This window comes from Melanostigma gelatinosum (genome assembly GCF_949748355.1).
Source record: "Melanostigma gelatinosum genome assembly, chromosome: 17".
Lineage (NCBI taxonomy): Eukaryota > Metazoa > Chordata > Actinopteri > Perciformes > Zoarcidae > Melanostigma > Melanostigma gelatinosum.
Window position 1 is genome coordinate 17,227,769 of NC_136650.1, and position 142,337 is coordinate 17,370,105.

The 142,337-nt window shown below is 42.3% G+C and overlaps 12 protein-coding genes and 1 pseudogene across 16 annotated transcripts in view; 6 read left to right on the plus strand and 7 right to left on the minus strand.

The window, feature by feature from the left end:
• LOC306791562 (glutathione S-transferase A-like) overlaps positions 1-627 on the minus strand; it is a 3,255-nt gene extending 2,628 nt beyond the window's left edge. Inside the window, exons 1-3 of the mRNA XM_079288349.1 lie at positions 387-627; positions 226-291; positions 1-91 (exon numbers count right to left, since the gene is read on the minus strand). The exon at positions 1-91 is cut by the window's left edge and continues 15 nt beyond it. Coding sequence (XP_079144475.1) covers positions 1-91; positions 226-291; positions 387-554 — 325 coding nt within the window. The 5' untranslated portion in view covers positions 555-627. The remainder of the gene's footprint in view (positions 92-225; positions 292-386) is intronic.
• Positions 628-3,521: 2,894 nt separating this feature from the next.
• LOC306791436 (glutathione S-transferase A-like) lies at positions 3,522-6,099 on the minus strand. The gene is made up of 6 exons (XM_079288155.1): positions 5,885-6,099; positions 5,723-5,788; positions 5,427-5,532; positions 5,092-5,210; positions 3,905-3,990; positions 3,522-3,789 (listed from the first exon to the last, which is right to left on the minus strand). The coding sequence occupies exons 1-6, from the start codon at positions 6,050-6,052 to the stop codon at positions 3,660-3,662; spliced, it is 675 nt and encodes a 224-aa protein (XP_079144281.1). The 5' UTR covers positions 6,053-6,099; the 3' UTR covers positions 3,522-3,659.
• Positions 6,100-10,152: 4,053 nt separating this feature from the next.
• LOC306791175 (glutathione S-transferase A-like) lies at positions 10,153-11,699 on the plus strand (the record flags this gene model as incomplete). The annotated part of the gene is made up of 4 exons (XM_079287813.1): positions 10,153-10,333; positions 10,430-10,495; positions 10,686-10,791; positions 11,536-11,699. The coding sequence occupies exons 1-4, from the start codon at positions 10,166-10,168 to the stop codon at positions 11,697-11,699; spliced, it is 504 nt and encodes a 167-aa protein (XP_079143939.1). The 5' UTR covers positions 10,153-10,165.
• Positions 11,700-12,993: 1,294 nt separating this feature from the next.
• LOC306791435 (glutathione S-transferase A-like) lies at positions 12,994-16,112 on the minus strand. Its single transcript, XM_079288154.1, has 6 exons — positions 15,895-16,112; positions 15,733-15,798; positions 15,437-15,542; positions 14,576-14,694; positions 13,384-13,469; positions 12,994-13,268 (listed from the first exon to the last, which is right to left on the minus strand). The coding sequence occupies exons 1-6, from the start codon at positions 16,060-16,062 to the stop codon at positions 13,139-13,141; spliced, it is 675 nt and encodes a 224-aa protein (XP_079144280.1). The 5' UTR covers positions 16,063-16,112; the 3' UTR covers positions 12,994-13,138.
• A 3,545-nt stretch (positions 16,113-19,657) lies between these two features.
• LOC306791434 (glutathione S-transferase A-like) lies at positions 19,658-22,849 on the minus strand. Its single transcript, XM_079288153.1, has 6 exons — positions 22,578-22,849; positions 21,799-21,864; positions 21,567-21,672; positions 20,963-21,081; positions 20,789-20,877; positions 19,658-20,709 (listed from the first exon to the last, which is right to left on the minus strand). Exons 1-6 carry the CDS (start codon positions 22,743-22,745, stop codon positions 20,577-20,579), a joined length of 681 nt encoding a protein of 226 aa, XP_079144279.1. The 5' UTR covers positions 22,746-22,849; the 3' UTR covers positions 19,658-20,576.
• Positions 22,850-23,080: 231 nt separating this feature from the next.
• Positions 23,081-24,235, minus strand: LOC306791176 (glutathione S-transferase A-like; the record flags this gene model as incomplete). The annotated part of the gene is made up of 4 exons (XM_079287814.1): positions 23,081-23,213; positions 23,293-23,378; positions 23,475-23,611; positions 24,202-24,235. 4 exons carry the CDS (start codon positions 24,233-24,235, stop codon positions 23,081-23,083), a joined length of 390 nt encoding a protein of 129 aa, XP_079143940.1.
• Positions 24,052-77,290, minus strand: fhod3a (formin homology 2 domain containing 3a). Of its 3 annotated transcripts, none has more exons than XM_079288033.1 (27): positions 76,969-77,290; positions 71,785-71,894; positions 69,331-69,398; positions 53,496-53,563; positions 52,009-52,114; positions 42,980-43,074; positions 42,414-42,525; positions 42,164-42,258; positions 41,547-41,690; positions 41,137-41,369; positions 38,136-38,195; positions 37,584-37,718; positions 36,829-36,879; positions 34,721-34,938; positions 32,915-33,226; positions 31,540-32,264; positions 31,151-31,291; positions 29,396-29,554; positions 29,100-29,282; positions 28,091-28,210; positions 27,701-27,862; positions 27,074-27,264; positions 26,601-26,805; positions 26,339-26,362; positions 25,777-25,984; positions 25,501-25,665; positions 24,052-25,216 (listed from the first exon to the last, which is right to left on the minus strand). In XM_079288033.1, the coding sequence occupies exons 1-27, from the start codon at positions 77,131-77,133 to the stop codon at positions 25,134-25,136; spliced, it is 4,338 nt and encodes a 1,445-aa protein (XP_079144159.1). In that variant the 5' UTR covers positions 77,134-77,290; the 3' UTR covers positions 24,052-25,133. The 3 variants fall into 3 exon arrangements, with proteins under 3 accessions (XP_079144159.1, XP_079144158.1, XP_079144160.1); XM_079288032.1 differs by having other exon boundaries at positions 32,915-33,229; XM_079288034.1 differs by lacking the exon at positions 26,339-26,362 and having other exon boundaries at positions 32,915-33,229.
• Positions 77,291-80,325: 3,035 nt separating this feature from the next.
• On the plus strand, positions 80,326-86,887 carry LOC306791177 (sodium-dependent neutral amino acid transporter B(0)AT1-like; the record flags this gene model as incomplete). The annotated part of the gene is made up of 12 exons (XM_079287815.1): positions 80,326-80,524; positions 82,612-82,752; positions 82,969-83,106; positions 83,199-83,380; positions 84,339-84,449; positions 84,528-84,640; positions 84,744-84,872; positions 84,972-85,134; positions 85,231-85,435; positions 86,136-86,295; positions 86,414-86,576; positions 86,681-86,887. The coding sequence occupies 12 exons, from the start codon at positions 80,326-80,328 to the stop codon at positions 86,885-86,887; spliced, it is 1,911 nt and encodes a 636-aa protein (XP_079143941.1).
• Positions 86,888-88,595: 1,708 nt separating this feature from the next.
• LOC306791241 (sodium-dependent neutral amino acid transporter B(0)AT1-like) lies at positions 88,596-94,133 on the plus strand (the record flags this gene model as incomplete). The annotated part of the gene is made up of 12 exons (XM_079287872.1): positions 88,596-88,794; positions 89,516-89,656; positions 90,091-90,228; positions 90,349-90,530; positions 90,645-90,755; positions 91,845-91,957; positions 92,043-92,171; positions 92,266-92,422; positions 92,530-92,734; positions 92,828-92,987; positions 93,656-93,818; positions 93,924-94,133. The coding sequence occupies 12 exons, from the start codon at positions 88,596-88,598 to the stop codon at positions 94,131-94,133; spliced, it is 1,908 nt and encodes a 635-aa protein (XP_079143998.1).
• A 5,916-nt stretch (positions 94,134-100,049) lies between these two features.
• Positions 100,050-105,586, plus strand: LOC306790948 (sodium-dependent neutral amino acid transporter B(0)AT1-like; the record flags this gene model as incomplete). The annotated part of the gene is made up of 12 exons (XM_079287505.1): positions 100,050-100,248; positions 100,967-101,107; positions 101,542-101,679; positions 101,799-101,980; positions 102,095-102,205; positions 103,298-103,410; positions 103,496-103,624; positions 103,719-103,875; positions 103,983-104,187; positions 104,281-104,440; positions 105,109-105,271; positions 105,377-105,586. 12 exons carry the CDS (start codon positions 100,050-100,052, stop codon positions 105,584-105,586), a joined length of 1,908 nt encoding a protein of 635 aa, XP_079143631.1.
• A 1,685-nt stretch (positions 105,587-107,271) lies between these two features.
• LOC306791178 lies at positions 107,272-119,910 on the plus strand (annotated as a pseudogene). Its single transcript has 22 exons — positions 107,272-107,470; positions 108,496-108,636; positions 108,751-108,888; positions 108,969-109,150; positions 110,127-110,237; positions 110,315-110,427; positions 111,223-111,351; positions 112,229-112,682; positions 112,812-112,971; positions 113,572-113,734; positions 113,982-114,124; positions 116,531-116,745; positions 117,000-117,140; positions 117,222-117,359; positions 117,457-117,638; positions 117,729-117,839; positions 117,921-118,033; positions 118,128-118,256; positions 118,448-118,900; positions 119,017-119,176; positions 119,415-119,577; positions 119,770-119,910. The product of its transcript is annotated as an uncharacterized misc_RNA (transcript).
• Positions 119,911-127,144: 7,234 nt separating this feature from the next.
• Positions 127,145-131,373, plus strand: LOC306791707 (sodium-dependent neutral amino acid transporter B(0)AT3-like; the record flags this gene model as incomplete). The annotated part of the gene is made up of 12 exons (XM_079288569.1): positions 127,145-127,286; positions 128,072-128,212; positions 128,327-128,461; positions 128,873-129,054; positions 129,164-129,274; positions 129,356-129,468; positions 129,548-129,676; positions 129,770-129,920; positions 130,139-130,343; positions 130,445-130,604; positions 130,708-130,870; positions 131,155-131,373. 12 exons carry the CDS (start codon positions 127,145-127,147, stop codon positions 131,371-131,373), a joined length of 1,851 nt encoding a protein of 616 aa, XP_079144695.1.
• A 5,233-nt stretch (positions 131,374-136,606) lies between these two features.
• arid1ab (AT-rich interactive domain 1Ab) overlaps positions 136,607-142,337 on the minus strand; it is a 45,045-nt gene continuing 39,314 nt past the window's right edge. For both annotated transcript variants that reach the window (XM_079288733.1, XM_079288732.1), the window contains 8 exons: positions 141,777-141,909; positions 141,148-141,323; positions 140,934-141,063; positions 140,652-140,771; positions 140,395-140,491; positions 139,417-140,236; positions 139,063-139,193; positions 136,607-138,954 (listed from right to left, as the gene is read on the minus strand). In XM_079288733.1, the coding sequence (XP_079144859.1) occupies positions 137,047-138,954; positions 139,063-139,193; positions 139,417-140,236; positions 140,395-140,491; positions 140,652-140,771; positions 140,934-141,063; positions 141,148-141,323; positions 141,777-141,909 (3,515 nt within the window). In that variant the 3' untranslated portion in view covers positions 136,607-137,046. The remainder of the gene's footprint in view (positions 138,955-139,062; positions 139,194-139,416; positions 140,237-140,394; positions 140,492-140,651; positions 140,772-140,933; positions 141,064-141,147; positions 141,324-141,776; positions 141,910-142,337) is intronic.

Consider the following 142,337-nt stretch of genomic DNA (forward strand, 5'->3'; position numbering starts at 1 on the left):
AAGTAAGACTCTCAAACATGCGCTGATACATCATTGCTTGTTCAGCTGGGCAGTCAGGGATCAGCTTGGTTCCCTGGGACTTGAACTGGTTCTGTTGTTTGGAGACATGAAAAGAGGAACCATGGTGAATGCTGGAGCAGGACATGCTGCTCCGGTTTCATTTCCTCTGGGGGTGCAGGGTGTCTGATGGCGGCATACAATTTTAGTAGGGGGCCAAGTTCTTACCTCCAGGTACAAGCAGGCAGCTAAGGACTCATTCAGGACATTCTTTCCACATTTGAAGGCAGGAAGCTTAAAGAAAGAGAGTGGAATGCAAATGTCAGGCAACAATGTTTAAAACGAATGTGTGCATATAAGGTAAAAAGTAATGTTTAAAGTGAACTTACCTGTCCCCTGGGATTCATGGCCATGACCTCCTTTGACTTGTGCTCCCCCTTGGAAAAGTCGAGCAGTTTCTGGTTGTAGCCCTGCAGGTTCTTCTCCTCCAGCGCGATCATGACCCTCCAGCAGGGAGGCGAGCCGGAGCCCCACAGCAGAGTCATGTCCTTGGCCATGGTTGTAGAGTGAACTGGTACACCTGAGAGTAAAAGCCCGAAGTGGAAGGTGTCAGGAGTGAAGCGATAACGTATCAAATGTCTGCTTATATAACAAGCTCCAGCCCCTTCACATCTGGATTGGTGGAAATAAGTCCCATCCCATTTTTTTCTTTTTTCCAAAGATCTGTGACTCAAGATAGTTAAGAGAGTTCACTCCCTATATAAGCAAGTTACATCCCCTTTCATCAATCTGTCTTCAAATCGAGGCAATATGATGTCATATTGAAAGCCAGCGTATTTCAGTTACTGCATTAAACTAATTCAATGTGAATTTTGCCTCCAGCTGCATTGATCCACAGGAATTAGCAAAGTCACACATGTGGAGGAGATCTTCCTCTTGCTTTGCATTTACTCTTTGACCTCAACTACGCATCCGACGCTGGAATAATGTTTTAAAAAGTGCACTGAAGGAGACTTGTAATAACTACACCTGTAACCTGTAATTGTAGTTCACAATCAGCTTATTCACTTACATTAGAACTTCACATTGAAACGTGTTCTTACTATAACATTCCAACTGACATTACTGAGATAACATATCTGTGGAAAACTATGTGAATAGTATCTTGGTTTGTTGCTTTTAGATTTAACTGTTATTGTGGGGATTTACTATTTACTATTTATAATATTTCTTGTTGCATGTTTGCAGCATCTTGAAATTTGACTTTTGAAAACTCACTGTGACTCAGCACTTTTCACTCACCCCTGCACACACCGAGAAAAAACAGCTCTGGTTGTTAAAAGTAAACAATCACTTTGCTGCTGAATGTAACCGACACCACCCATCTAATTTATCATTATTTGAGCGTGACATAACATTTTATTTACATTGTTCACATATACTTGTAGTTTATTTGTGCCTCTTTCTCCGAGTTGGTCTTTGAACTTTAGACGTTGTGGACTTGAGTAGTGGTCAGCACTGGCATGCGTTTTGATGCAGTTTGCAACGACTATTTCTTGCCAAAAAGACAACTTGGTTCATGAGAGAATGCTGCAGAAATCACATGAAAAACATGTGGTTTTGCTGAAGCCTGCTCCCTCACTGAAACACAGGTTTCAGTGTATTCTGTCTCATTATTCTACAGACTGAAAGATTTTACAATAATCGAGTTTATTCCATCAGTGATCCATGTTTTTAAAAGTTGTCGTATTTCAAGCAATCCAGTTTGTCATAATTAATGTCTTTCTGATTTCTTAGAAAATACTCTGCTGAAGTTATTCGAAATGTCCCAGTATACATCATTATGGTGTGACTGGCATGGCTATAATAGTGTGAGTTGTGACTTTCTTTGATATGCCAAACCAAAGATCTTTCATTGTATTGCAGTCCCTCAACAGATTGAGCAAAGTTTCTTCAGCATCAACACATTTCATACATTTACCAGCGTCCCTTTTGCCAGTTTTATGTAGACGTGACAGTGTGTAATATAATCTGTTTTATTTTAGTCGTAATTAACTTTGCAAGCTTGTTTTTTGTACAAGGAAGAGTTGCCTTGCGTTTTTCCATTCATCATTCCAGGAAATATCTTCCTCAGACCTCTTTTTGTGGAGGTCTGTCGTGCTGTCACCCCATCTATCTTTGAAATGGCACTGAGAAGCATTTAATAGTGTCTGATTAAAAAAAAGGGCCACAGAGAAGAACAGGATGACACATTGCAGAAGTCTTCTCGTGCTGCTTTGCAGTAGAACGGTTGAACCTCGAGTGTGCAGGATCTCAGCCCATGCTCATGTAAAACATCTAGCAGCTGCACAAGTCTGTTTCTGTATTAAAGGTGACACCCTGTGGTGGAGTCCGCACATTGGGCTGTGCAGAAGGACTGGTCTTGAGGTAGCAATAGAAATGCCTGCAGAGAAAGGCAGGTGTGTGTTTGTGTGTCTTTGACTTCACCAGTGTGAAGGATTTAGTGACATCTAGTGGTGAGGTTGCATATTTCAACCAACTGTATAGCCCTTAGCTCATCACTTCAAATAACGTAAAAACGAGAAAGGCCCTTTGTAGAGCCAGTGTTTGGATTGTTCTTCTGGGCTGCTGTAGAAAGATGGCGGTGCACTATGGTATGGTCCTTGAAGAGGTATAGCTCTCTATGTCGATATAAACGGCTCATTCTAAAGGTAACGAAAACAGAATTCTGAGTTCCAGCCAGGTGATAATTAAAAAGAGTTGTGAACATTATATTTAATTCCTGCCGATTATCTTGCACACTGGCCCTTTAAAACTGAAACTAAAGAGGAAAGTGCATGGTCACAGTTGCATCGAAACAAGACATTGAAACAGTGCGACAGCTATTTACTTTTGCTGACCTACTCAAAATTTGATTTTGTTGTTTTTCTGGCACGCTGAATCCTGCCACTACTTTCTATTTTCACTTTTAGAACACAATTTTTGATTGAGCAGCTTTAATAGAAAAGTATACGTTTAAGCATTGGGTTGTATTGAGTGAAGCTGAAACATTGCTTTGAGGTCTGACCTGTCCCCTAGAATGACGATGGTTTCATGTGCTTCGTTCCCATGGTGAGGGACTAAACAGGTCAGTTAGGCTCTGATGACAAAAGTCAGGGATCTTAACCCACACTCTGATTGGAGAAATGTTTTTGTGGTCTTGGTATGAAAACACTGAAAGGTTCATGTTCTGTTCGTGCAGTGTGTTGCCATCTTTTGGACATAAAAGGAACAACAGGAATGTTGCTAGTTCAAGGAACCGAACAGCATCAAACCAAAAAGGACAGTGAAAGCGGCGGAGGTCGGAGGTTAATTTGAGTTGAGCGGCTTCTGTTGTCAGAACTTCCTGTGAGAGACACGTTTTGAAGACTATGATCAAATATGTAGGGGTAGAAACCTGCAATTATATTCCAACACCATTGCCCCTCGTTACGCAGACCTACACTGACATGAAGTTAAATAAAAAAGCATGCAAAGCTGAAAGCCAATGTTTATTGTTTTTGTTTACAGCACAAACAGAATCTGCAGTTTAAGCCACACATTAGAGTAGTGCAATGCAAGGAGTGGTTCCATATTACACAACAGGGACAGTTCCAGCGTGTCAGCTGATGAGTGTTGGAATCTCAGACGTCTTTGAGCGTGTCTTGTCCCGGGCTCTCCAGCCAGGTAGGAGGCCAGGAGGCTTTGATGCTGGGTCTGTTCTTCAGAGTGTTATAGTACGCTGCCAGTTTAGGGTAACGCTTTTCACATAACCTAAAGAAAGGAGAAAAGTTGATGTGAACTTCCAAATGCAAATGTATTGCTGCTTTGTAATCACTGCATTTATTTTGTCAATCTTAAGCCATTTTTAGTGATTTAATCAACATACTGAAAACGGTAGAGATAAGCGACGCTTGGATAAACAACCACATCAGCCAGTGAAAAGGTCTTTCCAGCCAGGAAAGAGCCGGATCCCTAGAAGACAGATAAAAAGAGTTAGGCCACATCCATGTGCTGGTGGGCAGATTTGACACCCAAGACAGCTTTTTATACTTTCACTTTATTTTAAGGATTTATAATGAAATAAATTGCTGCCACTCCTGTGACAGGATACTAAATATGAATTGGAGCCAGCAGCATGGGGAAACAGCTCGTCTGGCTCTGTAAAAGCACAACAGGTTGAAGAAGTGGGACTTCGAGCATTAGGTGGCAGTAGGTGAACTTTCTTACCTGGAAAGAGTCGCGGTAGCAGTTTACCCATGTTTGTCTGAAGCTAAGCTAACCATCTTCTGGTGGTAACTTTATATTTACTATACAGACGTGAACTGGTGTCAGTCTTCTAATCAAACTATCAGAAAAAAAAGTGAATGAGGGCATCTCCAAAAATGCTGCTGCTTTTACAGAACAGCATTCTGTACAACAAACATGTAATTGCTGTTTTAGTTCAACACTAACTGTGTGTCGCGTTCGTTAAAATCCCTCCTCCGTACGTTTATATTTGAGGGTAAGCTTTAGTATTTACAGCCTTCTTGTGGTGCAGTTATACGAAAGCAAAAATGAAAAAGATTCAGGTGGCTTTTAATGATGCGTTTAGAATCTTGCTCAAGCTCTCAAGATAGATGAGTGTAAATCATATGTTTATGACTCGTAATGTTCCCACCTTTCATGCGGTGTTGAGGAATTTTATGGACAAATGTCATGAAGGCCTTAAGTGAGCCTACACAAAGTGATTCAAGGTATTCCTCTCATTTTTGGAAACATTGGAACAAATGTTTGAAAGACTTTTGAACTGCAATGATTATATCTGTGTCTTGGTGTCCTCATTGTATTTATTTGTTGCTGTATTTATTTACTATATGGGCTCGTGTGTGAAAATAAAGTTGAATATTTTATCATCTTCAGGTATATGCAGGATAACCACCACGTCACCCACTTTTATCTGAAATAAGGTTCAGGAAGTATCAAAAAAGCTAAAACCTTTAGAAGATATCCGCACAATTAAATCTATGCAGAGAACACTATTTTTAGCTTTCAGTCGAAAGGACCTTCATTGGAGGAGACATGGTTCAGGTGTACCTTCTGCAGGTATCCCTCCCACAGCTTGATCTCAGCAGTCAGAGCCTCTTTATTTCTCTTCACAGCACAGTCATGTCTCTCTCCCTCAGGGACCCGATGGGTGTAGTAGATCACATCCCCTGAAAATTTAAAAAAAACAGGCAGTCAGTCGTGAGGGCTGCTGTCAATGAAATCTATCCCACAAGGCCTCTAAATGACAACATCAGCTTAATCATTAAGTTCAATAGGATCAACTGCAAAAACAATTGGTATTGATATGCAGGATTTACAGCATCAACAGCTACATCTTGGTTTGCAAAAACAGTCAAATACTTTGCATGTCAGAATTAACCTACCCATCTTCTGGCTGAAAGTAAGACTCTCAAAAATGCGCTGATACATCATTGCTTGTTCAGCTGGGCAGTCAGGGATCAGCTTGGTTCCCTGGGACTTGAACTGGTTCTGTTGTTGGGAGACATGAAGAGGAACCATGGTGAATAGCTGCATGCTGCTCCGGTTTCATTTCCCCTGGAGGTGCAGGGTGTCTGATGTCAGGCATTGTTGAACAAACAATGCAAATTGAGCCGTCCTACTTATTACCCTTTGGTGGTATATGGCTGCATACAATTTTAATAAGAGGCAAAGTTCTTACCGCCAGGTACATGCAGGCAGCTAAGGACTCATTCAGGACCAAGTCTTTATGTTTGAAGGCAGGAAGCTTTAAGAAAGAGAGTGGAATGCATGTAAGAAAAAAGCAGATTGACACTATTAGAAGATTTGCATTATATCTGGGTAATGTTTAAAGTGAACTTACCTGTCCCCTGGGATTCATAGCCATGACCTCCTTTGACATGTGCTCCCCCTTGGACAAGTCGAACAGTTTCTGGTTGTAGCCCTGCAGGTTCTTCTCCTCCAGCGCGATCATGAGCCTCCAGCAGGGAGGCGAGCCGGAGCCCCACAGCAGAGTCATGTCCTTGGCCATGGTTGTAGAGTGAACTGGTACACCTGAGAGTAAAAGCCCGAAGTGGAAGACGTCAGAAGAGGTGTGAAGCTAGACTGTGAGAAATGGCTGCTTATATAACAAGCTCCAGCCCCTTCGCATCAGGATTGGTGGACTTAATTAAGTCCCATCCCATTTTGTTCGACAACCTATACGCTGGAATGTTTTAAAAAGTGCACTGAAGGAGACTTGTAATAACTACACCTGTAACCTGTAATTGTAGTTCACAATCAGCTTATTCACTTACATTAGAACTTCACATTGAAACGTGTTCTCACTATAACATTCCAACTGACATTACTGAGATAACATATCTGTGGAAAACTATGTGAATAGTATCTTGGTTTATTGCTTTTAGATTTAACTATTATTGTGGGGATTTACTATTTACTATTTATAATATTTCTTTTGCATGTTTGCAGCATCTTGAAATTTGACCGTTGAAAACTCACTGTGACTCAGCACTTTTCACTCACCGCTGGGCACCGAGAAAAAACAGCTCTGGCTGTTAAAGTGAGCAATCACTTTGCTAAGTAACAGACACCACCCATCTAATTTATCATTATTTGAGCGTGACATATCATTGTTCACATATGCTTGTAGTTTCTTTGTGCCTCTTTCTCCGAGTTGGTCTTTGAACTTTAGACGTTGAGGACTTGAGTAGCAGGGTCAGCACTGGCATGCGTTTTGATGCAGTTTGCAACGACTATTTCTGATCAAAAAGACAACTTGGTTCATGAGAGAATGCTGCAGAAATCACATGAAAAACATGTGGTTGTGCTGAAGCCTGCTCCCTCCAGCACTACCTTAACCATCTGACCAGTGTTATTTGTGTTTCGTCCGAAGAAATATACAAATGAAAATAATGATGTAAACCAATCCTTTACCAATGCACCACTCATACAGTATGAGTCCTAAATGTTGTAGAAAACTATTATTCGTTTATTCAGTTTTCTTTCCCTTCATTCTCCTTTCTTTCTCTTCTTCTTGTCATTTCTTATAATGAAGTTAACTATTCCACTGAAACCCAAATTTCAATGTATTCTGTCTCAGTATTTTGCAGAGTGAAAGATTTTACAATATAATCATATTTATTGCATCAGTGATCCATGTTTTTTCAGAGACGGCGTATTTCAAGAAATCCAGTTTTTCATAATTACTGTCTTTCTGATTTCTTTGAGAATACTCTGCTGAAGTAATTCGACGTGTCCCAGTATACATCATTATGGTGTGACTGGCATGGCTATAATAGTGTGAGTTGTGACTTTCTTTGATCTGCCAAACCAAAGATCTTTCATTGTATTGCAGTCCCTCAACAGATTGAGCAAAGTTCCTTCAGCATCAACACATTTCATACATTTACCAGCATCCCTTTTGCCAGTTTTATGTAGACGTGACAGTGTGTCATATAATCTGTTTTATTTTAGTCGTAATTAACTTTACAGCTGGTTTTTTATACAAGGAAGAGTTGCCTTGCATTTTTCCATTTGTTATTCTAGGAAAAATCTTCCTCAGACCTCTTTCTTTTGTGGTCTGCAGTGCTGTCACCATATAAAAGGGCAAGAGGAGTTGGTTTGACACCAAAAACTTTAAAAAGGGATGTTAACGAACAAGTTCGATAAGCAGGGGTAGTGCAAAGATACAAATATTTATTTACAAAAGGTTCACTGAAATACAGGGCAAAAACAAAACCCGGGAATTTCAATCAAACTAAATTAAACTGAAGTAAACGAACACCAACGAAAAGCTCGCTGCAGCCTCACAGCAAGCTGTCTAATTGCAACCTGCCACCTGCCCAGGTACGCAAGTATCGGGTGAGCTAAACCGAGCAAGCATCCGATTTCACTCAGAATAGTGAACACACCATTAACACAAGGTTTCTAAGTTGCTGGCACCACGAGTCATGGATGGACAAAATGTCATTTGGTGCAGCTCTATACCTCACGTATCCTCCTAAACCTTAACAATGCCCAGCAATCCCTGCTGAGAGGACATATTTATGCAAACCTGTTCACACTCTCCTTGATGGGCCCTTTCCACAGCAGCTTTGGCATTGCAGGGTAAACACAGGTGTAATTGATTCGATGAATTATGATCCCATTTGATTTATTATGTCACAGCTATTTCAGTGAGCCAGCATGCACAATAGGGCCCTGGCCCAACTAAATGGAACAGGGCCATAATTACTGTTATTCATTTCACCTGTATTTAGCCTGCAATGACCTGTCAAAATGGCTTCTGTGAAAAGGAACCATTGAGCTGCTGAGTAGCTCTGATCTATACCACGACACCGCAGGCAGAGCAACAAAAAAATCCTTTAATCCCATAAAACAAACCGACCAAACAAGCTTGTGTCATTTATACACCTCAACTGTTAATGTATCAACCAAACTGAAGTATTTGACTGAAATGAATATGAAATACAGTTAAGCATGGGGAACCGAGTGAAACGGGAGAAAGGGAACCTTGTCAAAATCCATTTCAGTTCGGTGATGAAGTCATTGAAGGTTTTAAAACAAACCCTTTCTGTTGTTTGACAAAATTATCACAGTTTCTCCCTATTTTAGGGCCTTCAGAGCATTTAGTCTGAATACAGGTGGTGTGTGACTTCTAGCCTGCTGACATTACACTTCATATCGTGTCATCTTCAGTCTAAAATTCTTGGAGTGTGGGCGTGAACTGTGTGTGTGCCAGAGTCAGTTCATCAGCTTAATTTCCACTGTCATGAAGAACAAAAGCTGTGTCTGCACACTTTTCCAGCATACTGGTTCACTGCACGTATACGAGTCTAACTCTGTACTTGTCCTCTCAAGAATCAGTTTGGTTTCCAAAAACGAATAACTTACAAATAAGACAGTATTTGATCAGATATGTTTACATAGTTCTTACAGTGAACATATTCCTTGAGAACTGCTGCGTGAACTTTGAAATGGCACTGAGAAGCATTTAATAGTGTCTGATTAAAAAAAGGGCCACTAAGATGTAATGGTAAAATATGCATTTGAACTTTGTGTCCTCGATGTGAACTCGAAAACGTACGTGTCATCTATTAAGGAAAATGGCTGCTGAAAAAGTAGCAAAACTACTTGCAAAGTGTCAGAACAACTTGTTCCTTACAAAGAGTAAAGAAAGTGCAAACCGAGCAGTAATCTGGTGCTTATAGTTCGGGCTGGCTCTGGCTTGCCTTGGACCGGCCCATGGACAAACTGGTACAAGCAAAAACTACAGGGGGACTTCCTACACTGAGCACCTCTCTCCTCCTCTTCTTCACCTCCGTCTGTATGCATTGATGTCCCATTAATGCTCATTACTAACTTTACTTCTTCCCCGGAGTATTTGTGCTTTCTCGCCTCACAGGATGACCGCAGTTTTATCTGGACACTGGTTCGTCAACCAGCCATGGCCCTGCTGACACCTACTACGATCTTCATGATTAACATTATTAATCCTATCACCGATACCATTAATGCACAGTACTGATTTTGTCTCTTCCCCGGAGTCCTTGTGCTTCCTCTCCTCACAGGTTTCCATGGAGCATGGTTTCATCTGGACCCTGGTCCTTCCTCCTGCCATGGCCCTGCTGACTCAAACTGTTAATATCACTTTTATTATTACTCACATTACTGTTTCATACTACCGATACCTTGAATGCACATTATTGACCTGCTTCTTCACCAGAGTCTCTGTGCTTTCTCGCCTCACAGGTTCCTGTGTATCCGGGTTTACCTGGACCAGGTGTTGCCTCCTGTCGTGGTTGTGTCATACATTGAATGTGCTGTAATTACATTGAATGTGTTGTAATTCACTATCCTGTTCTACACATGACATCATTGCACTTCTGTCCATCCTGGGAGAGGGATCCCTCCTCTATTGCTCTCCCACAGGTTTCTTCCTCTTTCCTCCCCATTAAAGGGGTTTTTTGGGGAGTTTTTCCTGTTCCGATGTGAGGGTCCCGGGACAAGAGGATGTCAAATGTGTACATACCGTACTTTTCGGACTATAAGCCGCTACTTTTTACCCCACGCTTTGAGTCCGGTGCGCTTTATATACGGATTTTTCTGTAGCATACCGTCAATACCAGTTCACTCTACAACCATGGCCAAGGACATGACTCTGCTGTGGGGCTCCGGCTCGCCTCCCTGCTGGAGGGTCATGATCGCGCTGGAGGAGAAGAACCTGCAGGGCTACAACCAGAAACTGCTCGACTTTTCCAAGGGGGAGCACAAGTCAAAGGAGGTCATGGCCATGAATCCCAGGGGACAGGTAAGTTCACTTTAAACATTACCCAGATATAATGCAAATCTTCTAATAGTGTCAATCTGCTTTTTTCTTACATGCATTCCACTCTCTTTCTTAAAGCTTCCTGCCTTCAAACATAAAGACTTGGTCCTGAATGAGTCCTACGGTGCCTGCATGTATCTGGAGGTAAGAACTTTGCCTCTTATTAAAATTTTATGCAGCCATATACCACCAAAGGGTAATAAGTAGGACGGCTCATTCTGCATTGTTTGTTCAACAATGCCTGACATCAGACACCCTGCACCTCCAGGGGAAATGAAACCGGAGCAGCATGCAGCTATTCACAATGGTTCCTTTTCATGTCTCCCAACAACAGAACCAGTTCAAGTCCCAGGGAACCAAGCTGATCCCTGACTGCCCAGCTGAACAAGCAATGATGTATCAGCGCATGTTTGAGGGTCTTACTTTCAGCCAGAAGATGGGTAGGTTAATTCTGACATGCAAAGTATTTGACTGTTTTTTACAAACTAATATGTTGACGCTGTAAATCCTGCATATTATTATTTTTGCAGTTGATCCGATTGAACTTAATGACTAAGCTGATGTTATCATTTCGAGGCCTTGTGGGACTTTCAACTACACTGCTCTTGGCAACACACTACACACCCAACTGCCTCGTTTAAAACCTCTGAGACGTCATGTCCTCAGTCAATCTCCTCAGAGGGTGCGCCCTCCTCACCTGAAACACACTAATGAGCGGTGCATTCACTTGATTACGCCATGGCACCATGCATTAAATCAATGTGGTTCGCCCCTTAAAAGAGGCAGTGAAAGGTCATTATAATCCCACAAAGATTACATGGTCAGACTCGCTCAAGTCATGAGACGGGATACTTCAGTTTTTGGGGGAGGGGTGCAAAAAAAGGGCAGAGTGCTACATTGCCAAATAATTACAATCAACTCGTGCGTAATCATAAATACAGTTCAGTGAACATCGCATTTTCTAAGGAGGCTGCTTCAAACTTTATTTGAGCTACTTCGTCAAGTTTGAAACTGATGTTTCATAAATATTTATTGAATGACTCCACCATCAAACGGCAGGAAAATGAAAACAGTTGGTCCAAGTACTATGTGGGCGTGGCTGTTGTAGCTGACTATGAGTGGATAGATTTCATTGATAGCAGCCCTCACGACTGACTGCCTGTTTTTTTGTTTTGTTTTTTCAGGGGATGTGATCTACTACACCCATCGGGTCCCTGAGGGAGAGAGACATGACGGTGCTGTGAAGAGAAATAAAGAGGCTCTGACTGCTGAGATCAAGCTGTGGGAGGGATACCTGCAGAAGGTAAACCTGAACCATGTCTCCTCCAATGAAGGTCCTTTAGACTGAAAGCTAAAAATAGTCTTCTCTGCATAGATTTAATTGTGCGGATATCTTCTACTTTGACATTTTCCTGTCATAAGCATACAACAGGTGTTTTTAGTGCTATGTAAATTGTTGAAGCATTTCTATGACTTAGTTGAGACTTGAATTAGAAAAATAAATACTTAACATAAAAGACTCACAAATAGTACTTTACCACTCTCACAATGTCATACAGACTGGTCTTGAGGTAGCAATAGAAGTGCCTGCAGAGAAAGGCAGGTGTGTGTTTTTGAGTCTTTGACTTCACCAGTGTGAAGGATTTAGTGACATCTAGTGGTGAGTTTGCATATTTCAACCAACGATACAGCCCTTAGCTCATCACTTCAAATAACGTAAAAACGAGAAAGGCCCTTTGTAGAGCCAGTGTTTGGATTGTTCTTCTGGGCTGCTGTAGAAAGATGGCGGTGCACTATGGTATGGTCCTTGAAGAGGTTTAGCTCTGTCGATATAAACGGCTCATTCTAAAGGTAACGAAAACACGTTTTTTTTGTTTCAGCTGATTACAAATGAAAACAGTTATGTTATATTTAATTTCTGCCAATAGATCATCCTACACACGGGCCATTTAAAAGCAAAAAAAGGGGAAAGTGCATGGTCACAGTTGTATCGTAACAAGGCATTGGAAGTGTTAGTTTACTTTTGCTCTGCTGACCTACTCAAAATTAGAATTTCGCTTTCGTTTTTCTGACACTGGATCCAGTCACTCCTTTTATCTTTTAGAAGAGTTTTAGATTGAGCTTTAATAGAAAAGTATACATTTAAGCATTGGGTTGTATTGAGTGAAGCTGAAACATTGCTTTGAGGTCTGACCTGTCCCCTAGAATGACGATGGTTTAATTTGCTTCGTTCCCATGGTGAGGGACTAAACAGGTCAGTCAGGCTCTGATGACAAAAGTCAGGGATCTTAACCCACACTCTGGAGAAATGTTATTGTGGTCTTTGTATGAAAACACTGAAAGGTTCATGTTCTGTTCGTGCAGTGTGTTGCCATCTTTTGGACATATAAGGAACGACAGGAAAGTTGCAAGTTCAAGGAACCAAACAGCATCAAACCAAAAATGACAGTGGAAGCGGTGGAGTTTATTTGAGTTGAGCGGCCTCTGTTGGCAGAACTTCAAACTTCCTGTGAGAGACAAGATTTGAAGACTATGCTGCTCAAATATTTTGGTGTAGAAACCTGCAATTATATTCCAATACCATTGCCCCTCGTTACGCAGACCTACACTGACTTTGAAATTAAATAAAAAGCATGCGAAGCTGAAAGCCAATGTTTATTATTTTTGTTCACAGCACAAACAGCATCTGCAGTTTAAGCCACACATTAGAGTCGTGCAATGCAAGGAGTGGTTCCATATTACACAACAGGGACAGTTCCAGTGTGTCAGCTGATGAGTGTTTGAATCTCAGACGTCTTTGAGCATGTCTTGTCCCGGGCTCTCCAGCCAGGTAGGAGGCCAGGAGGCTTTGATGCTGGGTCTGTTCTTCAGAGTGTTATAGTACGCTGCCAGTTTAGGGTAACGCTCTTCACATAACCTAAAGAAAGGAGAAAAGTTGATGTGAACTTTCAACTACAAATGTATTGCTGCTTTGTAATCACTGCATTTATTTTGTCAATCTTAAGCCATTTTTTGTGATTTAATCAACGTACTGAAACCGGAAGACATAAGCGACGCTTGGATAAACAACCACATCAGCCAGTGAAAAGGTCTTTCCAGCCAGGAAAGAGCCGGATCCCTAGAAGACAGATAAAAAGAGTTAGGCCACATCCATGTGCTGGTGGGCAGATTTGACACCCAAGACAGCTGTCTTCATTTGCCATTATACCTATTAACAATTTACATGAATGTTAGCCATACAGTAGCTAAAGTATTGGACCAATGTATGCGTGTTTAAAAACATATTAAATGCATAAATGAATACATACAATGATTCACTTTCTTGCAGAGAGTTAGAGGAGAAGATAGACACCAGTTTTATATCTATAGACTAATGTCAGCAGCCACTGAACAAAAAATAAAGTCTGGAAACAGCTTGGCGCTGTCCAAAAGGTACCACAATTTGCGAACCAGCTCCTCTAACGTTCACTGAGGCCTATCGTCTTATGCGGGCAATTTTGGAAATGTAGCTTTTTCTATTCATTTTGCATTTTTCCTCCAACATCCAATTAGCGTGTTATATCATTTTTTGTCTAATCTGTACAAAAAGCAAAGTGTAAAATGGACACGTTGTAGTAACAGTAATAACTGGTGGTTATGTGCTTCCTGGTGGGGATGGCACAAGAACTGGTATCAGTTTTCTGATCAAACTGTCAGAACAAAGGTGAATGAGGGCATCTCCAAAAACACTGCTGCTCCTACAGAACAGCATTCCGTACAACAAACATGTAATTGCTGTTTTAGTTCAACACTGTTAGTTAAAATCCCTCCTCTGTACGTTGTGCATTTTATATTTGAGGGTAAGCTTTAGTATTTACAGCCTTCTTGTGGTGCAGTTATACTAAAGCAAAAATGAAAAAGATTCAGGTGGCTTTTAATGATGCTTTTAGAATCTTGCTCAAGCTCTCAAGATAGATGAGTGTAAATTGAGTGTAACATTGGAACAAGTATTGTATTTATTACATGGACTCATGTGTCTGAAAATAAAGTTGAATATTGTATCATCTTCAGGTATATGCAGGATAACCACTGATCCACCCAGCTTGATCTTAAATAAGGTTCAGGAAGTATCAAAAAAGCTAAAACCGGTAGAAGATATCCGCACAATTAAATCTATGCAGAGAAGACTATTTTTAGCTTTCAGTCTAAAGGACCTTCATTGGAGGAGACATGGTTCAGGTTTACCTTCTGCAGGTATCCCTCCCACAGCTTGATCTCAGCAGTCAGAGCCTCTTTATTTCTCTTCACAGCAGAGTCATGTCTCTCTCCCTCAGGGACCCGATGGGTGTAGTAGATCACATCCGCTGAAAAAACAAAACAAAAAAACAGGCAGTGAGTCGTGAGGGCTGCTATCAATGAAATCTATCCACTCAGTCAGCTACAACAGCCACGCCCACATAGTACTTGGACCAACTGTTTTCATTTTCCTGCCGTTTGATGGTGGAGTCATTCAATAAATATTTATGAAACATCAGTTTCAAACTTGACGAAGTAGCTCAAATAAAGTTTGAAGCAGCCTCCTTAGAAAATGCGATGTTCACTGAACTGTATTTATGATTACGCAGGAGTTGATTGGAGTTATTTGGCAATGTAGCACTCTGCCCTTTTTTTGCACCCCTCCCCCAAAAACTGAAGTATCCTGTCTCATGACTTGAGCTAGTCTGACCATGTAATCTTTGTGGGATTATAATGACCTTTCACTGCCTCTTTTAAGGGGCGAACCACATTGATTTAATGCATGGTGCCATGGCTTAATCAAGCGAATGCACCGCTCATTAGTGTGTTTCAGGTGAGGAGGGCGCACCCTCTGAGGAGATTGACTGAGGACATGACGTCTCAGAGGTTTTAAACGAGGCAGTTGGGTGTGTAGTGTGTTGCCAAGAGCAGTGTAGTTGAAAGTCCCACAAGGCCTCGAAATGATAACATCAGCTTAGTCATTAAGTTCAATCGGATCAACTGCAAAAATAATAATATGCAGGATTTACAGCGTCAACATATTAGTTTGTAAAAAACAGTCAAATACTTTGCATGTCAGAATTAACCTACCCATCTTCTGGCTGAAAGTAAGACCCTCAAACATGCGCTGATACATCATTGCTTGTTCAGCTGGGCAGTCAGGGATCAGCTTGGTTCCCTGGGACTTGAACTGGTTCTGTTGTTGGGAGACATGAAGAGGAACCATTGTGAATAGCTGCATGCTGCTCCGGTTTCATTTCCCCTGCGGGTGCAGGGTGTCTGATGTCAGGCATTGTTGAACAAACAATGCAGAATGAGCAGTCCTACTTATTACCCTTTGGTGGTATATGGCTGCATAAAATTTGAATAAGAGGCAAAGTTCTTACCTCCAGGTACAAGCAGGCACCGTAGGACTCATTCAGGACCAAGTCTTTATGTTTGAAGGCAGGAAGCTTTAAGAAAGAGAGTGGAATGCATGTAAGAAAAAAGAAGATTGACACTATTAGAAGATTTGCATTATATCTGGGTAATGTTTAAAGTGAACTTACCTGTCCCCTGGGATTCATGGCCATGACCTCCTTTGACTTGTGCTCCCCCTTGGAAAAGTCGAGCAGTTTCTGGTTGTAGCCCTGCAGGTTCTTCTCCTCCAGCGCGATCATGACCCTCCAGCAGGGAGGCGAGCCGGAGCCCCACAGCAGAGTCATGTCCTTGGCCATGGTTGTAGAGTGAACTGGTACAGCTGAGAGTAAAAGCCCGAAGTGGAAGATGTCAGGAGTGAAGCGATAACGTATCAAATGTCTGCTTATATAACAAGCTCCAGCCCCTTCGCATCAGGATTGGTGGAAATAAGTCCCATCCCATTTTATTTTGTTTCGCCAAAGATCTGTGACTCAAGACAGTTAAGAGAGTTCACTCCCTATACAAGCAAGTTACACCCCCTTTCATCAATCTGTCTTCAAATCGAGGCAAAATGATGTCATATTGAAAGCCAGCGTATTTCAGTTACTGCATTAAACTAATTCAATGTGAATTTTGCCTCCAGCTGCATTGATCCACAGGTATTAGCAAAGTCACACATGTGGAGGAGACCTTTCTCTTGCTTTGCATTTACTCTTTGATCTCAACTACGCATCCGACGCTGGAATAATGTTTTAAAAAGTGCACTGAAGGAGACTTGTAATAACTACACCTGTAACCTGTAATTGTAGTTCATAATCAGCTTATTCACTTACATTAGAACTTCACATTGAAACGTGTTCTTACTATAACATTCCAACTGACATTACTGAGATAACATATCTGTGGAAAACTATGTGAATAGTATCTTGCTTTATTGCTTTTAGATTTAACTATTATTGTGGGGATTTACTATTTATAATATTTCTTGTTGCATGTTTGCAGCATCTTGAAATTTGACTTTTGAAAACTCACTGTGATTCAGCACTTTTCACTCACCCCTGCACACACCGAGAAAAAACAGCTCTGGCTGTTAAAAGTAAACAATCGCTTTGCTGCTGAATGTAACAGACACCACCCATCTAATTTATCATTATTTGAGTGTGACATATCATTTTATTTACATTGTTCACATATACTTCTTTGTGCCTTGTGGTGGCTGGGCGTGGTTGGGCGATGCTGCAGTTTGAGTTTGGGTTTTTTCCGATACCGGTGCTAAAACGATACTTTTAAAACGATACCGGTGCCTAAACGGTGCCTGAACCGATACTTTTTTCTTCAAATTGAACAATATTCAAGTTCGAGTTCAACTGTCTAAACTGCTTCATAGACCCGCCTCCTGTGGACCATTTCTCCATGGCCCCGGCGCTGCTGAGACATGCAGACAGGTGGAGAGGACGTGCAGGAAAAAGCATGAAGCATATATTTTGCACAGACATCATATTTTATTGTATAAACATATTAGCCTACTGGGTCCATTCCATACTTCAAAAACACAAATATTGACAATTTGTATAATTTATTATTATTTTTTGTATTTTTTGTTTCTGTGGCTCAAAGGAGGGCCTTGCCCGAGCGCCTTCTCTTGGCCAGCCGCCACTGCTGGGTAATGTTTAAAGTGAACTTACCTGTCCCCTGGGATTCATGTCCATGAATAGGAATGTGACAGCACTTTGCTGCAACATATCACGTTACCATGAAAATGACAAAAAATATGATGTATAATTGTGTGTATTTATACTTTGTACTCCCTGATTTGAAATTCTTCAGGCTCTTTCCTCTCAAGCTGAGAGGTCATTTTATATCATCTATTTACTCGTTTTTGTCAAAACAGCTTCAATGAAAAAATAAAATATTTGATGAATAAATAAATAAATATCTTCTGATTTCATGTTTATTTTTTGTTCCATCTTTAACCCTTAATGTTTCTGAGTAAATGTAATGTGACGTGAGCCGTCCTCTTTGTTTCCCTTTTTATTGTACGTCTCCATGCTTCCACTGGTTGCCCCGTGTTTAAAGGTTTTAAAACAAACCCTTTCTGTTGTTTGACAAAATGATCACAGCTTCTCCCTATTTTAGGGCCTTTGGAGCATTTAGTCTGAATACAAACCTGCTGACATTCCACTTCACATCATTTCATCTTCAGTCTAAAATTCTTGACACTCATCAGTGTCATCAGGTCGTCTTTGTGGAGCGTGAACTGTGTGTGTGCAAGAGTCAGTTCATCAGCTTCATTCTGCTTGATAACCATGACATTTTCTACTGACAAAGCCTTTTAGAAAGCAACGGTGTTCAAACTGCACCTTATAAACAGGTTCTGCTCGACATGCATGACTCACATTTAATGTGTTGGTCTGTATCTGTGCACACAGGATGTCAATGCAAAACAGAGTGGACTGCTCCTACTGGACCCCGCTGTGTGTGTGAAGAGATTGTAGAAAAATATGAAAGCATAACCATCACCAACATATAGCTTGTTTGCTTTTTCTAACTATCATAATATAAACTTTTATTTCATGATATATGTTATTTGACATATAAACTGCTTAGACACTTTATGTAACAGTCACTTGAGCCTCATATGGTGCTTCTGGTTCAAACAGGACCAAACCGGTTACTTAGACCCTTAGGGGTCTATTATTAAAGAAGTCTCTCCCAGTATCTACACTGGGGGAAAAGCGGAATCTCACAGTTCTTCTGCTCGTATACCTCCCCTAATCACATGTGACACATACAGGAGACATCTTGAACCAGAGTTAGCAACAGAATGCAACTGGTTTGGTCCTGTTAGAACCAGAAGCACTATATAAGACTTTGTTACATAAAGTGTCGCAGCAGTTTGTATGTTAAATCACTTCTATCATGAAATAAAACAGTTTATATTATGATGGTTATAAAACCTGTAAACAAGTTATATGTTGTGATGGTTATACGTTTATGCTTTCACATTTTTCTACAATCTCGATGAATTAATTAATGCTGTAAATGTTAACGGCTGTGTCGCAACAATGAAGTTCCCTTCTCCCAAATAACACGCGCAACCATTCGGTTCCAACTTACACCATTTTTTAATATCCCCGATACATGTGCTGTCTTGTAACATGGCGCCTGACTTCATTCCAAACCGTTTCCATCTCACCCACAGAAATAGTGTCTGAAACAGGACTGTCACATTAGACTAGTCACGTGGATGTGTCATTTCATTCGGCTTTGGTTAAGTTCCCCCAGCCAGTTTTATTTAGAAAATCTCAACGCTGAAACAGACTCACTCAAGTGCCTTTTCCTACAAATAAAGGCACATTAGAGCGCAGCAACAGCTATGCAATGGTGAAACAAGTTATTTTACAGCAGGTGCATGCCCACAAAGGCAAATGTATTTAAATGATGTTGACCAACAGCACAGTACAGCTGCTGTGAAGGTCTGAATGCTCTGCACTTGAAAGGCAAGGCAAGTTTATTTGTATAGCACATTTCAACAACAAGGTAATTCAAAGTGCTTCACATAAAACCATTAAAAGCATCAAAACATAAGGAAAAAGAAAAGGAGATTTAAAAACAATTAAGAACATTCATTAAAACATTAAAAAAACAGTCCAAGAAATAAAATGCAGTAGTAAAATGCAGAAATTGATTAATATATGAATTGAATGTGGTTCAATTAAAGGCAGCAGCAAACAGAAAAGTCTTCAATCTTGCTTTAAATGAGCTGAGGGTCTCAGCAGACCTGCAGCTTTCTGGGACTTTGTTCCAGATATGTGGAGCAGAAAAACTGAACGCTGCTTCTCCATGTTTAGTTCTGACTCTGGGAACAGAAAGTAGACCGGTCCCAGACGACCTGAGGGGTCGGGATGGTTCGTAAGGTAGCAGCAGATCAGAGATGGATTTTGGCCCTAAACCATTCAGTGCTTTGTAAACCAACAGCAGGATTTTAAAGTCAATTCTTTGTTGGACAGGAAGCCAGTGCAAAGACCTCAGAACTGGAGTGATGTGGTCCACCCTCCTGGTCACAACATTTAAAGATAATTTGTATTTTATGTAAATGATTTGAGATGCAAAGGCATGCCAGCACAGGGCATTTCACTTACCTTTGTGCAGAGCAAACCAGCTTCGACAGCCAGTCAAACAAAATCAGTCAGTCAGGACTCCACCTTTATTCTCTAGACTTAACACGTCCTACTCAGCAGTGACATCTTGGCTTTATTTGGCTCTCGTTTCCGTTAAGTTGTATATCCGATATAAAGCCTACAAGACATGTAGCAGTGGAGGTTATTTAGTACAAGAAATAGGTTGAAACCTACGAAACTAAATGAAAGGACGACTCAAAACGCGTTAATGCTGCTATTATAGTGACTTTTTATGCATTCATGTTAAGTATACATGCCATGTATCTCGGCAACAAAAACTGCCATGTCATTGAACGCCACAATTAGAACGTTTGCCTGCAGGCTATGCCTGGTACTCTGCAAACATCACATGCTGCAGCTGAACAAAGCCTGTGTGTACCAACTGACTGCTCGGCAAAGATTTGACAGAAACCTTTAAACGAAATATAAAAGCTGGTTTGAAAAAGAAACGCATTTCTGTTCTTGTAACATGAACACTCTGAACTTACTGGTAACCTCAACACCTACTTTCCTGTTCATTATCAGAAATAACTAAAAGAGCTGTATTCTATTTGACAAACTGGGAGTAACTATATTGAACAAAAGGAACTAAAAGAGTACAGGCAGACGTGTCTCTAGTGTGTGTGTGTGTGTGTGCGTGTGTGTGGCTCTCAGACGTCCTTGAGTGTGTCTTGTCCTTTGGGGTTCTCCAGCCAGTGAGGAGGCCAGCTGGCTTTGATGCTGGGCCGGTCCTTCAACAGAGCGTAATACTCTCCCAGTTTAGGGTAATGCTCGGCAGAAACCCTAAAGAAAAGAAGGTAGGAGACATTTCAAGACACACATCCCTCCATCTGGTTGTTTGCAACGGCCTCCTCCCACTTACCCAAACCTGAAAAGAGTGGCGACGGTTGGAAAGACAGTCACATCTGCCAGAGAGAAGGACGGCCCTGCCAGGTGAGAGCCCGAGCCCAGCTTTTAAAGAGAGGTGAAAAATAAAAGGTACGTTAGAACGTGCCAATGCATGTTTGTTTACGTGTGTGTACTGTACATACACTACCTTCTGCAGGTAACCCTCCCAGAGCTTGAGCTCAGTGGCCAGAGCTTCCTTGTTTCTCTTTAGAGCAGAGTCATGCCTCTCTTCTTCAGGGACAAACCAGTTATAGTAGATGACAGCATCTAAAAACATCAAACATCAATAATTCATTGTTTAAAGATAGCCACATTATTCTATATATTTCTTGCTGTCAATATATCCTTCAGTTTGAAAAGCAGGTCAAATATATATATATATATATATATATATATATATATATATATAGTATTATTTAATTTAAAAGGGCCAAAAGCTGGGTATTGTAGTTTATTTGATGGAGGACTATTTTTTAGCCGTGGATAAACACATTTATTACTGGATTTCCAGCACTGGATCAGTGTATCCAACTCAAAATAAACAATGTGCTCATGTTCATCGTAACAAGGAAACATGTTACACAGTATTATTGGTCTTAGCCTGTCAATGGGATTTGCTGATGAAAAGAAAAATAGAGAATATCACGAGCCGTATATACCCTTCATTTTATTCTTTACAATAACTTCCAGACGCTCTTGGCTGTATTTGTTTTAAAAAAGGGGAATTTGAGGGACTTATATTTGTTCCTTACTGAGTTTTTCGTAGAAGGAGAGACCCTCAAACATGCGTTGGTACATCAGTGCTTGTTCAGCAGGGCTGTCTGGGATCAGCTTATTTCCCTCGGACTTAAACTGACTCTGTCAGTAAGAGAGAAAAGCACACGCACGGTTGATGTCACACGTCATAATGTTGAATTTCGTGCCGATATCTGTCAACCTGCTTATTAAAGTGACATCTGTCAGTTAGTGGATGGACCCACTCACCTCCAGGTAGAAACAGGCTGCATAGGAATCATTCACGATGACGTCTCCGTGTTTGAAAGAGGGAAGCTTAAAAAACAATCAGGTTATTGTGTGAGAGACGTTTCAAGGGTTAACTACCTGCTATCACCATGCAATGCCCAACCTGTCTCAATGCTGCAGCAGCTGGGAGCCAAATATATCAAACCTGCTTTGCTGGATCACACGGGGACTGTGGGAACAAATACACTTCTGCACAACAACGTGTATTAACCAAACATGGCGATTAGCAACATGGAGATTAGCTAGGTCAATTAAGAACTATATATCCTGTCTTGTTTCCTGGTTAAATGCACGGCTCATAAAGCACGTGCTAAGACTTTTAAGTGGGCGTGCACCTGCTGCAGAAGAAAAATAAACTTCTTTTAACCTACTTTGTAGGAAAAAGGCACTTGCGCGAGTACATTTCAATGTTCAAATGAAACTGCGGCTGGATGAATTTAACCTACGATGAATTAAATGACACATCCACGTGACTGGTCTAAAGCCGACACGTCATGTTTCAGACACTGTATGCATGTGGGTGAGATGGAAAACGTTGTATTGATGAGGTTTTGAATGAAGTCAGGCGCCACGTTACAAGACAGCACAGCTATCGGGGAAAATAAAAAATGGTGGGGAAGGTGGAACTGAACATCTGTTGTTCTGCGCGTGTTATTTGGGAGAAGGGGGTTCGTTCATACAGGTGGTCTAACCTTATTTCATTATTTTACAGGTCACGTTGGATTTAAGCTACTCCATACCTGTCCCCTGGCATTCATATCTAACACTTCTTGTGACTTGTGCTCCATTTTCTCAAACGACAGCAGTTTCTGGTTGTAGCCCTGCAGGTTCTTCTCCTCCAGCGCGATCATGACCCTCCAGCAGGGAGGCGAGCCGGAGCCCCACAGCAGAGTCATGTCCTGGGCCATGGTTTTTAGATTTAGCAGCCTGTAAAGCCTGTCACTGCCGACACGACACCGTACAGTTCAGAGGAGGTGAGAATTGTGAAACAAGAAAATGGGATTTGTTGTTACTCTTCCCACCGTTTATGGGGATCTCAGGCTTTAATGGAAGCGTCTACCGCCACCTACTGGCTAGGAGGAGGTATTACAAAGTAGGTCCTTTCCAATGATTTCCCTTCAGCATAGCTATTATATTGGTCTTATTTGGACAAATTATGGATGGAAAAATTACAATAAATCAACACAGTTTGTTTCAAAATAATATTTTTTAATAATTAGTTTTGCCGTGCAAGTAACATTTATCAGAGATCCTTGAGGATGTCAAAACCCTGTGGACTGGCCAGCCAGTGTGGAGGCCAGCTGCCTTTAATGCTGGGTCTGTCCTTCAGCAGGCTGTAATATTTGGCCAGTTTGGGGTAACATCCAACAGAGAGCCTAAAGAGAAGAAACAGGTTCATGATATTCCTGAAAAACAAAGCAGTCTGGACTCATTCATCCGTCTCTGAACTCTGACGCAAAACGAAACGCATAAGCAATGTTTGGGAAGACGATCGCATCAGCCAAAGAGAAGGCCCCCACCAGGTATGAGCCTGCAGCCACCTTGATGCAGAAATCACATGAAACAAACACTGCTGTCAGCATAGTGAGTACATGTCTGTGTGTGTGTGTGTGTGTGTGTGTGTGTGTTGTTCATACCTTCTCCAGGTAATCCTCCCAGAGCTTGAGTTCAGTGGTCAGAGCCTTCCTCTTTCTGTTTACGGCAGAATCATGTCTCTCCTCCTCAGGAACAAACCATTTGCCAGCAGGGAGGGGATCCAGCCCCCCAAAGCAGACTCATCTACTTGGCCACGGACAGAAGTCAGAACGCGAAGGACCCAACGTTGAACCGCACGAGTAAATGAGCAGCAGTTCATGGCCCCTCTTCAATCCAAAGGTTGGTCAGCAGGGACGTGTTCGAGTGTGCGTTCAGGAAGCAGTGAAGAAGAATGACATGCATGCTTCTTTTTTTTTCACTCAATGGTTTGTTTTTTTATTGCAGTGTGCACAGCATTTCAAGTGAAAGTGTATGCAACCGTGGCTTCGTGTTCAGCTCACCACATTATATTTACGCAGCAATATTTGCCTGTGTTTGTTGTACTGTGAGAGGATACTTTAGATTATCCACAAACGTCATACAAAGTACAATGTGACCACAGAGTTCAAAGTAAATGCCCAAAATCCTGCTCCGCTCTCTCAGCACGGAGCAATGCCTTGAAAACGCACATGTCAGCTATATGACCACATCTTTCATTTATTGCAATTCACAGAATAGCCTCTTTTTTTCCTCTCAGACTACAATACAAGTTTCTACAGAAATTACAAAAATAATACATCACATGAACCGCACTAAACATGCACACTGTAGTACAACAATACTTCGTACCTGGCAGCTGATAAGGGCATTTACACATCTTCATGCAGAATTCTCTGCATGTCCTTCAAAATAGATCATTCCAATTTTAAAAATGTCTTTATCTTTTTCTATCTTTTTACACTTTACAAACAGTTCCTCTGAGATAAATACGTCCTTTTGTCTGTGTTTTGAATCACTTGTTCATTTCAGCATTAGAAACTATTCATGTTGTGTAAGGTGCAAGATGTCTGAGCTTTGCAAATAAATATTTTGCCAACAAAAGAGAAGTGAATTGTGATCAACAGTCTTACTCGATATAACTACACATGTGAATGTGACATTTATGAGTCATCTGCGAAGTAGGAGGTGACTGAAACCAGAGGGAGAGATGGAGAAACGGTACAATATCATCCCTTTTAAATGAAAGGCACATCGGATCACATTGACAACCTTTCACCTTCCTACGACACACAACTACACTCGTCACTTGTCAAACGTGCAGAAGCAAACATTTGCCTTTTCACAAAGGACAATTCTGAGTGAGCCTCTTTGTTTGTGGTGAAGAAAGAGAAGAAATCAAACTTGTTCTTCAGCCCATTCATCTTTACAACCGAAATTCACAGCTTAAATAAATGAATAAAAGTCACAGCTGCAGAAACTCGCAAGCCAAAAAAATATCCCTTTGGACGAATGCAACATTTCAAATATATGCTTGGGTTTTTAAAAAATGGAAAAAAATCCATTCTTTTCTTTGTCAAGTTAAATACATCAGTTCTCCTTCTTCCCTTCCACTTTTTCTTCGGGAATATATATTTCTTTGAGTTGCATTACAAAAAAAAATAGCTTTATCACTCAGACACATCAGGCAAAAAAAAAAATTAGCAGCTGGCAAAAACCTAAAGAGGGTTTGTGACCGGTGAAATACAAAGGCAGACAGAGATGGCGCTTCCATGATTGGACGATTACATTGTTGGATCCGGAGAATCGGAAAGTCCCAGAGCAAGAGCTTCCTCTGGGGTCAGGCCGTTCTTCAGAGTCCGCCTCACTGTGAGGACAGAAGATTTGATATGACATGGTAATTTTTGCCGTACTAAAAGAGATGGTGTGTCCCAGATCCACACTAAATACTCACTTATACAGTAAGTAAACTACGCTTCATAGGATATCGCTATTTGAGTTAGTAGACTACACCATAAATCAACAGGCCTACTATAACATTCTTTGTCTTGTCATGTTTCCAGTGTGAACTCACCACATAAGAAAAACAGGCTTATAATGAGTGTGTGCTAGGCTGTGGATTCGGGGCAGAGGTAAACATGGAGCTCTTACATGACTTGCGGTTGGCCCTGGACCTCCTCCTCTCTCTGGGCTGGGCTCTGGTTCCTGGACCCTGAGTGGCCGACCTCACTATACGCTCCATGATCTCGTCTGCAGAGTCGTCGCCACAGATCTGAGTGTCCTCCGCAGGTGGAGTCCTTGCCGGCATACTGCGACCTGAACAAAGCAGAACGATGAATGCGCGGACAAAGAAACTCTCTATCGTGCAGTGACTCTTGCTTTTACTTTCTCTGTGTGACCCTGTTAGGAACTTCCCGTCAGCCTCACCTCCCCGCCCGGGCCGGGATCTCGTCCGTGTGCGAAGCCCCGGCACCCCGCTGGCCTCCTTGTCACCTCCGCTGAGGCTGGTTCTCAGCACGGCTTTCATGTGCTCGTGCTCTGCAACGTCCTCAGTGTGGCCCAGACCCTGAGGATGCTCCACCTCCTGGCTGCCACTTGGGACGCTGTTACTGCTGCCGGAGCCGTTCTGACCACACTGGCAAGAAGTGACAGAGTGAAAGAGAATGAGGAAATGGCAACTTGTGTTTAAGATTATTTCGGCTATGACTCAAGCATGCCAAAACTGAAGCATCGAGGAAAACCTCCCAACCTGTAAACTAAGATTACAATGCCCACTCTACTTTATTCACTGATCCACGCAGAGGTTAACATCAATACAAATGAAAATGGAAACTTTGAGGTAAAGTGGTCCAGTCAGGGTTAGTGGTTTCATGCACACAAACGCACGCACGCACACACACCCAACCACACACACACACACATACACACACACACACACACGCACACACACATACACACACATGCAGACATTCAGCACTTATGCTGATACCTCACTCTCCTCTTCCTCATCAGACTACAGGGAAAAGAAAGAGTGAAAGTCAAAGAAAATGAAGAATAAAAGCAGCAGTAGATTTGGAAAGAGGAGAACAATGGAGTTGAAGGTCTGAGTGCATCTTTGTGTAAGCATGCTGTGTGTGTGTGTGTGTGTGTGTGTGTGTGTGTGTGTGTGTGTGTGTGTGTGTGTGTGTGTGTGTGTGTGTGTGTGTGTGTGTGTGTGTGTGTGTGTGTGTGTGTGTGAGTGTGACGCTCACGGGGGCGTTGACGTCGATGATCATCTTTCCTCGGGTCTTGTTGCGCTCGCGATGGTCGGCTCGTTTCTGTTTCTGCTGCAGCACGCGGTCTCGGGTGGTCCGGTACTCCAGCGCAAACTCGCTGAGGATTTTACTAAACCTTTGGACGCTGACGTCTCTCACGCTGTAGGCCGGATGACCGAGGAACAACAGGAATGAATGGAACCTGGGAGAAGGAGATCAGGGGAAGAAGAATGAGAAAATACAATGTTCTTGTGGGAAGTATTTTCTCCGGTGTAATGCAATTTTCAAAATTCTTACAAGACCGTGAATTTTAGGCTGTTGAAGATTTATCCCCAAAGTTTTACTAGACAGTAAAAATTTGACACTTACTCACTTCAATTACCAGTCTCTATTTCTTACTGAGTTATCAACATTTTGGTGTCATTAGACATACAATAAACCGTACAAGAGATCATTGGAAGGGGAACTACCTGTTGATGATCCTGCGGTGAACAATCTTGAGGATGATAATCCTCTCAGCACAGTCTTTGAGGAAGTCAGACATCTTCTGCTTCAGCTGGGGCTTCATCTCATGCTTGGCGATCACCTTCAGGTGGTCCCAGGAGGCTTTGCAGCGCCGCTCCATCTGACACAGGTTCTCCTGCAGCTGGTCAAAGTCCACCTGACAGGACAGATGTTGACACAAATAAGGGACTTGAAGAGGGAAGGTAGTTTAAAAAAAAAAAGTTGCATCCAAAACATGTTGGAAGTCCTCTTGGTGACTGTATTGCTTCAATCTTGTGAAGAGATCAATGTCATTCAGCTACACTGCAGAACATCTTACAGGAATTCAGTGGACTCACCACATCCTCCATCAATAACTTAATGCTCATCTATTATCCATCATTTCAAGACACTTCAACTTTTCATTTTCAGACCAATTCAGTGTGTTCAAGCATGATCAGCTGATCAATGTGTCTGTACCGTGACTGTTCCTGATTGAACAAATAACTCAAGTTGAATTCAATCATTTTGGAGACGGCAGGGGCAGGGCCAAATGTTTTACACTGTAGGTATACAATGTCTTCAAGCTTTCCGTTCGTGAGTGCGACGCGTACTTTTGCAGATCGCGTGATGGCTCCGATCTCGGAGTAGAGGTCGGTGCTCTGAGGGAAGTTCTCCACCACCACAGAGCAGGCGTGATGCAGCAGAGACTGCTTATGAACCGTGTCCTTGACCTCTGGAACCTTCTCCAAGTACGTCAACTCGAAGCCTTTCGCCTGGACACGTGGACATACAACCAAAGACCTCATGAGCAAAGAATAATTCTGGACTACAAGGTCACCAAAATGTGATGCGATTTAATTTGTTATCTAGAAAATACAGGCTGAGAAAATATACACGCCATTAAAACAACTGACTCTCTCTACAATTGCTACAAACTACCTCTACAAAAGTAGCTTGTCATTGTGCCGCGGTGTGATGAAGCTGTAATGGTCATGACTCACATTGGCGCCATTGAGAAAGTTTCCCATAGAGAGCAGTGTGGAGAGGATGTAGCGGAGGGTCTTGTTCTTCTCCAGCTGTTCCATGCCCTCTTTCAGATCCTGCAGCGGCTCTGCCACTTCCTGAGCGGGAGGAAAACACACACACACACGTGCGCAACACGTCATTAGCTGAGTCAATTAATAAGGCTCCCAAAAAAACATGTGTTTCTTTGGTCCACAGTTATAAAAGCAGAGAACAGGTGCACCTCGTCTCGCTTGTTTGCGGTCACGACGGGTGGTTGTAAAGGTTGCTGCCTCGGTCAGCCTTCGCTATAAAACGTGCGTCTGATTACACGGAGGGTTTGTTTTTGTGCAGCAGGTTTTTTTCTGGCGTGCATGTGTTTTGTGTGCCTGCACGGTATGTTGCCCTCCATTAAGCCTCCCACAACCGCACCGTCGCAACAGAGTCAAGTCGGGGGAACGCCGCTCTGTCAGGAGTCTTGCCTTTCGTGAAGATTAAAGACAACTGCATCCTGCGGAAAGCAGTAAAATTGACATCACAACAACGGACGGGTGGCGTGTATTTCGTTCTCCGGGTTTTGACTTTGAACTTCTCCTCCTGGATGCATTCTTTGCCCGAGTAAAACATCCTGTGCCAGAGGACGACGAGGTGCCACTAATAAGCGTGCATATTTTGTGATGACGTAACGATGTTGATGCTTTGCGGATGTTGTACTAAAACGGATGTTGATACTGACACGGCACAAGAGGAATCAGTCACACACACGCACGGACAAATGCACACGTGCTGTGCACATTTTCTCAAACCTTTAGAGTTGGCTTTGTCATGTGTCTGTTTCTGCTTCAATAAAACAACATTCACTCGCTCATTATGACTTTAAATGTGAGTTTGATCTGGCCTTCTCTCGTTAGCATTCTCATTAAAAGTATCTACCTTTTCTTCTTTTTAAATTCTTATAGTTTTATTCAATCACAACAGAAGGTCTGTAGATGGTCTGTTTTTACAGACCTTCTGGGTTGCCTCGTAGTCCATCTTGAAGGCCCAGAGTTGGAGTCTAGCAGAGAGCTCGCTGATGGAGGATAGCGTGAGGAGGAACTGCTCTGCTGAACCCAGCGGGACATCGGGGTTGGCCAGCTGGGCCTCCTGGATCTTCTGCTTCTCCTCCTCCGTGGGGATCATCGTCAGGATTTTCTGGGGGGGGGGGGGGGGCGAACACAGAGCGGGAGAAGGTGTCATGTACAAGACAAAGGGTTTGAGGATGTGTTTCGCTTCCTTCCTTCATCTCCATCGTCTGCATCGTTCACCTCTATGCCCTCCTTGTTAAGCGCGTACTCGTCAAAGTTGAGGATGGCCGTCTTGATTGTGCGAGGCGGAGGCAGCACCGTCAGACCGATGTTGATGGCGTTGCTCCTCTTGGAATCCAAAACAATGATCTCCTGACGCTTGCCGTCTGCTGCTGTTTTCTAGTACACAGAAATACAAAGAGCGTCACAGCTGGGTCCCCCCCTCTCTCCCTTCGCCCCTCTCTCCGGCTCTTTCCCCGGTGTGGTCTAAGTTACAGGTGAGGATTAAAGGGATCGTCACTCGGGTTACATTGACTGCAGCTGCGGGAATCATATGGTGAGCAGGAACAGGAAATAGTGTTGCAGTTCAGTCCATATGTGTGTGTTGATGTGGGTGGTTTGCACAAGTCTGCAGTCATGTTGTCACTGTATGTGAACAAATGACCTCACCAGCACTTGAGGCCATTAAAGGCTATAAATGGAAGGAAGTCGTAATATGTGTCAGCACATAAAAGTGTTAAAGAGTAGGTGCTAAGAGCTGCCGATAGGAAGTTTTATACTACAGTACAAGTCCAGCACTATTGAGTTGTAGCATCTTACACTGTATGCTGTTGTGATGTGTAAATTTTAAAGAACACCTTTTAGGGATCAAAATATTTATATCTAACTGTTGTATTTAATATTTACATTTGAGTACCTTATAGAAATACATTGACATAGTTGTTGTTGATGAGGAGGTTGATTGGATTTGAACCATTGTGTGGAATACTATTTATATTAATGTTAGGAATCTGATTAATCAGAACCTGTAAAAAACTGGCAAGAGAACAAAAAGAGCAAACTTTGAAAAATAGCAAAAATATATAATTATAGCAACCACTCAGGTGAAAACCTACGTGAAATTGATGAAAACACATACTTAACATTCTGATGGATAATGTATGAAAACCACATACCCTGAAGTAGAGAATCTGCTGAAACAATATCAGTTAAGTTTGCTCTGACCTTTGATGGCTTTCATATTCTGGTGGTCCTCGAAATCCTGGATTCTCTCATTAACTGAGAGCTTTGCTTGAGCTGTTTCGATACTACAGCTGCAGACCACCATCGCGTTGTCACATTATGTGTGCACCAGATGTCGAGCCGAAGTGAGTTACTAACCGGTTCGGCTCCAACGAGAGTTGTGGTTTTGAATCAGTGGATCAGGAGTTCAAAGTGTGAGATGCCTGGTTTCAGCCCCCTATTTTAGCAGACCATACTTTTCCTATTTAGAGGCTTTGTGATAATTACGAAGGATTCAAAACTCCCATGTTTGATCAGGATCAGAACACACGGGACCACGATTAACCCTCAAAACTTTCATGTGCTGGAAATAATGTACGCCAAACCCATGAACTTTGTAGCTGGCAGAGGCAAGGTGTTTGTAAAAATAAAGAAAGAGTCTTTCCCCTAATTAGTCACAAAATATCCGATATTTGGTGTGGCACCGTAGCAAACACCTTTGGGCACCGGTGACTCACAGAGGAAATAAAAAAGTGTGATGTCTAAGGGCCATGAAGTTCCATTTTGAAAATGCTGCACCACAGTTGCAAGATGCATCCTCTAACTTTTTGCAAAACCGCAATTACTGATCAGTCCATCATGTGTGATGTAAGATGAACATAAAAAGCTAACAGCACTTCGCTTTGACACTTCTGTGATTGATAGTTAGGAGGAAGTGAGTCGAGTCATACATTCAGTATCACACAGTGAGATTATAAGTCTTTGGTTGTTTACCTTTGTAACTGGTATTTCCTTTGATTTAGACTCAAACAGGTGTTCCAGTTTGGCCGTGTCAATTTTCACAGGTTCCAGTTTGGACCAGAATGTTTCTCCCCACCGTTTGTAGTCCTGGTACTGAGAATCTGTCGGACGCACCTGATCACAAACAAAGCAAAAATTCACTGAATTAGGTAGAGGCGTGCGTTAGACTCCCATTCCCTGTAAGAATGAGGTGAATGAGAGACTCTCAGTTACTGTGATTAAGAAAATGTTTAATGGTAAATCGAGTCTTTAAAGAAGAAGACACTCATTTATCATCTTCTTGATGAATCATGTGTACCACGAAGTAAAAAGAGTGATACTTGTACCTGACTGATGGAAGTGGTAATCGTATCTTGACTCACCTCGCTCCAGAAGAGCCTGATCGTCTTCTTCTTCTTATTGAAGAGTGGCGGCTCCGGGGGAGGAGGCACTGGAATTAGGGCGCTAAAGGAAGAGGGCTGAGGAGGCGGCATCATCCCAATCAAGGGAGGGGGTGGGGGGCAGCTGCCTAGCATGGGTGGAGGTGGAGGGAAGCGGGGGAGGAAGGGGAGGCAGGGGGGAGGGGGCGGCGGGGGCGGGTGGTCACTGCATCCTCCCATCAAAACAGCGTCCAGAATGTCTTTGTCATCTTCCTCCGTCAGGTCGGTGAAGTTGATGTCCCCGATGCGCAGCGCTCGAGGGCTGGCCAGCAGCTGGTCCCAGATCGTGTCCGATTCCTTTTTGGGTGGGGGAGGAGGGGGAGGAGGGGGCTCAGTGGCCGGGACATCCAGGTGCGGGGGAGTCGAACCGAGGTCCTTGATCAACTCTCCAAACCGCTCGGCGAACGGTCGGATGGTCCTGTGGAGGGCGGATATGTCAGCCTTGTGCTCGCTCTCCTGGTCGTCGGCCTGTTGCACATCGGCCTCCTCCTGAGTTTCTTTGTCCTCCTCCCCCTCTCCTTTCTCCTTCTCTTTCTCCTTCTCCACATCCTCTTCTTCCTCCTCCTCATCACTCGGCTTCTTGTTCTGGGAGTACAGCATGTTCAGCATGAAGAGCTTGCTGTTGAGGAGTTTGCTGCACTGCTCGTTCACCTCTGGCGCCTTAAAGCCTGAGAAGGAGGTTGATGGGGTTAAGAGGAGAGAGATATAACAAAGAGTGCACACTTAAATAGTCAACAATAGAAAAAGGTTACTTTGACCATGTCATCAGGGAAATCTGGGTTTGGCCTTGAGACCTACATTTGTTTAACTCAAGCCTGCAACACAAACTGGAAGTGTTCAATTTGAAAGAAGATGGCATTCAGGAGGCAGAAGGGCTCGACTGACGGAGGCTGTCGTGAGTTGTACTACGGTAGCATTGTTGAATTAACCAATCGATACGACTTGCTTTACACACAGGCCGAACAACACGTTTGAGACCACAAAAGACTTTTGGTCTTGACTTCGAGTTAGGTTTGCATTCACCATTGCCCACCAAAACAGATTGTGTTACATCCACGTTAAATGTTCCACAGTGCCACTTTAAACCTGACTGTAATGGTGTTAAAAAGTAAAACGTTTTGATTACGTGTTGTTTTTATCTATAACAAAAATCCAGCTTAACAGGCAATAGTGCCACATTAGTTGAGATTGAGAATCCTGATCTTAAATAATAATTAAACAATCGATGTCAATGGAGAACGACAGCTGAATGAAACCCTTAGAAGCATCTCACTGTTTAAAAAATAGACTGGAACTAGAAATGTGCAAAACTACCCACCATTGTCATTGCTCCCCCTCGCCTCTCTCTCCAAAGTGCTGCTGGCCGATGAGATGCTGGAGGCCGAGCAGTTGTCCTTCTCATTCACTTCCTCATTCTGCCGTTCTTTGTCGCTTAGGATGCCGCTGTCCTCCTCCTCCTCCGCCTCCTCTTTCTCCTTCTCCTTCTCCTTCTCCTGCTCAAACTCTTCGCCTTCCTCCTCCTTTTCTGTTGCTGCTTCCTCCTGTACTTCCTGCTCTTTCCGTTCGTCCTCCTCTTCAGCAGTGGCTTCTTCCTCCTCTGGTTCTACACTGGCACTGGAGTCATCAGCCTCTGCTGTCAAAATTAAAAACAGTCTTCCTTTATGATTTGAAATGCCCATTTACTATGTGCAGTGAAATACAGTCTGATGTGACTTGGCCGTCTTTGATTTCTGCACATGGGACGCCTCTGTACCAACACACACACACACACACACACACACACACACACACACACACACACACACACACACACACACACACACACACACACACAGACACACACTATGATAAGAAAAACAAAAACACACACCCATACCAATGTAAACAATATGGCAGGCACAGAAAGCCAGGTTGTTGTAGGACCAGGATATGGACAGGAAATGAAGAATTAAGTTCCTGTTTGTGTCAAAACACACACAAACACGTAGCTCCACAGTACAGTCCATGCAGTGATGCACGCAGGGTTAGAATAACACGACGCTGTGAGGCCTCATACACTCACCTAAGTGAGCTACAGTACCTCAGCTCATGGCCGTGCATGCGCTCGGCTCCAAAACAAGGCTGTTTTTCTTACACAAGATGTTTTGGAATTACAATTTCAAAAAAGGTCTTTCAAAAACCCATTTTACCCTTTCACCCGTATCCTCTCTCTGTGTGTTATTTTATTCCCCCCCTCCTGATGGCGTCCCCTCCTCTCCCTCAGTATTTTCCACAATCTGTGTCGCCCCTTCTTTTGCTCACGCCTGCATGCTAATTTAAATTGCAGGCTGCAAACTGAAACACTTTAAGGTTAAGAATGATTACTTCGGGGCACACTTTTGGGGCTTCAAGTGCCGACCTTCTGGTTTTAATTATAAGTATTAACCAGCAGATTAAAAGTCATATAAATGCTCTTACGTCTTCAACACACACAAACTTAAAGTCAAACCTTTTCGATGCTATTTTTGTCATGTCATGTCATTTGTCGGCAATAGCCATTCAACGAATTTACATTTCATGAAAACCTATCTCCACCGTCATCGTCAGCGGTGGGATCCATCATTCTCACGCTGGATTCAGATTGCCTGCGTGTATGTAATCCATCGTTACAGCAGTTTTATCTCATTGTTATTAGCGCCGACAGAAATCGCTCATCCAAGTGTTTCAACAAAACAATACATGGTCATTTTATGCATTTCTTTAAACTACAACTCTTCAGCAAGGCAACCAACTCTCTTTACTGTGCCCTGCTGTTGTCTGCTGCTGTTTCATAAAACTACAAACTACTACTAGCTGTTCGAAGTGTATGTTAGTTTGCGGCTGCAATTATTGTAACAGTGCCAGCAGGAGAAACAATCACAATCCTAGGAGCCGTATTATATTGAATGCTATCTTATATTCTAACACAAAACTTAAGAGGTAGCATTTGGCTACAGAATTGTAATTAAGTCCTTGAAACAAACAGAAGAGATCTAAGCATTTTTGACTTGTTAATCACTCGTATCCCCACAGAGACACCATGTTCTTAGCCACTGCGTTGACATATGACAGCTACTCCATCAAACGGTGTTCTCAGATGTCCTACCGGTCTCAGAGGGCGTGTAGGGGGTGGCGGGGGTCTCGGCTTCGAGGTCAGCCTTTGCGTCCTCCTGGGAGGCGAAGGAGGACGGGGTGCTGCTGCGCGATGACGAGGGCCAGGCCTCCGCCGGTTCAAAGGTGAGGTTGAGGTCGGGGCGAGTCCTCGATACCCGTACGTGCTCCCTCTCGTACTCCTCCGACGCCAGACGCTCTACGTTCTTATACCTGAGGGAGAAGGAGCGAGAGGGACAATCAGAGGCGGCAAAAATAGAGTTCAAGACAACGCACCTTCTGTCTTGCCTCTCTCAGCAGTGCTGTGCGGGTCTTTGCCATCTATATTGCCATACACTGAACTAGTAACCACTCAGCCTGTTTCCTTGAATTCATGACAAACGTCGAGCTTCTATGGTTGCCTTAACAACAACTCTATAAGCCCACCTCAGTCCTCTACCTCGCCCCATTTATCGTCAACAAAGCATTCAATCACTTATTCGCTGCAGTCAAGAGTTTCACCATCCTGCTCTCCTCTCCTCTCCTCTCCTCCAATATCTAGCTGAACGCTCGGCTATCACCAGCAGTCCAACTGTGCAACGACAGCAGAGAAGAATTGGAGAGATGGGGAGAAGTTAATGTTGGCTGCTGAAAGGCCAAACATCAGAAGTGAATCAGCGTAAACCTGTTCAAGATGTGCCTCGATCAGCTCTCCTCCCTTGTCTTTTTCCTCTCCCGTCCTTTCCTCTCTTTCCTCCCCCTACCAAACTTTACCACTCAACCTGCCAGCCAGAACAAAGATGTAGGGCACTGAGTCGACCCTTTCTCTCTCTCTCTCTCTCTCTCTCTCTCTCTCTCTCTCTCTCGCTCCCGCTCTCTCTTTCTCGAACCCCTCCTCTTTCCCACCATACCATGAATGTGTAGAGCTTCTGTTCAGAGTTCATTAGCATCAGGCCACTTCAGAGGTCTGAGGAAACTGGATACCAATGTGTGTGTGTGTGTGTGTGTGTGTGTGTGTGTGTGTGTGTGTGTGTGTGTGTGTGTGTGTGTGTGTGTGTGTGTGTGTATGTGATTAAGACTTAAGTAGAGCGAGTGAGTGTGTTGTGAGCTTGGACCAAAAACCATCAATATACGAACATGTCTTTACATACTTAAAAATAAAAAGAGTTGAGTTTGCGAAACACTCTAATATAACAGATCACTTCAAGAATTAATGTCCATAAATGACTCTTTAATAAGCTGTTTGTGTGTGTCTGCTGAGCTGTGCACAACCATCATGTCTCTGTATTGTCAAATATTGACCTAAAAACCTGGAGACACACGGTCATGAGTGATACCGTGAATGACGATGCAATAACGTGACTGTCATGAATTATGTTGATTTTATTTGATCATGAACCAAAGTTCCAGCTTAAAATACAACTTGTGTTCAGTGGCAATATTTGCGACATGGGGCTAACTGTAGATAACACCGTAATACATCAACCTCTCCGGGGAATGCATCAACCTCTCCGGGGAATACATCAACCTCTCCGGGGAATACATCAACCTCTCCGGGGAATACATCAACCTCTCCGGGGAATACATCAACCTCTCCGGGGAATACATCTCCCACGTGCTCACTCAGCAGCGCATCTCCCTCTCTGGCTTCCTGTCCACCTCTGTCTTGTGCTTGTTTCCTCCGTCTGTTGTTGAATCAAACTGCTCTTTTACACCGCCACCCTTTGCTTCTTTCCACTCTCACAATGTGTGTTATTATATCAATGGTGCTTTAATTTAGGTTGAAAGAGGTTTGAGCCTATACAGGAAAAGCAACAGCGCAGTACATAATATTGTGTAATTGTTTTCAGGTTAAAGAGGTTGGGGAGATAACACTTTGGCTGAATTGGCTGGAATACGGTTTCCTCACAGCGTGCAGCCAAAACAATCAGGCCCTTGGCAGAGCGCGGCAGTTAAAATACAGCTCCTTAAAAAACAGAAAACAGGCAGACGGAGCAAAGAAAATCGCTTCAGTACACCCCCAATCTTTTTAACCTGAAAACAATTACACTATTACCAAGCGTCCCAAACCACCGGCTGAAACATATTCAGCGTGTGTGATTTTGATTTAGTGCACACACTTACCTCTCCTCCCGCGCAAGCCGGGCCTCTTCCATTTTATCCACATAGCCGCGGCTGTGAGACACACACACAAACAGTACATTTTAAAACATACTTATCATAACGTCCACCAGTGTGGTTCTCTTTTGACCTGCCAGTGTGCAAATGACACGTGTGCACATCATAAACACAAGCAGTCAAGGGAGGTGTCACCCATAATTACATGTTTTTTCTCACGTTTTGTCTGGTCTTTTGAAAAATGTATCAAATAAATCCAGATATTTTCATTTATCTTTGGCACTTATTTTGCACACTCTTTACGATGTAATCAACGTTGTATACTTTGATGCAGTCATGCCTGTATTATTCTTTCCTTGATATGTGTTAATTGTATGAGAAATAGATGAAAAGATTGATACCGCTCTTATATTTGCTGAAGCCAAGAGCCTGTTTTTTTTGCATAAAGCCAGAAAACAGGGGGGAACAGCTAGCCTGGCAATGTCCAAAGGTAATAGTGTATTTGCTAACCAGCAGCTCAAAAGCTCACGAATTAACATGTCTTATTTGTTTAATTTGTACAAATACCAAAGTTTAGAAATGTCTCAGCCTCATGGGGTCTCATGAAATACTCGTTTGGGTTCATATGTCCCTTGTGAGCCCTCCATGTTTGAAGAAGTACAACACAAAATTGTTGGATGAATCCTTTAAATTCATTAGATTTTCACGTAATCTCTCATTCTCTTATCTCTCTTTCAGAAAGCAAGCCAGCGATGCCTCACCTGTGCTTGTTCCTCTCCTCTCTCTCTATCCGCTGCAGTCTCTCCTCTCTCTCCCCGCGGCGGCGCTCTCGCTCGGCCGCCAGGGATTCCTGGTGTTGTCGGTAAGAGGAGGAGACGAGACCTCCCAAAGCAGGCCTGAAGGAAAGAGCGAGAGCAGAATAAAACCTTTTGATTACACAACTGCACAGCAATGCTGTGATTCTCAAGAACCATTTGGGTTTTTTTTTCAGCACTCCACTTCACTGCGATAATAAACATTTCTTCCAAGAGCCTTGTGCGAAAGATTGCGGTCTGGGGTGACCAACTGTGGCACGCTGCCAATTTTTAAATGAATGAATTAACTGGAATATGGCTTAAGCATATTTCTCATAAATTGCACTGTAAGCACATTGCCCATCCTTATTAAAACACTCGATGTCGACTGAATTAGTGAAATGATCTCTGCATTAACCTCTTATATTACATTACTCTCACAATATTTCACCATTTCTGTGTATTTTAAAGGATGATTTCATGTATATGTGCAGGCACATGTCGGTGCTCTCCTTTCACCTGGAGCTGGTGGGCGTACTTGGGGAGCTGAGGGAGGAGTAGGACGTGAGACTTCCATTCCTGGGTGAGAGAAGGGGTGAGAAAATGGGTGACAGTGAGTGACATCTTCAGTCACCCAGTTACACGACACCAAGGCTGCTGGCGAGAAACGAATGTGACACCTTGTTACATAACAGGAAGGCTGTTGGTGCAACACGAGAGTGGCATTGATTCATAACGGCTGTGTCGTTTATTCCCTTATGTTTCTGGAAGATTCCAGGCAAGGAGTCACCATCAGTCCGCTGTGAATCGGAAAATACCTTTTGCTGAAGCATATTTATGTTAACAAGTTATTTAGCCAGGCAAATATTAAAACTGTCCAGAGGTGAAAAGGTGTAAATATGCACAATTATTGGACTGTGAGTCAGCATCTGAATATCGGATTGTCATAACTTCATATGGAAATACAGTCCAAATACAGCAAGAAAAAAATCTTACGTAGTAATACCGTGAATGGAAATGGAGTTCCACTAAATAATCATAAGAAGAGAGGATATACTGTATAGATATATAGGTACTGTACTTGAAAAGAAGGGAAGAGCTGTGACACTGGGAAACAAAGCAGTGATTGCAAACAGGTGCGAACTATCCACGCATTGACAGAGCTGAGAAAAAGAGACGTGAAGGAACAACAGGTGATAATAAGAGAGTTGACAGGCTGAAGGTGTGAAGCAGTGCAGTCAAAGAAGTGAGAAGAACTGGTGAAAAGTGGAGGTGATGGAAAAACAAACGTGGTGCAAAGAGATCCAAGCTGGTGCAAGGGTGAAAGCCAGAAAGAGAACACCGAAGACCGGCAAGGGAAGTGTTCCGTGCTTCTTGAACTCGTGGCAGACTGAGTTCTCCTGACCGGCTAACCTGGGAGACGTCGTTTTGGGCGACTCCTCGCTGGGTTTGGGCGGAGCCGGGGGTGACGGCTCCTCATCGAGGTCGTAGGAGAACAGGTGGAAGGGTGAGTGGGGCATGTAAGGCAGGCGTTCGGGGGTGGGACGGGAGCTGCCGCGTGATGGCGGGCTGACCTCCTTGGTAGCCGGTACGGTGACGATGGACCTCTTCCTGGCCAGCAGGCTGGCCAGGAAGGAGGGTTGTGCTGGGGGGCTGAGAGGGGAGGAGACTGGGGGAGAGAAGGTGGGAGTAGATGGGGAGTGGAGGGTGGGCGCTGGAGGTGGTTCAGTCCGATTCTTCTGCTCCTCCTCTTTTATATTCTCCTTTCTGGAAGTGATGGTGATGGACTGGACGGATGTTCGGTGACCTACGGTTGGAAGGTGCCTAGCCGGGCTAGGAACAAAGGAATGGATTGAGAGGAATAAATGGACGAAACTGGGCAAATGAAAGAGAAGTAGCACCATGTGGAACCCACTGGAGCCTAAAACAAGTACATAAGCCACAAGGAGATCAAACCAACCGAAAACAGAGACAACGAAAGAGCTTTGTGGCTTCATATACAGACCGCCTATGTAGACCACAGGTCATTACTTCATTTACATGTTACCACCATGCCCTAAAATACCTGAGGGTGGTCAGTTTAGACACTGTCTCAGCCCCCTCCTGCTCATCTGAATCAGACTCAGTCACTGGAGTCTCCTCTTCCTCCTCCTCCTCTATCCCAGCCTCACATTCTTCCTCTCTGTAGAGGCAGGGTGGGGAAGGATGAATGGATGGTTGGGTGGGAGGGGAGGATTGAGGGAGAGATGATGCGATTCATAAGACAAGCATGCAAATGGAAATCATCACACTTTTAAAGAAATGAACAGACGGAAGGGAACAAAAGGAGGAAGGCAGAGACGGAGGGTTCGATGAGATTGATGTGTGGAAATAATAAGAACAACTGCACAATCGAACCACAAAAAAAACATTTATGATGCTCAAAAAGAACAGACAAGGACATGGACAAGGAATTAAGTGACAGAAAAAGAAAAGGTTTAAGACAAGAGAAAACACAGAACTGAAACAGGGGAGGCTGAATGTTTCACATTACACACTCCATGTCTCCAGGAAGGTAGTTTTACATGCACAAGTAGCTGTTGACATGGAAAGGGAAAGGAATGCTGAGAGGGGAATAAGCCGTGGCTGAAGAACTGACTTGAGTTCAGTGTCACCCGACAGCATTGCCTCGTGAAACCAGACGAACCTTGTTGCAGCGAGTCAGAGTGCGCTGCCAGGTGTTGTTCCACAAGACCAGAGCCATGTGTGTGCGACGAATGGGACGGCCAATTCAAGTTTTGTTTGTGTTTCTGACTTCCACCCATGACTTCATTCAATCAACCATATGCAAGTGGATTCACACGCAACTATGGAGAATTCTATTTCCGTTTCAAGATACAAATGTGTGCTAGAATGCACACTCCTACACACACAATCTGTTTCGGGCGCGTTACAAACTGACAGGATAAAGAGACAACGTGTTGAGGACATAAAGAGGAAAGATTTACCTGAGGCTAGCAGCTACAGCCGGCTTTAATTCCCCTTTTTGTGCATACATACACAGCACTGAAATAAGCCGGTGATGGTTTAATAAAGTGTAAGCTTGTATTAGAATCACAAACGCTGGAGGCTTGTGCAGCGTTTTTTTCATCACTTTAAGTGGAGCACAAGTCTGCACCAGTATTTCCATGCAGAAAGAAAAGCCCACTCAGAGTGCTCAATTGTAACAGGAGACACACGAGTATGTTACAGCATGTAGGTGAGGAGCAGGGGTAGGAAACCATCGGCAGAAGGCCACAGAGGTCAGCAGCTGAACTTCTTTCTAAGAGACCTTTGAACTCACATGGATGGAAGGAAACCTGACAGTGCTCTGGAGCAGAAAATGTTGGTACAAGACAGTCAGTACTCAAAAGGGATAACAAAACATTTGGCACCAATCATTCTTTTCACCTGCTGAGAACCAACACCTTCATGACGCTTTTTATAATGTCCCTATAACTTGTTAATTCCGACACTCCTTCATATTTTCCCAGTCTCTCACCTCCCGCTCGTGTCCTCAGCTCTCTGTCGATTGAAAGGGTGGAAGCCGGCTCTCTGCGGGGACGGGCTGCAGGGGGAGGCCTGACCGCTTCGCCCAAGAGAGGCCCTGCGGCTCCGCCTTCTCTCCAGGCCACACTTTTTGTCACCGCCCCCAAGGCTGACTCGTCGGCGGTCCCGGCGTCCCGTTGGCGGAGGCTGGCTGTCATCGTCTCCATCTTCATGCCGTAGGGTCATCTGGAGGAAAAGTTGATTGGGTGGGAGTTGTGACGGTGGAGCAAATGTACGAAAAATACTGTATGGAGTCCTATTCACTGAATGTAAGCAGCACTTACTAGCTGAAATGTTAAACAAAACATAAATATCAGCTGATAATCTCTTCCTTGTGATCTTATGACTTTGTGTGTCTCAAACCTCATAGATGTTGAGCTGCTCAACCAAGTCCAGATCTGTGCCTTTCCGCCCCAGATGTCTTTGGGTCACTGTGTCCATGCCTTGTTCCTCCAGACCATCGACCATGTCGTAAAATGAGTCCTGATCAGGCAGTGTTGCAAGTGTCTGCAAAGAGAAAAGGAGACGGATAAGTCATCAAGGCGTAACTGAGGTTTGAAATGCTTTTAAACATTTTAAGTGGCTAAATTCCCAAATATTGCAATGTTGCATGTACAGTCATTTCATTATAGTTGGGGCAGAGAATCCCCGAAACAGCACAATTGAAGAACTGTTGGGGGAAACCCTGGGATATCTTTAACAACAAAGTTATTTAAAAAAAATGAAACAAATAACAAATTAAGGAAAGAAAAGACCAGAGGTTGCGCCACTTGTTGAGGGGATTAGAAAACTGAAGATCCCATAGATGTCATGTGTGACATCTAATGTGACAGCTTTCCCCCAAAATACGGTGTGGCCTTTTGGATGACGAGATGCCGGTCTGGTCTGTAATACCAGTGTCCATATCACAGTTATATAAGTACATAATAATAAAAAAAGTACATAAACATTCAGTATATAAACACTACAGACATGGGCACCTTATTAATGAGGGTCATGGCGTAGACCAGCAGCTCTGTGTCCACTCCGTCCTTCTCGTGCAAAATCTCCATAGTATTGGACCACAGCGTGCATCCTGGCAATCAGTCCATTGCAAATAAAAGTCACTCTCGATGCAACCACACCTCCTTATATGTCAACCTGGGCCAGAAACTAAATCGTTAAATAACACAGCATAATGAGTGAGAACAAGCTCCTCTGCAGCTGGTGGCGTGTTGACTGATTTAATACCTCTCTTGGTGTCCACAGAGGCGACGGCTCCTATCAGCAGCGGGGCGTTGGACTCGGAGTACTCAACAAACACTAACAACAGCTTCAGAGTTGTTTTCACCACCAGACGGAACTAGAGAGGAGGAATACAGATACAGAAACAACACAAACAATGGATATATTATGGTGACCATCATGTTGGAAACATATTTTTCTATTGTATTCCCATCATGATATATCTTTAAATCCTTCTTTATTAGGGGCTTCGAGACAAGACAGTTTAAATTCACATGATATAGATTTAAGCATATGGGCAACAAGGAAATTCATGTATACCTTATTTATGTTTATATGTATATCTCTCAATAATGTTGTCTCAATGATGATAGTTGAGCTTCAGCCACTGTAATCAAAACTGATACTTTAAGTGCAAACAGCACCTTCACAGTTATGAAAATACCACAAGCCCAACAAAGGACACCACAAACAAGTCAGGACACAGAATACATCGACAGCCTGCTTGAGTGTGTGTGTATGTGAGTGTGTGTTTGTGTTGTTGTTGTTGTTTTTGTGTGGATCGGCGATACCTTTGAGCCAACAAGAGTGTACAGCCACTGGATTGTCTCAGCATGCCCAATGACACCGTTCATCCCATCTACATACAGCATGATCTGCCCCAGAGCTGAGAAAGAGGGAGGAGAACGAAAAACAAAAAGTTAGAGGGAGAGGACAAATATAGAAAGATGATTCAACACTTGCTGTAAACAAACCAACCGAGCACACCAAATTGCAACTGTGTGCAGCACACAAGTCCATCTACTGTAGCTATATATAGCAGGGACTAAAAGTGCCCTCCCTTGGATCTTTATGATCTTTAAAACACAAAGAGCAGAAAATGGAAATGATTTGGAAAAGTAATTGTTTTCAAGCCTAAGTGGTATACTTTATTTTATATGAAGTAGTTCCAGCTCAACCTGTTTGAACATTAAAGGATAATAAAGTACAAATGTAATATATGTACCTTAAAATACTTGAGAACTTGTTGCTAACACTTCTGGAAAATCCACAAAAAACAACTGACTGAGAAGGAAGTCGAATGAGATGCCGGCCTACTCAGAAACCTGGAGCCTGGTTTGAAAGTTGAGGAGGACAGAAGAGACTTAACCAAAATATAAATAGAAAATGAAAGCGAAAACAATTCTGTTATATAATGCTACGACCTAGAGAATATAAAAAGTTTCTGTGAAGCAAGAGAGAGGTCAGCTCACACACATCGAGACCGAGATGGAAGAAACAAGTTTGATTTTATCCTCCTCAACCATGTATATGGACTCGAATTTGAAAGCTGAAGTTTTGTCTTCAGTTCTTGGACAAATCGTTAAACCCCAAGAACTTATGCAAGACAAAAGACAACATTTTGAGTGTTGATGACTTTCTTCTCCACAACCTCATCGGGCAACAACAGGCTTATGGGAAGCAATTTTTCATCGACGGGAAAACGTTTTTTGACTCCGTGTATGATTACGACTTCACTGATCTCTCTGACTCGGCTGAGTGCATGAGAGGGGATGAGCTTTACCAGCGCCCAAACGGTTGGTACCGCATGGCCTTAAAGGTCAAAGGTAGATATCCAGATGGAGACGCCTGGTTGGGCACAGAAGGATGGAGGAGTCACTCTGTGCCTGGAGAATGGCCTGTTTCCTACCACGGAACAAGCTTAGATGGAGTCAATGGCATCATCAGGAGCAACTACACAGCCGGAGACAGAACCATGTATGGCAGAGGAATCTACTTAACGCCAGACATGCATGTTGCTGAGAGAGAAGACTATGCCAAGACTTTCACATCGGCGACGACTGGGAAGAGTTACAAAGTGATCCTGCAAAATCGAATCAATCCTGAGAAGAGAGAGATTTGCCAACGATCTGATTACTGGCTCATTCCTGTTCCCAAAGGAGCTTCTGCTGCGGAGGAGAAACAGATAGTGGAGAGCTCCATTCGACCTTACGGCATTCTGATTCAGGAAATAAATGACGATGACGAAAGCAATAATCGTGAAAGCAGGTATGATTATAGAGGTGATGAAGATACAGGTGATGATGATACAGGTGATGATGATAGAGGTGATGATGATACAGATGATGATGATCAAGGTGATGATGATAGAGGTAATGAAGATACAGGCGATGATGATAGCATGTGCATTATCGTGTAATCGATTGTATGAACCGATTAACAAAGCTATGTCCAAAGTAGTTGAGGCTGGTTTACTCGGTAGTATTCTTCATTCGTTGTATTCCACAGTTCGAAAACTGTTGAGGTAGAACCAGAGCAAGTGTCTAATTGGCTTTCATCTTTTCATTTCTATCCATTGTAAAAACCAATTCACAAAAATGTTCTGTCCAAAATTGTTGGGATGGAAGATCAACGACGAATGTTTTTAACACTACAAAGACACTGAACTTTACTCAATTCACTTTCCTTGTTATACCTGAAAAACGTGTTCCTTAATTGTTCATTTGTTGCTCTATATTAATAAAGAGTTGTTAATTATTTTCCCTTCAGTGTTTTATTGGTGCTGGGTTGTTGGGGGATTTCCTACAGAGACTCTTGAAACTCTCTTCACCCATCCCTATGTCGGGGGCAGTGGGCTGCCAATGACAGGCGCCCGGGGAGCAGGTAGAGGTTCAGTGTCTTGCTCATGTACACTTCGGCATAGCACACTTCGCAGCGAAGGATCGAACCGCTGACCTCGCGGTTACGGGACAACCCTCGCTACCCCATGCGCCACGGTCGCCCCAAAAGAAAAAAAACACCACAGTCCTTATAATACAAATGGTTTGATACGATCTGAAGTGAAGAATTGAGAACTCTCTGTAAAGAATAATGATTCAAGACAAAGATTGAGAGGGCAAATCTTGATACCTTATGACAAGCAAAAAGCAGGAAATAGAACTGATATGGATGCAGTTTCCTTTCAAGCCTCCGTGATGTTGTTTTCCACTGTATTGGCATTGTTAGTTGTATATGTACAGTAGTTGAGGTGTGGTTTCTCTCTCACTGAATGAGCTTGGAGCCCAGTATCTATGAAAGCAGAAGTTGCAGCTTTACGCCCTCCTTGACATACAGCCAAGACTCCTGCTATGATGTTAAGCCAACCATTGAGATACAGCACTCGTATACTGTTCGTGCATGTTCCACTTCAAAGTCAGTAGAACAACATTTTTGAAATACTTTCAAAGAGGGGAATGTAAAACAGGTTTTTGTCGCAGCTGTCCTCCGTTGCTCTGTTGAACACAACTTTCTGTGAAGAGAGAGAGCTCAGCTCACACACATCGTGAACAAGAGAAGATGATACAGGCGACGATGAAGCTGTTTCGGTCGAGCCAGGGCAAGTGTCTCATTGTCTGTTGCTCGTGGGGCCTTTTAAGAGCTTTATTCCAGGGTTAGGTCTCCCCTTGTCTGCCACCATACTGTCTTAACGATGTAACATTTGAATTATCTTTTAATCCATTGTATGAAACCGATTAACAAAGCTATGTCCAAAATAGTTGGGATGGAAGATCAAAAACACGAGCACATAACATGAGGAGTATGTTTCTACATTTTATCTTTATTGCATACATAAAGGCCTGAAAACGTTTTTTTGTCAATCAGCTTCTTACTACGAATGATACGGGTCCTACATGAACACACAATTTTTGTAAAGATACAATTATGTTGTCCCTGTTTGAAGTTCTTGAAAGTGTTAGTCTCTTTATGAATAATAATTCAAGATGTTTAGTTTCCTTACTTTTACCTACATTATTTGACTACTGTGTTAGAGAAATACTCATTTCAAAGCAGTTTTTTTTCACTTCTGTTTTTTTATTGGTGCTGGGGTGTTCGGGGATTTTTACAGGAAGTCCTGCAGAATTGAAACTGAAAGTTTAACCAGCGGTTGTGCAACTCAGTCAACTGACAAAACTAAAAACCCTTCAAAACAAGTTCCTGTGAAGAGAGAGAGAGCTCAGCTCACACACATCGTGAACAAGAGAAGAAGAGACAAACTTTGTTTTCATCCTCCTCAACCATGTATATGGACTCGGTTTTGAAGGTTGAAGTTATATCTTCGCTTTTTGGACAGAATGTAACACCCTTTGACAGGAAACGATGCCAGACGACAGCAAACAGTTTGTCTGTTGTTACTCTTTGTAAATAAAGAGTTGTTAATGATTTCCCCTTAAGTTTCGTATCAGTGCTGAGGTGTTAGGGGATTTCTACAGGAACTTCTGCAGAATTGAAAGTGAAAGTTTAACCAGAGGTTGTGCAACTCTACCAACTGACAAAACTAAAAACCCCACCTCTGTTGCTCTGTTGAAAACAAGTTCCTGTGAAGACAGAGAGAGAGCTCAGCTCACACACATCGTGAAGAAGAGAAGACGAGACAAACTTTGTTTTCATCCTCCTCAACCATGTATATGGACTCAAATTTGAAGGTTGAAGTTATATCTTCGCTTTTTGGACAGACCGTAACACCCTTTGACAGGAAAAGATGCCAGACGACAGCAAACATTTTGTCTGTTGACGACTTTCATCTCCACAACCTCATCGGGCAACAACAGGCTTGTGCTGACGATTTTTTCATTAATGCAGAAAAGTTTTTTGACTCTGCGTATGACTGCGACTTCACTGATCTCTCTGACTCGGCTGAGTATATGAGAGGGGATGAGCTTTACCAGCGCCCAAAAGGTTGGTACCGCATGGCCTTAAAGGTCAAAGGTAGATATCCAGATGGAGACGCCTGGTTGGGCACAGAAGGATGGAGGAGTCACTCTGTGCCTGGAGAATGGCCTGTTTCCTACCACGGAACAAGCTTAGATGGAGTCAAAGGCATCATCAGGAGCAACTACACAGCCGGAGACAGAGCCTTGTATGGCAGAGGAATCTACTCAACGCCAGACATACATGTTGCTGAGAGAGAAGACTATGCCAAGACTTTCACATCGGAGACGACTGGGAAGAGTTACAAAGTGATCCTGCAAAATCGAATCAATCCTGAGAAGAGAGAGATTTCCCAACGATCTGATTACTGGCTCATTCCTGTTCCCAAAGGAGCTTCTGCTGCGGAGGAGAAACAGATAGTGGAGAGCTCCATTCGACCTTACGGCATTCTGATTCAGGAAATAAATGACGATGACGAAAGCAATAATCGTGAAAGCAGGTATGATTATAGAGGTGATGAAGATAGAGGTGATGAAGATACAGGTGATGGTGACACAGGTGATGGTGATAGAGGTGATGAAGATACAGGTGATGAAGACACAGGGGATGATGATAGAGCTTCTACTGCGGAGGAGAAACAGATAGTGGAGCGCTCCATTCAACCTTACGGCATCCTGATTAAGGAAATAAATGACTCCTGTGGGTCAAGCCCCACTTCCTGGTCCAAGCCAACTGCCGCCCTTGCTGAAGCACCGCAAACCGGACCACCAATACAGCATGGGTTGCCCCTTCACCTCAGCCCTCAGTTACCATCCATTTGCCCGCTCTTCCCTCCTGCAGCCCTCATTGCTGGTGACTCCGTGATTAGAGGCGTTCGCTTTTTTAACGCGGACACTTGCAGCTTTCCCGGTTCGACTGTTCCCGACATTCTGGCGAATCTCCAATCGCTCCTGCCAAAGCTCCCCTCTTCAGTAAACAGACTCATCGTGCACGTTGGAACTAATGACACGGCCAGAGAACACTCTGAACTGACAAAAAAAGACTTTAACCATCTTCTAGAGTTCCTTAAAAAATCAGGAAAGGAAGTGTTTTTATCTGGCCCCATTCCGACTCTTAACCGCGGGTCCGTTCGTTTTAGCAGGATCCGCACACTCAACATCTGGCTCCAGTCCGCTTGCAGGGCTCACAATGTTGGTTTTATTGATAACTTCAACTTGTTTTGGAATCGTCGCAGCCTCTACGCAAGAGACGGTTTACACCCGAACAAAGCTGGCGCTAAAGTACTAAAAGCCAATATTCAGTACACTGTTCACTCCTATCCACATGACTGACTGTTTACACCTGACACACGCCATCCTGGATCCCCTGTCCTCTGTCACACTTCCTCTACGTTCATTCATCAGCCGCATGATCCCAGCAGCTCCCCCTATGGGCTCAGCGATCCGCCATCTGCAGCAGCTGACTTTCCCATACAGACGGTTACATCAGTGAGGCCACCGCCCCGGTCCCTTCGTCACCACGGTGGAGTGAACTATTCAAACCTCCGTTCATTCAGCCGTGCCTTAGAAGGGCCTTAGCTAATGTCAGATCACTGACCAACAAGACTTTTTTAACTCCCACGAGATGGATGTTCTGTGTCTGACAGAAACCTGGCTTAAAGATGAACCCAGTGCCTTCTCAGAGCTTGTCCCCACTGACTGTCTTTAAGAGCAGTCTCTGTTGCCGCCAGGTTCAAATGGATCCATTCTGCAGCTTTGAGCTTCAGCTCTTTGAGTTTTCACAGTCCACCAGAAGTCCACCAGAACTTTATGCGCACTTGTCTATCGGCCTCCTGAACCCAATGGTGTGTTTTTATCCAGGAGTTTTCTGAATTATTAGCTGAAATCTTCCCACAATATGATAGTATTTAAATTTTTGGTGATTTTAATATTCATGTGTGCTGCTCCTTTAAGCCAATGGTGAACGCTTCTTTAAACCTGATTGACTCTTTTAATCTTGTGCAGCTCGTCTCTGGTCTCACTCATGAACATGCTCATGCATCGGACCTTGTTTTATCTTTTGGTATTTCTGTAAGCATCAGTGATTTGTGAAGCAACGTTCTCGGACCACAAGCCTGTCATGTTTGAAACCGTTACTGCTGACTCAGACCCCCCCCCCCCCCCCCCTGTTCGCTGCTCTTGTTTAATAAATATACAATCATTTTGTTGTGTTTTTTCACAGAGGAGATTGCTCTATTTGTGTTGGGTCCGTGCTCTTGTCACTGTTTGAAGTTCTTGAAAGTGTGTTTGTGTCTTCATGAATAATAATTCAAGATGTTTTGTTTCCTCACTTTTACTTGAATTGTTTTCCTACTGTGATAGAGAAACACTCATTTGAAAGCAGGTTTTTTTTGGTGCTTTGAGAACTACCAGCTTTGATTTGAAAATATCTGCAGACTCTGATGATTTTTTGTATTAAAACATCTGATGATTTTAACATTGCAATAACATCTTTTTCACTGAACTTTACTCAATCCAGTTTCCTTGTTACACCTGAAAACATGTTTGTTAATTGTTCATTTGTTACTCTTTGTAAATAAAGAGTTGTTAATGATTGTCCCTTAAGTTTCGTATCAGTGCTGAGGTGTTAGGGGATTTCTACAGGAACTTCTGCAGAATTGAAAGTGAAAGTTTAACCAGAGGTTGTGCAACTCTACCAACTGACAAAACTAAAAACCCCACCTCTGTTGCTCTGTTGAAAACAAGTTCCTGTGAAGACAGAGAGAGAGCTCAGCTCACACACATCGTGAAGAAGAGAAGACGAGACAAACTTTGTTTTCATCCTCCTCAACCATGTATATGAACTCAAATTTGAAGGTTGAAGTTATATCTTCGCTTTTTGGACAGACCGTAACACCCTTTGACAGGAAAAGATGCCAGACGACAGCAAACATTTTGTCCGTTGACGACTTTCATCTCCACAACCTCATCGGGCAACAACAGGCTTGTGCTGACGATTTTTTCATTAATGCAGAAAAGTTTTTTGACTCTGCGTATGACTGCGACTTCACTGATCTCTCTGACTCGGCTGAGTATATGAGAGGGGATGAGCTTTACCAGCGCCCAAAAGGTTGGTACCGCATGGCCTTAAAGGTCAAAGGTAGATATCCAGATGGAGACGCCTGGTTGGGCACAAATGGATGGAGGAGTCACTCTGTGCCTGGAGAATGGCCTGTTTCCTACCACGGAACAAGCTTAGATGGAGTCAAAGGCATCATCAGGAGCAACTACACAGCCGGAGACAGAGCCTTGTATGGCAGAGGAATCTACTCAACGCCAGACATGCATGTTGCTGAGAGAGAAGACTATGCCAAGACTTTCACATCGGAGACGACTGGGAAGAGTTACAAAGTGATCCTGCAAAATCGAATCAATCCTGAGAAGAGAGAGATTTCCCAACGATCTGATTACTGGCTCATTCCTGTTCCCAAAGGAGCTTCTGCTGCGGAGGAGAAACAGATAGTGGAGAGCTCCATTCGACCTTACGGCATTCTGATTCAGGAAATAAATGACGATGACGAAAGCAATAATCGTGAAAGCAGGTATGATTATAGAGGTGATGAAGAGAGAGGTGATGAAGATACAGGTGATGATGATAGAGGTGATGATGATACAGATGATGATGATCAAGGTGATGATGATAGAGGTAATGAAGATACAGGCGATGATGATACAGATGGTGATGATGATAGAGGTAATGAAGATACAGGCGATGATGATAGCATGTGCATTATCTTGTAATCGATTGTATGAACCGATTAACAAAGCTATGTCCAAAGTAGTGGAGATGGAAGATCAAAAACACGAGCACATGTTTCGACAGTATATCTTTGTTGCATACACTATGTTAAAGGCCTGAAAACTTTTTTTGTCAATCAGCTGCTTACTATGAATGATACGGGTCCCACATGAATTTTGTTAAACATACAATCATGTTATTTTTTTCACAGAGGAGATTGCTCTATTTGTGTTGGGTCCGTGCTCTTGTCACTGTTTTAAGTTCTTGAAAGTGTGTTTGTGTCTTCACGAATAATAATTCAAGATGTTTTGTTTCCTCACTTTTACTTGAATTGTTTTCCTACTGTGATAGAGAAACACTCATTTGAAAGCAGGTTTTATTTGGTGCTTTGAGAACTACCAGCTTTGATTCGACAATATCTGCAGACTCTGATGATTTATTGTATCAAAACATCTGATGATTTTAACATTGTAATAAAATATTTTTACACCTGAAAACATTGTTAATTGTTCATTTGTTACTCTATGTAAATAAAGAGTTGTTAATTATTTTCCCTTCCAGTTTTTTATCGGTGCTGGGGTGTTAGGGGATTTCTACAGAAACTCCTGCAGAATTGAAACTGAAAGTTGAACCAGCGGTTGTGCAACTCTGCCAAATGACAAAACTAAAAACACCACAGTCCTTATAATACAAAGGGTACGATCTGAAGTGAAGAATTGAGAACTCTCTGTGAAGAATAATGATTCAAAACACAGATTTTGAAGGCAAATCTTGATACCTTACGACAGACAAAAAGCAGAAAATAGAAATGATATGGATGCAGTTTTCCGCTGTATTTTCGATTACAGAAAGAGGCATGTAGTTTTATATGTACAGAATGAGCTTTGAGCTCAGTATTTATAAACCTTTGCAGCTTTTCTCACTTCTTGATAAATAGCCAAGTTTCCTGGTTTTGTTCACAAGCCTTAAAGCACTTATATACTACTAAACTTCAATTTACATTTTCCACTAAAGTTACAAAAGCAACGTTTGTGAAAGTCTTTCAAACAGAGAGGATTATTAAAAGAGGTTTCTGCTGTATGCAAATGAGATCTAATATCTGAATATGATCATCAGTGAGTGGGAGAAACTATACCTCTTAATATGTAGTTCTGGTAGTTCTGGTCAGCTTCTGCTCCCACCTTGATGAGACACGTCAGACCTTCAGCCATCACAAACTCATGGACCAGATCTTTGTCATCCTGAAGTTAAACAGAGGAAGCGGGCATAGAATAGGTTAATACAATAAACACTAACTGTGCAGAGAAGCACACATAATCCCTCTTACAAATCATAAGTTTACTCATGTATTCAATTCAAAATTCTCTTTTGTTACCACATGATGTCAGTAATGTGCAGGATTTGGACTTACGTTGACGGTAAATAAACTTTCAATCCCCCACATGTTCAGGCCAGCTGACACACTCTACATGTCAACAGCCACGTGTTTTGCAATTTGTTGCTTTTGCGATATCATGTCTCATAACAAAAACTAAATTAAAAGGATGATGAAAGCACTTCCAGGAAGCTGTCTGAGCAGACTCAAAGAATGCTGCCCTCAGGTTGCAATCAACTTTGTGACGCATCATTTCATTCAAGGCTCGGTTAGTGGCCCTAAGCTGCAAACCATGCCGCTTTACGTACCACTCTGGCGTTCAGCGGCGGTGTGTCACTATACTTGTCACGTGCATAGCGTCTTTTCAAAATAAACTTCCGTCTTAACAGGAAGTTAGGTTTGGGCAACAAAATCACTTAGTTACGTTTAGGAGAAGAGCATCGCGACGACTCACGAGACCTGCTTGTGACTAACGAGTCACCTGGCTAGCGACTCACATAAGTCCCGTGACTAACAACACTAATGACTCACACGACGAATGACTAACGGGACAAAATGTCAACTTGACTTTGTTTTGCACGGGACACTACAGTGGTCCCTGCTTGGTTTACGTGCGTTGCTCTGCCGCAGGTGGGTGCGTCGCATACACACACTTCGTTATTTGACGTCTTGGGAGTGAGAACAGGTTGGTTATTATTGTCTGTGTGTGTGTGTGTGTGTGTGTGTGTGTGTATTACTCATGTTGTGGGGACATCTGTCTGCATAGTCACATTGTGGGGACTTGCATTCCTTTTGGGGACACAATGCAGGTCCCCATAACGTAAATCATTATATTCTAGGGGAAGTAGCAGTGGGGTTAGGTTAAGTCTCCAGGACATGAATGGAAGTCAATGTAATGTCCTCTAATGTGATGGAGACGCGACTGTGTCTGTGTGTGTGTGTGTGTGTGTGTATGTGAGTGTGTGTGTGTGCTATAGAAAAAGCACTCGGTGTTTAAGGTGGCTGACTCCTCTCATCTTAAAATAAAGATTCACACAAAAACAAATGCAAACACCCACACACACACGCACACACACACACACACACACACACAGAGGACACACCCACAGAGGTACACACACACAAAGAGAGAAACGCCACGTTGATGGCGATCCCTGTCATCATGGAGGCGCACGGTGGCCACAATAACCAACTGTATTCTGCAACAAAAACTGACAGTCATTGCATGAGAAATCTGCGTGTGTTACCTGAAAAATTTGCTTTAGAGAGAACAGTGCCCTTCTCAAGTCACGTCCATTGGAATTGTACAGCCTTTCTGGAGAGAGAGAAAGAGACAAAGGAGTGGTTATTATTCTAAAATTCAACAGTAACAAGGCTTAGTAGAGTGACTCATTTCAAAAAGCTCACACAAAATGTGAAAACAATTCAAGAAAATGTTTCAACCTGACCATATAAGCTTTGTTTGTATCGTTAATTCACCGCTGCACCTTTCATCTCTCACCAAGCCTCGTGCGTTTTATGACTCGATCAATAAAACTTGGAAGTAAAATGAGTCTCAGCTGCGCACAAGTTGCACAATGGTTTGAATATGCAGCGCAATGCCGATAGAGTCCACGGAACCAATCGCATCCTTCGGTTCCTGACCACCTGACGCAGGCACTTCATCTCACACTTTCACCGCGTCCTCACAACACGTGCGTGGTCTCTCTCACACGCACACATACACACAAACACAAATGCACACACACGCACACACATGCACACGTTGCAGTGGTGATTAGAGCTCTATTGGAATGTTAATGAGCTGCTGGCCGGGCTTCAACGGTGAGGTATTCAGGTCACAACATGGAAAGCACTCAGAACCAACGACCATACAAGCTCTCATACTATCACACTGATATTCAGATTATTACGATTATCCTTGAACACGAATAGATCACTTCTATCATATTAAAGAGGCTTAAAATGTAAATTGTGACCCCATGAACTGTACTTTGTGTTTTCGTATTTCCTCTAAGGGCAGGCAACCGTAGGCACGTGTGCCACCATCGCTCCATGGTAGCGTAACCAATGGCACACTAGCAATAAGAGTGCAAGATTTTTTTGGAAATGTTGAAATGTCCCCTCCTCCGCATGCCAAATTACCTTTTTCACAGCCATTGGCAGCTGCGCGGCCTGTTATTTACGATGGTTTGACACTCTGCCTCTGATTGGCTAGCACCCATTGCCTTCGTAGCAGAATTTGTTAAGTTTATCGCTGATGAACAACATTGATGGAAGGTTGGTCGGGTTCAGTAAAACAATCATATTTCTGGTACTCAATGCGTTGATAATATTTGAACATGTTCTGGAGAATGTATTCTCTTAATACTATTACAATCATAATATTTCTACTATTTTGTACATAGTCACGGTTATATTTTGATGTTGATATTTGATCTGAAATGATTATTTTGTCATTTTGTATTGCTTAAAAACCACACATTCGGATTTCCATTCCCCCCCTGTTGTACAAGTACTTTTATTTGCATATTTGTATTTGCATACTACATACTAAACAGTAATTTACAACCATGTGTGCTCTGCATTAAGCTCAAAGTCTGCTCAGTTGAGTGTTCATACTGTCCATTTGTGCGTATGAACATTTGTGTGTCAGCAGGGGGTTTGGGAGTCTGCGTGTTGACGACAAATCCTTCAGTTCATCAGGAGGGGGTTGAAAGCGTACAGAGGTAAGGGCCTGCTGTCTGGAGCTCAGTGGAAACCGTCGCTAAGCTAGACAAGGCTAACCCAAGGCCAGGGTCAAAATCATTACCATTCCACACATCGACGAAGAATTACAGGCCTGTCGGTCTCTCCATCTGCATTCATGAAATACATATGTGATAGTCTACAGCAGAGATAATGAAAGCACCCATATCATCAGTGCCAAGAGGCAACTGGCAATGAGGCTCCACGTACGGGAACTAAGAAGTGACTCCAAAAACTCAAGAAAAAAGTATGGTATGAGGGGAAAGAGAGGGAAGAACATAACACAAACATGAAAGAGGTGAACTAAGAGAAAGGAATGGAAGGACAGGACAGGACAGGACAGGGGAAAGAAAAGAGAGGAAAGGAAAGTGACGACCACCGAGTACATGCCAGGGTCTGATTTGAGGAAAGAAAGCCAATTGCTTCCGGGTAATCAAGGCTGAGGAGAGAAATGAGAGCGTCGAAGACGTGGAATTCCCCTTCCAAAAATACACAAACACATGTCTTGAGTCAAATGTTGATTTTGAACCTTTTCTGAGTCAGTCCAGCTGATTGAAAACATGCCTAGTTTATGGATGCACCAATTTTTGACCAAGTTCAAGTCAGTTGATGATTAGCCACACTGGTATATGTGACCTTTCATTTGGTTTAATCCTATTTTTTCGTGAAACGGTGGAGAACACAGATAAGTGGCAGGTGCAATGACCTCATTCAATAATTCACAACAGACTCCGAACTGTGGCTCAGCCATAGCTCCTCTCTTCAAACGCTTCAGTTCCGTCTGGACTTCCACGTTCTCGTTCCTCTAGGTTTCCCTGGAAATCGAGTGGCCACTCAGTGACGCAGGGAACACTTCGCCTGGCCCTTGACGGTCAACGGTTGCTTCGGTCGCTCACGTGGAGTGTTCATCGGGCCGTGAGCGAGGCTGTCAGGGTAACCTTCTACCAGAAGGTCTGTTGTCCATCAGGAGCATGTCAGCAGCAGTGATAACGTGAGCGTGGTTGATTCGTTCTGGTGAAGCAGTTGGTGTGAAAAGGTGGGCATTATAATGAGCTCGACTTTACAGGGATCAACAACCAGCACTCTATATAAACACTGAATTAAAGCTTCAGAAAACACATGTTTTGGTTTTCTATAATTCTTTCTATGTTTTCTTACTTCTCTGCAACATACTCTTTATATCCTGAAGATGGAAACCTCTCCAAACCATTTTCTGTGCAACAATATTTTAATAAAATCGGCTAAGTGAATGGACAGGTTTATTATAAGAAGCTTCTCACTTTATACTTCCCTGGCAGACACTGACAAGCCAGTCACAAAATATGGGTCCAGAGATATCAATGTAATAGTTACATGGCTTCATATTTGTTTACTTTCACTCAAAATGAAAGCATCGCCGCTGCATGGACCCGTTAAGGACCCGCTATGTGCAGGCTAATGTTGGGGTGATCGTACATGACGGATATATATCACCCAGCTGGATACAGATGGTGTACAGTGTGCAACATGCCAGGCGACAGAGGCCGCACACCACCACACTCATTTATATGTAAGTTAGCCATCTCCACAGTCATTTAACATGCCAATGAACACTGAAATATTTTGTCTGAAATAACAGCACAACACAAACTAGGAAGATAACACGTCTTAATTAGATGCCATCCAGTGGTCTAAGAGAAAGAGGAGGAGATGGAGGAAGGAGAGGAAAATTGCAAAAGTACGGTTTTTGAAGGGAGGATTTGCCCGTCTGTCCCTGTGTCTCTTGCTGGTCGTGCTGCTTTTTTTTTCCTGGCCCGAGATTTTATTATTGTCACAATAAAAGCTGAAACACTCACTGGGATGTGTCATTGTGGCGTGTGCTTGTGTAGAATGTGTGTGTGTGTGTGTGTGTCCGCTGAGTGCAGACAGACAGATGAAGGAAAGACAGAAAGGCACATTTCATTCATAGGTTCGCTTGGAGTTTTACTGTTTTGTTTTGGAGGACTCGCAGTTCATTTGCACTGTTTCACCATGACCTCACACGCACTGCAATGTGTCAGCCTTAACGAGTCATTTAGTCCCATATTCCATCTTAAAATTTGTAATTTTCTTTTAGCAAGGGGGGGGGGGGGGGGGGGAGTCCGCCAGCAGAATGAGGTATTTCCACTTGTTTCTGATGTTTTCTCTTTTAATCTGATATGATTAAAACTACACTCTTGGTTCACATGCATTTGAACTGTGGCCTTTCTATTGACCAGGTATGCTAAACTATAGGCACATTCCCTGCTTTACAATAAGTTTGAAATTCTAAAAGACACGTTTTTGCAATCTACATTAGAAACATCATTCAAAACGAAGAGCCTGTGTGTGCTGTTTGCTAAACACTGTCACTGAACTGCCACACTCAATTAGCAATTGCCTACAACCAGAATGCACCTGTGAAAACACCTGTAATCAATTACATCGCTTAAATCAGAGCTTGGACAGCATGTATAGGATTCAGGTTTGCTCTTTGATGCGCACAACAATGGCGGCCAATTTTGAAGAGAGAGAGCTGGCTGCAATATACGAGATTTTGTTAACAGTCCAATACAATAACTATGTTCATGTCATCTTCAGTGAAAGCAATTGTGTCTTATACTGTTAAAGGAAGAGCCACTCCCAGCATGTCGGACTAAATTATAGCTTTTAAGGAAAGACATGGAGACTGGAGTCTAGTTACTGTTTGAGCTTGGTTTACATTTTCATTGGGTTTATCACACGCTAAACACCAAATAAAGGACCCAACAGACGTGAAAATATGTCACCATGTTTATTGTGATCCAATTCTCCTGTTTGTTTACGTGGGAGTGTCCTCTACAGTGAAACAGGGATTCCCCCAGTGCCGAGGCCGTGTGCTCAGTCGTACCGGAGTGGTCAGACGCCTCCTTCCTCTGCTGCCATAATGAGATTAGTGCTGTGACCCTTCAGCGTTGACTAATCCCTCAACATTTACTGCACCATCTACACATCTCCAAACAGAAAAACACACAGGCCAGCTCAGGCTACACTGGTCCTAATCCACAGCAATTACACTCAAATCTTGTTACTTTTTTTTTGCAACGCAACAAATGCTAAATCGCAGCCTCCCCACTTGACTGAAGTCTAATTCTGCTTAGTTGGCTTTAGCAAAGAGCACCATCAGTCGACTACTACTATGCTTAATATTCAGATTAAACAATGGAAGCCAGCTCAGCAGTTGTTTCTAAAAGTCGACCTGGTTACAGAAACACATTGGTGTGAAGGTGAGATTCTGCAGGCACGAAGAGAATGCAAGGACAAACCAAGAGAATCATCTGTTTGGCATCCAGCATATGAGCTTCTCAAAGTCATCTATGAGCATTACAAGTCTCTACTTGTGACTCTTGTGTTGTTTTTGGCCACAGAAGCAGTTTTTTTGCTTAGAGGCTATGGACATAGTGGAGCATTCAGCAGCTGAACGAAAAGATCTCATGCATTTCTCTCAAGAGGAGAAGATCATAAACAGAGATAGATGTAGGGCGGGACCATGTGGTCAAAATCGTCTGTCACAATAACAGTCATTTTATATCTTGATATGTAGATGTGTATATGTACACGATATAGCATATTTTCTGGTATTTTAATCAATAAATGGTCCGGATGAAATAACCCCATGATGTTGAATACTATTGTGAAAATTCAAAACTTGACAAATGAAAAGTGCTGTGTATTTTCTCATTTAATTAAGAACTTAAATGCAAAATAATCCGATTTTCTGAGAAATTTGAGTTAGTATGTGGTTGTTATCATCAATTTAGACAACGTAGTTGTGCCATCACAATATCTCAATATATGATTTCATCACAATACGATTCCATTGAGAGTTGATCATATTAGATTATCCCCCAGCCCCAAATAAAGCAACAGAGTATTAGACCTACGTTTATCAGGGAGCCAGAGACACAACTCAAAATGATGCTGCTCCGGATCTGCTGAATATGCAACGAGGCAACTGTTTGCTAACAAGTTCTCCATATAAACTCAAAAGATAACATGTCAATGTTGTGTTCACAGCTCAAACATGTATTATTGATAGTTTAAGTAAACATGTCATTGACTACATTTACATTGATAAATTAATTGGTGTCGAAAAGAAGAATAAAGTAGCCGTTGCAAAATAATCATAAAATGCAGTTCCTCTTACAGCCACTAGAGATGCAACACCCCAACAGTATCTACGCAAACCTCATCAGAGGAATTATTTCAGTGTAACACATCTTTACCGGGTCACAGGATATTTACAGATAAGCACGCACTGATGTCAACCAAGGGTAATATTGTTCAGGACGGCACAACTGTCTATGGGTCAGACGAGAGAGGGGCGCGTCACAGCTGGTGGTCTTGCATTAAAGCCCAGTCATAACCGCTGACTCGTGTTTCTGAAGGATTTCAATGCACCCCTCTAAAAAAGCCTCCACACGGCTGCCTGGGCCGATCAGTCAGTTGGCTTTCAGACGAGGTCTTCAGTGGGATCTAAAATAAAGAAGTGAGAGGAGCATGAGGTGTAATGGCACGCTGGAGAGCTTTATTTAATCCCAGGAAGTCTTTACCTCTCTGTGCTGGTCATGCTAAATATAGGTGGGTTGGGTGTCTAACATCCTGTAACATACTGGGTTCAATCTTTGTTCAGGTCATGCAGTGCACTGTGTGTGCGTATGCGTGTGTGTGTGTGTGTGTGCTGCCCTGTAGCTCCATATTCAGTCAAGGAAAAATAAAGTGAACTCGATGATACGATTCCAGTAATCGCCAATGCAGTTTCACCTCTGTCAGCAATTTCTTACAAACAACTAACTTTTGGAAACAAGGACATTTCACACAACTGGCAGATTTGTTTTTTACTTGTTTTAAGACAACGTAATGCAAAATGAAACGCTTTAATATTGAGCTTTGAACATGTCTTTGTAAGGGAGTGCATTTTGTATCAGTACCCATGTGCAAAGATACTATTGGGTGGTATTTCCTACTTATGTGCACATATGTGTGGAGTGGCGTGTCAATTAATCTGTCATTAAGAGAACAAATTCTCCATCAATCTGTCATGATCGAATATAGTTTGGACAATTATGCATGATTTCAGTCTCATGTCAAGTGAAGTGAAAAGGAGAAGTTGGCAGGCAGCAAAGGCCAGACTGCTGAGGATAACTCGGTTATTTTGTGACTGTCTATTTTTTGTCTGTTGGTCTTGGCCTGCAGTATGAGCACTGGAGGCTGCTGATGGTACAGATGACGATAGAGGCCCCATGAGCTCAGTGTGTGTGTGTGTGTGTGTGTGTGTGTGTGTGTGTGTGTGTGTGTGTGTGTGTGTGTGTGTGTGTGAGTGTGTGTGTGTGTGTGTGTGAGAGAGAGAGAGAGAGAGGAAAAGAGAGGGAGAGTGAGACCTCCAAGGTTTCACTGTAGGATTCATAAGATTTAAAGAGTAGCAACGGACCTAGACAGCGATTACACTCGGCTCAGCAATGACACACACACACACACACACACGCACACACACTCACACCCACACGAGCACGTACCCACGTCCCCAGGCAGATACAGTACAACAACACTTGGGAGGACATGAAAATAAACTTTTATATGAGTCCCATAAATCCACCCCTGTGGAAACAAATGGCTGCTATATTTTATAGTGAACACACTGACATACAGTGCATGCAACATGCCTACATACACACTTTCATATTTAGACACACATGCAGTTAAACATATCCAGACTGTAACCTTGAGCCCTGATGAAGGACATCAGCTGTAAAAGAATTTCAGGAGCAGATGTCTTCAGGAAGGAAAGTTGCCTCATAAACACATGCAAAAACATTCAAATACACGCAGGCTCGCAAGCACAGTATACAAATATAGTCAGCCATCCGATGATACCACGGTGATGACAGGCAGCTATATTCACACACAGCCTACCTTAGTTACTCTGCTGTACACACAGGGAGTGATGACTCATTATATACTTACATCAACATTTTAGGATCTACTGACATTGGCAAATATTTGCCTCCGTTCACTTCCATTGTGTGCGAAGAAAGGGGGGGGGGGGGGGACGGACAAGATTCACTTCCGGTGGCAAAGCAAATTTGCATCTTCACATCACGCGGAGTTCAACTTTGGTGAACTTTGACACACGTGGTCGCAGCCTCAACCTTAAGCAAAGACGTGTGTGGGCGTGGTTGACCACACCCGGCACTGCCCACAGTCAGCACACATATCACCTCAGAGGTGACGGTCACTCGCCTGCTGTCAAGTGTGTGTGGCCGTGTCCTGATATCCTCTCAGCACGACTGAAGCAAGCGCAGTTGTGTTTAGAACTTTAGAAAGCAGCAGATATTAAGTAGTAATTCTCCTGTATATCCTGGAGGTATCCGTTCCGAATCAATGTCCAATTTGCACCGGAAGAAACGCAGCATCTTGACATGTTTCTGCCAGAAAGCATTCTGTGCTGTAAAGATTGCTTTCTGCAAACTGTGTTGGAGGCATATCATGTTGAAGCATATCCTTATATTAAGCCCAATTGCTGTCTTGCCGAGATGAGAAGATTGACTCCCATCTGGGTATGGCAAATGTGAATCTACTGTAAGCAGCCAGTTAGCTTAGCTTAGCATAAAGACTGGAAATAGAACGAACTGGCTAGCCTGGCTCTCTCCAAAGGTCACTAAAACACACTCACTAAATAGCACCTTATAGTCTATAGACGAAACTAATAAAAGTCTATACAGACATAAGTTAATTCATGAAAATAATGTCAAACAACTTCTTTACAATTTGCATGTAACCGACAAAGTGTCAAGGGGTTGCTCTGTCTTTGCGATAATGCATTGTTATAAAGTGTGACCTGATTTTTCGCAGTGTGCAGTCGGACACAAAAGCTGATTGTGGGAAATATTGTGGTGCTCAATCCCACATACACGTGCACGTGTGAAACAAGCGCCCAGTGTTTTCCCTCGCTCTCCCCCCTCACCCTTTGTCATTCTCTCTCTCTCTCTCGCTCTCTCTCTCTCTCTCTCTCTCTCTCTCTCTTTTCTCACGCTTGCTGCTGATGTCAATGTTAATTGACTGGATTCACTAAGCATGTGCAATGGTCAGAAATATAAGATTTAAAAATGAAATGTTAGATGAGAGCATTGATACGACTCTCATCGATGACAAAGTGTGAGGCTTCAGTCAACAGCCAGTTAGCTTAGCGTAGCGCAAAAATCGTTTTTCTCAACTAGTGCATTGTTATAAAGATTCCCTGGGCATGTGCAATGACAGGAATATAAAAGGGGAGCCTGGCAAAGAAGATAGAGTGAGACAGACATAAAAGAGTGAGTGAGAAAGGCAAACACAGTAGAAGCTGACGGAGAAACCGGAGTAAGACTGACAGCAGCCCGAGCGGGTAAACAGGGAGGATATTGTAGGATATGTGCTGCTTGCTGAGTGGATTAGCTCAGTGAAATCTTGCTCTGACTCACTCCACACTTGCCTGTTGTTACACCTCCCTTGCTTGTGTGTGTGTTCTTTCCTGTGCGTGACCTTAATACAGCAGGTATGATGAGATCAGACAAAAGCTATAAGAGAGTTCTGGCATAATTACGGTTATTTACCAGAAGACAATGAACCAATTCAACGTTTTTGGGACTATATTCCGCCTGCTGGTCTTGGCTTACAGTTGACGATAGAGGGCCCATTAATGGTGTGTGCGTGTGTGTGTGTGGGCGTGTGTTTTTATGACTTGTGGGGACATAAATCTGTTTACACAGTCACATTGTGGGGACTCACCTTCCTTTTGGGGACCAAATGCAAGTCCCCATAGCGTCAATCATTCGATTTTAGGATGAAGACTTGGATTTAGGTTAAGATGAAATAAGGTACGATAACTGATATATAACTGCTGCAAGCATTTGTTTATTTCGGGTTGCAATCTTATTTATTTTATGTACTGGGGTTAGAAGCAAAATGAACTCCTTGTCAGTCCAACCAAAATATTCTCTAAATCAAACTGCCAAAGCAATATTCCCAAACTTTTCTAGTCTGGAGTCTGGAATCCCAAAATAGCAGACTTAGAACTTATGAAACTATTTGCATCACCACGGCAAAGTCTTCTCTCTTCCCTCAATCTCCTCACCTGTAAGACAGCGGACCGCAGAGCTATGACATAACTTGTGGAGCTGCTGGCCAGCTACTGCTGCTCTGTCTGGCAGGTGCATTTACTCCTTGCTTTGTTTTTCCCTTGTGTTTTCTTCCCTAAGTGATTTACCATTTCCCTGGAAATCATCCCGCTCCCCGTCTCGCTCCACACATCCCCTAAACCCATCATCTCTGAAACCCCACGGCTGGACGAGATGCCAAGCCCACCGATTCTCCAGCGTGTGTTCTGGATGTTTAGCTTGTGGTAATTGTAATGTTTTATTGCATTATGTAACAGCTTCAAAATGATTAAAACAGACCAGGCCAGAGCTTTGTGCAGGTACACTCAGCTGCATATATGAACAAGCCCAGACATAACACTCAGACGCATACAAAGCCAAAGACACATGCACATATGCAGTATATTTCTTCCAGGAAGAGCACTGAGGGTTGGAAGAGCAAACCCCAAACAGCAGTGTGTTGTGCAAGCGCACAACAGTTGGGCTGCTTGTGTTTGTCTGCCGAAATAGAGCTCAGGAAAAAAAGAAAACTGCCACATCCACAGAAAACAGAAACACTGCAACCGCACAGACAGGATCCATCACACCAAAGCAACTGATCACAATCCATGCACAGCTGCAACAAACAACTGGATTACACAGAAAAAACCATAAGAGATGTAAATCATCACATCGAAGATTTACTGCATAATATGAGCTTGACTGCTCAGCGTAAACAGTGCAACGTGCACACTTGTTATTTCTGTCTGCTTCTGGCTTACTGCAGCAGAGGACATTTAACTATCTGTGGACCGGGGTCCCCTTCACCAACGGTACAGTAAGAAAGCAAGATGGCAAGTTATTTACAGTTGGAGACAAACTGAAGAGTGCTACTGGAATAGGAATTGAGAACACAGCTGTAGGATAGATGTGTGTTACAGGATTTTCTACAGCGGCTACTGCTGTAAAGTTATCCCATCACTTCCACTGCTCTACACCTTCATCCCCAATGCCTCATCAGCCCACAGCAGAAACTAAGGCATGAGTCATTTGGGCGCAATGCTCTCAGTCGCTCCTCGGGGTCTCAGCAGCTGACGAGGGGAAAGTATTTGAGTGTTTTTCTCTTTCCTTCTTTCTCTCTGTGAAACACCGATGAAAAGTTAGCAGCGTGTCCTGTATTCTGAATGCACAACTACTGATTTCAGATGATGGTGAGATAGCGAAAACAAAAGCACGGACACATGAACACACATTTGCACGAAGATATTACGGCTGTGCACAGATAAAACAGATTGAGTGACAGGTCTAAACTTGTCAGAGAGCATGCAAACAATTCGTTGGCACAGCAGCATATCCTTGTTGACTCACACAGGTTCACACAGAAATATCATGAGGCCCAATGACTTGAGCCAAAGCCACAGGTGTTTCAAGAGAACAAAGACTCATAAACCGCATGTGAAGCTGAGCAGAGTAAATATAGATGTAGAGATCAGAGCGGGCCAGGCCGCAGGAAGAAACAGGTTGCAGAGGTTAAAAGCAACAGAAGTGGTGAGTGTTTGACTGAAACCAGTCAGGAGATGGGGAGGAGAAATGGAGACAAATAGACAATGTAGAGCAAAGCAGATGAATAGAGGATGAAGGAGAAAGGATGCCAGATTGAAGATTGAAGATTGAAGTAGTTGTTGGCTAAGGTTTGCGCGGATATTAGAGCGGAGCATGTCAGCAAAACCCAATAATATGTCTGGAGTTTTACAACTGCACAGCCAAAGATGTCCGATACACCGCTGCCCCCTCCCAGCTTACCCATTACCAAGCATTATCTCCCTGTCACACCATGCCATTACCAGGCCTGATCTCCCACAGCGGGGGGGACACCAACCAGCTGCAGTCGTCTCTTTCTGGAGCACCTCAAAGCCAGATTGCGGTCACTACTAACGCACGCACCCCCCCATCAGTAAATCAACAGTGAATAGTGACTACGGTTTTTTCACCATGGGACCACCATGTCAGTAAGCTCATATTTACAGAGATTTTGCCTGCTGCCACCAAATCCTCAAAACATCTCTTTACAGTGGATAACCACAGTCACTATCAACCTTTGATGTTGTACGGTGGCCTGTTATTACTTTTGTATCCAATCAAATCAAAGCAGGATAAAAAAAGCAAGAAAAGACAGACGGATGCAACACAATCTTTGACTCCGTTTTTGACAAGCTGCTAATTTGTTATGTAACAGCCCGAGCAGAGAAAATCAAAGCAAGTTCCTTCACCTCCACCTCCAGCACCTGCTGTTTGCATTACAGGGAGCTTTACCTGTCAGATAGCATACCCTTTGTATATTTGATCACTTAAACTGTATTTAATTACCGCTTATCCGTTCACTTCAGGGGAGGCATGGGAAATGAGGCCACAATGGGAAACAAAAGCTTTCTGCTAATGTTCTTCACAAATACAAAATGAATGACAAAGTATCACAAGAAATAATGACTCGATATCTGTGACATTTGCTGTGTGTTTCCTACATCAATCAGCCAGACCGATTTATTGAATATTAGTTTTGAGGTGGTTTAAAAACAGTGTCTATAACTGATTATTTTTGACTATGTCCTGCTACACATCTATGCTGTTATAAGTGTTTTAAAAAACGAATTTAAGGGGAATAAATGTCTCTAAATATTGGCTCTCGCTGCTCCGTATTACCGTAACATACAGGCTAATATTTAGTTAAAAGAGAGATTTTATGGACCCTAGAAATCCAGTCAAATGTCCATCAAATATGCAGATTCGGGGTCATGGTTGCTCATTTTACAAAAAACCTAGATGCATATTACATAGCCACACAATAACAATCAACAAATTCACATCCCTCATGATAAAATCATTGTTTTGACGCTATCATTTTGTGGGAATGTACTGAGCACTGATGCCTCCACGTGCCACTGATGATGCTAGCGGGGCTGTCGACCTCTATGACTTCTGTAGTCTTGTTACGTAAAACGTTTGCTCCGTGCAGTTAGTAAAGGTTGTGCGGCCTTCCTCGCATGTTTCTGTGCTGCCAACACTTTCTAAAGATAACACCTCCACCTCACCCACACCGCTGAACCACCTCTCTCTCCACCCGTCAGCTCCAACAAGTCTGCTGCGACAGAGACTGTGAAAACGAACCCCTAAATAAGGGTTTCTGATTGGCACTCTGACGAGTCTGCAGACCACGGGACAGAGAGGTGCTGAAGTAGATGGGCAAAATGAAGAGGCTCAGGCTAAGCGTTGTTCATCCTGAAGCCGAGGACACTCAGGACACCGACCCTGCATCAAAAGATAAATTCCTGTTAAATTGACGCTAATCTCCCGGTGAGGAAAATACAGCGAGCTGGATCATTAAAGTGCCACGAAGGCCTCCCCAGTGCAGACACAGCGCCTGCAGAGAAGTGCTTACACGAGCAGACAGAGTCTCTGCTTTGCTGATTATGCCAACGTGTACTCCTTCTCATATACAACAGAAACAACTCATTAACTCACACACACATTTTCACAGCCTCACTTACACGTGCACACATACACACATCACGGAGCGTCCTTAATCCCAAATTGGCAAGCGTGAATGTAATTTGATTTTTCCGTTTGCAGCGATGCCAAGAAATGGCAAGGAGAGCCGTCTTTCTGAAAGTTGTACGAATGTTTTCAACCTTGTGGCCCTGGAAGAAGATCAATGAACAACCGACAAACTCTAAGATGTCCCTAACATTTGACCTAAGTACAATCAAATCCTGATCCTTGTCAATCAAACCTGAAAGCTGATGAAGACGACAAGATTAGGAAAATCTGTAAGGAATTGATCCTTTCCTGCATTTCAGTCTCATGATAATTATCATGCATGTGCCGCAGTCAGCTATCCATCTACTCAATCCAAAGCCATGCCATGCAATCCCACCATATTGACCAACTAATGATGAGTCACAGATACTTTATTCCACCAGCAATTTGTATTCTTGATTGTGACAGACTTTTCATTGAACGGACAGTACGCTGACCACTCCTCTGGCGATTTGAAGATCAAGACCCTGAAGGATGAGAGAGTGATAAACTGGCAGATGAGTGGATAGCTGAACCGTCTCATTAAAGCCACGCCGAGAGGGGGTTGTAAATGGTCAGTAGATCTCTAAAGTGAATGGATTGCTGTGACTCGCTCACGCTATCTGTCTGTCCAATGCAGCAGAATTACAAAGTGTCACTCCAGAGTATCAACTCCAGTCGGGATCTGCTTGTTGCTCAGCATCTGTGCCATCTGCTGAATGAAATCTGGATTGTGGCCGACAGAGCGAACAAACTCTATCAACAATTTTTGGCACCGGGTAAAAATCATGAAAGTTTCACTCATGCCCTTGAAAGAGAAATGCATCTCATATGGTGAGGATGCATTCTTCTCTCTACTCAAAGAGCGCTGGTCTTTTTTCTAATCATGCCGAGAGAACTAAGATGAGCCAAGGGAGGGTGTGTGTATTATATGTGCATGTGTATATAAGTGTGAGAGAAATATTTAGCATATATATGGTGTTTCCCCTATATTCATTCTGCAGCAGCACACAGCCGCTACAACATTATAATATTATGCTGCTAATATTTTGCACGATCATTAATATCCTCTGCTCTCGTGTTTCACCGAGCGCATTGGCTTGGCCTCTCCACACACACACACACACACACATATGGAGCAGAGCAGTTAACGCACAAGCCAGTCATAATTATGTTTTAATGAAAACTCAACTCATGGCTTTTGTTCCCGGTGTTCTTCACCACTGTTTTTGGAAGAAGAAGGGAATAACTGGAGTAAAAGGCAAGTTCGGGGGTTTGTGACCCTTACATTGGGTAAATACAAACTGCTACAGCATGCTGCGAAAATATTTCTCAAAGAAGTGATGTCACAAACTAAATTGACACTTTTTTTTCCCTTGTATGTGTCATTTTCTCTCCTTAGTCCCACTCCTAGTGGCCTTTCACCTCATCAGGTTCTCAACCAATCCAGGGCAACAGAGTCTAGGATCCAGAATTAGCACCGCTATCACTGGCAGGAAGAATGTTGACCGTGCACACAAGTCATGGAGGAAAGGAGTGAGCAGAGACAAAGTGAGGGCAGATACAAAGAGAGCGAGTTGCAGACAGAGAAAGGATTGTTATCGCTCGTTATAGGACTGGTAATGAGAGAACAGACAGCAGAATCAAGACAATTCCAGAGTGAGAAAATGTAATCTTGAAGCAGCTGAAACACTAAATTATGAATTATTTTAAATGATAAGTGACCAGTTCTGTCAACTGTGCTAGATATTAAAATGGTAAAATGTACACTTAAACAGTGAGGCTGTACACAGGCACAGTGATGCTTTGAACGAATGATTTTCAACAATTTAGCATGTTAACATTTGCTAAATAGCACCAAAGACAAAACACAGCTAAGACTGATGGTACTGGCATTAGTTGTGCTGGTATTTAATCAAAATATAAGTATTGGACAAACTGGAATTTTGTCATGATAGTGGTGCGAAATGAAAAGTTCATGTATTTGTAGTACCAAGATAAAAAAAAAAGAGTTTGTGTTGCTTGATAGCTCCTGTCATTCCCTCCCTCCCTTTCAAATCTCTCATTCAGTTCTTTCTTCCTACTCTTATCGTAACATTTTCCCCTTTCGTGCTGCGATCCATTTCTTTAAGCACCCTCTAACTTTCAATGATACACGTCCTCCCTCGTCCTCTTCGCCATCACAAGCCGGGAAGAGTTAAGGGCGTCACACTGTGAAGCCTTTACCTGCCCCAGAAGGTGGGAAAAAACGGAGCGTGCACTTTATGGCCACATACGCAGGGAAAGCTTCCATTCACTTTTCTCTTTCTGAACTGTGTAAAAAAAAAAAAAACATCACACATGTTTAATGCAAATACTGACATGATCGCAATACCACGTTGAATTGGAGAAATTTCACACAGCAGTCGAACGTGCCTCTGACTGGGAGGTCTCATGTCTCGACACAAGCATGTTTCCATGTGCAAACCCCTGGACAGCCATCTCAGCGTGCATTGCAATGTGTTCTCAAGCTTGCTGATGTGTCTGACTGGGCATGTGTGTGTGTGTGTGTGTGTGTCCAGGGAGAACCTCGTGTTAAACACGTATATATATAAACATGTCACACAGCACTCACCGATGCAGGCGTGCACACGGACGGTCAGCTGGGTTCGTAGAATAACACTGTGCTTCTTCCCTCTGGACCTGAAAACGAAAGAAAGCAGAAACATCTTCATGAACGCAATGATACGTTTCTAGTTTCTGCACAATCATTTCACATTGCTTCAGTGGAGTGATCTGTCTCGTTTCACAATTGATTGGCACTTGATGCGAGAGAAGAATATACGGCAACAAATGAAGCGGCATTGGATAAGGATGTGCAATTATTTCATCCAGTCGGCAACTGCTTTAAGGAAAAAAAAAATGTTACTCGTGTTAAATGTTCTTGATTTTAAGACTATTGTGCAAGGACTTGTTATGATGGACTTTGTTTTTTTGCAATGCAGAGGCCGTTGGCATGATGGGAATTGTGCAGACAAACAGTGGCCTGCATTGGATTTGTACCCCCCCCCTATACTGATACGCATCTGAGCTTTGAGGCCGCAAAAGTGCAGCAGCAGACACAACCCCCATACACACACACCTCCGCATACCATCGTGAGCAGACACATTCATACACAGCATATTTCCAGTGGGAAAACAAAGGGAGCACACACAAACATAAGGGTAAAGGATGCTGGTGTTCGGAGGGCGACTCCAACTCTCTCTCTCTCCTAACCTCAGTTGTTATTTTCCAGTCCGTGGGAGCTTATCGCTGACTTCCATCACTGACATGCTGATAGCATCCAATCCAAGCAGGGAGAGCACTGCTCTGATAACATGCAAAACATGCAGCGAGGATAACACACACCCAAACAAAAAAACACGGCTGTGCCTCCTAATCCTTCCGTTAAACTGCGTTATCAGATTTGCTAAGAAATAGAGCAAAGAATGTTAACGTGATCTGCATGAGATGCTGATAGCTAACTGTGTGTTTTTCTTGCAATTTCAATTTGCTTGCTGGACCTGTGTGATAATGTATTGTGTGAGAATGACAGGTGAGAATAAGGCTTCATGGAAAATGATACCCATGATGCAACGATTGGATGTGAGAATGTAAAAGACTGTGAGGATAAGAAGGGATGTTTTGGATTACAAGTGCTCGTGAGCTGGGAAGATGCATTATACTGAATAGTTTGTTTATTCAAATCAACATTTCAATATAGTTTGAATAATACAAAAACATCCCTCATGGCTTGGAGGAACTCTGCTCTACATGACAATCTACAGCAGCTTGCTCCTGCTATTTCCCCTCCTTTAGCGAAAGCATCCTCTGAGCTGCCCTCGTCACCAGAGGACTTGTTTACTGTCAACCGTGGTGAGCAGTGTCCTGCCGCCGCTGGAATCACAACAATGCGTGGGAACATCAATTCTGGGTGGCAATGCCTTCACATCAATCTATTCTTTTTTTGTTGTGAATATTTTGAGATTGGAGAGATTAGCTTCAGCCGGACAAGACAGTAAATCCATGTGAATATGTGACAAACGGCTGTTAATACAGCACAGTGACATCATACCTGATGAATAGACACATGTAGACAAACCCAAAATTCACAACCACTATGGCTTTTAAGACAGCCGTCAAAACCTGGCTGACTTTGAGGTAAAACATGTGTTTTGAGGCTGAGGTGCTGAGCGTGATTAGTTTATTCATTTTTTGGCACTATATAAACGGTGTTCTTCCGACAGAGGGATAAGAAAGACACACCCACACACACTTTGACAAACAAGTAAATATACACATGGAAACAACCACACACAGGCACTTATCATGAAGTCTCCGAACAGATCGACATACAACAACGCTTCACAAACAGCTGGAAATATCTATCATATCAACACATGAAAACAAAAAATGGAAACATGTTGAAATCCTTGTACATTTAGAGTTGTTTTGAATTGTTGAAGAGCTGAATCCAAATCGGATAATTATCTTACACCTGGCAACACTGAGGTGCTGTTTCACACAAACAAGGATTGTCAGCATTTAAATGAACTAGCGTCACTGACATACAACTTTGTTGGTGGAAAGGCTGAGCCCCAGCAGCACATTTCCTCTTGAAGAGAGACACCGGCGTTGCTTCTGGGAGACGTGAGAGACTGAAAATACTTGACGACAGTGCTGTTACAAAGTGATCGTGCTGTGTCTTCTGGGCTTGACAGGTTTGCGAACTGTGAAATGTTGTCACAAAGATCGGAATATCAATCATTGTAAAAACACAGTGAGAGAGCTGTAGCTGTGGAAGGGAGGGCACATCTGTCTCGCTTTCCACAGCGCTTCATACTTTCCATGAACTTGTGCTTCCAAGAAATCCACATCCAGCAGCTTGTGATTCTTCCCATTTTATAAGAATGGAGAAACTCAGAGAAGATATATGTGTGTGTGTGTGTGTGTGGGGGGGGGGGGGGGACAGGGGTTGAGATGTTTTAACAGTGGAGACTGAGAGTGTATAAGACTATTTGGAAGGGTACACATGTGAATCAGTCTCACCCTGTGTCATCCTGCAGAAAGCCCTCCAGCTCGTCCTTTTGCTCGGCCAGAGAGGACTCCAGATCCAGATAGGTGCCATTGTGGGAGAGCTGCAGCGTACAGTCATCAAGCTATGGGAAAGAATGAAACAATCTTTTGAACACAAGCGTCTTCAGGAATGATATGGACCTCAACTAAAATACTTGATTCAACTGTGTTGAACAAAAACTAGGGGCCAACTTAAAAAAAATTGGCATTTAGACCTAAGTTAGGGATGGAAAATATGGTTCAGCACTTGGACATATACGCAGGGTGGCATGTGAAAACTCCCTGGCCTTGCTATGATACGTACATGTGCCACCCGCAGGAATGATATTGGTCTCTGGGTCCACAATTTTTTAATACTCACTCACTATGTCTCTGCATGCGTTTCACACCCTTTTTTTTTTTTTTTAACAAGTTGAGCCCGTAAAGTAAAGCCAGTTCACGGGGCGAGGATTTCAACGCGAGTCGAGTGCAGTTTTCCAAAGTGGGAGAGCCATATGCGGTGTGCCTCTGCTTTCAGCATTACAAAGCTGTGAGGGGAATTAACTCGTGGAGACTTAGCAATAAAGGCTTCAGAACATGAAACCAGAACCAGGGGGGGGGAAACAGAGAATGAAAGTTTTTTTTTCGTGCATTTAAATACCAGCTGTGAGAGGGGAAAATGACACTCAAAATTCAAATAGTGTACAATCTCTACATGTTTGTGGAGGGAGAAATCACAGTCATTCCCACATACATAGGTTGTGTACATTCACGCACACGGCAGATTCTGTTTTTCACTTTTCAAGAACCAATCTTGCGCCCATCCGTCTGCGATCGCAAGATCTAAGGTAGCACTGCAGAGCGGCCTTCGTCAGGATTGGCCAGCTTTGCTCTGAGTAATGGGAAACCCTGCTGAGTCTGAGACCAGGTGCACAGTAATATATCTGCACACCACTGGCATTGATGTTTACGGTCACAAGTTGATAGCAGGTGCAAGCAGCCGGCCCAGCGACAACTTATAAAAAGTAACATACATCATGGCATGATTGTTACAATAAGCTCTGAGCTTTACAACTCACTGTTGAAGCTGCTGATGTATGAATAGGTGAATGAGATCATGTGTCATGACTTGAGTTAGCATTTAGCACCTACATACTGGGTACCCTAGCCTCTGGTGGGCTGCCAACGCCCCCCCTGGCTGTCTGGTCAAGTTGCATGACGACGCACCCTGACCAGCAGAGACCACTGATCACAAGACCTGCTGCTGCCCTCCGTCTGTCCCTCCGTCTCATTGGGAAACGGAGAGACGGACTGTCGGATGGACTCACAGCATAAATATAGCCTTGCTGTATTTACCCCTGAGGCAGCATGCACACGAGAGTGGGTGTGTGTGTGTAGGTCTGGGTCGGTTTTAATGAATATCATGCATTTAATGGGCAACGAGGAGACTGTCTGTCTATGTTCACTGGTTACCGTTAATGATTCCTCACAATAATTGTGAGTCATTTCTTATTAAGTGATCATAGGAAAACAGAGAAAGCACAAAACTTTGATACATTTAAACACGTGTGCGTGGAAACAGCTCGGCGAGGACGTGACGATCGTTTGGGTCAAGAGTTGAAGTTGAAGTTCAAGGAGTAGGTATACTTCTGTGGCATTTGTTTCCGCCCCTCCTCCACCGTGACTGGACATTTTGGGTGGAAAGTGACAGTGACGAGTGAAGCGTTTCACCCGTATTTGAACATATTTCAGCTCTCGGTGGCCATAAAAAAAATGACAAACATGCAGCGCTCAGAACAGAATCAGCACAGAGCACGCTGATACGCTTTGCAAATGATTCAAAACATATGCTGGCCTCGGGGAAAAAAAAGGCTTTGACCTGACAACTCTACCAGTGACTCATGCTATTTTCAGAAGCATGATTTTAGAAGGATTCATGCGCCTTCAGCTCTTCTTAGTTTGTTTTGATCTGGTTCTGCTTTTTCACTGTAATTCTCCTGTCATTTCAGGTCCTTCCATTTTCTCAGGCCATGCATTCTACTCATTCCCCTCCCCTGGTCTTCTCCGCCCATCTCCTCACCTGCGGCTCATTCTCTCATTAGTCCCTCAGTATTTATACCAGTCCACTTTCACTTGGTCCCTGTCAGATTGTCTTGAGCTACCGAGCACTCCAGAGTTTCCTCATCGTGTCTGATCGGCTTTTTCTGACCCTATTCTCCTGGTTTTCACCTTGCCTGAACTGAACTGAACTCCTTGCAACTCTACAGATCTCATTGTCCTGCTTTTGGAATAAGTTGGCCTGTGAATGTTACTATGACTCTTACTGTGGCTCCTGATCCAGTTTCACCAAACTCATAGTTTGTCCTAAAGAGGACATGAATGTGTGTACCAAATCTCAATCCAAAAATCTGTGTCAATCTATCTGATAGTTGATGAGATATTTCAAGCCAACAAGATAAGAAACACAAGCATAGTGCACATATTTGAAGGGCCTTCTTTGTAGTCTAGTGATTTAGGTTTGACTATAGAAGGGAGGAGACAGAGGGGGGGTTTAATCATGCCCTGTCCCACTTTCCATTTATGTAGGACAAAAGCATTTATTGTGCCCAATCCGCTGGCATTATTCAGCATTTTCTTTAATATTCCACTTGAGGCTTTATGTCTCGAACACAGAGCCCCACCACCACCACCTCCGTCTCCAGCTGCCTGATTTATTTTGCTGCTCGGCTTTTATCTCCACACCTTACTCAGTCATACAAATACTGCTCGGACAGCAAAGAAGTGAGCCCCGGACGACTCTGTAACACAATACGCGAACAGCTAACCGTCCGAAGGGTGTCTCCTTCCTAAAACACTTTGTTTGGGTAATAGTAGTAACAACATAACAAAACACATCATGCTGGACGGAGCCGGCTGAGAGGTGGCTCCAGAAGGAACCGCAAGCTCTTCACACTCAAGGCTCCAGGACGGGCCAGGGAAACACTTAGTGGCTGGTATATTTTGCACTCATTTAATCAAATTCTCCCAGAAGAGCAAAGCGGGGAGAAAAAAAAGAATTGGGGGGTAGGGGAGTAATTACTTCCATGTTAAAGCAACACCAAGCCTGCCGACGATCACGATGGGTCGACACTTACCAATAACCTTACGCAACTTAAACGGTGAGTTTTTAAGAACGTTTTTGCCTCAAACTCAGAGCCACAGAGGAGCATTTTCTTTGAAGAGTGTGGAGGACGGCGTGTTCTACTCAGCTGTTAAATCTCCCAGTGTTGCTCTATTGGGAACCCTTTGGTCATTAAATAAAAGTTTGACCGTGAAGTCTTGGCTTTGTTGCTTTTGAGGGGAATGGGAGTTTCCCCTGCAAAACTGTTGGTGAGGCTTCTGCATTGAGCTTAAAATGTATGGATCGTTTTGTTTTTTGGGGGAGGGGGGTAACTTGTCTTGGTGCTTAGTTTAAGTCAGATCTTTGCAATTTCACATCTTTAACATGCAAATGTTTCTTTGAAAAGTGAGAATATCTTTTGTGAGAATAAAAAGGAAACTTTTTTTTTCCAGCAGTTTGGATAAAATGACACATCCCATGCACTGATTTAGCCCTGGCAAGTTAGCCTAACTGTGTGTGTGTGTGTGTGTGTGTGTGTGTGTGTGTGTGTGTGTGTGTGTGTGTGTGTGTGTGTGTGTGTGTGTGTTTGAGTCTATATACTTGTGCATAGTCAGAGAGGTGGGAGAGGAGGTGGAGGAAGAGGTCAGGAAAACCACGGCACCCAAAGTGAGGAGAACAAAGTGTCGCAGGGATCCAGGCCCCGGCCACAGGAATTCTGGGACAAGTGACCTATACTTTGCATGCAGCCCAGCCAGCCATACACAGAGCTCTACCATCACAACATAATAATACAGTCGGCTTTTTCTCAGGGAAGAGCACAGAAGGTTAAAACAAAAACAGCGAACGGCTGCTTGAACAAAGAAGGATTAAGAAACAGCTCAGTTGTCAAACTCTTGTTGCTTTGGCATTTTGCAATGACATGATAATATTCAACATCAACGTTTGAATCCTGGTCAGTCTGTCGAGCAAATTTGCAACATTTCATTTTCATCCCTATAATCTAAGCCCAATATCCAGTTGCCATTGCGCACGGTCTTCCTTCTGATGTGAATAAAATTGCAAACATGAACGCAGGCCGTACCATCTGTCTGCGTAGAGGTTGTAATCATAAGCTTTGCTGTGGGCCATTTTTCATTTGTTTTGTGGCTTTTAAAGATGGGGCAGCAAAAGATCCATTTGGTCTGAAAAACAACTCTTCCGTTGAACGCTGGTTTGCCGTCAGAGTTGTGTGCCAGCAGTGGAACTCTCTCTTCCTCTCTGTGCCGCGTATTTATTTTCAAATCAATCTGTTTTCAGCTTGAATTATACAGCATCTATGTACAAATGAAGAATAAATACAAGGTCACAAAGTATCTGCTGCACATGTTCAGCCTCTGCGAGTGTGTTTGTTGTGACCCAGCCTCGTCAGTAAGGAATGTGTTGCTGAAATTCACAAAAAAAACGACACACAGACACTTTCTATCACACACCCATCGTAATCTGACACTTGATCTAAATTTGATCATCTGTGATTCAGGCCTTTCGCTGCGAATCAGAGCTTTCACAGGCACGCAACATCTGGCTGCATTGAAGCCTTTGCACACCTGTCACGTGCAAAACACGATCAGAAGTAACTTTGTGATCTATTCTTATAATTTAGTCTTATCAACAGAGAGGTCAAAGGTTTCTCGGAGCTATAGTGGGGAGCCAGCATCTCTCTCAATTGCACTTCAGCAGAGCAAATGTACGCCAACACGGGGTAATGTTGCTGTGGGCTTTAAGGGGAAACATTTGCATGCTTGTTTCAGTCCTCAGGCCGCAGAGCCTATCAGTTGTGCCTGCAATGTGTTCTCAAAATAGCCTCTGAATGGTGGGTATGGAAGTTTATTTTTGCAGTCGGCTTGAAGTGAAAAACAGCAGTATGAAAACGACCTTGCGCAGTCCTTATTTAAATCTATTTATTCATGACAATGTGTATTTCAATCTCAACATGAAAAATATGAATAAAGCTTATCTTTACTTTAAGAACTGTAGTTGTACTTTAGTTTTTCCGTGTCTTGTGTTGCGTTATGGTGGAATTAATCCCTCTACAATCCTACCTTGTGGGGAGTCTTGAGGAGCCGGTGGATGCCCGCTAACTGGTTGATGAGTGGGATATCCTCCCTGAAGGTGTACAGCGGCGGTCTGGTCGGTTCCGGGAAATTCGTGCTGTTAAACGGATCGGTGTCATCTAAAAACTGAACCCTGCAGACAAACGTGGCCATGGTGCATCCATGCAAGTATCTCCTCTGAGCGGTTCAATGAGAGCTGTGGGCTGTCGGCTGTGGCTCCTCTCCTGGTAACGACAACAAACCCGGGTCGCCAAGTGCGCTCGTGAGAGCAGCCTGTCCTCCCGCAGGACGGGGGGGGGGGGGGGGGGGGGGGGGGGGGTAGGAGATGGGGTGTGTGCTGGTGGGAGCCGAAAGAGTGGCACACGGAACCGGCCAGTATCTTGTCTCGCCTCCCTTGCTGTGGTTGCGCTCGCCCTCAGGTTTTTGGGTGAGTTATTCTCGGAGAGGCAGGTGGCTCGTGATGCCGGAGAGTGAAGGATCAGCGCAGCTCGGGACAGCCGGTCTGCTGTCTGTCTGAGTCCCAGTAAATCCCCCCCCCCCCCCCTTTCTATTTTCCCCTCTGCCTCATCTCTCCCTTCTCCTCCCCCTTCAGTTCGCTGCCTCCGGCTTACTTTAGCTTCCCATATGAAAATGAACTGCACTAATCCTCTACAAAATATTTAGAAAACTATGAACATATAGCCTGGATGTAAAATAATTACCTACAATTTCGTTGTAACATTAGATAAAATAATAAGTCAGAATATGCACGAAAACATTATTATTGAGGGATTTTTCCTTATTATTACCTTTGAAAACAATGTTGTCAAAAAGCTCTCTACAGAGTACAACAGACAGATCAGAGTAATTCTGGGATGAATATTTCCTCTGAAGAGTTTTGCTGCAAGTGGACCAATGCTGACATCTTGTGGCTATAATGTATTAATGCAGTTTATACAGTATTTCTGTCATTGCAGTCAATTGCCATTTACTTTATTACAATCGGGAGACAAGTCTGATAAAGAAAAGATAATTGTTTATTGTGAACAAATGATAGGCGTCTGCCCTGAGCAGCAACAAAATAAATCCCCCCGTGGAGTCCAGACACTGGTGGTGATGGTGGCTGATGAAGCTGATGAATCTGCGAAGATTGGGCGGCGATGGGGAGGTGGAGGGTTGCGTAACAGCAGCATGAACGTACTGAAGGTAGAGAGTCAATCATGATTAAGAGAGACAGCAGCAAGATGATAGGCCAACGATGTAATTGTGCTGTTGTGCTATTGGCTAGAGAGACCAGCTGATCTAGACAGCTGACATCATGATTGACTGCCCCAAACAATAACAGCAAGGAAATAATGAGTGTGCCTGCGTGAGGAGTGATTGGCAGGTGTATGGGAAATAAACTACGGCGTATAGGCATCCAAGAGTATCGTCTTCCTGTCTGACCTTATGCTAGAGCTTCATTGGGCCCTTTGCCTGTGCACCTGCAAACATCATCTGTGTATGTGAGCGAGATCTATCGTATAACATGTCATTAAATCCATGAGAGGGAAAATTAGAGGAGATCACCTTTTAGTTACCACTGGAGGGCAAAATGCGACTTCTTTTACGACTTACAGCCACACTGATAAACCTCAAGAAAAACGCATTATCGGCTTCATATTAGTGTGCACCTGAAGTTAATGACTGGTTGTAAGGTGAAGAACAAAGTACAAAGGTTTCTTCACACACCCTGACAACCACTCACTGTATGATCTATTATGTAGCGCTGCCACATTCTCCTGCATGATTGAGAATTGATGTTATTCTGACTATGGTATGGTAATCTCCAACCATAAATCATCAGCCGGAATGAGTTGATGTGCTTTTAATTGGCCACAAACTAAGATGTGGTATTTAATACTTGCCATTGAAATGTTAACCCAAACGTCCCCTTTGCACCACAAATGGTGTTCAAGGAATGATTACATCTGTTGAACATTATCAATGATTGCTAATGGTTACCAGACATTGACCTTTTAAGAGAAGACTTGAATCTTGAACGCTCACTTGATGTGATAACACAGCAGCTCTGAAGTGTGAAACACACTTTATCATGAAACAATTTAACAAAACAAATCAGAAAACCCAACGTTGGACAATTCGACCAACTCTGCACAGAACTCACGACATGTTAGCTCATTGTTGAAGTTACCATGTACTGCAATTAAAGTACTATATAAGTTAAGTTATTAAAACAGCAGACACATCTTCTCACAGACTGCAATGGGGTGCAAGGACCTCTCCTGTGGACATTCAAATATCTGAAATATTTTCTAAAATATTGTGTTTTTACTGTTGCTGCTGTTTTTGTAGAATGTTGTCATGTTTCATACTTTGTGTAATAAACACACGTAGTTTATCCTCACCTTTCAAGTGATATAACCGCAAGATCAATATAATATACGAGCTAGCAGTAATGTGTGCCGAAACCAACTGAAACCAACATCAGTCTGTCTGAGGTTTCAGATTTTCATCTAGTCAATCTTTAGAGACATTCTTTTCTACTTCTGTTGTCCTGTCTGGGATCACACATTTACAAGTAGCTTCTGAAAACTTCCCAATGGGTGGCTTATTAACAGCTCTTTACCCTCAGGTTGTTTGAAAATCCACAAAATGTCCTAATCATGAATGGTTAAAATATTAGTTGAACTGAAAAATAATGTACATGCATATTGTAGTACTGAACATTAGTAGAAATATGTTATGAGTTCCAATTTTGCAGACATATAAAATCCAGTTGGTGCATGGTTAAAAAAGCAGAATAAATGAACTCGTTAGAGCAGGGGTCTTCAACATTTTTCAGGCCAAGGACCTCCAAACTGATAGAGAGATGGAGCAGGGACCCCCAACTATATATATTGTATAAAATTGTTTTTTATATTAAACTGGGCCTCGTGCCATGTATAACCATACCTCTTTATTGTGCATTCAGTACTAAGCTATTCAAATAATACACAGGTTCATATATTCATGTTTTTATTTTAAACAGAAAAGAAAATGTTTTTGTGTTTTTTGTGGGAGGTTTTCGTATTCATGGACTCAGTCTCACGTGAATTGGTGCACATTGCCCCTAGATGTCTGCGTCTGACAATTTTCCACCAGGCACAAATCTAGACACATCTTATTCTGGTTGGTAGGAGTATTTTATGACGTTGACACCCATGTGTCTTTAAGTTGATGGGTGAGATGGACAGATAATTTGAATGTGCAAGACACACACACTGTCAGAGGTTGAGTTCTCTGATAGCCAGCAGTACTGGGAATCTCCCAGCTTCGCCTGTCCGACATTTTTGATCTGTAGACTGGAATAACTCCACAGACACCATGAGACTGGTTCTTCCAAACCCTGGGCTTGACGAGAGGATCCCCTCTCACGAGGACCTGGAGAGGATGGAGACGGTTGAGGCAGGGGACAGGCCCAAATGGGACAACAAAACCCAGTATCTGCTCACCTGTGTGGGCTTCTGTGTGGGACTTGGCAACGTGTGGAGGTTCCCTTACTTGTGTCAAAGCCATGGAGGAGGTAGGTTCTTCTTATCTGTAGCTAAACTGTGAAAATAATGCATATAAACCGGTCCCAAAGAGTGGAAAGTGAAAACTGAAAAGCACTTAAAATCGTTCAGGTATCATGTCTCATGCCTCAAATGTTCACATCAAATTATAATTGCTAGTTGTAAAAATGGAAAAAAATAACATAAATTAAATGAAATGTGGTGATTCTGATAGCTTACATGATTGTGTTAAATTGGCCCTAAAATGAAAATAAAATGCAAGAAGTTTTGTTAGCAACACTCATGTTGCCATGATGTCCTCCGTGTTAATAATTCATGACAACCTCTTTGGTTGGGTGCATTCATTTTTTGTTGCAGACATGATTCTGGTGTGAGTTAAAAGTATAAAAGCATACGCATTGAGCAAACACACCATGATTCAAAGTGGCACTATACAACCATGATGCATCATTATGATCCTAATATCTGCACTCAAAGTGATTTAGGTTAAATATTAACTTGCAGAGGTGAGTGCATGCTGTATAAAGGTATAAACTCTACAGCAAAGAACCACTGATGCCTTTTGAGCCCTAGCCCTATTTTAGGCCTCTGCTCGAAAATTGCATACCCATACTACAAAGAGTGTATTTCTGCAACTACACGGTCTATTTTAATAACTTTGATGTTATAATAAAGGTAACACTTGTGAGATTTGTTCAGATGTGTAGATATGAGTCTATATTTGACTGGTTAATAGTAAATGAAGATGGCACACAGCTCAAATTGAAAAGTTTCAGGTTCGCCTGAAAAACAAAAAGCATTTTATTGTTATTATTTCTTTGGAATGATGCAGCTGCAAGTCTAAAACCTCTCCCAAATCATAGCACAATATGTGAACAGTCTCTCTGCAAAGCTTTACCTTGATAAATTGAAGCAGACCAAAATTAGAGAGGTTTTAGTACAGAGAGGTTAGGCGAGGTCACCAAAATGGTCATTTTGGAAACATCTGTTCCATTTTAGTTTTATACACTATAACTATATATGTCACTTGTTTTATCACTAATGGTGTTCAATACATCCAAATACAGCAGTTTGGCTTCATTTTGAGAGCAAGAATCCTCTCTGTGTGTCTCTGCGTCATGGAGTTTTGCTGACTCCAGTTCCTCTGTGTCTACGAGGACCTGTAAGTCAGCAGCCCTTGGTCGATTTCAATGAATGACCCCTCTTTCGACATAACATGCATTGTATTCATTCCCGATAAGTGTATTTCTTTCGACAGTATATGCTTAGATTTTCTCCACAGCCCCCGAAAACCGGGGCGTCGGGCTCAAAATAGCACGGTACATGCTGATATTTAGAGCTGGAAAATTGTGACTGGAGGGAAGAAACACTGACTTCTGGTCAGCTGACTTTGTGAATGGGAAAAAAACTTGATGACACGAGATAAAAAGTTATGGGATTAGCAAAGGGTTCATCCTGTGAAGAACAAGAATATCTGTGCCAAATGAAATGTCACGACAATAGTCAAGACACCAGGAAATCATTATCAATTGTCAATTATCAGTAAGCTTCATCCTCTAAGGAACATGAATGTCTGTAATTGAATGGCAACTGATACAGTAGCTGTTAAGGCATTGCAGTCTGGACCAAAGTGGCAGTTCTCAACAATCAATCTCTTGTTTATTTGGAATATAGAACCTCTTCCTCAAGAATTAAAAAATTATTATTAATAATTTGATGTGTGATTCAGCTTTTTTTTATATCAGCTGTTCTGTTCTGCTATCTGAATCCTGATAGCAGAGTGAACTTTCAGCCTTGATGCTGCACCATGACAATAAAGACAATTAAAGCTCATGTCAATCCCTTTTTGTTTCGTTGCCAGTATACTGTATGTGTAGTTGTTTCTGCAATAAAGTTTTGAAGGATTAATAACTGTATGAAATGAACTTTGAGCACAATTAATAACTGCATATTAAATGATACACCATTGTTATGTGTTGAGGTGTACAGAGAATATCTAATGTTAAAACAATCACACGTGGCTGCAGTAAACAAGGTGTATCTCTGCTATCTCTTAACATGTCTCCAGTTATCTAAGCTTATATTGGTGTGTCCCCAGGTGCTTTTATGATCCCTTTTCTCATCCTGCTCGTCCTCGAGGGGGTCCCACTGCTGTACCTTGAGTTTGCCATCGGCCAGCGCCTCAGAAAGGGCAGCGTAGGGGTTTGGGGTTCAATTCACCCCTACTTGACTGGAGTTGGTGAGTGCATGCAAGAGTGAGTTTTCGTCCAAAATAAATGAAAGGCCTTGCTTTAACATCTTTTTTTTTGGTTGGACACACTTGTCAAATCCTCATGTACGTTTTGCACTACTATGGAAGTCCATTAACACCTACATTATTACAAAGCATGCGAGAATCATGAGACATGTCTGTGGTGCAAGACGTCACACTGTTGATTTTCTCTCTCTATTACAGGTATTGCGTCCATGACAGTCTCGTTCTTAGTGGGCATGTACTACAACACCATCATCGCCTGGGTGATGTGGTACTTCTTCAACTCTTTCCAGAGTCCACTGCCATGGAGCCAGTGTCCTCTCAATGAAAACCTTACAGGCATGTCACCACTTAAAAAAAAAAAAAAGAAGCCTTGAGCCTTAATATTTTACGATCCATTTCAAACAACTTGATTTCCTCCCTTCCTGTAGGTCTCGTGTCAGAATGCAAACGCAGCTCTCCAGTGGACTACTTCTGGTACAGAGAGACATTAAACACCTCAGAGGCTATAGAGGAGGCTGGAGGTCTGCAGTGGTGGATGGTGCTGTGCTTGGCTGCTGCTTGGAGTGTGCTCTATTTTTGCTGCATTCGAGGAATTGAGACCACAGGCAAGGTAGGGCATCAATGGCATTAATGTTGCACACTGTGGCAGCAGAGATTTGTCATTCATTTGAATGTTTATTATATATTCAAATGCTGTGTAAAATGTTGTAAAGAAGGGAATTATCTGAACCAGAAGACTTCCCTCTCATTTCCTCCTTTCTTATCAGTATGTGATTACGGTGCGCTTTGCACATGAATGCTTTGGCTGCGACTCTGAAGACCTTGGATGCCATTTATCACTCTGCATTAAGATTTATTACTGGAGATAATTATACTCATCATTGTGAGCTGGATGCTAAAGTTGGATGGCCCTGCCTCTCTGAAAGGCATGACAGACACTAGGTTTTATTTATTTATAAGACCCGAACTGTTTTTTTACCTCCTTAATTTGCTTCATTGTTGTCTTTAAGTGTGCTTCCTTATTGAACTTATATGACTGGATTATGTTGCAGGTGCCAGCTGTTTTTATTGGGCTTTGCAAATCCAGTTTTTATATTGGGCACCTGTAACATGGATTAACATCCAGAACATTCTCTCTCACTTTCATCCTTAGGGCAATTTACATTTCTCATTTCATCCAATTCATCCAATTTAACTTCTGATCTAATATTATTTATTTCTTTTTTTGTTTCTTGGTGGCTGTGATTGTTTGTTTGGTTCTTTTTTGTTACTTGGCTGTGTTGTAAATGAGGTCTATCTACCCCAATGTAAAAATAAAGGTTGAATAAAATAATGAACTTTTGAAAGAGCCAGGCGAGCTGTTTTGCCCTGCTTCCTGGTCTCCAACAAATGTGGCCCTGAATTTGCAAAATTCGGCTACTAACTAACCTAATACGATAGCTGTAGGACAACAGTGCCCGATTTGAGTAATATCATTTGTTTCTTACGGAAGCCATAGTTATTCAAAGATAATATGACGATATTTTAAAAAGGTACAGTTTCCACCATGTCTCTATCCTTTCTCTCAGGCTGTGTACGTCACCTCCACTCTGCCATACGTGGTCCTCACCATCTTCCTCATCAGAGGACTGACTCTGAAAGGATCCAGCGATGGAATCAAGTTCCTCTTCACACCAGATGTTCGTCATTTAATTACGTTCTCCCTGCCAATAGCATGGAAGATATTTCACTCTGCTGATGATCTTATTGATTTCTAGCTAGACGAGTTGGTGAACCCAGCAACGTGGTTGGATGCAGGAGCCCAAGTGTTCTACTCCTTCTCCCTGGCCTTTGGAGGTCTCATCTCATTCTCCAGCTATAACCCTATTCAGTTAGTACATGTTCGGTTTACATGGCATCTAATCGTATCAGCTGAGATGAACAAACTTTGCAAAAATGTTAAATAAAACTATGAATTTGTACTTTCCTTCTAGCAACAATTGTGAGAAAGATGCTATCATCATCTCCATTATTAATGGCTGCACTTCTATCTATGCTGCCACAGTCATCTACTCCATCATTGGCTTCCGGGCAACGGAGCAGTTTGATGCCTGCCTTAATGAGTATGTGCATGGAACATTACGTCAATTTATTTGGGTTAATCAGGGCAAAAGTAAAGAACCATTTTTCTGTCGCTCATGTTCCTACATTTCCTCTTTCAGAAACATCTTGATGCTGCTGAATGCATTTGATTTGGGTGAGGGAGCCATAACAGAGAGCAACTATGATGAAATGCTGCAAAAGCTCAACGGCACAATTTCGGGGCCAGAGGTTATTCAGGGGCTGGACCTTAACACCTGCAACCTCAGGACTTTTCTCAGTGAGGTATGATTTTTTTTTTTTGGAGGCATCATGTTTGTATTTCATTCTCAGTAGTCAAATGCATTGAGTGTTGTGAATGATTGTGCACTTGTTTTCCAGGGAGTGGAGGGAACGGGTCTGGCCTTTATTGTGTTCACTGAGGCCATCACAAAGATGCCTTTTTCTCCCCTCTGGTCAGTACTCTTTTTCATCATGCTCTTCTGTCTCGGGCTTTCCACCATGTTTGGAAGTATAGAGGGAGTTGTGGTTCCCCTGCAGGACCTTCAGATCTTTCCTAAGAAGTGTCCTAAAGAGGTGCTCACAGGTAAGTGATCTTATAGACCCATGTGTGTTACCTTGCATGTTACCAATCGCAAGAATGTTTTGGAGGATATGTGGCTTGAGAGGAATGGGTCAAATGTTTACTTTGGAGCGAAATAATTGATCATAATCTGCGTCCAAGTCCACTGGAGTTAATATACCTGCTGCCTGTCTCCTAAAGGAGCGGGGTAGTGGCAAAATCCATGTAACACAGACACAGGAAACTGACTCTCAGTGACGGTGTCGCTGTGTCCGGCAAGGCTGTGAGCGGACCAATAAGCATCCTGTAAGGAGCTACTGGCAGCTACGACCGTGGCTTAGGTGTGTGCGAGACGACACAGAGAGGCGACTGTTCGGTCAAAAACTTCAATGAGGTTAGCGTAGCTACTGCAATAGCATCAGTTATATCAGAACTGGAGAGTATGTTCTCATTGAAAGAAGAATAAAGAACACTGAAGGCTTTTCTAGATGGAGAAGATGCTTTCTCCTGACTGGCTTTGGTAAGAGTTTGATTGACAGATGGTTCATCCAATGACCTGCTACGAACCTCCGTACAGTTTCCAATGACTGCTTCTCAGATGGTTCTGTGTAACAACCCATCTGGTGGGCCAGGTCACCATGTATGCTGACACTACATACAGTTCTACAGCGGAATAACGGTTCAGAACATTGTCAATAATGAGTTATTTTGTTTGGGATTTTAGGGATTGTGTGCTTCTCATCCTTCTTGGTCGCGCTGATCTTTGCTCTGCGGTCTGGTAATTACTGGTTAGCACTCTTTGACAGCTACGCAGGCTCCATCCCTCTACTCATTATCGCCTTCTGTGAGATGGTTGGTGTAGCCTACGTGTATGGAATAGATAGGTAAGTTTTAAACAGGAGATTACAAAGCCTAAAGTTTATGTATGTGCCATGTTGATCAAGTTTTCAAATATTACAGCATAGCCAAATTGTCCTAAATCAGATCTACCTCCTTTCACAGGTTTAACGAAGACATTGAGTTCATGATTGGACACAAACCCAACATCTTCTGGCAGGCCACATGGAGAGTGGTCAGCCCTTTGATTGTCTTCGTCATCTTTGTGTTTTACTTTGTCACCAAAATCAATGCCACACTGACATACATCACCTGGAATCCAAGCTCGGTAAGTTTTACAACTGTTGTTCTCATAATTCCTCAATTGATCACGTAAAAAAATATAATTTTATTGAAGAATATGATTATTTTAAAATCTTTGTTGTGTCACAGGAAAACTTCCCGGTTTTGGAGCCGTTACCCTATCCACCCTGGGTCTACGCTATCATCGTCATTTTGGCTGGACTTCCTAGTCTTATGATCCCAGGATATGCTGTGTACAAATTATTCCAGAGATGCTGCTGCAAGAAAACAATAAATAAACTTCAGCTCAACACTGTATCTGCCAATGTCAACATGTATGACACTCGACTAGATTGAGAAGAACATTACACTGTTGCTTTTAAAGTTTGGTGTTTTATACCTTTTGCAAAACAAGAGACCAGTGCAATGAAGATTATTTATTCCATGGTGGGGTGTGCTTTACTTTGTTAAAATTTGATTTGTTAAAGTGATTACATTTTTTGATTAACATACTGTGTTTGTGTGTGTGCTGAGGAGATTTTTTGTGTTGCCAACGTGTTGATAAGAGTGTATAGAATCATTGTAGATGTTCATGAGATGTTTTAAATTGTATATTTTGAGAAAAGCTGAATAAACGTATTGAAATATTCTATGCTAACATTGACTTTATTTCATCATAAAAATCATGATCAACAAGGGCAAGTTCTGAGCTACCTCCTCTTAATAAAGATTTTTCGGTCTTTTTTCAACTGCTGAAGATTTTTACTTGATTTTACGGAAATAGTTAAATAAATCTCAAATTTAACTACAAATTGATGTGTTTTCAAAGTGCAACTTCTGTGACAATCATATTTAAATCATATATAAATAAAGACAAGACAAGTGACAGTGGTGGAAACAAACGATATAATGGAAACGACAAACAGCACCGGTGGACAATCAATTCATTAACAACCATTTTGAGAATGAAATTCGATAATTTGGATCTGTTCAACTGATATCAATGTTTCTGTGCAGGGTTTTTCATGGTGTCTGAATGAGCTCAAAACATGGATGTACAGTATTATCCCTGTGATTGACTGATGACCTGTCCAGGATGCTCCCTGCTTTTATGAATATCCTCAAAGTAACCCTTGATATGGCTTTACAGATCACCATTCAGTATACACACCTCCGTAAACACCGACAGTAGTCTTTCTTTGGTTAATAATTAGCATTAGAAAGAAGCATCGGAACACTGATAAGGTTTATATGCACTCCGAATTGCTTCACAGTTTCACAGCAGGAAAAATGTTACGATACGAGTTCAAACAGCGAAATCCCTTCCTCTACTTTGTAACATTTTCATAACTACTGAAAGATGTCAGCATTTTAAATTCAATGGACTACATGTGCCTGTACAGACTGATAAGATAGTTTAGTAGATCCCTCCGCAATACAACAATCAGACTTCTCAAAGACTGGAAAAGGCACAGCCTGATTGCTAAGATAAGCAATGATGGGAACCATGTTGCCTCTGAGTAGTGTTTAATTCTTTCTTTCTGTCAGACTTTTTGCAATGTATGACGTATAGGCTTGTTAACCATGAAGAAGACCTTGTGATCTTAAGAGGGGTGATATAGTGAATAAATAGCCAATACCATGCTCCATTTCCCACACAAACTCATAAATATCAAACTCATCTTTCAGGGAAAAGTGTTTGTGGAGGAACCTCATGTGACCTATTAACCATTATCAAGACGGTTGCAACTTTTTCCGCTTAACCTTGCTGACGTTCCAAAACCCAACATGGACTGAAATGAGCTCCTGATAGCTTTGGTTCAGGTATCATTGGTCGCGGTAAATACCTCAGTGCCATTTCCCAGGACATACAGCAGGGGTGAATCACTCAGGGAGAGACAGTTCATGGAGAATCAGTAACAGTTTCCACAGAGGAAATTGTGAGAGAGCCGGACGCATCCCCTCGCTCACAGGGAAGTAGCAAAACCAACAACTGGTTACGAAAGGGAGACTCAACTGCAGCTTTTTACACTTTCTGAGTTTAGTGAACACACAGGGAGCCATCATGAAGCTGAAGCTACCAAACCCAGGACTGGATGATCGAATCCCCTCTTACGGGGACCTGGAGAAGATGGAGAAGGAGGAGGCAGGGGACAGGCCAAAATGGGACAACAAAGCCCAGTATATGCTCACCTGTGTGGGCTTTTGCGTGGGACTCGGCAACGTCTGGAGGTTCCCTTACCTGTGTCAAAGCCATGGAGGAGGTAGGCTGGGACGAGTTCTGCTGAGTTGCTAGGAAATGAGCAGTGTGTGTGTGAATTATTACAAGGATCTAAATGTGTATTTACCCGATTTCAGTAACTGAGGAGAGCTTTTCCGAATTTAATCAAAATGAAACCAACAAAAGATCCATAATTATTGTGGATTGTAACACATTAAATGACACATTTGAAGAGAGTTAGTCATTAAAACTGAGTGTTTAGATCTATAAAATAAGAATCTTTTCTCAGAAATGTTGTAATTGTGTTTAAAGGTGCTGTTATATATTTACAGAGCGAGAGAGATGCAGTATGTGTAGCAGTACACATCGTTAGACTTCTGGATTTTGCTCTCGAACACATACAAATAATAGAAATGGCTTTTTGTTAGACTGAGGTCTAAAAATAATCAATCAATGTATGGTCCTTGAAAACTTAAAATAAATTTGCTCATTAATATCAACTGAAACTTTGGTACACATTGAAACTTATGATGTTATATACTTTTACTTTCTCAAGCTCGAATGATATGTAAAAGTCAATGTGTGCGTGTTATTCATGGTTTATATAGTGCCCAGTGCGCTTTTTACAGTTTATGGGTGTCTTTATGGGAACACTTTTTGAATGAAGCCGACCGTTGAATATTTACTTGCCTTCATTAAAGTGCTGATTATACTCAATATACACATTGTTAACTCATTATGACAATGTGAATGTTGTACTTTAGGCGCGTTTATGATCCCATTCCTCATCCTGCTCGTCCTGGAGGGAATCCCGCTGCTGCACCTGGAGTTTGCCATCGGTCAGCGCCTGAGAAAGGGCAGCATGGGAGTATGGAGCTCTATCAGCCCATATTTGACTGGAATTGGTGGGTAAAAAAAACAAAGCATGCACATTAGGGTCTGTTGCTCCAGGGCCGACATGTCTGTCTGTACGTCAATCGATCGCATGGTTCCAACAGATATATCGAAACAATTATTTACTGGATTCATTTGGTGCAGGCTTTCATGGTCCCCAGATGATACATTGTACTGACATTGGTGATCCTCTGCCCTTTCCTCTATCCGTCACCACCATGAACACTTTTGTGGTTTTATTAGATGGAGTTCCATAAAATTTGACACAGACATGTATGTCTGCCTAACATAAGTATGTAAGACTTGCAATTGTGAGCATGTTAGCGTGTAAAAGTTAGCATTTAACTCGTAGCACTGCTGCAAGTACAGCCTCACAGAGCCGCCAGAAATGGCCATAGACTCTTTATTTTGCTCAGAAGAAACAAATTGTTTCATTTTGTTGCAGGTATTGCATCCATGATTGTCTCATTTCTGGTGGGTTTGTACTACAACACCATCATGGCCTGGATCATGTGGTATCTCTTCAACTCCTTTCAAGATCCTCTGCCTTGGAGTCAATGTCCTCTCAATGCTAACAGGACAGGTATGCCTTCATACATCAAGACAACAGTCAAAAAAAATAAAAAAAATGAATCTGCTGTACAGTCTGTGGTAACATTTCTTTCTAAGGTTGCTCAAGTTGCTGCCTGCTCCTCCTTTGCAGGTCTGGTTGAGGAGTGTGCTCGGAGCAGCACTGTCGACTACTTCTGGTACAGAGAGACTCTAAACACTTCAACAGCTATTGATGAGTCTGGCGGTGTACAGTGGTGGATAGCGCTATCCCTGCTGGCTGCCTGGACTGTGCTGTATGTCTGCTGCATCCGAGGCATTGAGACCACTGGAAAGGTCTGAATGTCACATTACATCTGAATAATCCGATGCAAGAGTGACGCCTGCTTGCGTTTGTTCAAGGATACAGATATATCTTTGGATCATGTCGTCATTTTTGTTTTCTCTCAGGCTGTGTACGTCACCTCCACTCTGCCATACGTGGTCCTCACCATCTTCCTCATCAGAGGACTGACTCTGAAAGGATCCGTAGAGGGAATCAAGTTCCTGTTCACACCAGATGTAGGCACAGTTTTACACACCACCCCAACATTTGTCGGTATAATTAATATCACGCAAAAAGAAAAAAAGAAGCGTGTGGTGTAATTTGTCCTGTTGTAATTTTCATACTACCGTAGTGTTGCTATTTGACTCGGGGCGTGACTTGGACTTGGTTCAAAAGATTTAAAAACAACGCTAAGCGTGTGCAATTTGGCAGTTGATTGATTGATTGATTACTTTTTATGATGTCAGTCAACTCCTTGTGGCGAAACGTGGATTAACTGTCTTAGAGCGCACAACAACGCCACCCTAGGAGTTGCACCTAAAGATTCACTTATCCCCTGATCTGTATCAGGTTCCAAAAGACACTCAGGTTCATTATACAAATGAGCAGGAGACGTGGTTCCAATACAAAATTATCTTTATTATACTAAACAGTGCACCGTTTACAGTTCATACACAAAATCCTAAAAGAGCCGTTATACGTTTAAAAAGAGGAGGACTGCGGCTTACCAGTGGCAAGGTGGACCAGTGCAGGTGAGGATCCCGAAAGAGGAGGCACCCCGATCACCCGTGTACAACACTCACACACACAACCACACGTGAGGGTCTCAACCCGGGGCACACCAAACGACACAGCACACAAAGGGAGACACCACCACCTGGAAGCACCAACCCCACCACCTTGGCTTAGCAGCTCCTACAGGGACAAATCACACAATTATAAAAAGGCCCTGGTTCTCAAGAAAGGAAATAAAACAAAAATAAGCAAAAAGGAAAACAACAACAATAGATCGGGTTGGCTGATCAGCCACGGGGGGTGATCAGTAACCCAATCTAGACACACTAAAAGCCAGAGTGGGCCTTCACATCCGTTGGTCAGAATACACGAAGTGAACACGAAGTGGTAATGCTCCCTTCTGCTACATCCTCATTGATTATCCTGGTTTACAGTAATACACATATTAATTATTAACAGCGGCCAGAACAGTAGGTCAGTAGGAGTGTTTACTGTCACTTCTGAAGAGCAGAAATGTCACAACAGGAAATAATCAGCATGGGAATCCTACAGCTCAATTGTACTGTTTATATATTTTGATTCTCTTTCAGGTAGATGAGTTAATGAATCCAGCAACCTGGTTGGATGCAGGCGCTCAAGTTTTCTACTCCTTCTCTGTGGCCTTTGGAGGTCTCATCTCTTTCTCCAGTTACAACTCTGTTCAGTGAGTTACTGCCTAACATGCACAGTTATGCATTAAGCCTTCCTTTGAACATTTGTCCTGACATGATCGCAATTGTTTTTTTCAGCAACAACTGCGAGCAGGATGCTGTTATCATCTCCATAGTCAATGGCTTCACCTCAGTGTTCTCCGCGACAGTTATCTATTCCATCATCGGCTTCAGGGCCACGCAAAACTTTGACGACTGCACAGCTGAGTGAGTTTCAAATCTCACAAAAGAAGCCTTTAAAACAATCATTTGGATTCACTTCTGAAGACTGAACACATCTCACTGGGCTTTTCTTTTTCAGCAACATCTGGAAGCTGATGAATGCCTTTAACTACCCTGAAAACAACATCACAGACAACAACTACAATGGGGTTCTGTCGCAACTCAACCAGACAAATCCAGATATCATTCAAGGATTGCAATTACAGACCTGTGATCTTCAGGTTTTCCTCAGTCAGGTGAGAATTAAAGTATTTAGATGTTAGAATTGTTTTTTTTTGTTTTTTATCTCATTGAAATGTTTTAACAGAGGGTGAATGGTTGATATATTTGGTGTACAATTCAGGGTGTGGAGGGAACAGGTCTAGCCTTCATCGTGTTCACAGAGGCCATCATCAATATGCCGATTTCTCCTCTGTGGGCGGTTCTCTTCTTCGTCATGCTCTTCTGCCTCGGCCTCTCAACTATGTTCGGGAACATAGAGGGAGTGGTGGTTCCTTTGCAGGACCTCCAATTGCTGCCCCGAAGTTGGCCCAAAGAAGTTCTCTGTGGTAATGTTTCTGATAAATTAGTTTTTCATGTCAGGGTGAGTACGTTTGATCTAGATATGCGTGTAACCACTTTTTGCATTGTTTTTTTTTCAGGTCTGACTTGCATAATATCCCTCGCTCTTGGGCTCATCTTTGCCCTTCGCTCTGGAAACTACTGGCTAGCTCTTTTTGACAACTTTGCTGGCTCTATCCCTCTTCTGGTCATTGGCTTTTGTGAAATGTTCTCTGTTATGTACATCTATGGCGTGGATAGGTGAGTCTATTCAAGAAGTGGTTATTGGTACAGAGAGTCCAAATGAATGGCTTTTTTAGCCACGCCAGCAGCTTTGTGTTAAATGCAAATTAGCAATTGCTATCACACTAAGATGCTAAACTAATGTGATAAACATACCAGTTCATCCCATATACTGTAGGTGTAGCCTCACAGAGTTGCTAGTATGGCTGTATACTCTTAGTATATTTATTGTCATACAAGCATAAGAGAGAGACAGCTGCTGGACAGGCCAATGAGGGTGTCTGAATACCAGTGAGTAATGCAGTTGAAACAAACTAAGACATAACAGATCACCGTAATCTGACCATGGAACATCATAGGAGAGATAAAGAAGTACAGTGTGTCATGTAGCAAGACTATGGTGAGGAATGTGGAAAATGTGTTTTTTGCTCTGATTCAATAATACTGCTGATAAAAGAGGTAAAAACGCTACTTATAAAGAAGCAAAATATTGTTGTTTCACCCTGTCTCCATGTTTGGAGATTTATTTCCTTGAAGTCCAGTGCAGCTTCAACACGATGAACGCACACAACGCCCCGGAGGTGGCTTTATTTACTGTATCTAGCATAAGCACAAGGTTGTCTTTAATGGATGCTTTCATACACACTCAGCTGACATTACATCCCCCTCTTATTGCTTCCAAACAGGTTTAACGAGGACATCGAGTTTATGATCGGCCACAAGCCCAATATGTTCTGGCAGGTGACGTGGAGGTTTGTCAGTCCACTGATTATGGTCGTCATCTTGGTTTTCTACTTTGTAACCCAAGTCACCAAGAATCTCACCTATTTGGTGTGGGACCAGGAGGCGGTAAGTGTGCTCATCACAATAGTTTAAGTCAAAAGACCATTTTAGATGTGTTGAATTAGACCTCTCGTGTGTCGTACATTGGTGTAAATTTTAACATTTCTTTAGGAGAACTTTCCCACCCTTGAACCTCGTCTGTTTCCACCCTGGATCTACATCATCATCTTCATTCTGGCTGGAATTCCCTGTTTAGCCATCCCAGTGGTCGCCCTCTACAAATTCATCCAGAGGAAATGTTGCAATCAGAAGGACTACAGTGATGACACATTGGACACGATCTCTGCCAAAATACAAATGAGTGACAAAATGAAGTTCTAGATAGCTTTTTCCTTTATTTAAAAACAAAATATTTTCAGCAAAATAGATATTGTCTTTTTTTTTATTGTGTTTTGTATGCCTTATACAACAACAGAAGAGCACACTACTGACTTTTATCTGAGAGAAGTAGAGGTAAATTTCTTCCGTAAAATGATGTCATTCTGTTGAATGACATGATGTGATATTAGTTTCTTGCTGCGTCGCAGTTTACATGTAAGTATATGTTGTACATTAAATGATGATGGGAAATGATCCATAGCAGTATTATGTTTGTGCACTAAATATAAAACTAGACCTAGCAGCCAATTAGCTTAGCTTACCATAAAGGCTGAAAACAAAGGAAAGATGTTGAAAAATAAAAGTATCAACAACAAAAAAACGCCGACCAGCACCTCTAAAGCTCAATAATTACCATGTCATATCTCCTTTGTCTCATCCGTACAATCTGGTGGGCCACCATCTGGTGGGCCAGGTCACCATGTATGCTGACACTACATACATTTCTACAGCGGAATAACGGTTCAGAACATTGTCAATAATGAGTTATTTTGTTTGGGATTTTAGGGATTGTGTGCTTCTCATCCTTCTTGGTCGCGCTGATCTTTGCTCTGCGGTCTGGTAATTACTGGTTAGCACTCTTTGACAGCTACGCAGGCTCCATCCCTCTACTCATTATCGCCTTCTGTGAGATGGTTGGTGTAGCCTACGTGTAAGTTTATGTATGTGCCATGTTGATCAAGTTTTCAAATATTACAGCATAGCCAAATTGTCCTAAATCAGATCTACCTCCTTTCACAGGTTTAACGAAGACATTGAGTTCATGATTGGACACAAACCCAACATCTTCTGGCAGGCCACATGGAGAGTGGTCAGCCCTTTGATTGTCTTCGTCATCTTTGTGTTTTACTTTGTCACCAAAATCAATGCCACACTGACATACATCACCTGGAATCCAAGCTCGGTAAGTTTTACAACTGTTGTTCACATAATTCCTCAATTGATCACGTAAAAAAATATTATTTTATTGAAGAATATGATTATTTTAAAATCTTTGTTGTGTCACAGGAAAACTTCCCGGTTTTGGAGCCGTTACCCTATCCACCCTGGGTCTACGCTATCATCGTCATTTTGGCTGGACTTCCTAGTCTTATGATCCCAGGATATGCTGTGTACAAGTTATTCCAGAGATGCTGCTGCAAGAAAACAATAAATAAACTTGAGCTCAACACTGTATCTGCCAATGTCAACATGTATGACACTCGGCTAGATTGAGAAGAACATTACACTGTTGCTTTTAAAGTTTGGTGTTTTATACCTTTTGCAAAACAAGAGACCAGTGCAATGAAGATTATTTATTCCATGGTGGGGTGTGCTTTACTTTGTTAAAATTTGATTTGTTAAAGTGATTACATTTTTTGATTAACATACTGTGTTTGTGTGTGTGCTGAGGAGATTTTTTGTGTTGCCAACGTGTTGATAAGAGTGTATAGAATCATTGTAGATGTTCATGAGATGTTTTAAATTGTATATTTTGAGAAAAGCTGAATAAACGTATTGAAATATTCTATGCTAACATTGACTTTATTTCATCATAAAAATCATGATCAACGAGGGCAAGTTCTGAGCTACCTCCTCTTAATAAAGATTTTTCGGTCTTTTTTCAACTGCTGAAGATTTTTACTTGATTTTACGGAAATAGTTAAATAAATCTCAAATTTAACTACAAATTGATGTGTTTTCAAAGTGCAACTTCTGTGACAATCATATTTAAATCATATATAAATAAAGACAAGACAAGTGACAGTGGTGGAAACAAACGATATAATGGAAACGACAAACAGCACCGGTGGACAATCAATTCATTAACAACCATTTTTAGAATGAAATTCGATAATTTGGATCTGTTCAACTGATATCAATGTTTCTGTGCAGGGTTTTTCATGGTGTCTGAATGAGCTCAAAACATGGATGTACAGTATTAGCCCTGTGATTGACTGATGACCTGTCCAGGATGCTCCCTGCTTTTATGAATATCCTCAAAGTAACCCTTGATATGGCTTTACAGATCACCATTCAGTATACACACCTCCGTAAACACCGACAGTAGTCTTTCTTTGGTTAATAATTAGCATTAGAAAGAAGCATCGGAACACTGATAAGGTTTATATGCACTCCGAATTGCTTCACAGTTTCACGGCAGGAAAAATGTTACGATACGAGTTCAAACAGCGAAATCCCTTCCTCTACTTTGTAACATTTTCATAACTACTGAAAGATGTCAGCATTTTAAATTCAATGGACTACATGTGCCTGTACAGACTGATAAGATAGTTTAGTAGATCCCTCCGCAATACAACAATCAGACTTCTCAAAGACTGGAAAAGGCACAGCCTGATTGCTAAGATAAGCAATGATGGGAACCATGTTGCCTCTGAGTAGTGTTTAATTCTTTCTTTCTGTCAGACTTTTTGCAATGTATGACGTATATGCTTGTTAACCATGAAGAAGACCTTGTGATCTTAAGAGGGGTGATATAGTGAATAAATAGCCAATACCATGCTCCATTTCCCAGACAAACTCATAAATATCAAACTCATCTTTCAGGGAAAAGTGTTTGTGGAGGAACCTCATGTGACGTATTAACCATTATCAAGACGGTTGCAACTTTTTCCGCTTAACCTTGCTGACGTTCCAAAACCCAACATGGACTGTAATGAGCTCCTGATAGCTTTGGTTCAGGTATCATTGGTCGCGGTAAATACCTCAGTGCCATTTCCCAGGACATACAGCAGGGGTGAATCACTCAGGCAAGGCAAGGCAAGGCAAGGCAAGTTTATTTGTATAGCACATTTCAACAACAAGGTAATTCAAAGTGCTTCACATAAAACCATTAAAAGCATCAAAACATAAGGCAAAAGAAAAGGAGATTTAAAAACAATTAAGAGCATTCATTAAAACATTAAAAAACAGTCCAAGAAATAAAATGCAGTAGTAAAATGCAGAAATGCAGGAAATTGATTAATATATGAATTGAATGTGGTTCAATTAAAGGCAGCAGCAAACAGAAAAGTCTTCAATCTTGATTTAAATGAGCTGAGGGTCTCAGCAGACCTGCAGCTTTCTGGGACTTTGTTCCAGATATGTGGAGCAGAAAAACTGAACGCTGCTTCTCCATGTTTAGTTCTGACTCTGGGAACAGAAAGTAGACCGGTCGCAGACGACCTGAGGGGTCGGGATGGTTCATAAGGTAGCAGCAGATCAGAGATGTATTTTGGCCCTAAACCATTCAGTGCTTTGTAAACCAACAGCAGGATTTTAAAGTCAATTCTTTGTTGGACAGGAAGCCAGTGCAAAGACCTCAGAACTGGAGTGATGTGGTCCAGCCTCCTGGTCTTAGTGAGGACTCGAGCTCCAGCGTTCTGAATCAGCTGCAGCTTTCTGACGGACTTTTTACAGAGACCTGTAAACACACCGTTACAGTAGTCCAGTCTGCTGAAGATAAATGCGTGGACAAGTTTTTCCAAATCCTGTTGAGACATAAATCCTCTAATCCTTGATATATTCTTCAGGTGATAGTAGGCTGATTTTGTAATTGTCTTGATATGGCTGTTCAGGTTGAGGTCTGAATCCATAACTACACCTAGATTTCTGGCTTGGTTTGTGGGTTTTAACATCAGTGACTGAAGCTGAGCGGTGATTTTCAATTGTTCGTCCTTGGTACCAAAAACAATTACTTCTGTTTTATCTTTGTTTAATTGAAGAAAATTCTGGCACATCCAGTTATCCCTTGTATGGGATTATAGTCCCCTAGTGACATAGTTATGTAGATTTGTGTATCGTCTGCATAATTATGATAACACACTTTGTTGTTTTTCATAATCTGAGCTAGTGGAAGCATGTAGATGTTGAACAGAAGAGGCCCCAGTATTGAACCTTGGGGAACACCACATGTCATTTTAGTCAGCTCCGATGTGTAATGAGCCACAGACACAAAGTATTCTCGGCCCTTCAAGTAGGATTCAAACCAGTTAAGTGCTGTACCAGAGAGTCCCACCCAGATTTTTAGTCTTTCTAGGAGTATGGCATGGTCGACCGTGTCGAATGCAGCACTGAGATCTAGTAACACTAAGACTGAACTTCTGCCATTGTCTATGTTTAAGTGGATGTCGTTGAAAACCTTAACAAGAGCAGTTTCAGTGCTGTGGTGCTGTCGAAAGCCTGACTGGAAAACATCAAAGCAGTTATTTACGGTCAAGAAGTCGGTCAGCTGTTGGAAAACCGCTTTTTCAATTATTTTACTCAAAAATGGGAGGTTTGATATTGGCCTATAATTTTTCATCGTTGCGGAGTCTAAACTAGCTTTCTTTAGGAGTGGTTTAATAACTGCAGTTTTTAGGGCTTGTGGGAAGACACCTGAGAGAAGGGATGTGTTTACAATTTGTAAAAGATCAGTGGTCATGCAGTTTGAAATATTTTTGAAAAAGTGTGTTGGTAGAATATCCAAGCAGCAGGAGGATGACTTCAGATGTTGTATAATGTCTTCTAGGCTTCTACGGTCGATTGAATGAAATTGTGTCATGATATTTGAATGGATGTTATTCAGAGATCGGGACAACACATATCCTGTGGTTGGTGTGGAGGCACTGACTGCTTGTCTAATTTTCTGAATTTTGTCAGTAAAAAAGGAGGCAAATTGATTGCATGCCCAGGTGGATTGGAGTTCAGCAGCTACCGACACTGGAGGGTTTGTTAGCCTGTCGACGGTAGCAAATAAGGCGCGTGTGTTGTTCTTGTTTTTGGTTATGATGTCAGAGAAGAATGACTGCCTTGCATTTCTAAGTTCCAAATTATAATTGCAAAGTCTCTCTTCATAGATGTCACAGTGAACCTGGAGATTAGTTTTTCGCCACCTGCGCTCAGCTTTCCGACACTCTCGTTTCTCCATTTTGACCAGCGTAGCATTTCTCCAAGGAGATCTTTGCTTACCCGAGACAACCTTCACTTTAGTGGGTGCAATGGCATCAATAATATTTTTAACTTTAAAATTGAAGCCATCTACAAGCTAATTGACTGAGAGGCAAGAGAGGGCTGGTGTGGAGGAGAACTTCTGAATAAATAGTTCACTGGTGTTTTCAGAGATGTAACGCTTTGTCACAACCTTGGTTTGGACATTTGTGTGCAAGGAGATTGCACTCTCAAAGAAAACACAGAAATGATCAGAGAGTGCAACATCAGTCACAGCAACCTTGGAAATGTTTACACCTTTGGTGATGATTAGGTCCAGAGTGTGCCCCTTGTTGTGGGTGGGTCCTGTCACATGCTGAGTCAGATCATAGTTATCAAGGACACCACATAGTTCTATAGACTCTCTGTCCTGGGGATTATCAACATGGATATTAAAATCACCAACAATAACAACACAGTCAAAATCAATTCAGATTACAGACAGCAGTTCAGTAAACTCATCAAAGAAGGTTGCACAGTATTTAGGCGGTCTGTAAATGTTTAGGAATAAAGCTTGAGTGGAATTCAGAGCCACATATTCAAAAGAACTAAAATGACCAAAGGACATCTGCTTGCATTGAAGAGAATCATTAAATAAAATAGCAACTCCACCTCCTTTCTTTTGCGCTCTTGTTTCGCTCATGAAACTGAAGTTGGGAGGTGTTGATTCAATAAGAACAGCTGCACTGTTATCTTGATTTAACCAAGTTTCAGTTAAAAACAAAATGTTCAGTTTCAGGGAGAGACAGTTCATGGAGAATCAGTAACAGTTTCCACAGAGGAAATTGTGAGAGAGCCGGACGCATCCCCTCGCTCACCGGGAAGTAGCAAAACCAACAACTGGTTACGAAAGGGAGACTCAACTGCAACTTTTTACACTTTCTGAGTTTAGTGAACACACAGGGAGCCATCATGAAGCTGAAGCTACCAAACCCAGGACTGGATGATCGAATCCCCTCTTACGGGGACCTGGAGAAGATGGAGAAGGAGGAGGCAGGGGACAGGCAAAAATGGGACAACAAAGCCCAGTATATGCTCACCTGTGTGGGCTTTTGCGTGGGACTCGGCAACGTCTGGAGGTTCCCTTACCTGTGTCAAAGCCATGGAGGAGGTAGGCTGGGACGAGTTCTGCTGGGTTGCTAGGAAATGAGCAGTGTGTGTGTGAATTATTACAAGGATCTAAATGTGTATTTACCCGATTTCAGTAACTGAGGAGAGCTTTTCCGAATTTAATCAAAATGAAACCAACAAAAGATCCATAATTATTGTGGATTGTAACACATTAAATGACACATTTGAAGAGAGTTAGTCATTAAAACTGAGTGTTTAGATCTATAAAATAAGAATCTTTTCTCAGAAATGTTGTAATTGTGTTTAAAGGTGCTGTTATATATTTACAGAGCGAGAGAGATGCAGTATGTGTAGCAGTACACATCGTTAGACTTCTGGATTTTGCTCTCGAACACATACAAATAATAGAAATGGCTTTTTGTTAGACTGAGGTCTAAAAATAATCAATCAATGTATGGTCCTTGAAAACTTAAAATCAATTTGCTCGTTAATATCAACTGAAACTTTGGTACACATTGAAACTTATGTTATATACTTTTACTTTCTCAAGCTCGAATGATATGTAAAAGTCAATGTGTGCGTATTATTCATGGTTTATATAGTGCCCAGTGCGCTTTTTACAGTTTATGGGTGTCTTTATGGGAACACTTTTTGAATGAAGCCGACCGTTGAATATTTACTTGCCTTCATTAAAGTGCTGATTATACTCAATATACACATTGTTAACTCATTATGACAATGTGAATGTTGTACTTTAGGCGCGTTTATGATTCCATTCCTCATCCTGCTCGTCCTGGAGGGAATCCCGCTGCTGCACATGGAGTTTGCCATCGGTCAGCGCCTGAGAAAGGGCAGCATGGGAGTATGGAGCTCTATCAGCCCATATTTGACTGGAATTGGTGGGTAAAAAAAACAAAGCTTGCACATTAGGGTCTGTTGCTCCAGGGCCGACATGTCTGTCTGTACGTCAATCGATCGCATGGTCCCAACAGATATATCGAAACAATTATTTACTGGATTAATTTGGTGCAGGCTTTCATGGTCCCCAGATGATACATTGTACTGACATTGGTGATCCTCTGCCCTTTCCTCTATCCGTCACCACCATGAACACTTTTGTGGTTTTATTAGATGGAGTTCCATAAAATTTGACACAGGCATGTATGTCTGCCTAACATAAGTATGTAAGACTTGCAATTGTGAGCATGTTAGCGTGTCAAAGTTAGCATTTAACTCGTAGCACTGCTGCAAGTACAGCCTCACAGAGCCGCCAGCAATGGCCATAGACTCTTTGTTTTGCTCAGAAGAAACAAATGGTTTCATTTTGTTGCAGGTATTGCATCCATGATTGTCTCATTTCTGGTGGGTTTGTACTACAACACCATCATGGCCTGGATCATGTGGTATCTCTTCAACTCCTTTCAAGATCCTCTGCCTTGGAGTCAATGTCCTCTCAATGCTAACAGGACAGGTATGCCTTCATACATCAAGACAACAGTCAAAAAAAATAAAAAAATGAATCTGCTGTACAGTCTGTGGTAACATTTCTTTCTAAGGTTGCTCAAGTTGCTGCCTGCTCCTCCTTTGCAGGTCTGGTTGAGGAGTGTGCTCGGAGCAGCACTGTCGACTACTTCTGGTACAGAGAGACTCTAAACACTTCAACAGCTATTGATGAGTCTGGCGGTGTACAGTGGTGGATAGCGCTATCCCTGCTGGCTGCCTGGACTGTGCTGTATGTCTGCTGCATCCGAGGCATTGAAACCACTGGAAAGGTCTGAATGTCACATTACATCTGAATAATCCGATGCAAGAGTGACGCCTGCTTGCGTTTGTTCAAGGATACAGATATATCTTTGGATCATGTCGTCATTTTTGTTTTCTCTCAGGCTGTGTACGTCACCTCCACTCTGCCATACGTGGTCCTCACCATCTTCCTCATCAGAGGACTGACTCTGAAAGGATCCGTAGAGGGAATCAAGTTCCTGTTCACACCAGATGTAGGCACAGTTTTACACACCACCCCAACATTTGTCGGTATAATTAATATCACGCAAAAAGAAAAAAAGAAGCGTGTGGTGTAATTTGTCCTGTTGTAATTTTCATACTACCGTAGTGTTGCTATTTGACTCGGGGCGTGACTTGGACTTGGTTCAAAAGATTTAAAAACAACGCTAAGCGTGTGCAATTTGGCAGTTGATTGATTGATTGATTACTTTTTATGATGTTAGTCAACTCCTTGTGGCGAAACGTGGATTAACTGTCTTAGAGCGCACAACAACGCCACCCTAGGAGTTGCACCTAAAGATTCACTTATCCCCTGATCTGTATCAGGTTCCAAAAGACACTCAGGTTCATTATACAAATGAGCAGGAGACGTGGTTCCAATACAAAATTATCTTTATTATACTAAACAGTGCACCGTTTACAGTTCATACACAAAATCCTAAAAGAGCCGTTATACGTTTAAAAAGAGGAGGACTGCGGCTTACCAGTGGCAAGGTGGACCGAAAGGTGAGGATCCCGAAAGAGGAGGCACCCCGATCACCCGTGTACACAACACTCACACACACAACCACACGTGAGGGTCTCAACCCGGGGCACACCAAACGACACAGCACACAAAGGGAGACACCACCACCTGGAAGCACCAACCCCACCACCTTGGCTTAGCAGCTCCTACAGGGACAAATCACACAATTATAAAAAGGCCCTGGTTCTCAAGAAAGGAAATAAAACAAAAATAAGCAAAAAGGAAAACAACAACAATAGATCGGGTTGGCTGATCAGCCACGGGGGGTGATCAGTAACCCAATCTAGACACACTAAAAGCCAGAGTGGGCCTTCACATCCGTTGGTCAGAATACACGAAGTGAACACGAAGTGGTAATGCTCCCTTCTGCTACATCCTCATTGATTATCCTGGTTTACAGTAATACACATATTAATTATTAACAGCGGCCAGAACAGTAGGTCAGTAGGAGAAGTGTTTACTGTCACTTCTGAAGAGCAGAAATGTCACAACAGGAAATAACCAGCATGGGAATCCTACAGCTCAATTGTACTGTTTATATATTTTGATTCTCTTTCAGGTAGATGAGTTAATGAATCCAGCAACCTGGTTGGATGCAGGCGCTCAAGTTTTCTACTCCTTCTCTGTGGCCTTTGGAGGTCTCATCTCTTTCTCCAGTTACAACTCTGTTCAGTGAGTTACTGCCTAACACGCACAGTTATGCATTAAGCCTTCCTTTGAACATTTGTCCTGACATGATCGCAATTGTTTTTTTCAGCAACAACTGCGAGCAGGATGCTGTTATCATCTCCATAGTCAATGGCTTCACCTCAGTGTTCTCCGCGACAGTTATCTATTCCATCATCGGCTTCAGGGCCACGCAAAACTTTGACGACTGCACAGCTGAGTGAGTTTCAAATCTCACAAAAGAAGCCTTTAAAACAATCATTTGGATTCACTTCTGAAGACTGAACACATCTCACTGGGCTTTTCTTTTTCAGCAACATCTGGAAGCTGATGAATGCCTTTAACTACCCTGAAAACAAAATCACAGACAACAACTACAATGGGGTTCTGTCGCAACTCAACCAGACAAATCCAGATATCATTCAAGGATTGCAATTACAGACCTGTGATCTTCAGGTTTTCCTCAGTCAGGTGAGAATTAAAGTATTTAGATGTTAGAATTGTTTTTTTTTGTTTTTTATCTCATTGAAATGTTTTAACAGAGGGTGAATGGTTGATATATTTGGTGTACAATTCAGGGTGTGGAGGGAACAGGTCTAGCCTTCATCGTGTTCACAGAGGCCATCATCAATATGCCGATTTCTCCTCTGTGGGCGGTTCTCTTCTTCGTCATGCTCTTCTGCCTCGGCCTCTCAACTATGTTCGGGAACATAGAGGGAGTGGTGGTTCCTTTGCAGGACCTCCAATTGCTGCCCCGAAGTTGGCCCAAAGAAGTTCTCTGTGGTAATGTTTCTGATGAATTAGTTTTTCATGTCAGGGTGAGTACGTTTGATCTAGATATGAGTGTAACCACTTTTTGCATTGTTTTTTATTCAGGTCTGACTTGCATAATATCCCTCGCTCTTGGGCTCATCTTTGCCCTTCGCTCTGGAAACTACTGGCTAGCTCTTTTTGACAACTTTGCTGGCTCTATCCCTCTTCTGGTCATTGGCTTTTGTGAAATGTTCTCTGTTATGTACATCTATGGCGTGGATAGGTGAGTCTATTCAAGAAGTGGTTATTGGTACAGAGAGTCCAAATGAATGGCTTTTTTAGCCACGCCAGCAGCTTTGTGTTAAATGCAAATTAGCAATTGCTATCACACTAAGATGCTAAACTAATGTGATAAACATACCAGTTCATCCCATATACTGTAGGTGTAGCCTCACAGAGTTGCTAGTATGGCTGTATACTCTTAGTATATTTATTGTCATACAAGCATAAGAGAGAGACAGCTGCTGGACAGGCCAATGAGGGTGTCTGAATACCAGTGAGTAATGCAGTTGAAACAAACTAAGACATAACAGATCACCGTAATCTGACCATGGAACATCATAGGAGAGATAAAGAAGTACAGTGTGTCATGTAGCAAGACTATGGTGAGGAATGTGGAAAATGTGTTTTTTGCTCTGATTCAATAATACTGCTGATAAAAGAGGTAAAAACGCTACTTATAAAGAAGCAAAATATTGTTGTTTCACCCTGTCTCCATGTTTGGAGATTTATTTCCTTGAAGTCCAGTGCAGCTTCAACACGATGAACGCACACAACGCCCCGGAGGTGGCTTTATTTACTGTATCTAGCATAAGCACAAGGTTGTCTTTAATGGATGCTTTCATACACACTCAGCTGACATTACATCCCCCTCTTATTGCTTCCAAACAGGTTTAACGAGGACATCGAGTTTATGATCGGCCACAAGCCCAATATGTTCTGGCAGGTGACGTGGAGGTTTGTCAGTCCACTGATTATGGTCGTCATCTTGGTTTTCTACTTTGTAACCCAAGTCACCAAGAATCTCACCTATTTGGTGTGGGACCAGGAGGCGGTAAGTGTGCTCATCACAATAGTTTAAGTCAAAAGACCATTTTAGATGTGTTGAATTAGACCTCTCGTGTGTCGTACATTGGTGTAAATTTTAACATTTCTTTAGGAGAACTTTCCCACCCTTGAACCTCGTCTGTTTCCACCCTGGATCTACATCATCATCTTCATTCTGGCTGGAATTCCCTGTTTAGCCATCCCAGTGGTCGCCCTCTACAAATTCATCCAGAGGAAATGTTGCAATCAGAAGGACTACAGTGACGACACATTGGACACGATCTCTGCCAAAATACAAATGAGTGACAAAATGAAGTTCTAGATAGCTTTTTCCTTTATTTAAAAACAAAATATTTTCAGCAAAATAGATATTGTCTTTTTTTTATTGTGTTTTGTATGCCTTATACAACAACAGAAGAGCACACTACTGACTTTTATTTGAGAGAAGTAGAGGTCAATTTCTTCCGTAAAATGATGTCATTCTGAAGAATAGATTAATTGGTGCTTGTTTTTCATCCAATTGTGATATTAGTTTCTTGCTGCGTCGCAGTTTACATGTAAGTATATGTTGTACATTAAATGATGATGGGAAATGATCCATATCAGTATTATGTTTGTGCACTAAATATAAAACTAGACCTAGCAGCCAATTAGCTTAGCTTACCATAAAGGCTGAAAACAAAGGAAAGATGTTGAAAAATAAAAGTATCAACAACAAAAAAACGCCGACCAGCACCTCTAAAGCTCAATAATTACCATGTCATATCTCCTTTGTCTCATCCGTACAAAAAAAGAAGTCTTCTGTTTCCCTGTTTCCACTCTTATTACCAAGCAAACATTTTGCAAAAGACTGTTTGCTGTAGCTATTTATATTTTTCACATATATGAGAGTGCTATCAATATCATCGAACTCTCTGTTTCCAAAAATATGAAGCTATGATTGGATTATTAAACGTTTAATAAATGTGTCTAGTATACAAACATAATGTTTTATTTTAATATTCTGAAAATAATCTCCATTAGAGGAGCTAATTCGTGTACTTTAAGAATTTTGTGCATTTTTTTTAAACATATTGTGTGAATAACCATCTCAACAGTTCAGACCTAAGAACAAAATGAAGTGGTTACTATCTGAAGAAATGTATGCAATTAAAATAAATCATGTGGTGAATATCGTGAAGTTTCTGCGCTTTGAAGGATTTTGCCTGGCAAAAGGTGCAACGAGGCACAAAATTCTATTCATAAAACCATGAAATGGTTTAATGTTCTGTCTTTACCAAGCTCCCAGGACTTTGAAAAAGCAAATTTGACATTGCGGCCAAACGGTGGAATTATAACCTCTGTAAATCAGCTGTAAATCAACAGATCTTTCTTTTTATTTTGAAGGTAAATCAATTTACCAACACTTTATTTTTCAATTATTAGGTCCTAAAAGTCGTAAAATGTACTAATAGTCAAATCCAGAGTTATTTTCCTACCTCCTAGGCTGGACCAGAAGCTGGGAGGTGGGGTTAAAGAAAATGCTTCTGCCATAGTTGCAGAATATTGCTGGAAGATCTGGGTCATTTTAATCAGAATTCTCGGAAGTTGATCTTCTTTTGGCTTTATGCGCCAACTTTCATAGAAATGAACCAATTATCTTTATACATCCCTGGTCTTAACACTGAAAATGATTTAGAATAAACCCCTTCAAAATAAAACACTTGAGTAACAAATTAACAAAGCAAAGGGTATGATACCTTCTCACTTGTTAGACAAATGAATTATGAATACTTCTTTTAGTTCGAAAGCAGATTGGCAGGACATTTTTGTACATTTGACAGTCACATGTTAAATTGAATGGCTGAATGGCTGAGTGTGCACTCAGTGGCAAATATATGGCCAGCAACAGATAAAGTAAAAGATCATAAACGTCCTACCGGATAGCTTAGTGTTCCATGTGGAACTCACACACAATGCTTCATCTGCGGTAGACCATACTTCTCTGCTTCAGCACAGGTAGTCACCATGAGACTGGTACTTCCTAACCCAGGACTGGATCTCCGGATCCCGAACTATGAAGATCTAGACAGGATGGACAAAGAGGAAGGTGATGACAGGCCCAAGTGGGACAACAAAGCCCAGTACATCCTAACCTGTGTGGGCTTCTGCATTGGGCTCGGTAACGTGTGGCGATTCCCTTACTTGTGTCAAAGTCATGGAGGAGGTAAGACAAAACGTTGTTGCATGAGTGTCTGACAGATTTGTGTGGTTGAGGTACCAAGGAGTGGTTTTTAGTTATCTTTTGGTTCCTGAGAACTTAACGATTTCATTTTCAATAAAATCACCGTTCAGTAAGACTATATAAGGCTGAAAGTAAGTTAAATATATCACTCATTAATGGCTACAAGAGAGTGTTAAGAACTCACCATTGAGTTATATGAATGATTCTCAAGAGTAAGACGTCTTGGCTAACCTTTAGCATGACATAAGAGCTACAGACAGAGCTGTATATTCGTTTCGGTTGAAACTGAATGCTAGGAATTCTTTCATACTGCATATATTTGTGTGTATGTGTGTGTTTTTTTTCTTCAAAAGTGTGTGTTAAGTGGGTCATTGGGATTGAGCCACAGGAAATGGGACAGGTTTTAAAGGCATGCATAGTGTAAAAGTAGAATCTGCTGTTTTTTTCTGTTAATTATTAACTAGAAGGTTCAAGCTCATACGGTTACAACCACTGTCCATAGTCCATGTTATGAGTCACATACTGTGACAATATGCTAATGGTTACAAAACAATAAAATGTTACATTGTTTTAAAAATCTTATTTTGCGCATAAACAAATCACTAAATTGTATTAAAGCATCTGTGAATAACTCTAGTCATAAACTTTGCCTATTACAGAATTATACTACAACAAATCTGTAACCTTTAAGTGTATACTTTAGTTAATACCAAACTGCTGTTAAACATTATACCATGCCAATATCCCCATGAGCCATATCATGTTGTCATCTGCAATATTTTATAATATCAATGAGTCCAAAATCTTCACACCAGCATAACACCTTGGAATGTAGAGAGCTTGATAGTGATATGAGTCACAGTTGCATTTTTAATTGATGTTGATATATTTATGTCTCTGTAAGAGAAAAACGAGCGTGCCACTTTTACATTTTTATGATGTCCTGAATGTCATTTTTACACGTTTCTAACGTTCCCAACCTCCCAACCACTTATAACGTTTTTCAGGCGCCTTTATGATTCCCTACCTGCTCCTGCTGGTGCTGGAAGGAATGCCTCTCCTGCTGTTGGAGTTTGCCATCGGCCAGCGTCTCAGGAAAGGCAGTGTAGGAGTGTGGAGGGCCATCAGCCCTTATCTGACTGGTGTTGGTAAGTATATTAGGAAAAAGGCAAAATAAGAAGACCCCCTGGCCCCCCAACAACTCATAAGAATATCTGGCTTCCTATGACTGTGGTATCACGATTAATGTTGTTGTCCCTCAGGTATAGCCTCCATGCTGGTTTCCTTATTGGTTGGGCTTTACTACAACACCTTAATAGCCTGGATCCTGTGGTATCTCTTTAATTCCTTTCAAGACCCACTGCCTTGGAGCCAGTGTCCTCTCAATGACAATGGGACAGGTGAATATACACACATTTTCAGCTCATACATGCACGCCAAAGCACCCAAATTGCATCATTGTTTAATGTTTCCCCCACAGGATTTGTACCAGAGTGTCAACGGAGCTCTACTGTGGATTACTATTTTTACAGAGTAACTTTGAATAGTTCGGCCTCTATAGGCGACTCTGGAGGAATCCATTGGCCCATAGTACTCTGCCTGCTAGCAGCTTGGACAGTCGTAGCAATCTGCTGCATAAGGGGCATTGGCACTGCAGGCAAGGTTTGTTGAACATTCAGTAAATTGACGATTAGCGAAGCCCTTCCTACTGTAATTACTGTTGCTACACCTTTCTGTTCCCACGAAGTAAATGTATCGTAATAACAGATTTAGGCTAGTCATTCTCAATACAATAGGTCCTTTATTTCAGCCGGTGGTTAATAAGCAGGGCTCTCAATATAAAGATGCCAGATTATTTGTCAATACTATTGTATTACATAATGTAGTGCAAAACCCAGACACTGGCACACGACTGTTTGTTTCTGACTGTAATACACTATTTAATCACAGGGTGGGGCAGTTGACGTAGTTACAACAAGAAACCCTGTAACATTCTCGCAAATTCCAGTTGCACATTTTATCAAGCATATTTCTTAAATTTACCATTGATTTTTGGCTTGAGAAAAATTGGCCCAAGGCCAAACTTACTTTGCCGGCCCTTTCCTTACACGGACATAGAAGTATCCATGATAAGCTCCGACACAGTAGGTCTATACCACATAATGGATGTGCTAGTTGTAAATAGGGATTTTCTTTTTGATGTAACTTGTATTACCACAAATAATGTACGAAATGCACCATTGGAAGTTGCGCTCCGTTACTAATGTAGGCAGTAAGCTAGTTAGCTGGACATGCGAATGTTTGAAGCTTATATTAGTTAGAGCAAATAAACATCCTGTTGAATCCATTCCCCAAACGAGTCTTTTATTTTTGGTTTTCGAGAGGGTAAAAAAAATAACCCCCCTTCTTAACTCTTGAGATACAGAGTATCGCTCATTGTACAGCTCCATGCAGTCTACTTTAACAGGCAGAAAAATCCAAAGCTTGACAGACGGACCTCTGCACCTTATGGTTGCTGAACTATGATTGGACAATTGATATTTGGAGGAGGGGTTGTTGCAAATAGTCAAATTATGATTCATTCGTAAAATAAACTGATTATTGCCGATGATTCCATGTTTCCTTGTCATGACCTCAGGCAGTGTACGTCACAGCCATTCTGCCTTACATAGTGCTGGCCATCTTCCTGATCCGAGGACTGACTCTTAAAGGCTCCCTGAGTGGAATAAAGTTCCTCTTCATACCAGACGTATGTTTCAGATCTTGATTGAAAAGTCATAACTCATTGCTCAAAGCCACATCACAATGTATACCATACTCTTGCAGGTGGAAGAGTTGATTAAAGCAACAACTTGGCTGGATGCAGGTGCCCAGGTCTTCTATTCCTTTGGTTTGGGGTGGGGAGGCCTCATCTCCTTCTCAAGCTACAACCCTGTTCAGTAAGAGACATTGAAAGGTCCTGTTATGGTTCTAATTGTGCAGTTCAAGTCTCACTTTGCTCACTTATAGTGAAAAGAGGTAACAGCCAATCTCAGATCCTGATCTGTCGAACTAAAGAGGACAAATGTCTAAACTTCCCTGACTTCAAATTGTCTGACAATAATCTTGATGTCTGTAGTGAAGTAAAATATCTTGGTCATTTTTTAACAGAACACATGACTGATGATAACGACATTTCCAGGCAATGTCGTATGATGTATGCACAAGCAAACAGTCTCTCACGCAAGTTTGTTCTGTGTACAGATGGAGTGAAGATGTCTCTGTTCAGAGCATATTGTACTCCACTCTACACTGCACACTTGTGGTCAAACTACAAAAAAAAGAGTTTACAGAGACTTCAAGTAGCGTACAATGACGCCATGAGAATACTTTTAAAGAGACCGAGATGGAGTAGTGCTAGTGAAATGTTTGTGGCTGCACGAGTCAACACTTTCCAAACAGTTTTAAGAAATCTCATGTACAAATTCATCTGTAGACTGAATGACTCTGTAAATGGGATCATACTTGTTTTAACCAACATAAGGTTTAGCACCACACGCTACCAGTCCCAGCTGTGGCGACATTGGTACAGCTGTCTCTTTGTAAGGCATTGCTAGGCCTCCGTACTTTTATTGTTTGCGTCTGTCTTTTTATGGATCTGTCTGTATGGACCCCGAGTCTGAAATAAGGTCTATCTATCTATCTATCTATCAGACCCAAAGTCAACGTGTATCTTTGTTTTTTATTTTTCCAAGCAACAACTGCGTGCAAGATGCTGTGATCTTGTCAGTCATAACTGGCCTCACCTCAATCTATGCTGCGACAGTCACCTACTCCATCATTGGCTTCAGGGCGACAGAGAAATATGACAACTGTATCAATGAGTGAGTATTCACAGGATGCGGATTTCAATGTTTTTGGGACAGAGTAGTCCTGCAAGTTCTGCTTCATGTATATGGTTTTGAAAAAGTTAAGTGGACCTTTTGTTTTTCAGTTACAATAAATTGCCTAAGACAAAAATGTAGATTGTCAATCTGTCAATCGAACTCTTCACTCACGTGCCCGTATGTAAGTGTTCACTTTTGCTGAGGAGGTTATGTTTTCAGCTCGGTTTGTTGGTCTGTCTGTCAGTCAGATGGATTATGGAGATACTACTGATCAGATTTACACTACACTTGGAAGAGGGGTGTAGAATTTGCCAAGGAAGAAGTAGCTGATGTCGATTTTTTTTCTGGCCGATAGCCGACCCTCATTAACCGATCATGAATCGGAATCGGAGGGTATTAATGATTTTAATCAGGGCTATTTATGCGCTGGTAATGGGAAGTTGATTCACCCAAAAATGTATCCGCTGAGTTACGCACATCTCTTTCCCAATATAAGTCTGTGGGAAAACGTTTTTTGGACCCACTATTTGCCCACCATGTGAAATTTGCTTTAAATCTGGCGCTCTTCCTGGGGGCTTAGTGGTAACCACTAGCCAGTGACAGATAAATGGGAGGGCTTGAGCTAAACTTTGGCATGCATTTTTGCATAGAACAAGGTCTGCGGATGTTTTTCCCCACCTTTTACATTGCGGTCACACTAGGAATGGGACACTTTATGTCGAGTATGTTCAGAAGGAATGTTTAGAGCAGCCCGTTAGCTAACTATGAGTGAGAATTGTATTAACATAGACTTGAAAAATCCGAATTAATTCCTTCATGTAAGTTCCAAAAAAGTAATTTTAAGTTACTAATCTGTGACATATTTTCTACCTAGTAACATCATGACATTACTAAATACATTTGACCTACCTGAAGACAACATCACTACCAGCAACTACGAGGCAGCCCTCAATCACCTCAACAGCTCCTATCCTGATACTGTTCTTGGATTGGACATCAAAACCTGTGACATGCAGACACTTCTCAGTGAGGTGACTGTATTGATGAATATCTGTCCGATTACCAGGTTCTTCTCCTTTTTTTAAAATCTTGTTTGTTTTGTTACTAACTTGTGTTTGTGCAGGGAGTGGAGGGAACAGGTCTGGCCTTCATTGTGTTCACAGAGGCAATAATCAAGATGCCTGGTTCTCCTGTCTGGTCTGTTCTCTTCTTCGTCATGCTTCTCTGCTTGGGACTCTCAACCCTGTTTGGCAACATAGAGGGAGTGGTGGTCCCACTGAGAGATCTGAATGTATTCCCTAAAAAGTGGCCCTATGAATTACTCACTGGTAATTTGTTTTTAAAAATCAACTCAGTCAGTTGGACAATTTTTCGTCCCCCAATTAAACATCCTTGGTGTTTGTCTCTGGCTTGTGTTTTAACACAAGTCGCCTTGTTTTTGTGCACGTGTGTTTCAGGAATAACCTGTGCTGTCGCCTTCATCATCTGTCTGCTGTTTGCGCAGCATTCAGGGCTTTATTGGGTCACTCTCTTTGACAACTTTGCTGGATCAGTTCCACTTCTGACCATTGGATTGTTTGAGATGATAGCTGTTGTATACATCTACGGCATAGACAGGTTCGTGCTTACTCAGACTATTATAGCAACTCATTGTTCATCTGTGTTTTCGTTATCTTTCTTCTTGATATTTGCTTTAAAATAACCATAAAGCATTAGCAGCATTATGCTGTGCCTGTTTTTGAGCAAATCTTTATGCAGATGACTGACCTATGTACCGGTAATCCCTTTGTAACAAGGATGACTTGACTTAATTTCACATTTTAAACTTTTTAGATCTACCAGTGTGGGTCAAATCAAGGAAAATGGTGGTTTTAGGGAATCTTGAACCTGTGAGACTGTACAGGCCATGTTTGTGTGTATTTTTTATGGGACAGTGGTGCCAGAGTTCAAGGGGGACCTCGACACTATCACGAGAACTGTCTGTGTTCCAACAACATTTGCCCAGGTTCCCGCAGAGACAGACACCTGCTGGTCTTTGATGTGGCATGGGGGGGCCTCGAAACAGTGAAATAGTAAAACAGCACAGATCATGGTGCACAAAGGGAGTCATCCAGAGGTCAGAGGGTGCCTTGTCACAGACACAAGTAACGTGGATGACGTCATGACACATTTCAAGACGTTTTAAAGCTAATCAAAACCCTCCTGCGTGTGTTGCAGGTTCAACGAGGATGTGGAGTTCATGGTCGGACATAAGCCCTCCATCTTTTGGCAGGTTACATGGAGGTTCATTAGTCCTCTAATCGTTCTGGTTATTTTAGTTTTCTACCTGGTGACACAAGTCCAAGAAGAGCTCACCTACTTAGTCTGGGATCCAAGTTCTGTAAGCACACAAACTCTATTAATCATTAATATATTATCCTAAGTATCCATTCTGTGTTGCCTTATTCTCTCATATTTTCTTACTGTAAAATACACAAATTATATTGCAGGTTAAACATTTTAAGGGAAATGTTTTTCCTCTGTGGTACAGCATATAATAAACAACTACTCGGTCCATAACTATACTTCACCAATGTTTGGACAGCCATTGCATACCAAATGCACTAATCATGCTGTTCTGTCAACAGGAGGAATTCCCGTCTCTGGCATCAGTACCGTACCCCTCATGGATCAACGTGATCATTTTTCTCCTGGCGGGTGTCCCCAGTCTTGCAGTGCCTGTGTATGCATTATGTAGGCTGATTTTCGTTTGCTGCAAGAAAACCATAGTGTCATAAAAGTCCTAAACTTTTTAAAAATCATACATTTCAGAATACAACAAAATGTCTTGAAGTCTTGAAGTACAATTCTGATGTTTTATTGATGCACTTCAGTAAAGTACTCATATTTCTGATCATGTTTTGTGTAAATGTATTGCTGCCATATCAATGAACTAAACATACTCATCTTAGATATATGGAAATATAGTCTTGCAGTGCCTGTGTATGCATTGTATAGGCAGTTTTGTAATTGCTGCAAGAAAACCATAGTGTCAGAAAAGTCCTAAACTGTGAAAAAAATCATACATTTCAGAATACAACAAAATGCAAGAGTCTTGAAGTACAATTCTGATGTTTTATTAATGCACTTCAGTAAAGTACTCATATTTCTGAACATGTTTTGTGCAAATGTATTGCTGCCATTTCAATAAACTAAATGTACTCATCGCACTTATTAGAATGCTGATTTGACATCTTGTTGGATTGGACCTCTCCAAATTTAAAGACAAGGCAACTTACCGGTACTGTTCCATCAAGGTTTTATACCCGTGGCCCTGAGAGATCAACGCACTATAAGTGAATGCAACGGCATTAGCTCTTTGTATGATTGTTTAAACAAGCAGAAGATGTAGAGCAACAAAAAGAGAGGGAGACATCACACAGCAATGTTTAAAGGCTGGAACTGTTAAGATGTTAAGATGGTCACTGACCACTATTACTAGAATAATATATCAAAGTTCAATCAAACTGATTTAAGATTGTAAATTGATATGATGTTGTAAATATATTATAAGTTGCAATGGAATGATGTCTGTTTTAATACATTGTATATGAAATAACACAACAACTTACAATAAGTAACTTGATTAAATAATAATAATTACAGAAGTTTTATTGATTTATGTTCCAGGCGAACTGAACTTTGTCTCTTGCTTCCAACAGCCAGATTATTATCCTTTAATGATTCACAAAACATATACGTCTCCATGTGCTGAGGTCTTAAATTAGGACTGAATCCTTTTGAAAGATCTCTGTGAAGTCAGCTTGGTACACCATAGCTGTACACACTTACAAAAGAATTGTGTGACCGTAAGGCTCATACGATTAAAACAACGTACATTACACAAGGTCAAAATAGTGATCACCGATTCATACCCAGATGGTGCTCACAAACTTTTACAATTTACAAGTAAAGAAGGCAATATGTTCGGGAACAAGGGGTTAACAATTGGATATTGCAGAGGGACTTACAAATGTACTAATCTGTAACCATTGTTTAAGGAGTTTATAAATGTTGAGGACTTAACTGTGTAGTTAACTGTCATGAACATTTCCATTTTTAGTCTGAAAGAAAACATCAAGCTCATGATCTGAATGAAGTCTGGAGCATGTTTCAACATTTCTTCATCAGAATCTACTGTCTTCATCACCAGATTCTGATAAAGATGCTGATTGTTAAACTCCTCCTCTCAGAGCAAAATGTGTGTAGTTGCTCTTAATTAACCTGTATCATTGTTGATGGATGAAACATATTGATCTGGGAATACACAACATGAATGCAAACAATTTAAATCATGAAGGTCTAAAACTAGCGTTCAACACAAAGACCCAATTCAAGGTTGGGCCTCAAGATTAGATAATGAAGCAGGGCCCGCCTTAAGGCCCTCATTAGTTCAGGTGTTATGTTTTAGTGCTGAATCCCAAACAAAGCAGCAAATAAATGAGCACAACCAGTCGAACCCCGACTGTTTTGGGTGCATCTGAAGTTCTGGGACTCTGGGCCAGTTTCCCACTTTGCCCAGTTGGTATTCCATCCTTGGTTTCATAAATCCAGTGATGTGATTACAGGCAGGTACACATGTTTTCTTCCCCTAGGATGTCTCATCTCATCTCCAGGTGCAAATCTGTTAAGTGAGTAACTGCCAGCTCTGGAGTTAGAGGCAGTTTGGGAAACTCTCTGATAAACAGTTCTCACATATTCTTTGTAATATTCTTGGAGCAACAACTGTGAGCAGGACTCTGATCTTAATGTCATCAACAATGCCTATAACTACAACGAATAACTAAAGGTTATGTGCTTCATTATCAGCCTCACGGCCACAAAGCAATATGACCATGCGAGAGTTTCAAGCTGGGTGAAGGGTGGACTTCTTCCTTGAGCAGTGGATTCAAACCCAGAGTCTTCTTGCTGTGAGGGGACAGTGTTATCTACCACTAATCATTGGCAGTATTTATGTAATATATTCTTACATTGGATGACTGAACGGTCGTGTCAAAACAGAAATGCAGAGTGTGCGTTGGCTTATCTGTTCATTGCATAATGACAAAGTAAAAGATCATAAACTTGTTTTTGAATTGCAGAGTGCATGCACTGAGAGCTCACTTTGACTTCCACGAACGACAGTGTAACTTCTCAGCTTCAGTAGGGAAACCATGAGACTGGTATTTCCCAACCCAGGACTGGATGATAGGATCCCTTCTCATGAGGATCTGGACAGGATGGAGAAGGAGGGAGCCGGGGACAGGCCAAAGTGGGACAACAAAACCCAGTACATCCTAACCTGTGTGGGCTTCTGCATTGGGATCGGCAATGTGTGGCGATTCCCTTACTTGTGTCAAAGTCATGGAGGGGGTATGCTCAGATCAAAAACAGAGAGTGAACTCTAATGATTATGGACTGTTAATTCATCAATGACTGTTTGACAAATTATAGTGTGGTTGAGGTACTAATGAATAGCCTGTACCTTTTGGGTATTTTTCTAGCTTTTAAGTGATTGTCCTTGAATAACTTATTGTACCTTTGCAAATGGTGAAAAGGTCTATTACTGTCATAAATGCAACACTATCTACAGATTTGTAATTGTGCTTCTGATCATACTTTTTCAGGTGCATTTTTGATTCCCTACCTGCTCCTGCTGGTGCTGGAAGGAATGCCTCTCCTGCTGTTGGAGTTTGCCATCGGCCAGCGTCTCAGGAAAGGCAGTGTAGGAGTGTGGAGGGCCATCAACCCTTATCTGACTGGTATTGGTGAGTAAAATAGGCTATGAAACAAAATGTCCAAAGCAGAGGCAAAATAATAACTTCAGATAATGGTTTTGCCTTCCTCAGGTATAGCCTCCATGCTGGTTTCCTTATTGGTTGGACTTTACTACAACACCTTAATAGCCTGGATCCTGTGGTATCTCTTCAATTCCTTTCAAGACCCACTGCCTTGGACTCAGTGCCCTCTCAATGACAATGGGACAGGTATTTTCATATACATACAGATATACTCATGAAGCACTTAAACTATTGTGCAGATGTGGCTTGTACACTTGCAGATGACTGTTTCTTGCCCCTTCAGGATTTGTACCAGAGTGTCAAAGGAGCTCCACTGTGGATTACTATTTTTACAGAGTGACTCTGAATAGTTCGGCCTCTATAGCCGACTCTGGAGGAATCCACTGGCCCATAGTACTCTGCCTACTAGCAGCCTGGACAGTCATGTGTGTCTGCTACATACGGGGGATCGGCACTTCAGGAAAGGTCTGTCAAACGTTCACAAAAACAATATGCTTTCTTGAATCACCACTGTTCAAAGAATTGAATGTTTTTCTTTTCTTGTCATGACTTCAGGCAGTGTACGTCACAGCCATTCTGCCTTACATAGTGCTGGCAATCTTCTTGATCCGAGGACTGACTCTTAAAGGCTCCCTAAGCGGAATAAAGTTCCTTTTCACACCAGAAGTAAGTTTCAAATCGATATCATAAAAATAGGCAATTATATAACTAACAAAGCCACATCACAATGTACACCTCATCTTCCAGGTTGATGAGTTGATCAACCCAAAAACCTGGCTGGATGCAGGTGCCCAGGTCTTTTATGCCTTTAGCCTAGCTTGGGGAGGCCTTATCTCCTTCTCAAGCTACAACCCTGTTCAGTAAGAGATATTTATAGAAGCCCTGTCACTAGTAGCCATTCTCAAATATGTTTGTCCTGAATCTATTTCCGTTTTTTTCCCGCTGTTTCCCAAGCAACAACTGCGTGCAAGATGCTGTGATACTGACAGCAATAACTGGCTTCACCTCAATCTACGCTGCCACAGTCACCTACTCCATCATTGGCTTCAGAGCCACAGAGAAATATGACAACTGTATCAGTGAGTGAGTATTCAGTACTACTGAAGCTTCATGAGCGACTTTTAATACATTTTTGCTTGGAATAAGGTAACACCATAGGAAGGGATCACTTTTAAGTGATTTTCAATGTATGTGAGTATTGTATTCAAATAAACTTGAAAAATCGGAATTCCAGTAATCCAGAGTGATTTATCTCTGACATGTGCTCTCCCTAGTAACATCGTGACATTACTAAATACATTTGACCTACCTGAAGACAACATCACTACAAGCAACTACGAGGCAGCCCTCAATCACCTCAACAGCTCCTATCCTGATACTGTTCTTGGATTGGACATCAAAACCTGTGACATGCAGACACTTCTCAGTGAGGTGACTGTATTGATGAATATCTGTCCGATTACCAGGTTCTTCTCCTTTTTTAAAATCTTGTTTGTTTTGTTACTAACTTGTGTTTGTGCAGGGAGTGGAGGGAACAGGTCTGGCCTTCATTGTGTTCACAGAGGCAATAATCAAGATGCCTGGTTCTCCTGTCTGGTCTGTTCTCTTCTTCGTCATGCTTCTCTGCTTGGGAATCTCAACCCTGTTTGGCAACATAGAGGGAGTGGTGGTCCCACTGAAAGATCTGAATTTGTTACCTCAAAAGTGGCCCCAAGAAGCGCTGACTGGTATTATTTTTAGTCGATAAATCAATCTACCCATTAGCTTTGCAACCTTGGATTAATTAATTGTCTGATTCCTGTTTTAACACAAGTCGCCTTGTTTTTGTGCACGTGTTTTTCAGGAATAACCTGTGCTGTCGCCTTCATCATCTGTCTGCTGTTTGCGCAGCATTCAGGGCTTTATTGGGTAACTCTCTTTGACAACTTTGCTGGATCAGTTCCACTTCTGACCATTGGATTGTTTGAGATGATAGCTGTTGTATACATCTACGGCATAGACAGGTTCGTGCTTACTCAGACTATTATAGCAACTCATTGTTCATCTGTGTTTTCGTTATCTTTCTTCTTGATATTTGCTTTAAAATAACCATAAAGCATTAGCAGCATTATGCTATGCCTGTTATTGAGCAAATCTTTATGCAGATGGCTGAGCTATGTAATCACTTCGTAACAAGGATGACTTGACTTAATTTCACATTTTAAACTTTTCAAACCTAATCAAAACCTTCTTGTGTTGCAGGTTAAATGAAGACTTGGAGTTCATGGTCGGCTATAAGCCCTCCATCTTTTGGCAGGTGACATGGAGGTTCATTAGTCCTCTAATCGTTCTGGTTATTTTAGTTTTCTACCTGGTGACACAAACGCAAGAAGAGCTCACCTACTCAGTCTGGGATCCCAAATCTGTAAGCACACAAGCTTCAAGTATAATCTGTGTCCATTTATATTTGGGTGCGTCAGTTCTGATCTCAGCAACAGCATCCATCCTTGTGTTGTCTCTTTGTTTAATAATGCCTTGTTGCAAACATTTCAATGGTAAAAGTTGTTGATAGTAGAGCATATGGTGGTAACAAATTATACTCTTTTGGGGTTTACAGGAGGAGTTCCCATCTCTGACATCAGTGCCGTACCCTTCATGGATCAATGCGGTTGTCTTTCTTTTGGCGGGAGTCCCCAGTCTAGCAGTGCCTGTGTATGCACTATGTAGGTTGGTCTTTGTTTACTGCAAGAAAAAATAAAATACATTGAAAGAATTTGCCAAGTGTCCTAATTAAAAGGTCACACATTTCAGAATACAAAAAAATAAAATGTGAATTTAGAAGTTGAGTTCCTTCCTGATATCCTATTGTTTAAATTACCACTGCAACGAGTGTTCTTTATATCCATGAACACATTCCTAAAGCAGACATATTGTTCTCATGTTCATACTAGAACATGTTTATATCTTTTAAAATAAAAAAAAACACATTTTTCATTTGTCTTTGCTCCAGCACATCCATTAACCCTCTTTATGAATTGGTCCGTATAAGCACCTGTCTCTTTAAGACCCCCCCCCTCTCAAAAAAGCCCAGTCTGCTCTGATTGGTCAGTGTTTACAGACTTCTGCATCTGCTCTGCTGATTGCAGCTGCATTTTTACCATGAATACAACCACAATAAACACTTCTAAACCATAGTGTTTACAACCACACATGTTCCAGTAGGAATCTGATCTGACATTTGCCAAAGGTTAATACTGTCACATAGTGTTAGCTTTGTATTCATGCATAACATCTGAAAACCATAAATACTCTGTTTTAGGTTTGTCTTCACAGGTACATTTATGAGAAATGATCCACAGAGCCGAAGAAAAGAAGAAAGCATTTGTTATTGAGACACGGAGAAAATGTGTGAACTTGTAGCAGAGTATCTAGAGCAGGGGTGTCCAAACTTTTTTCAAAGAGGGCCAAATTTGATAATGTGAAAATGCCCAAGGGCCAACAGTCCCTGCTGACATTATTTTAAACAATACAAGTAGCCTATACATACATTGTTATTTTATCATTTTATTTTCAATGACAGCAAATAGCAATGTAACCAAATGTAAGCATTCATGTGTGAACACATCTCAACAACTATTCTGCCTTTCTTTCACATCTTGAAAGTCAGATAACAAAGAACAAGCCATCTAAAAGCTAATTACATAGGAACCGATCAATATTCTCACCTCAAGACAATCTTAAATATGACTTAGTGAGGGTGATGAAAAGTTGTCTAACATTTAAATTCAACACACATGAAACAGGCTCACGAAAAAAATCAAGTTGTCTCTTCGTATCTGATGATAGCTCTTCAGTGTTACGAGCCAGGCAAACATTAGCAAACTCTGTCTTCTTCTCGGGGCAAATGTTTTCTGCTATTTTCATAACACAGTCTTTGATAACCTCACATTCCGTAAAAGGTTTGTCATGTTTAGCAATTACCACGGCCACTCCGCAGCTTACTTTGATGATGTTTTCATGTGAAAGGGACCGCTGCTGTGTGGCCAAGTTATCTTGGAGTTGCTTCACTTTTCTAGCACGGACGCTCTCTGATAGCTTGTTGTAGCATTAGCACGTTTGGTCTCGTAGTGTCTCTTTATATTATATTCCTTAAACAAGGCAACAGTCTCATGACAAATTAGGGAGACACAGTTGTTTCGGTTTTCGGTGAAAAAAATATTGCGATCTCCACCTCTCCTGGAAGCGGCGGCCCTCATTATCGACTTTCCTTTTTTGACTTGCCGTAGCCATGACAGTTCAAGGGTCAGAGCCAATTTCAAACAGCCAGACAGTTACAGAGTGGTGCTGCCACCATGAGGTAAAAATAGGAATTGCATGTTGAATTTGTATGATTTATTCATTCCGTTTTGACTGTGCTGGCGGGCCATAAATAATGCATTTTAAGACAGAAGGCGCGGGCCGTATAAAATCTGACCTCGGGCCGTGATTGGCCCGCGGGCCGGACTTTGGACATGCCTGATCTACAGCATACCTTCAGGGCTCTGAGGTCTCACATTTGTGTCATAGCCTGGAGTACTTTTGTAACAGTTGATACAGTTGAGTATCTTCAAAAAGTAACTAAAAAAGTAACTTTTTTTCCAAAGTAACTAAAAAAGTAACTTTTTTTCCAAAGTAACTAAAAAAAAACTTTTTTTCCAAAGTAACTAAAAAAGAAACTTTTTTTCCAAACTAAAAAAGTAACTTTTTTTCCAAAGTAACTAAAAAAGTAACTTTTTTTTACAAAGTAACTAAAAAAGTAACTTTTTTTACAAAGTAACTAAAAAAGTAACTTTTTTACAAAGTAACTAAAAAAGTAACTTGTTTTACAAAGTAACTAAAAAAGTAACTTGTTTTACAAAGTAACTAAAAAAGTAACTTTTTTAACAAAGTAACTAAAAAAGTAACTTTGAGAATATAGTAAATAAAAAAGTAACTTTGAGAATATAGTAAATAAAAAAGTAACTGAGAATATAGTAACTAAAAAAGTAACTTTTTTTACAAAGTAACTAAAAAAGTAACTTTTTTTACAAAGTAACTAAAAAAAGTAACTTTTAGAATATAGTAACTAAAAAAGTAACTTTTTTACAAAGAAACTAAAAAGTAACTTTTTTTCCAAAGTAACTAAAAAAGTAACTTTTTTTTACAAAGTAACTAAAAAAGTAACTTTTTTACAAAGAAACTAAAAAGTAACTTTTTTTCCAAAGTAACTAAAAAAGTAACTTTTTTTCCAAAGTAACTAAAAAAGTAACTTTTTTTCCAAAGTAACTAAAAAAGTAACTTTTTTCCAAAGTAACTAAAAAAGTAACTTTTTTTCCAAAGTAACTAAAAAAGTAACTTGTTTTCCAAAGTAACTAAAAAAGTAACTTTTTTCCAAAGTAACTAAAAAAGTAACTTTTTTTACAAAGTAACTAAAAAAGTAACTTTTTTTACAAAGTAACTAAAAAAGTAACTTGTTTTACAAAGTAACTAAAAAAGTAACTTTTTTAACAAAGTAACTAAAAAAGTAACTGAGAATATAGTAACTAAAAAAGTAACTTTTTTTACAAAGTAACTAAAAAAGTAACTTTTTTTACAAAGTAACTAAAAAAGTAACTTTTAGAATATAGTAACTAAAAAAGTAACTTTTAGAATATAGTAACTAAAAAAGTAACTTTTTTACAAAGAAACTAAAAAGTAACTTTTTTTACAAAGTAACTAAAAAAGTAACTTTTTTTTACAAAGTAACTAAAAAAGTAACTTTTTTACAAAGAAACTAAAAAGTAACTTTTTTTACAAAGTAACTAAAAAAGTAACTTGTTTTCCAAAGTAACTAAAAAAGTAACTTGTTTTCCAAAGTAACTAAAAAAGTAACTTTTTTTACAAAGTAACTAAAAAAGTAACTTTTTTTACAAAGTAACTAAAAAAGTAACTTTTTTTACAAAGTAAATAAAAAAGTAACTTTTTTTACAAAGTAAATAAAAAAGTAACTTTTTTTACAAAGTAACTAAAACAGTAACTTTTTTTCCAAAGTAACTAAAAAAGTAAAAAAGGGTTAGGGTTAGGGTTTAGGGTTAGGGTTAGGTTAGGTGCCATGGGTTAGGGTTAGGGGTTAGGGTTAGGGTTGGGGTTAAGGTTAAGGTTAGGGTTGGGTTAGGGTTGGGTTAGGGTTAGGGTTAGGGTTACTTTTACTTTACTATGGTTACTATGACGTTTTAATAAATTCAAATGAAATAAGACCTCTTTGACAACCTTTTCATGACATTTCAGACTTTTTTTATCAAATGCAACACTCTTCACACTTCTTCATGCTATTTTTTTTCACACTCTTACTTTTTTATTGTTACATCTGAATAAGACAAATAACAATTAATCAACATGCTATGAGGACACACGCTGAATGTTTCATGACTAGAGTTTCCCTGATACATAGGTGGTGTAGTGGTTAGTGTCGCTACCTCGCTGCCAAATAAACTGGGTTCAAAACTTACCTGTGGGTGTCTTTGTTTCGAATTAATATACTATGACTATTTTTTCATGAGTTTTTTCGACATACTCTTCTATGACTTTTTCAGGATATCCTTTAACAATGAATCAGTATGCTATGAGGACACCCTGAATGTTTCATGATACACAGGTGGTCTAGTGGTTAGCGTCGCTGCCCCACAGCCAAATTCAGTCTGTGTTCGATACTTACCTGTGGGTATCTTTTTTCGACATGCTATACGATAACGTTTTTCAACATGCTATAGTATGATTTTTTTCATTACTTTTATAGACATACTGTTAAATGGCAGGCTTCATCACAAGCATTCCAGTTAGAAATCACTCTGGAGCTTTTATTTTTAAATGGGAGGGGGGGGGGCTCTAAAGATAAGACCTGAATGACTATGATAGAGAGAGACAGACAGACAGGAGGTCCATGCTGCCAAGTCATGTGTGAGCAATTACCGAGCAGTCGTGATAATTGGTAAGGTGAGGTGCATGCGCAGAGCCCAAAGGAAAATGAAACCCATACCCCACATACCATTGTAAATTCGGTTAGTTCCCGGTGCCAAAAGTAACATTTTCCAAGTGAGACTCGGTGCTGTTTGTACTGCAATCCAAGACTCATGGCTGCGACAATATGGACAAGTATTCGCCTCGGTTGTAACTTACACAAAGAATGTACTGTTTTCCATCCATCTGTGTTCTTTACCTTGAGCAAGATAATGTTTAGTTTAAATATAGCTTGTATCTAGAGCCAGTGTTTGGTTTGTCCATTCTGGGCTCCTGTAGAAACATGGTGGCCGGCCACTACTGAATGCTACTTGATCATAAATTGGAGGCGTTTGGCCTATCGATAGGATTAGAATATGGCACATCCCCGAGATTTTGAGAGATGCAAACAAACAAAAAGGCTGAAAGAAGAACATTGGTAGAAATGAAATCAAGGTGCTTTTAAATAAACTTAAACAAAGTAACGATCATGATAATAATGTTTTTAATACATTTCTTTGTATGGCACCTTTCATACAAGAAGTGCAGCACAAATGCTGTACTATAATGGAAAATATACATCCAAGGAACGTAAAAAGCATGGATAGAATGCCATCGTCAATGCAAAATTAAACACACTTGATAAAATTAAACAAAAATAAGATGATGTTTTTAATTATAGACATGAGGTGACATGAAACAATGCATTAATCTGTATTTGTCTGCGCTTGCGCTGTGTTGTCAGTTTGGTGTTGCTGGGCCTTCACTTATTTTGACAAAAGATGTAAAGCAGCAAATTAGCCATAAGAGGGCGACCTCACACTGATAGAATACAGAGAGGCCAGGTGACCGAGATCTAACAAAGCACAACAACTGGAGCAGGCAAGATACCCTATATGTGTGGATTAAACAAACAAGATATAACATGCTAATAAGTTAAATGTAGAGGTGCTGCTTGGAGGATTTTGTAAAGAGACAGGCCAGCTGTTTCCCCCTGCTTCCAATGTTTATGCTAAGCTAATCACCGGCTAGCTCCAGCCCAGGTGTCTCTTTGGATGGAATCCTCTTTCCTCCGCCATGCAACAGATGGGAAGCTGCTGTGCTGCTCCAGAGCAGTCTTATCAAAAGATTGTGCACATCTATTCAGGGGAGGAAGCAGCTGGTGAGTAATGACCCTCCTGAGATTCAACCCTCATCATGATAACATAGCCATCCTCATAACGCACAAGGCAGAGACTAAAAGTTAGCCCACTACCAGCCAGACACCCAGTGATGAGGAGAGCTGGCTGTTCTCTCAGTTTCTCCCTGAGTTTGGCATGGAGGAAATGTTTTAGCAGCATGGATCCTGGATGAAAGATCCTACCAGCAAGGCTTAGGAGAACCTTGTCTGTACGACAGAGATGTTGTGTGGGTGGACACAAAATACTTCTGGCTGATTTCTATGAGGAGGTGGAGCAGCTCTGGACTACAGTTTGGCTGGTTGATCATCACAGCGGAGACCAGGGGTTTGTCTTCGGCCCTAAAGGGAAAACTCTTAAAGCTGTAATTCGAAGCCTAAATCCATCCCAGCTTTGTCCTCTTCAACTTATGAATGTGTTACTGAGCTACTGAGAAATCAGATCACAGACACAGCTTTGGTGAAAGAATCCACCATCTGAAATGTGTCCTAATGGAATTATTTGAAGACAAGAACTTCTACAAACTGCAGCACCAGAAAAGCCTGAAATGCTTTTGAGAACGAGATGGTATCCACTTGTTTGCTGTAGAAGGAGGCAAAGAAATAAGTCTTAAGAACCCCAAACGCCTCGAGGACCCAAAGAACGAAACCTGCCAACCACTTACAATGATGCTGTGCGAGGCTCTGCCCATCACCTGGATAACTGGAAAGCGCCTGCAAAGGGATATTAGGATGGCTTTGAAGGCCTGCAGCCTCTAAGCCACAGAGATCATGAAGCACCTCAAGCCTGCTGTGAGCTTTGAAGCTGACACCAAGCCTGGAGTCTCCATTTAACTTCAACATCCCCACGAGTGGAAACAGAGCCAAAGACATTTAGGAACTTTCCAGAAACTGAGATTACAGCAGCACAGTCTAAGAAGAACAAGTGCAGAGTACGGTTAACACCAGTAGGGGGCAGACATTATCTTGCTTGAAATTATCGAATTCAGTTCAACAACAAGGGAATTATACGGTAAGACAATCACAGCTTTGTTTTATCAAAATAACTGATATATTTAGAAGTACATTTACGTACATGTACCATTGTAAAAGCCTTGTTTCTCCTTTATATGCAGCACAGTCACTCTTTCCCCGTTTAATTTGTACTTGTTGGTCATCTGAAAATGATGCTACCACTTTGCACACCCTATTTTTCACAATATGATTGTTTCGAATTGTTATGGAATTATTGATACCCATTGAATTGAACAGTTAAAGTTGCACCAATAGGTTCACAATGTAACCCACTTGTTTTACCTCAGTGTCTTTCCACTCGCTGTAAAATACTTCCTGATGAATTTCAACGGACAAATATTACTTTTGAAGAAAAGTCAGATGAATTGAAAAGGAAACGGCTCTGTCATGATGTCTTGATTAGTGTCCTCTTTGGGGTAGTGTAACATTGAAACAGCATCACCAGGTTATCCATTATTGGAGTACACTCAGCAACAAAAACTCAAAAAAACAGGGAGGACTAACCATTAACTCATGATGCCGGATGTTTTCAGTCAATCCTGGTGACTTGATTTCCCCATAAAAAGCAATAAATCTGTCACCCTGACTCTAAGCTGCAACTGATTGGACAAGGACTGCCCACTGAAGAGAGTAAAACAGAGGACGAGAGGAGAGCTCTGGACATCACTTTGACATATACTGAGCTGAGAACAGTTGGAGAATTAAGGAGTCAATCAAAATATATAACACCTGATTGAGGTGTACTATTTGGAGTCTTGCATCTTTGCATCGTAACTGGAATTGTGATCAGCCTTTTTGCCAGCTGAGAATGGACAAAACAAAAGACTCTGGAGTGGAGGAGAGACCCAAATGGGACAACAAGGTTCAGTACTTGTTAACATGTATTGGCTTTGCAGTGGGTCTTGGAAACGTCTGGCGTTTTCCCTACCTATGCCAGATCTATGGAGGAGGTGAGATGCTATCATATGACGCTAACTTATAAGCTGCATTATTTTTTCCCCATCACACCAGAGTTTAATTAAGTTTGCTGTTGGAGCTGTATAAGTTAATTACACGTTTTATCACTTGTGTTATTTTTGAACTGCATTTGTAACACGTTTCAGATTATTTTATCCAAGATGCTGAATTGAATTTCAACAGCATTTTACATTATTTCTCTGTCTCGGTTGAATTAGTCATTAACAAATGAACTAAGCCAGTTGATGCCAAAATAGTGAACCTTATCTGGGTTTTATTGATCATGGTGAACGTCAGGAATGATTTCTGCTTGAATGCAGCAATTCCTGTATTTACTTCCTCATAGTCCCCAGAGAGAGCTCTTGTTTCCCAAACCCACCGAATCATAAAGGACCCGGTTCAGGGTGAGGTTGAGTCAAGAGCCAATCCGGTAAATATACATATAGTCTATCAACTGTTGATTCTTGGATTCCTGATTCCCACAGGCAGTGAAACAGTCAGCTGACACTCTGACATCAGCTCAATGACACCTTTTTCTTGACGAGCCTAATATCTGTGTAATTTAAAGCAGTGGAGGTTTTAATATGATTTGTTTTTACATTTTCATCTACCTGACTCCACTCCTGTTTTGGCTTATTTAAAAAAATTAAAAAAAATAAAAAGTCCAGTGACCACATATTCTCTAAATATATTTAATCGTAATAAACCTTATTTTAAAATGTTCTCTGCAAAGTAGGTTGATAAACTAACTGGGAGGTAAATAACTTCATGTCTGCAGGCGCATTCCTCATCCCGTACCTGATAGCACTGGTGTTCGAGGGCCTCCCCCTGCTCTACCTGGAGCTGGCTATAGGCCAGAGGCTCCGCACGGGCAGCATCGGTGTCTGGACCTCCATCTCACCGCTGCTGGGTGGAGTCGGTGGGTGCCCTAGAATTATTAGGAACAGTTATTAGCATTTATATTTGGCAGATCTTCATTATTTCACGAGCTGATTTTTTTTTTTCTTTTGTGGTATGGAAAATATGAGTATAGGAATTGCCTCCATGTTGGTGTCATTCCTGGTGGGCATTTTCTACAACACCATCCTTGCCTGGGTGCTCTGGTACTTCTTTCACTCCTTCCAAAACCCCCTGCCATGGAGCCAGTGTCCACTCAATAACGTCACAGGTAACAAGTCATTAACAAGTCGTTAAATGTCACACACGGCCATTGCTACTACCACAGTGACAGACGTATATTGCATTTAATAGTATAAGTAAGATTATAATGTATCAAATTTAGTTTGAGAATCTACTTTAGTTATAATAAAGTTAGAGGCAAGAGGAATATCAGGCTCTACATGGCATTTCAGGTCACAGCGTCTGATTTTTTATTGTTTTATGGCACAAAGGGATCCAGCAGCACAACATAAAAAAAGAGCATAAAAAAGGCGTTTTCCTGTCACGTATAGTGGAATGAGTGACAGGAAAACAAATAATGGTCTCATTCGTTTTCAGTAATCATAGCCCTTCTAGAATTCCATAGATGCTGTCATAGTTTTTTTGATTTGTTTTGTATGCATCCATGTAGGCCATGTAGGCTATAATGTGGAGTGTGTGAAGAGCACTCCATCGAACTACTTCTGGTACCGCGAGACCCTGAACGTCACACCTGACATCGAGATCAGCGGCTCCCTGCATTGGTGGCTGGTCGTCTGTCTGGCCAGCGCTTGGTGTGTGGTCTACGTCTGCTTCATCAAAGGCATTGCTTCCATTGGAAAGGTCTGTTTATCTGGTGAAAAGTCCGATTTCAAAATCAGTCACATCACTGCTGACATTTACAGTAAGACGTAGAAAGAAAGAGTTAATTATATTGTATTATATGTTTCAGGCAGTGTATGTGACAGCCACATTCCCTTACCTGGTGCTGACTATTTTCCTGATCCGTGGACTCACTCTGCCTGGAGCAACTGATGGACTGGTGTACCTCTTCACCCCTGATGTGAGTTTGACCACTTGCTGCTACGTCAGATTGCATGCTGCACACGGTGACCTGACGCTCTGTGTTTTCGCACCGCTGCAGTGGGAGATACTGAAGAACCCTCAGGTGTGGCTGGACGCTTTCACCCAGATCTTCTTCTCTCTCTCGTTGGCCTTTGGAGGTCTCATAGCGTTCTCCAGCTATAACCCAGAGAGGTAAGGACTAAAGCTGCGCTACAAAAGTTTGGATGAATTGTGTGTGACTTTCTTTTTTTTTCTGTTCCGTGTCAATTAGAAACAACTGTGAGAGGGATGCTATTCTAGTAGGAGTAATAAATAGCGCCACATCTATCTACGCCTCCATTTCCATCTTCTCCATTCTGGGATTTAAAGCTACCACCGCCTTCAACTCCTGCGTAAAGGAGTACGTACGCACACATATTGTATGTAATTCTAATAAATCGTTTTTGCTTGCTGATACTAATGAGAAATACTTGTTTTGGTACTCCATCTACAGAAACATCTTGGCTCTGACCAACCACTTTGACATTGCAGACCAGAACATAACAGCAGACAACTATGATCAATGGGTGGAGTATCTGAATCGCACAGGTGAGGTGGCCAGTGTGGACCTGAGGCACTGTGACCTGCAAACATTCCTTGACCAGGTATTGTACCTTTAAAAAAACGCACCCAGTCTCGGGTATTCTTCTTGCCTGCAAGTTTCATTCGTCTAACTTCCCTCTCCCCTTAAATCCTAGTTCTTTTCTGCTCTCGCCTCCCCTGTCTTTCCCTGGAATGCAGCACATAATGTACCGGTCAAACATGAACAGTCAGTTCATGCTTCCTCGTTACTTTTTTGCCTTTCTTTTATCTTCCTCCCTAGAGCGCTTCCGGTACCGGCCTGGCGTTTATTGTGTTCACTGAAGCAGTGGTAGAGATGCCAGGCTCGCAGATATGGGCCATACTGTTCTTCGTCATGCTCTTTACCTTGGGTTTGTCCTCCATGTTTGGCAACATAGAGGGAGTCCTCAGGCCCATCAAAGACCTCAAACTAATGCCCAAGTGGATGCCCAATGAACTCCTAACAGGTACTTGTAAATGATCTTAAGCTGGTCTCAAGTCAAACGGATGCATGTTTTCCCCTTTAAAGTCCCACAACCTGAAAAACTTTTCGTTCTCACTTCTTTAGCAATCATCTGCTTGACATCCTTCTTAACGGCTCTCATCTTCACCATGGGTTCGGGGAACTACTGGGTGGAGGTCTTCAACAGCTACGTGGGCTCTGTACCACTGCTAATTATTGCCTTCTTCGAGATTATCGCAGTTATTTATGGCCGTGGAATGAAAACGTAACCCTTTTCTTCTCTTTGATACCCTGTTACTCTGCAGCCATATGGTGATTGAGATCCAAGTGAGTTAAACATGTACTCTGCTTCCCGTATCCTCTGACAGTTTCAGTGAAGACATCTATTTCATGACTGGGAAGAGGCCCAACATTTTCTGGAAGGCATGCTGGATGGTGATCAGTCCTGTGATGCTTCTGGTGGTGTTGGTTGCCTACGTGGCCATCCAGGCACAGACACGCCCCTCTTATCACGCATGGAACCCGGCCTATGTAAGCAAGTCGACAGTACTGAGATCAAGATGTTAAGATATTTAGTAGTGCCGAGTCTAATCTTTAATTCATTCTATAAGTATAAATTAAAGAGTTATCCGAAAGTTAGTGGAGCAAAGTGACTTTAAGCTAAGCTAAGCTAATCACTTGGTGGGTGTAGCTTTATATTTAACACACAGATATAGATACAGACAGTGGAAGCATTTTTAAAGAGAATCAGCAAATTTCACAAAATTCCAAATAATGTTACAATATTCTATATTTTATGCTTTTTTTCTCTCCAGGAACTATTCCCAAATACTGAAATTAAGCTTTATCCCAACTGGGTGTTTGCCATCATCGTGCTCCTCTGTGTGCTACCTGTGATTTCCATCCCTCTGGTGGCGCTCTACCAACTGGTCTGCTCTAGGATCAAGAGATCCTCTGCTCTCATCGACCTAAATCCCTACTGCAACGACGGCTTTGAGGTTGAACCACAGGAACAGAAGAACCAGAGAGCTTAACAAATGTCGCGAGTAACAACGTTACTGCACAGAAAAAGCATCCTGCGAAAGTTATTACATGAGATCTTAAGCTTCTGTTCATGGAGAGACTTTCGATTTCTGAGAACTCTTCATCTGTGCAAAGTAAAAAAACGTATTTACACTTAAATTATCTTCCAAGTGACGTCATGTCCTCTTTGTGTAAATCAAAGTCCAGAGAGACAAATGGCTGTTGGACGAGGCGGAGTCTAGAAAATGTATTTGGATGACTTTTTAATGATCCATCTTTATTGACCTGGTGGTTGTTGTTTTGTTTTATAGAGTGCTTTATGACTGAGGTTTATCACTTAGGGTTTTTATGTCAGATGACTAAGGATTGTTTTTTCTCGATTAATTATTTCCAGACACTACATTACAATTTTTTGGGGGGGGACATTGAAGATCAGATAAATCCATATCACTGATTTTAAAACAAAAAAACAAAGTTTTTACTATTTCTAAGTGTCCACATTTTTTAAACAACTCTGAAGAAAAACAGACAAAACTCACAACATAAACATTTTAGAGACAATCTGGAATAAACGTATGTATATATATATATATCTATATGTTTGAGTTGCTGAGGGTTTCGTGGTTGTGTAATTGAGGCTCGCCAGTAGACTACATCTGGATGGCCCAGAAGTCGGCTGGGGTTAGTGACCTGTTGGACTCTGGCCAGCCTCCGATCCCCCCAGATGCTGCTGTGCTTTCCCGTCAAGATGATGACGGCACAGAATGGAAAGATTTCTTTTTTCACTCCTTGATGGCGAACTGTAAAAACTATTTCCAGCACCTGTAAAATTGAATTAACGTCAGCAATAAACTGACGTGTGTACATGTAAGATCCTGGTGTATCTAGATTCGTTGGGTTGGGTGTATCTGTCACAAAGTCCAAGGGATTGGCTTTCCGAGCAAGTTGTAATTATCATCTTTTCATAAGGAGGCCGGCTTAACGTAACTTGCAAGTTAGTCATTTTCTTGCCTCTAAACAAACACGTTTTTTTATGTGCAGTTGATAAAATACCTCTTAACCATCACACAGCAGCAATAATATGATTTGAGAGCGAGGTTGTGCCTATTGTATGCATTTATAGCTCATTTATTATTAATATCCCCCGACACAGCGACAGGAACAGTCTACAATTCATTTTCTTTCATTCCATTGCAGTTATGAGTCAACTCGAACCCCATCACTAAACTCAGTCCTGGAAAAAGGGAAAGATTCAAATGTATAAGTGTCAAACTTGTTATTGCTTCAATTATTTCATTGTCGACGTGTGATGGAGAAATGTCGCCTTTGTTGCTGAGCCTGATAAAATGAATGGCAGTGTCGGTCATATCTAATTTCAGCTGCAGGAAGTAGACAGGGTTCTCAGCAACCGCCTGACCAAAGGGCAAACTCTGAGCACACAGATGGGACATAAAGAGAAAAACAAGGAAAAGAAAACGGATGGAGACAGAAGAGAATACAAGCACAAGCCCTGCCCACTCAGATATTTACAATCTGAGATTTTATCTGAGCTTGGAGATGTTCTTGCAGATCAAGATAATTGGTCTGATAAGGAAAAGGTATCAATTATTATGTGATCAGCGCAACAAAAACTGGCAATCAAATGCAACAACGTTCATGAAAGGTACACTTGATGCAAGCTGTCTTTAATATTACATGATACATAATACAGGGCATATTTATCAGTTATGTTTTCTGTCCCCTGTTTAATAGTTCTGTACGTATTTAGTGTTATTTACTGTCAATCTGCTCGATAATTTGGCCATTATGTGTTGAAGTGAAACATCACATTGACTCAGTTAATCGTGGAACTTGATAAGTTATAAAGTTATTTATAACCTGGTTGTTGTTTTGAGAGTAACTTCCACGTAATTTGTAAGAGGACCGGCATTCACATTTCTACCTTGGCCCTTGAACCTGTGTCTCGTCTCCTTAGGTTTAGGACAGAAATCTTTTTAATTACGGTTGGGAAAATATCAGGATTTGGGTTCAAATAAACCCTTTCTGGCAGGAAAAACCTGAAGGCAGCTTCTCCCATGTTGAGTCTGAGGATAGCCATCAGTTTTATTCCTCATTCGCTGCCCTGCTGAGTAGAACAAGCCTGAAGAAAGGCATGTAGCGCAAAGACAGGTCTGCTGCGAGAGATGGAATATTAGAAAAGAAAACAGTAAAAAAAATAGTTAGGCATTACTGTGTCACTGCAAAAACTACAAGAGAATTTGCCATGAAATATCTTGCAAGTAGAGATGTGGCTATAGTGTTCTGTGCAAGATTGTTAATCATCCATCCTAAACATGGGTGTTGTCACCAATTGTTACGAGGAAGTACAAAGTACGGGAGAGGGGGGGGGGATTCACTCAGCTTATAAGAAACCATAAATACAGCAACAACCAGTAACTGATGCAAGAGGCACATTTGAGGAAATAATTCCACAGTAAAATAACGAATGACCTAAAATAGTCTTAGCTGAGTGTGTGTCCAGCAGTAGTCCACACCACAGGAAGAGGCAGTAAAGGGGGCAGCACACAAATGCTGACATGATTCCTGACACCTGAACGTTGAGCACTATCTTCTGCTGGTTGACCACCAGACCACGTACTGTGATGCCCCAACCAGCAAGATCCGACACACAATGTTTCACTATCAACTGCTAAATGATGAATTCAGCATCACGCAGCATCCTTCCATTAAAAAAAGTAAAAAAATATATATATATTTTCTATAATAACCTTTTACACATCTACTACATTTAGCCTCAAATTAAGTATGTTTACAGCTGCAAAATGAGATTGAAATCTTGAAACCAAAACTTTAACACTAGATGCACGAACTGAAGTGAAACTGTGCACTGTGCTGTTCTGACCAGATGAGGGCGCCGTGCGTCCAGAGTAGAAAGAGGAGCCTTCCGAAGAACAGGATGAAACACTGACCTGCATATCAGCCACAAATTAAATACCATTTGTATGTTAACAAAATTAGTATTGAACAACAGAGCAACACATGACCTAGGCTCATGTGCTCAGTTTATACAACACACAAAAACATCTGAAGCTGTTCACCTACCGTATTCTGTATACGCTGCTCATGGACATAGAGATACAATGTCCCGTGATGCAGGACTCCTTTTACAACCTAATCATGCAAATCTCACTGATCACCGACTGTGGCTTGAGCAGAAATCAATATTTGAGCTTACTGATATTGACACCGTTCCGGTGAATGCACTGTCGTCAACGCTGTCAGTGCTACAGTGTATTGGAAATAAATCTACACGGGAGGGATTGTTGTGGGGGGGGGGGGGGGGGCAGAATCTGTCAATGAAAGTGGAACTGAGGTTGTTTTAATGGCACCTGTAGCTTAGACTCTCCACTTAGTATGGATCCTGAGTACGGAACAGATGTGGCAGGTGGTGGAGCTACAGATGGGCCGGATGCTCCGTCACTGAAGTCCTTTGCCTCGATGCTGTACTTTGTGCTCATTAGTAACTGTAAGCATGCGAACACATCATACCCGCTAAACGTCATGTTGTCTTTTAGCTCAACGCTCTGCTGTGACTAAGTACTGAGCTGCTCCTATTGTGCTGGATTTGTGAATGTATTCAAAGATCACATTCAGATGTTCTGCTCTTTGTCTCATTTTTAGTTGAGCTTCTTTTTAAGTCACCTTTGACCACCAAATTCTAATCAGTTCATCCTGAAGCACAAGTGGATGTTTCTGCCACATTGCCCTGCAGACATGCCCTGCCCGGCATCATTCTCACGAGAATGGACCACGTGCAGACAACCAGAAACCATCTCCGGCCACGTGGAGTCATAATAAAATAACATATTTTGGACCGGGGGAATTGTTTTTGTTTTTTGCATTACATCACCTGTGCCAGTGACATCATTTGTCTCAGAAGAGATTTTATGAAGTGTGGGAGTCAAAGTGTGCTCTCTGACAGTTCAGAGGGAGAGAAAAAGTTAAGGAAACCATTGTAAAAGCCCTCTGAGGCAAATTTGTGATTTTGGGTGACACAAAATAAATTGAATTGAGTCAAAAATCCACAGCACCAGAAGCAACATGCTGACTCAACGTCGTATGAGGGTAATAATAATAATAATAATAATAAGGAAAAAGAAATGCACAGCAAACGTCTTACGAAGATTTAATGTACATTTATTCTTAACACGTGGAACATATAGTATAAAGATTTCATACTGAATAAATGATATTCATTAAGCCAAAAAAAGGAAAAAAGAGGAATTTACATCAAGTTTTTAGCTACATCATCTGAAATACAAATATGCAGAATCCGCATCACTGGAAAAAAAAAAAAAAGAAACAAAATAAACAAAAATTTTAAATGGTTTCTTCATCAAGATCTAGTTTGTCATTTATGGAGGAGCTCAAATGGAACCGCAGACATGATTCTTCGTTATATTCTCTACACCCGGGCCGGAGACAAACTGAAACTTGTGTGTTTGTTTGGGGGGGGGGGGGGGGGGGGGGGTGGCGTTGGACAGCAGCTGAAAACCCCCGGAGAGCGATACGAGCAGGGTGGGGCGCCTAAAGTAACGGAGAGGGTGGGCGTCAAGTCATCACGTGGCGTACTTGATGCGGGGGGGGGGGGGGGATATCTTGTAATCGTCAAAGATTAAAAATGGTGAAGAGCAACAGGAGTTGAGAAAGAGGGAGAGAGAGAGAAGTGTAATGTACAACATCATATATACACTGCAGCTTGGACTGCATCTAGAGTTGAGGACCAGTCCTAAAGAGGTGACTTTTTAATATAAGGGTCAAGTCATACAATCAAGGGACAAAGAGAAGAGGTCGGGGTGTTGTAGGTTCACCATACTTTGGGGGGAAAGCCGTTTTCTCTCTCGACATTAATTAAAACTGTTTTTAAAAACTACAGTTTGCTGCCAAGCCAGCGTATCTCAGTGTGAAACAGTATTATTACAGTATGTTTACAGTTTTTAAGGTGTACAGTACAGAAAAAAAGTCCTACAATCTACTGCACAGGCCTCCCATGACAATTGTCTGTTCACAGCCAATAATGTGGTTCCTGTGGGGCTGAGTATATAGCATCCAAAGTTACAGCAAGTATACCACACCACAGTCCGTGAGCCTATGTAGCCTCCAAACATGAACCATAATATTGTTTCGTCCGTGCCCTCTTCCCCCTGCCGCCCCACCCCTCCCCCCTCCCCTCCCCGAGGGAGAAAAGCGAGCACATGTAGCCCCCAAACTCACTGTAAACGAGACAGCAACTTTGGTTACAGTTTCTTCTTTTTTCTGGAGATTTTTCTTTTCATTAAAAAACAAGTCCTTTTCCGCAGGGCAGCACAGTCTGTCCTAAGCCTGGGTCCCGATCTGCTCTTCTATGTCAGTATCTCTCCATTTTAGACGGTTTTTAAAATCCACAGCTACTTCATGATAATCCTTCCTTTAGTGAGAAGCAGGGGTAGAAAGACAGTGGAATCCGAGGTGATTTTGCATAAATAAAAAAAATAAAAAAACGAAAAAAAAGAGAAAATAAAATAGGACAAGTCAGTTTTTTGCTCTTTTCACTCACACGTAACAGACACACGCACGCACACAAAGAAAAGGGGTGAGGGTGAGAGGGAACGGACAGAGGCAGAGCTGAAACCTCCCCACGGCTGTCATGACTGGCTGATCAGAAACAGTACGTCACAGATCACTTGGGACACCAGAGAGTTCATAAGTGGGGACACCGAGATGTCCAGTAGCCGCGACTCGTACAACGTGAACTCCGAGCGGTTCTCCTCCACCTTAGCCAGCGCGTGCAGGGCCCGGGCCGCCCGCCGCATCATGTCCACGCTGGTGGGCTCAAACTGAGGTCCTCCCTGCATTTGTAGCAGGGAGCTCTGGCTCTGCTGGTACTGTGTGGCAGCTAGGCTGTCCTCCAGGAAGCCCAACAGGTTACCCACGCTGCCTTTCTGCACAGCGATGGACCGCGCCGCTAGGCCGTCGCCCTGGGCCAAGTTGGCCAACAGGACGACGGCCATTTCTCGGCAAACGGCCACTTTGCGTTCGCCGACCAAGCGCACCAGCAAGCCGTACAGCTTCTCCAAGCGGCTGAACGGCGGCGTTGCCAGTATGAGGTCGACGTTGTTGTCCTGGATGCTGAGCTTGCTGAGGGTCTCGAGGACCAGTCTCTGGGGGGAAAGTGAGCTGTGGGGCCCCAGCGTGGGGAAGGGGTCCAGGGCCTCCGCTGAGGGGCAGACCGCCCAGTGGAGCAGGCCATCCAGCAGTGGCAGGCATATACTCTCCGGATAGATAGAAAGGTCCAGCTGGCCCGAGATGTTCGCCAGAGTGACGAGGCAGTTCTCCCTCAGCACCTCGAGGCAGTCCCACCACCACTCGTCTCTCTCGCAGCTAACGCCCTCGTCTTCCTCTTCCTCCTTCTCATAGGTGACCGGGGCCTGTTTGCGTTCGGGGTGCCTGTGGTGGAGCAGCACCAGGCGGCCCAACAGCAGCAGGAGGCCCGGGTGTTTGGACATCTCCAGGTCGTTGCTGGGAACGAATGAGAGGCTGCGCACTATGTTGGAAACGCAGATGCAGCGCCGAGCTAGCGAGTCCTGCCAGTCCGACAGGGTGCTGAGCGGCGTCTCGTCCTTGCTGTGAGGCTCGTCCTCCAGGATCTTGATGTTGCGTCGGCTCTGCAGGTCCGGGTTGATGCTGAACAGGTACTTCCCGTTGTCTTTCTGCTCTGCCGCGCCTCCGCGAACCACTTCCTCTGTGACCGACCCTGGGCGGGGGGATAGTACATCGTCGATCGTGGCAGTGACTGGTGCGCCAATGGGAAGAGGAGGAGGGGTCTTCTCCGCTGGAGACTTCTGGGGTTCAGAAGACTCGGGCAGCTGCTGCCGAGGTTTATTCTCCCCATTGGACTTGGATTTCTCCGGGTTTTCCGCCACAGTCTCGGTCCCCTGGACCTTCTTGCGGCTCTCGTTTGCCGTTGGCTTGCGTTTCCGCTGCTTCAGAAGGTCCATCCGGCTCTCGAAATGTGTCTGGATGTGCTCGGTAGTGTCACCGCCACCAATGCTCCAGTGTGTCAGGCCGCTGTCAAAGCTCTGCCGCTGCCCAAGCTTGGACGAGTGGTTCACCAGGAAGGGATTCTTCTTCCGCACCACCTTGATGGGGAGTTTATCAAACTTGCTAGCCTGCTTGGGCTTTTCCGAGTAGAGGTTGGGATCCTGGGAGGACCCTGAGGTAGAGGTATTCGGTTCCTTGGTAGAGGACTCCCTTTCCTTCTCCTCATCCTCGTCCTCTGAAGACGTTTGTTTGTGTGAGCTCTCCTCCTCCTGTTTCACCTGGACCAGTGAGGGGGCGTCAGGCTTAGCCTTAGCTTCCTCCTCCTCCTCGTCCTCTTCGTCCTCGCCCTCGCCCTCGCCCATGAGGATGTCATCATCAGGATCCTCAGCCGCGTTGGGGTCTATGAGGGTGCGCTGGCCGGGGTCTCCCACTTCGTACTCCTTTAAGATGCCAAAGATCTCGATGAGGCAGCGTCTGAAGTACTCCACCACCAGCTCCAGGAAACCAGGCAGCTGAGAAACCAAAGAACAAGGGTCATCAAAACGATCCAGATACAATGCGAGAAGACATGTCATGTGCTGTTCGTGCAAATTTAACAGATGACAGTTCGTGGAGCTTACCTGGCATAAGTTAAAAGTAGTAATGCTATTGTCATCATACAGTAAAATGTTAATAGTGTCCAAGGCCCAGGTGCTCTCCGCTAGTAAGCCTGACTTTAGTGACATCATGACTCTCCAAGCCTCAGGAGTGCCTGTAAAGAGGGACAAAAACTGAATGAAGACAAGACAACTTGATCGTGATCAGTTATTATAGCTGGGAACGAAAGGAAGGGGTTCACTGATCTGTACCACCAGGATTAGCATTTATCACCTTGTTCTACTACTTACATTTAACTGCAGTCACTAAAGCACTTTGTTTAGTACATGTGCTTCTCTATTGAAAATACTGAGAGGCATGAAATAAAGGTTCTGTACCGATGTCTTTCATGGTGAGCCGTCTGCGAGGTTTGAGATGGGGTGGGGAGGCCTCCACGGAGCCAGGAGGGAAGGCCACATCTCGCCTGATCATGGGTTGCTGCACTGGGGCATGGCCGATGTGGGAGGCGGGTACCGGGGGTCCAGCTTTCTGCACCTTAATCCCCGGATGCATGTAGGGGGACTTGCTGGGCGACGTCCTGCTTTCCATGGGCCGGGGCATTGGCGTTGGGCTCGACACCTGAGGAATGTGGTTCTGGGACGTCTGGTAGGTGGATGGCAGGGGTCTGGTCATGGGGGGCCCAGAACCGCCGGGGCCGAACGGCGGCTGCCGCTGGTTGACGTGGCCGGGCCACTGACCCTCGTGGTTCATGCGTTGGTCTGATGGCATCATCTCCTCGGAGCGGTTCATGCTGTGGTAGCCGGGGCCCTGGCCTGGTACAGGAGGTCCCTGTCTGTTGGGATAGTTAGGGTAGCCCATCTCATTGCGACCCTGCCACATTGGGCCCTGGGGGCCATCGGGACCCGAAGGCATGGGGCTTGACATCATTTGGGGAGGCATTGGCGACTGGGAGTTAGGGCCTGCAGATGACGGCACTCTATCCCGGCCAAAGGGAAAAGGGAACTGGTTCTGTGGGCCTGGTGGTCTGCGGTCCCCTCCAGGATATGCATTATACTGGTTATACATGTCCTGTTGGCCCTGGGGTCCCGAGGGCTGGGGTCCTGGCTGCTGCTGACCACTGTAGGGGACGTTGTAGATTTCTCCCTCATGGCGCTTGGCAGGAGGGCCATACCCGCCATCCACGGGACGCTTGTAGTTCTGTCAGAAGATAAAATTCAGCAATCACAACAGAACCATGGCTTGCATCTCTTCCTTAGCATACCGGCACCTAGAGATAATTGTTCCTTTAACGCATACATATATACAAAAGAAAGTTGCAATAAGAGCACCGCAAATGCCAAACAAAATGTTCTTACCGGTTGCTGCTGTGGATACATTCCTGGCTGCTGATTTGGGGATGGGCCACCAGGGGGAGCTCCTTGGCCAGGGTACTGATTGGTATAAGATTCATGCCTGAAAACAACAACAAAAGTTCACACCATTTCAATTCACTTTTCTTCTTCACAGTATATCCAGACAGTCATTCAAAATGATCACACTGGCAAAATTCCTTGAAACAACCAAATTTCTCCTTGAATACAGACCAATATCGTGGCACTGCTTGGGTACTGACCGTTGCTGTGGTGGAGGGCGGCTGGGCGAGTACATCCCTGTGTCGGCACCAGAAGGCATCATGTTGGGCTGAGGAGCTCCTGGTCCCATACTGCCGTCAGGGCCCATGCCTGGCTCCTGTCTGTGAACACAACAAACAGCAGTCGTCAAAGACTTGTACACAAAAGAACAGTGAAATAGCACAGGCCTGATCCCAGTCTCTCGAGCTCTTTATCAATGTTTTACAGATTTATACGATGATGAAATTCTGCAGAGCACGGGGAGAATGACGCAGTTTGTTTACCTCCTGTCGTATCCGTAAGGGTACGGTTGCCTCTGACCCATCTGCATGTTACCCATGGGGCCTGGCGGACCTCTGTTATACTGCTCTCCCATCCCACTGTTGGGACCTGGCTGCATGAACTGCTCTCCAGCTTGAAGAAACAAAAGATGGCTGTTAGTTTTACAACGGACAGAACTCCTGCAGCGTCCGATTCGCTGGTTCGGCTGTCGCTCACCTTTCCTCATGCCACCGAAGGGGTCCTTGTTGGACTCGTAGGGACCCATTCGAGCGATCATCTCGGGGCCGCCCATCCCAGGCTGGTAGCCCTGCGAATTGGGAGTCATGGCGTTCCTTCTGGAAAACGCTGGGTCCACGCCATCCGCAAAGGGGTCCTGCAGATTAATGCTACTCCTACTGGAGGGAAGAAGGCGTGTTATTGAAATATTGGTTGATATTGGAAGAAATGATAGCTACCGGGAGTCTATAACTATCTAACCTGTGTTGCAATATGTATATTATACATGTTTTAGGGGACATTCATAATACAATATTTCATATTTTATATAGTGTTTCCATGTTTTACTGCAGTCATTTAAATATATCAGTTAAACAATCATTTTCTACACCACAGGCTGGTTGGTTGTGTGTGTGTGTGTGTGTGTGTGTGTGTGTGTGTGTGTGTGTGTGTGTGTGTGTGTGTGTGTGTGTGTATCTTAACATTACATAACTTTTTCCTGTTTGTTGTACTCCATCTCCTGCTGCAATGATCCAACTCCACCACAGGGATCACTTTCATTTTATTGTGATTAATCCTGATACTGCTGACATCATAGAAAACGTGATATCGTTGCGTCTAACTCGTACCTGACGCCAGGCGTTGGAGGCATTTGCGTGTGCGGGGTGGAGGCTGGGGTTGGGGGCTTCAGGTCTCCACCTTCTGCCATGGAACTACTGGTGGACTGAGGAGTCTGGGGTCCTTGCAGGGATCCAGAACCAGCTGCAAAACAACGATACACACACACACACTGAGTGCTTGTCAACGACAAAAGTCCTCTGGGTGGAGAATCCAAAGAACATGCCCTCCTCCTCCTCCCTTCACTGCAGGAATAAAAGCGAGAGTTGATCGTCGATCGTGTGGTGGGATAGTGTTGTGGACAGGCCCAGCACTGCTGGGGGCTTTCAGGAACACATGCTGCTTTTTGGCAATCCTAAATCCCATTAAGAAATTCTTCAGCGCTGCACGGAGGGAAACAGTTTGTGTCAAGCAGGCTGGCTTTTGAGTGCACAGCCAGCGAAAATGTTGAATTTTCCAGCTCATCACAGCACTCTCCCTCCCCCCCGCATCGCCGCTTCCATCGCCCCCCTCCTCAACCACCACCGGGCTCAGAGTCTCTAGGAAACAATGATCTGAACCCCGACTCTGAC

Bases quoted from the DNA above. Each gene is read 5' to 3' on its own strand.
- LOC306791435 (XM_079288154.1), bottom strand. From the start codon at position 16,062: ATGGCCAAGGACATGACTCTGCTGTGGGGCTCCGGCTCGCCTCCCTGC. The intron at 15,799-15,894 runs GTAAGTTCACTT...TCTTTCTTAAAG, and splicing joins CCATGAATCCCAGGGGACAG to CTTCCTGCCTTCAAACATAA. The intron at 13,269-13,383 runs GTACGTTGATTA...TCCTTTCTTTAG, and splicing joins GCTTATGTCTTCCGGTTTCA to GTTATGTGAAGAGCGTTACC.
- LOC306791434 (XM_079288153.1), bottom strand. From the start codon at position 22,745: ATGGCCCAGGACATGACTCTGCTGTGGGGCTCCGGCTCGCCTCCCTGC. The intron at 21,082-21,566 runs GTAAGGAACAAA...TGATGTTTTTAG, and splicing joins CTCCTTCTACGAAAAACTCA to ATGCTGTCATCTACTATAAC. The intron at 20,878-20,962 runs GTAGTGTATGTA...TCTCTTTAAAAG, and splicing joins GGGAGGGTTACCTGCAGAAG to CTGGGCTCGGGCTCTCACCT.
- fhod3a (XM_079288032.1), bottom strand. From the start codon at position 77,133: ATGGCCACGTTTGTCTGCAGGGTTCAGTTTTTAGATGACACCGATCCG. The intron at 41,691-42,163 runs GTGCCCATGTCT...TTCTCTTTGCAG, and splicing joins CCATGACCCTCATTAATAAG to ACACTTGCAACACTGCCTGA. The intron at 27,863-28,090 runs GTGAGTCATGAC...CCACGTGTCCAG, and splicing joins ACTTTCTCAATGGCGCCAAT to GCGAAAGGCTTCGAGTTGAC.
- LOC306791436 (XM_079288155.1), bottom strand. From the start codon at position 6,052: ATGGCCAAGGACATGACTCTGCTGTGGGGCTCCGGCTCGCCTCCCTGC. The intron at 5,211-5,426 runs GTAGGTTAATTC...TTAAATTTTCAG, and splicing joins TACTTTCAGCCAGAAGATGG to GGGATGTGATCTACTACACC. The intron at 3,991-5,091 runs GTACACCTGAAC...TCTGTCTTCTAG, and splicing joins GGGAGGGATACCTGCAGAAG to GGATCCGGCTCTTTCCTGGC.